This window comes from Paramormyrops kingsleyae, chromosome 2 (genome assembly GCF_048594095.1).
Source record: "Paramormyrops kingsleyae isolate MSU_618 chromosome 2, PKINGS_0.4, whole genome shotgun sequence".
In the NCBI taxonomy this organism is placed as follows: Eukaryota; Metazoa; Chordata; class Actinopteri; order Osteoglossiformes; family Mormyridae; genus Paramormyrops; species Paramormyrops kingsleyae.
In genome coordinates this window covers 26,235,774-26,352,732 of record NC_132798.1, presented here as the reverse complement: position 1 = coordinate 26,352,732, position 116,959 = coordinate 26,235,774, and the positions used below count along the sequence as shown (strand labels likewise).

Here is a 116,959-nt window from a genome sequence, read left to right as displayed (position 1 = left end):
TGGCAACTCCAGTTAACTATAGCATTTTTGGACTGTGGGGGGAAACCATATGATGACACAGGGAAAACATGAAAACTCCACACACGTGGAACCCTGGCAGAGATTTGAACCCAGGTCCCCTAGATGTAAGGCAATGGTGCCAAGCACTGCACCACCCCAACACACACTGTCCTAACATGCAATACAGTGAGTGTTGACTTCTTGATAAATTCATTTTTGATGAACGAAATGATGTTTTATTTGCCTTTTGTGCAAGTACAGGTGCACTAGAATTCTTTTGCTTCTGCATATCACATCTTTGCAGGCAGATCTGACTCTCAGTGCCCCTTCCAGGAGTACCAGATCTGCAATGAGGTTTTTCGGACCTGTACATCCAACAAAAACTGTTTTTCTGCTTCCTTAGAAAATCCATTTATCTTGGGGTAGTCTACCAATCATTTGTTCCCTGATTTGGACATAGGGCTCCAGCAAGGTGTACACCCTGGAGAGGAAGCCAGACTGTTTTGGGCACACACACAAACACTCACACTCCCTTATAGGAAACTGTTACGTGCCGTAAGTTCTAGGAGGAGCCCTGCCGACTTTCCGGACCTCCCTCCCTCGTCGCCATTCGCCGGCTGCATCTTGGCTCCGCCTTGCTGACCAGACCCCGCCCACGGCTCCTCCAATGCGCCGCGCGTCACTTCCTGGTTCCGGGAGCTGAAAAGCCGACAGGAAGACACCTCAGGAGCTCTGCTCATTTTCTTGATTATTGGTTTGCTTATTTGGTTTTTTGGGATTACTCGTGTATGACTGTTTTGGTTTTCGGATTTTGATTTCTTGCTCGCCCCCTTGGTACTTTTGCTTTGGTTTGACTTCTTTGCTGGTTTTCTGATCTCCCGCCTGTCTTCTGACTATTCTTTCGCTCGCCCCTTTGGATACCGTGTTTCGGACTGTGTGTTGTTTGTACTTGTCTTTTTGGTGCGTAAGGAGTGACTGCCATTTTGTTTTGCGACCGTGGTGTTTACTGTGTGTTTTGGATAGGGAGCCAGGTTTAGTGTTTGTCGTTTTGTTTGCTTATTTTCACTTAGGGATTAGCTCAGTTTGGGACGTGCTCGTTAGTTGTTGTGGTTGTTATTTTTGGCGTGGGTCACTCCCGAAGTTCGTTGCACCTCCTGTTTGTGAACGTGTTGTGAAAAATAAAAAAAACCATAAAAAAGATCCCTCCTGTGTCCCTTGTTCCCGTTCCCTTATTACCTGGTTGTCTTGTCTTCCCATCTCCCTCTCCTCTACCTTTCTGGCGGTCCCTGACCCTAGACAGGGGATCGTAACAGAAACATACACACCACATACAATGCATAGGAGAGATTCACTGCCATGTTCTGTAGCTGAGGCAAACCAGATCACTGGCACACCACACTAATTAAAAAAAAATAATAGTCACCATCTAAGCTAACATGTTTCAAAACTCACTATGACTGCCAAATGACTTTGCCTGTTGAGATATATCTCCCACATTAATCATTTGTAAATATTCCTCCAAGGCAGCCAACACCCCATCCAAATATGCAGAAAACATAATGGACCTTTGGGGCACAGATGTATTAGAACCATATTGGCCAGATGGAGTGTGGCATCAGTATTTCAGTCTGAAATTTTGGGAAATTGTTGTAAGGCTCTACATTGTCTGATAACCACGTGCATCACTGGACTGAAGTGGATATTTCATGTAAAGCTGAGTATAGCTTTGAGGTTGTAGGGTTAGTATGACAGCTTAGTAACTGGATATTGCCTTTAACTTGACACCACTTCATCCTCGGATCAAGCAAGGTAAGAGGTCAGAGATGTATTGAAAATCAAATATTTACCTAAAATTGATCAGAATAGCATTCCAGTCAGAAGATGTTCTGCCAGTAAAACATGTCATTCCCTAGCAGTGTTGCTCACCTACAATGTGGCATTCCTAGAGCTGAGTAACGTGATTCTTACTTTCATGATTATAAACACATTAGTACGCAGCTTAACCCAAATTGCATTGTATACCGTTTAATAGTTTTAGTATTGTAGCACCGGCTGGGCGCATGTCCCAGCATGCCCCGCGTGCAATTGTAAATACCCATTGTTGTGCTGTTGTTGTTAATGTTAATGGTTGCATTTCCCTATTGTCGCGCGTGTGTTTACCCGTGTCTTGTGTGTACCCGGTCCGATTCTTGTGTGTATTTAGCGTGTGTAAATCTCCCACCGTGTGTGCATCTTGCAGTTCGGTGTCTGACAACCTTGTGTTTCCCATCTGTACTTTTTCTTCGGTGTTTGATGGGTCCTTGTGGTAGTTCCTTTAAGGACTGTGAGTAAAGAGCCTGTTTTCCCCGGCAAGTAAGTCTCCATGTCTCTCTCTGCTCCTGTGATGCCTTGGTCCGCCCGTCACCACAGTATCATTGAATGCTTTTTCATTAGTAACACCAATGCAGTAAAATAAAACCCCAAGCATTTATGTTCAATAGCAAAATGGCAAGAACAGAACTGAATGAGGTAGTCAAAAAATGATGACACTTAAAAAGAAAATGTCTGTGTGGAAGATATGTGCTAAAATATTAAGGATATATTAAACATTGCTTGTCAATGAATATATTGAAAACAGAATTAAGCAATCATCCCAAGACTTTCTGTGAACACACTATATATGGATTATCATCAATTTTATTATACAGTGGAACCTCGGATTACGAGTAACGCGGTTTACGAGTGTTCCGCAAGACGAGCAAAGATTTTTAATACATTTTGACTTGGAAACCGAGCAAGTCCTGCTTTACGAGCGCCAAGTATCATCAAAAATCATATGGCACACATGTGCTCCTTGTTTTTCTTGTTTTTACGTGCGCTTGGCTTCAAAACAGGAAGCGCATGAGTGCGCTTCTTGTTTTGACGCAGAGCGCACGTCATCACAACTGAACCAATGGTTATTCACTTTCTCACGCTGCGGAATTGTGGGTAATCGTCTCCCATGCTCGGTCTCAGTCGGCATGTCTCACTCGTATAGTCAAAATTTAGTAGAAAAGCACCACCTGAATAAGGGCGTAGCAGTGCGAGCGATGAATCTGTTTAACGACAATGCAATGTCCACATTTTTGCGAAATCGAGAAGGAGGCAAAAGAGGCTGTCTTTGGACGGGTTCCTTGTTAAAATCGCACAAACAGAAAAAGATACCAGTGAGCCAACAGTAGCAGTGATTCCGTTAATTATAGTGAAAGTCGTCCTACAAAATAACCCTCCTCTTCTCCTCTCTCGTCTCCCTCACACCATACACGATTCTTTTCAAAGGTAAAGCGCAGGTTAATTTGTTTTATGTATTTTTACTTTATATTTTGTATTAATAATTTTTATATGAATATTTTTGAGTTGTGGAACGGATCATATGAGTTTCCATTATTTCTAATGGGAAAATTCGCTTTGATATACTAGTGCTTTGGATTACAAGCATGTTTTCTGAACAAATTATGCTCGTAAACCAAGGTACCACTGTAATTTCATTATTATTAGTAGTAGTAGTAATATTAGTTTCTGTAGTATGAACAAGGTGGCCTAGGGGCCATAGCAGTGTAAATGCAGTATTGCCAAACCTTCTTGCCAAGCTCAATATGGTGTATGCATTAGTTAAAGGACTCATAAAGCTACCTATATTTGCACTGTGTGGTTATTGCATAATTAAACGTGAAATATTTTAACATTAATTAACATTAATTAAAGGGTCATGTGATTGCAATTTAACAGTTTCCCAGAGATATTTTTTCAAATGGTTGGCAAACCCAAAACTGTATAGGGGGGTCAAGAAGCATGAGCCCCAATAAGACAATTATTACAATCACAATATCTAAATATGATGAATAAGTGGGATACTTTCTGATCATTTGCATTTTGCGTTGTTTTAAATTATGTCAGAGCTATGGAAACTGAGAATAAACTTAGAGTTGATGTAGTCACTACAATAACTGTGCTTGTGCACTGCTGCAGTAGTCGTGCACAGGACTCAAATTGCACAGTGTGTCGTATCTAGTTCATTGTTCAAGTCAAATGTTTTCATATATATCGCAGCAGATGCATTCAGAATCATCAAAACATGAAATTAGGTTTTCATTACAGGTTATTCATGTCTGCCAAATGAAATAAAAGCCATATGGTCTGTGCAAAAGTAGTAATGCCAGGCAATACCTGTTTGAGAATTAATATCACCACGGCAACACTGGAAATACTGCCGATGGCAGCATGGGTCACAGACTATTGAACTTCATGGTACTGTGGATCGGTCTTTGAGCTTTGATCACAAATGTGGATTGATGTTTTCTCATGTGTATGTGTGCTATTTTGCCGGTGTCTGCATACATGTACTTGAGAGACTCACTGTCCAGAAAGTTGTGTGACTGAAATTTTTGATGAATTGTTCCCAAATTTCTTCAAAGGTTGAAATATGGTTTCTAATTAGGGCAGTTAATTTTCCATTGATATGTATTCCCAAAGAAGGCTTTAACATTGTGTAATGCTTGTTTTATTGCATGTTTTCCATTTTAAAGAGTTCGTTTTTTGGCAACCGTTAGTACAACTAGTAAAGCTATTGTGCTTTGGGATGGAAAATTCATTGCTGTAAGGTCACCGAGTATGCAGGGTGATGGAGGTTTAGCAACATTTAAATCATTCCTCTCTTGAGTCCCTGTTCCTCTCAATAATGCTTTTCTTAAGATGAGTTAATAACATGGTTCAAGAGGAAATGTCCCCTACATTTCAGCCCAATCACATTTTAATTAGAATAATAATTTTTGTGGAGAAAAGCCAATAAACTGGTCTATGCATCCTACAGAATGCAAAGCCTCATGGGAAAATTACATGGGCATCCTGTCAGTGTCCATCCTTCCCTAGTATTTTGGGCAGAGTGATATTGCTTTGCCTCATGGATGGATTGCTGTGGAGCTGAAGAATCTGTGCCTGTCGTTGCCGAGTTGGATCTTCTTGCATTCTAAGCATGGCATGGTGACTCCGATGAGGACAATCTATTCGCACAGGCACCACAAAGCAGACAGTAGATATGTTATGTTTTGCATTCCACTTGGATGGGGCTATCTGGGGTAGAATATACGATTCTAGTCAAACTGCATGTGACAGGCTAAGAATGTGATGGAGTTGCTTTCTGTAGATGGCACAGCTAGAGGGATGTCAGAAAGAACGGACCGCAGGCATGAGGTAATGTCAGAGAGGCTTCATAGTGCCACAGATATTTAGTAGGGATTATGAACCAAGTGTCAATTTCATGTTCACAATACAGAGGAGTCTTGCTCCATTCCCAATAATCTTTGGCATGCTCTGTGACCTTCCAGCATTCTTTAACCCTTTGTTCAGGGGAAAGCTGAGAAAGCAGAGAATGGGGTGTACGTACACACACACACACACACACACAAGTTTCAAGCAAACTTTGCTTCCATTTGGGAGACAGGCATCTTCCCAACTGACTGGAAAATGGGACTTGTTGTCACTATCTAGAAATTGAATGGTGATCGCCTGGATTGCGGCAGCGACGGGGGGATAATACTGCTCTCTATGCCAGGTAAGGCCCTAGCTTGGGTCACGCTCAACAGGATCCGTGATCACTTGGTTGCCTACCAGCAACCGGACCAGTCTGATTTTATGCCAGTCTTCTCATCGGCAAGCATAAATATCGGGTTGGTTTCTCTGCAGCCTTTGACAATGTTCATAAAGCATTCGACTCAGTTGATTGAGCTGCCTGGTGGGACATCCTGAGGTTTTGTGGGAACTCCCCATGTTGCTGGACATAGGGCCAGCCTGTACACAAATAATGTGGTTGCTGCTCAAAGTGGAGGCTGAACCTCTGCATTCTTCCTTGCGGATTCTGGGGTTCACCAGAGGTGTGTTTGTGCTCCTATTCTATTTAACCTTTGTCCTATGTTAGCCTTCTGTTCCTATCTCTTATGTTAAACAGGTCGGTGCAGACCCTAACACCACAGCAAGGTTAATGCTTGCATGGGCTGGGTGTTGGGCAGGGTCATGGGGTCCAGCGGCTGTGGTGCATCTAATGGTGAGGAAAAATGTACCGATCATGACTTTGTTGACGATGCTGTGATCTTTGTGGAGTCAACGGAGGCTCTGATCAGGGCTTTAGAGAGACTGAGCGAGGAGTCTGAATGTCTGGATTTATGAGTGTCCTGGATCAAAAGTAAGATCCAGGCCTTTAATGACCTCTTGGACACAGCTGCCTGCAGTCTGCCTGTCTGTGGAGAAAGTATCAACCTTTTCGAGAGGTTCATTTGCCTTGGCAGTGACATTCACGTCTCTGGTGACTTTCTATGAAGTCAGTAGACAGATTGCAAGTGCATGGGGGCAATGAGATCACTGGAAAGGGGTGTATCTTTTTAAGAGGATGAAGGTCCAAGTCTTTGGAGTCCTGGTGCTCCCTGTATTGCTATATAGCTGTGAGACATGGATGCTATCCAGTGACCTGAAACGAAGACTGGACTCCTTTGGTACTTTGTCTGGTTTGACTTTGTGTCGAATGAGTGATTGCTCAAGGAGTCCCAAATGGGGCACATTACCTGCATTGTGAGGGAGCATCAGTTATGGCACTATGGCCATATGGCACGTTTCCATGAGGGTGACCTGAATTGCAAGATCCTCGTTGCTGGAGACCCGAACGGTTCCGTGTACCAGCGCATGCTCCCCAACCTGACCTGATGTTACAGATGGGCATGATGAAGAATGGACGATCCATTTCGTGGCTCATAATACGGGACTTTATTAAAGTCAAAAAGAACACAGGAAACAAATGACCATGAGGGGTCAAAAACAAAGTAGGCAAATGGTAAAACTAATGCAGGGAGCAACACAGGAACAACAGTGGCAAACAACGGGACAAACAACAGCTACAGACCCACAATGACCAACTGAGGAATAAGTGCAAGGGTAGGCACACATATACAAGGATAACGAGGGTAAGACGAGAGACAGGAGTGGGCCAGTTACAATCACAAAAGGATTCAAGCATTAGGAAAGGGGTGACCTGCTGGACAGGCAGGGACTGATCTTGACACTTCACCTGATTAAAACATCTTCTACAGTAGATGCATGGAACGCATTTAACCATGAACATTTATAAGATAACTGCACAATGGTCTTTTTAATGTAGAAGTACAGAGCTCTTCTGACCTAAAGGCAAGGACAGCTAACAATCCCAAAGTCTGGCAATTAAGTGCATACCTGTATTGTAGGGCACAACAAGCCACCAGAGAATTATGGGAAACCAATTAAAACCAAATGCTGAAATCAGCTGGAAGAGAAGAATGACAAGATTGCAGCAAGTCTTGTGGTAAGTGTTTAAATATTGTTTTAGTTGGTTAAGTAAGCTTGGAATTTTAAGTACTTGAAAATTGTGTTCCAAGTAATATAAATAATGCCCAGTGATTTATGGAATCCACATTTTCCCACATTCCAGCAAGTGTAATGCAAATCAGAAGCAAGCACTTTAGTGAAACCCTTATTAGAATTACACTTGTATTGGGTATGAAAAGCACCACACCGTGCAGTGCGAACAGGGGCTTCTTACTGGCAAGATCAACTTAAGCATTTTATACACCATCAGATTCGCAGACAGATGTATTTGATAGCTTCTGCAAGCTTTTCATTTGAATGAGTTAAGAGAGTTTAGTCTAGTAAACCAGTGTGACTCATCATTGTCAAAGGACTTCTGTCTGAGACTGGACATCCACTTATGCCATGGCTTTTGCATATCATGTAACATTATATGTAATAGACCGCTAGTATTCTCAAAAACATTTTACCAAAAACACTGTCTTTATTTTAAATCTGTGAGCCTAAGCAGATAAATTGGAATGTATTGGGGATGTATTTTGAGCTTTGGCTAAGTATTAGAGCCAAAGTCAATGAGGTTTTCCAGCCAGGATGGAAAAGAGACAAGAAGGAGAAATTATGAGACCAAAAAGTCCACAAAGTAGGCAGCAGTAACAGGAACTGCTCTAGAGGCTTCCATGAAGAACAGGGAAACACAATGGCCTTTTTCTCCAGAGAGACAGAGATTGTAACATAGCAGAACAAGATGGCAAACAACAGAATACATGAGTAAGGCAGAAGTCTGTGCTGCATTCAATATAAAAATAAACACACCATGAAAGAACCTTCTATGGCAGACTGTAGGAAAGACCAGCGTTTTCTGAAGAAATTCTTTTTGAAACAGACACTGTTTTTCCAGTTCATTTATGCCGTAAAACAAGAAGCACTTTCGATGCTGTGTTCTGTCAAGCTGGATCAGAGACTCAGTTCAATAATGTAAACTGTTGAATCCACCGTCTTTGGAAATAAAAAAGGTCAATTCATTAATACAAGCAGATCATAACACAGATTAAAACAGATTATTAGGGTCAACACATTACTTTCAATTCTCTTTTATCTAATTCCAATTGTATTTTTGTTATTAAAATGGCAAATTGCCTTATATATTACATTTTAACTTAAGTTTTTATGAAAACCAATTTTATGAATTCTGTCAATTAAATCCATTAAACTGGCTCTCTCATTTATTTGAAACCCATTTAGATGGAGTAATTATCTGCCTATTCCTTATTCCTTGTTGCAACAAGGAGTCTAGAAAAGGTTCTTCAGAGTTTGGGTATGTCTGCAGTCCTTTGCTGATGGTATATTTTATCCCGTACCTATCAAAGTGGGAAATGACACAAACACATAAACGTTGCTGCTTCTTTGGTTTCAGATCAATAATACTGCAGCAAATTAAGGGCAAACAAAGTCTTGACAATGCTGCACTGTTTACTTGGCCGTTACTGGTTATAGGATCCATACATGATCCATTTTACAGCTCATTCAATTTTCTTTGACTGGGCCTGCATTGCATTAAAGTGATTTTAATTTATTATTGCTTACATACCAATACACTTTGTGTATAATTCTTTTTTTGGCCAGCCCCTCTGTTTCTCACTATCCTGTGTTTTTGCTCTTTATGTACTGTGATACCTTATTTTGGGTGGCTGCATTCCTGTAAGCAGATGGTATGACAGTGAAGTCCATTTGGCTTGACTTGAAATGCAGCATTTGTAAGTCAGCACAGTTACAAAAAGCCAATCATCATTTTTAAAGATGACAACCCCATGGGATCGGAGTGGAGGCTCTGAGGCTAGGGATCTGTACCAGCAACTGGAAGGTTGTTGGTTCTAAACTTGTGAATGCCCAAAGTGATTCTACTCCATTGGGCCCTTGAGCAAGGCCCTTAACCTGCAGTTGCTTCGTCCTGGGTATGATGTTAATCTACATCCAGCCCTATAAGGAGGTCCTCCTACTTACAGGGAGTAACTTGGGGGTTGGTGGCAGGATTTGCACTCTAGCCTTTGGGGAAAAACCTCAGACTGGTCCATTCAGACTAGTGTGGTGCTGAGGTATCATCCAGCCACATGGCTGCACTCAGGTTCTCATCCCTGAGGTGGTTTGTTGTGTGGTGGGTGTGGCAATGCACTGTAATCACTGCATGCTCCTTACCTCCTCTCTACAGTCACACATTCAGGGTTTATAAATCTTGAAGGTTGTGAAAGGTGCTAGGTAAGATAAATTATTGTTAGAAATGTCAGGATTCTAAGATAGATTACTAATCAGCCTGATGTTGGTCTTGTCTTTGGGGTGTTCCACAAAACAGGATTTCTTGCTTAGCTGGATAACTTAAGGTAGTCTGGGCTAAATGGTCTTCAACGTCGCTCATTTACATTTAGCCCAGACTACCTTAATTCTGACAAGTTGTCCGGCTAAGCAAGAAATCCTGCTTCTTGGAACACCCCCTGGTTTGAATCTGAAAAGTGTTTATCATTGACCTGCTAAGGAATGGTGACTCTGAATTGGCTATGGATTACTTATTTTTGGTCAAATTAATTGATAGCTGGATGAAAAAAACTCATGTTTGCTGATATGTCTGGTGCTTGTGAGCTGCTTACTGTAACTCGTGAAAGCAACAGCTTGTGAATACTTAGCGAAGTTGTTACACACTTGTGAAATGCAAGAGCATATGTCAAATTCCTCATAGGCTGGCATGTTATTGCAAGCAGCTGAATGAAATATAAATCAGGACTTGACTGCATACATTTGGAGAAAACCAGGGATAAAACTGTCTTTTTCTGATTTTTTTTCAATTATTATTTTTCTCCTGTACAGTATTGGGCAAAGTCTTAGGCTGTCAAAGAAAATTATGTCTAAATGATCTCGGTAAAAAATTATGATATTATACCTGTCAAAGTATGTTGTCTTAGCCATTCAAACCTCGCCCAAAATCACCTCAGTATTTGCAATAACCATTCATCGTGTATTTCTTGACTTGACTATTACCATGGCTAATCAGTTCCTCATTAAATTCTTTATCTAATTAACTTAATTGATTAAGTGAGTCGATAGTTACATTCAGTGAATTCTTGGAATGGCTGGTGTGTCCCTCAGGAACATTCTTTTAGTCGTGATAGCAGAACCTTTTCGTGGAATAAAAGAAATTCTTGTTTTCTTTGGTTTTATTTTCAATTTAAATATTCTAATGTTGAATTGTTGTGTTTTCTGAGGGAATATACACTAACTATTCAGTAGCATTAAATATTATGGCCTAAGACTTTCCACACAGTATTGTGTATTTCCTTCCATAAATGTACACAACACAATGTAAAATAAGTCACATCTGAGTTTGTTGTGAACAGCCTCAGTTTTGGTTTGCCCCCTTTTGCTTTGGTCCATGAACGGGGAAACACGAGCCCCCCTTTCTTACCACTCCCCTGTGGAATATCTATTCATGCTCAGAAATAACAGAGGATTTCGTCGCTGCTGTTTCCCACATCTGGATCCAGCTTCTTAGCAGAGCATTTAATCACTGGTCTGGGAGGAAGGCTCGGTCTGCCTTTGGCGTCTCTGTCTGCCTAGACGTGTGTGAGATTTTAAGCAGCACCCAGTCAGACACAGGAGACTAATGTATTGCAGCTTTTTAGAGAAAAAAAAATCCTCCTTTCTGCTTTTCAAGTTTATGGAATCATGTTAAGTATTCAGCCTGCTCATACAGTGAGGTAGATGAGTGAATTCTCCTTCTTTAGGTCCCAATGCCACCCATCTAAACAACATCTAAACACCCATCACTTCCAAAGTCACTTAAACCAGATTACATTTTTAAAACTTTTTTGTTGTCTTTATATTACTGGCCATTGTTCACAATATCAATCTACTGATCTTCACCACTTATCCAGTGCAGGATCACTGTGTTGTTTGTAAAATAAAGCATAATGTGTGTTTGCTCATGTGAGAATTGCCACCTGGTTCGTTTCACTGGCAGACAAGAATTGATATGCAAATGATACTAAAGCAGGTGAGGAGCATGCAGTGATTACAGTGTGTTGCCACACTCACCACACAATAAACCACCTCAGGGATGAGTGCAGCCATGTGGCAGGTGATACTTCAGCATCACACTAGTCTGAATGGAACAGTGTGAGTTTTTTCCAGTGGCTGGAGTGTCAATCCTGCCACCAACCCCCAAGCTATTCTCTGTAAATTGGAGGTCCTTCTTATAGGGCTGGGTGTAGATTAATGTCATACCCAGGATGAAGCAACTGCAGGTTAAGGGCCTTGCTCAAGGGCCCACAGGAGTAGAATCACTCTGGGCATTCATGGGATTTGAACCAGCAACCTTCCAGTTTGTTGGCACAGATCCCTACCCTCAGAACCTCCACTCCACTCATAGGGCATTCACAATAATTACAAATTGTTTACCAATCTAGAGTGCCAATCCTGACATGCTTGATTACAAATCCCAATGAACTGTACTGTGTAATAAATCTTGTCATTGCTTTTTAGTTAAAAGATTTGTGCTGGGAATTTCACTGGAATGCAAAAACAGAAATAAAGATGCACTTCACTCCCATTTTTTTCAACTTTTCAGAGTGCTGAACTGTATTCCTGAATCATTAAAATAAACAAGACATGGTCACACTTTACAAAATCAGGTTTAATTTATTGCCTTCAAGAATGTCTCTGCGCAGTCACGTTTCGGCATAGTGCCGTCTTCATCACTGGAGCAATTCAGCAATTCAATGCTGTGTTGGTAATCACTACAATACATATTACTATATAGAAGTGACAGTCTCAAACATGCATTAAATGTCAGCTTAAATCTTGCTTCAAAGTCAGATAAGCACTGAAAGTCAATATAAGGGTTAGATGCCAGACATACGTCCAGTACAGTACTGAACATCTCTCGTGACTCCACATTACATGGCCCTCATGTTTTGGTACATGCTTGTATTATCATTTTACTAACATACAGTACAGTATTGTCTGCAGCTCGCACAAGATACAGATGTGCAACGTACAGTGCCACATGGTGACAAAAATCCAAAAAACAAACAAACTCTAAATCTCATGCAGCTACTTCTTACACTTGGGTGGGGAATGGGGTGTGTGTTCCATCCCTCTAAAAGCCCCATGCACTGCATGTTGTGGGGTCTAAGCAAAGGTGGGGTCACATTTAAAAAGAGCAGTTGCAGGCAGTGGAGGACGACAGGCAAGCCTCACTGAGTTCTCTTCTGGGTTGTGGCAGAAACAAACCATGGGTGGCCCAACTTAGTCCCAAGACAGAGTGTTTCTGTCCCACAGCATTGCTGGGAGCAGTGGAGCGGCCACTAGTTATACATCAGAATCATAGGATTGTGCTGATCACTTTAGCCATGTGTCCTGATTCTAATAGAGGGTTCCAGGAAAACCACAAATTCACTGTGATTCCATATTGTAAAGAGATTTGGGGTGTTTCAGCTTTAACAAGAAATTTCCTGCATAAGGTGTGAACAGCCATTACAAATGGGCTACAAGGAAATAGACCTGTGTCAGATTTCTGTGGTAAAAGACCTTTTAAGGGGAATTTTTAGATTTGGGTCTGATACAAAAAGCTTGCATGGCAGTTGGTCGGCCAAGGAAAGCAGTGCAGTGCATGCCTCTAAATTGTTAAAAATGGGAAAAAAAAAGTAGCTACATTGGGAGTTGGGGTAATAATAGACTTTATACACTGGTGACACTGTTCCTAGAAGTAAACCTGTAGCCACATGTCCACATGTTTTTCTATGTATATCAGCAGAGGAAATGTCTTATTATCATGTAGCATATAATTTCCTACCCTACATAGTGGTAGATAGCATTGCTGCATGTAAAAAAATCAGATAAAAGGCTGTGTATAATCCACCGCTGACAGTGTTTGTACCTTTCAGAATGCGCTGGAAGGGGCCCACCCATTGCCTCTTTTATGGTAATCTCTCTCCCAATTCTGGATGCCATAAACCACAAAGTTAATTCAGTTGCGAAAAGCTTCCTATGGATTTAATCCGTTTTCCATTCATGGTTGATCCTCTCGTAGTCCTTCAGTTGGAATGCCTGCAAAACACCATGGAAGCAAACTCAAAAGAGCCTTAACAATGCAAGGGCTTGGTGGCGTTTGGAATTTGGCTTAAATTAATTCTGTTCAGCACAACATGACCGTGTACAATTAAAGCCTGAAAACGTCATGTAGTGGATTTAGCTTTTGAAATACTTAACCGCATGATGGTTACTCACAGAGCAGTGAATACTGCTTATGCTTGTTGGTATCAGTTTGAAGTGCCGCCAACCTCACAGATCTTATTTATCTGTACTCTGTAAATGTTGAAGTAATTGAATTTGTGTAGTAGACACCAGTTGGACCACCACCCTGTAGGAGAGAGTGCAGTGTGGGTGCTGACAGGCCAGGCTGGGTAATTAAAACTTGTGAAAGCCAGAAACGGGCAGAACTGAAGGGAATGGGACCCCGCAGAAATACTTCCAGGATTGTAGCGTCCGACATTCTGCAGCTGGGGGAAATGTTGGAGGAGGCTGTGTCTGACTGGGGGGAGTTCTGACACTGACCTTAGTGTCCCGCTGAGTGTGTATTGGCCTAAACCTGAAAATGGCTCTAAATAACCAGGAAAACTAAATCATCAGATGGAATGTAAACAAAAGGACAATCTGTCTTGCAAAAAAAGGAAGTGGTATCCTTGGAAGACATCCAAGGACAGCTGAAGAATTTAGGCCTTTAGATACTATTTAATTGAAATACTGTGTGTCCATTCAGATAATTCCATAACAGGGGATTCAGTGTTTTTCCTCATTAAACATTTTTCAATGAACTGTAATTTCAGTGTTTGCAGATAACACATAAATTAAAAGTCTGAATGCATAAATGATGTGTCAAGATTATTATTTCTGCATTTTACATTACTATGAAATATCTCTTTGAATGTAGATTATAGATTTATAACCTATAAAACAGAATTGGCATGTTTTGGGAATACCAGTGATTTGTGAGTTTTGGATGTAAATTGCAGAGAAAATGTCTTAAAAATCAACCACATCAGGACTATTGGTTATCTGTGTTTCTTTTGAATGATGATTTGCTGCTATATTTGCTAACCTTGGACGACAGCCTCCCTATAAAACTTCTAAAGACAGCAAACACTGTTCTTGAATCCTGTTTATTAATGAGTAATACTTGCTCACAACATTTTCAGAAAACAGCATTTTACGAGGGGGCTGCTGGTAGGCTACCTGGGAAACACACAGACCACTGATACTGTTTCAGACATTCTTTAAGATCCCATGAGTTTATTTGTGTTTTTTCTTAACTTTTCCTTGTATCTTTCCAGTCCTGGTCAGATCATATTCCCAGCCTATTTTTTGTTCCCCTTCCCCAATGGATAGTGTTGTAGCCTCACCCCTCTAGCAGTATGGCTTCATTTCCAGCCCTTACTTTATGGTCATGTGGGTTTCCACCCAAATTTATGGCTGTAATGTGAGCTGATGCCTCTCGGTTGCCCTCAGGCTCGTAGCTCCCTGGGATTGACGCCAGGCTCACTATAACACAACTAACAAAGCTGAATTAAAAACTGTTAAAAAAATGCCCAGATAATGCAAAAAACTAATCAGTGCTGCTGAATAAAAGTCTTTATGACCTCCTGTAGTCTCATTGACACGATAATAGCTTCATTTTTTTTTTTTAACTCCACGACGACACAGGGAGAACGTGCAAACTCCACATGGAGCTGTGGCAGAGACTCGAACCCCAGTCCAAGAGTCCACCGTGCCACCCCCATTACAATAACAATGGTTTACATTTATGTAGTTAACTGATGTTTTCATCCAAAGGGATGTACAAGTGAGAGAGCTGGGTCTGCAAGTCCCTGGAGCGACTGGGGCTAAGGGCCCGACGCTGGCATCCCTCTGATCATCGCTTTTTGAGCTTCTAGTAGGGCCAAACTTTTCCATCAGAGTAACACTTTTGTTCCATGATGCCAGTGTAGTTATACTGGACAGGAAACGGGACTTCCAGAAATGAGGAGGCCGGCTGTTATTTACTCTCTTTGTGAACTGTTTATTATGGCCGTCGGACAGTCGCCCCCCACCTGGTGTGCTTACCTCACTCATTCCATCAGATAAGCTGATTCATGTGGGGCTGAACTTTTAGCTTCTCTTGTGCTTGTGTGTAAACAAGGGCGGTGCTGTGGAGATGAAGAACTACAGAGGATGACTTCATTGTGACCCCAGCCAAACAAATGGGAGGCCAGTGTGTGGAATCGCTGGCAGAGACGATGGCCAGCAATCTTATGACAGATGAAAGTAGGCTGGCGACTGAGCCAAATCCTAAAATTACACATTCAGTAATAATTAGGGTCTCGGGGAAGATGATGAAAAGAAAAATATAATCATGCAACTACAAATTGTCCAAGAAAAATCCAGTCATTAGGAATTCCTGGAGAGAACTGTCTGACTATGACTTGCCTCAAGGAAAGAAGCCCTATAAACGTCTAAAAGAAAGGAAAACAAAGGAAGATGCACTGGATCGTAACCTCTGTATGTCAAGGAGCTTATCATCATGGATGAACAGATCCAACATCTTATTTGTGAAATGGACAAAATGCATTCAACGCATGCGTGAGACTTTTAAGTCAATCAACCAATCTATCTATCTATCTATCTGTCTGTCTGTCTGTCTGTCTGTCTGTGTCTATCTACGTATTGTACTGTATTTACTACACCTCCTTTTAGAAAGCAAGTTCTCAGAAAGTTGTCAGCAATTTACAATAATAATAGACAATAATCCTGTAATGTCATTATTAGAAAAAAACCTCTAAATTATTGCCCCTTTCAAACAATGTGATTAAGGGGTAAACACTTCTGGAAAGTAACACACAAGAATAAATGCAAGTGAGTGCGGAAATCCACTATCACACTCGTTCAGGCAAGTTGCATAGATCTGTTGTCCAGGCTGCTGCAGCCTGGATGCTTGGGTCCCACTGCAGACCTGCTGGTTGCGAATGACCCAGACGGCTTTGAGCGGGAAACAGATGAAAAAGCAGAACAGGAAAAATTCCGTATCAAACAATCTTAATGGGGTAGGTCTGATGAACAGATGAGCTATGACAGAACAAAAGACATGTGGTGTATGTAACCACTGGGGTCTCAGACAGTCATCACCAAAGCATTGTTTAATAAGAAAAACAAGGGAAAGCTGGTGTGGTGAATGTGAGCAGCATTGCTCAAAGAACATAACTTCTGTGTATCTCTGAACAAAGCCCTCAGTCTTGAATTACTTCATTGTTTATGCTGCTAAATGCATTATTTTGCTGCAGAAAATAGTGCCAACTTAGTTAAAACTCAAATAGGTGATAAACAGGAATGTTTTGTCACACTGCAGACAGGATGCAAACACAAAGGCATGTTCCTCAACACAACCACTGTCATTAACCACAGTAAAACTCAGCTGGTTTTCCTGTTTCCTCATCCTCACTTATCTTTGGCCGGCAGCAGGGAATTTACAATAACGTGCTCCTAATATGCAAACTTGTTGTGTTAACTACATGGGTATTAATGGAGCAGTCAAAAACAAATACAGCTCATTCGGACTTGACACTTGCAGTCACAATGCTGGTAAGACTTTATCATGCTAACACCTTAACACTCTTTAACCCTAAAAGTGTCACTGATCTGTATTTATGGACACTACAGTATTTTGCATTCTTACCTTCCTCTGTGATTCTACATCCATATTAAGGCAATTGTGTCTGAAAAGACCAATATTATTATAATGCAATGGCATTAAGGGAATCCAGTGCTTGATACGTGTTTCTGGCATGTGCCTTAGACACAGGGACCAGTAGATAAGTTATTTTTTATCTTATTACTTTTTAACCACTAGTGCATATGAGGGTTCAAATGTCAGATGGTTGGACGTCATATAATTAAACATCAAAAAAACACAGGAAGATGAATCAGAAACCTTATTTTTCTCTGCAAACCCATGCAAAGCACTTAAGCTGTTTATACGAACATATAAACAAAGAGATCACTTCACCATGCCAGCACTTCAGTCTTTTTTTTTCTTGTCATGGCTAAATTCATTCAGCCAAACCAATTTCACAATCACGTGTGGCGCGTTTTAAAACTGAAATGTGCTCGTCATAATCTCACATCTTTCTTTGCATGTGTCCCCCCCCCCCCCCGCCTGAGCTGGCTTTCTCCATTTCCCCTGGGTTTGTTCTTCCTTTTTTTTAAGCAGACTTTTTTTTTAATCTTTTGCTGGTTCTTCTTTTGATCCTTGGAGGTTCAGTGGCTCTTTTAGAAAGCCGACTGTATTTTCTAGAAGCACTGATTTGCCTTTGAAGAACAAAGAGAGGGGAATAAAGGCACAGTTCAAAATTATACAAGTGTACGTATACACTGTGTTTGAGATTGTACATAATCAATAGTCTGTCAATCAAGCCGAATATTGTTAATATAGGAAAAGTAATACTGTTTACACAAGAAAACCAATTATACAGTCATCCATGTGTTTAAACAAACATTTCTTCATCATCAAATAAATTGTGGCACTTTTTTGCTAATATCTTTGTTTCTGTTGTTTTTATGTTCAAATCCTAAAATAATTCCTATAATTAAACCAAAACACATCTGACCTTAAAATAAGGCCAAATGAAAGAGCAGGAATCAGGGTTACCAAATATGTGATCTTATTAAGAGGCCATATAAAAGTTAATGACACAAGAGGACATCCCTCAGCCCTGGGGCTAGATTTGGAATTTGGACAGAACAGGGAAATGTCACACCCAGAGCAATGCAAACCACAGATATGCTGGTTATCATTATAGCATTACAACATCCCTTTAAAGGATACTGTCTTTCAAATAGCTGCATTCATACAATACCACTTACAGGGTTCTACATGGGAAAATTTAGTATCAGCCCTGGTCTGGTCTTGGCATGCCTTAGATACGACCCTCCAGCCCAATGCCCTCTCTGTTATGCCGATGCAGTTGCCATGGCGTTCATTAAAGGACACCCCCATTCCCAATTGCAGAGTAGACTTCTTGGGACGAGCTTTGGATTATAGTGTTTATTTTGTTTACAACCCTTTTGTGGTTTAAAACACAGTTAACAACAGAATTGATGCATTTAAGTATAATTAGCTTTGGACAATATTCTCTTGAGAATTTTTTTTCTTGCTCATTTTTGGTGCCAAAAGGCTTAAATACTCAGACCTGATTTTAAACGTATCTCTTTCCATCCATCCATCTTCCTACCACCTACTCAGTATGGGTGTTATGAGGAATATCTGATGTGTATAGATATTACACATGATACTATGTTTGCAATAACAATCAATCAACTAATTGATAATTGGATCAGTTATGCAAATATAAACTATTGAAATATGGAACTTTGATAAGCATCCAAAAATTCATTACAGTTTTTCCCGATCGCTTTGATATAATTCTCACATCAGAAATGTCATTCTCCTTACTCTTAATGCAGTTCTCAAAGCAGTAACACATTTCCCCACCTACATTAGCATTTGTCGTTGTGTTTGTACACACTGCCATTGTCTCTACACATACCTGACTACTAAAGACGTTTTGCCATTGTGTTGATGCATTTCTCATCTGACTCTGGCAACTCATCAAAACAGTCAGAGCTACAGATCACTCAGTCACCTTAATACTGTCCAGCATTGCATTGGAATTTTCAATCAAATCACTTTATACTTTTTTCAGATATGCATGAAAGAGCAAGACCAATTACACACTGTCAGTGTTAGTAGTAAATTGTCCTTCAATTGAAAGCAAATAGACACAGAAGAGGGTTAGTTATAAATAGAAACACATGCTTTCAATCTTGTATCACAAGTGCATTGCATGGCATTGCAGGGCATAGCTGTGCCACGGTGCAGTCATGGTGCAGTCACGGTGCATTGCAAGGCATTGCTATGCTATGGTGCAGTCATGGTGCAGTCACGGTGCATTGCGAGGCATTGCTGTGTCATGGTGCAGTCATGGTGCAGTCACGGTGCATTGCGAGGCATTGCTATGCTATGGTGCAGTCATGGTGCAGTCACGGTGCATTGCGAGGCATTGCTGTGTCATGGTGCAGTCACGGTGCATTGCGAGGCATTGCTGTGTCATGGTGCAGTCACGGTGCATTGCGAGGCATTGCTGTGTCATGGTGCAGTCACGGTGCATTGCAGGGCATTGCTGTAATTACACACAATCATATATGACGCTCATGTTTCACCCAGTGAATAGTGCTTACAATGGAGGAGGAAGAAGGTGTCCTGCTTGTTACAAGAAGCAGGCTTTGTGAGAGGATGTGGTGTCTGAATGTGTGCTATGGCAAGGGGGAGAGGAGCACACCGAGGACAAGAGGCCAGGGGCAGGGGTAGAGGGAGAGCAGTGAGTAGGTTCCATGGGGTGTCTAATGAAATAAGGGCAACAACTGAGGAACATGTTATCATCCATGGCCTGTTTGGCTGAAGCTGGTGGGTGCAGCCTCAGGTGACACGGGCTATGGTGGCATCTATAATACGCACTTTCAGGAATGAGAACAGGTATCTGATCCCATATTTACTGTATTTCTGTATGATATGCAACATGACATTTATGCAGTTTACTGAAAATAGTAGAATCTGTGACCTCTGTATGACAATTGATAATATAATTGATAAGCTTTGTACTGCCAGAATAGTAGCACTGCCTCATTCTGGTGGGAGAAGGCCACTGTTGACACATGAGCAGTAGATGGCAATTGTGGACATGGTGAGAGAAATCAATGCCATTAGGCTAATAGAGATCCAGCGAGCTGTTGTGGATGACAATGGCATTTTCCAAAACATTGCCTCTGTGAATCTCTCCACCCTGGACAGGGTCCTGAAAATACATGCTGTGTCTACTAAACAGTGATACAAGGTTCCATTTCAGAAGAACAGGGAGAGAGTAAAAGAGCTCAGTCACCTGTATGTCCAGGTAAGGATGCAGAGATGTTTTCCTTTTTTTAAGCTACACTCTTTCCGATGTTTCTAATGCGAACACTTTGGATTAAACAGAGAATACTTCAGTTGGAGGCCAATGAGATGCCACACAATTTCGTGCATGTGGATGAGGCAGGACTCGTCCGGAATAAAGTAAGGAGATGTGGCAGGAGCATCATAGGTCAGTGGGCCACAGTGGATGTGCCTGGCCAGCATGGGAGCAGCATCACAATATCTGCTGGTATTACTGAACATGGGGTGATTCACCATGCTGCAGCCATTGGGCCCTACAACACAGACCGGCTCCTGCATTTCTTGGATGGGCTCTACAATGACCTCATTCCCGAAAGCTAAAGGGTGATTGTGAGAGCCAACGTGCCACTTCATGTGCTAGTTTGGGACACTGTAAGGTTCCACCACTCCAACCGTGTGAGGGAATGATTTGAAACCCACCAACAAATGCTAATGGTGCTCCTGTGACCATATTCACCATTCCTCAACCCGATTGAGAAATTCCTCTCTGCTTGTAGATGGAAGGTGTATGAGCGACAGCCTCATAGTCAGATGTCCCTACTGGAAGCAACAGATGCTGGCTATGAGGTTGTCACACCTGAGGTTTGCGACATGCGAAAAGAAGGGACAGCATTGGGTGTGATGGAGACACAATGGTGTGGCCTTATTGAGATGAGACAGGATGCCCCTGAGGAGATGTCATACTTTGCATTTTATATATATATACGTATATGTAGTGTAATTTTACTGTACTGTACAGTAGGTGGTTCTATGTTCTGTTTGTATATTTTTTCCTTGTCTGTTTTCTGATGCATATGCATTCACGTATATCATTTTGCTTTACTCAGTTTCAGCTGTAATATTATGTAAAGTTTCAAATAAATCCTAGACAGATTTCATTTTTGTGTCTGAACATTTTTACTGTATATTAGGTCTACATTTTTGCAGTACTCTTCTCAGTCAGTAGTGTTTTATTAAATGTATAAAAACCTTCGGTGTCTAAGTCTTAAAACAGTGGTGAAAGGTTTTTATTCATTGGTCACAATGTAGGAGTGACTGACTGACTTTGGATGTTTTGACAAAAAGGTTGCGATTGTTTTAGTGTCTTTGCGCAGGTGAGTCTGTGTTTTGAGAACTGCATTAAGAGCAGTGAGAATGATGCTCCTGTTGTGACACTTGCATGAAAGCGACCCAGACAAACTGTAAAAGTTGCAGAGAAGGCTGAAAGGATGTCAAGCTTATGCAATGATTCAGTACCCCCTGCTGGAAAACACTGGTATTGTCATGGTCTATTTCTGTGTCTATTTCCCACAAAAATGAGGGTTTGATGGGTAAGGGCCAATGCCATCAGGAATCCAAAATCTCAATAGCCTTAGAATAAAAGCAGTAACTGATTAAGTTTCTTCAACATCTGTATGGCCATGTAGGTCTACCAAGCTTCTACAGTTTCACCATTTGTAATAAAAGGCACCGTGGCTCAGTGGGAAGCACTTAAGGGACATGCCTCCAAGGTTGTGGGTTTGCATCCCGCTCGTTGCTCCATGTGTGTGGGATTCCTCCCTCTCTTTGTCCGAAAACGTGCTGCTGGGTTTTACATGTGTCTAAATTACACAAAATGTGCAGTGCGCTATGACTGACTAGCTTCCTAGAATAGGCTCCAAGTTCATAGAGACCCTGTACTGGATAAGTGGTTATGGAAGCTGGATGACATTGTCTCTCTCCCAGGATTTCCAGTGGATGTATTGCAGGAAAAAAGGTGTCATATGGCTCAGTAGGTAGTGCTGTTGTCTCAACCCTCCAGAGCTGGGGGTTGGAAACTCTCCTCAGTCTGTGTTTGTAGACCATGTACATTCTCTCTGTATTGTCTGGGTTTCCTCACAGAGTCCAAAGACATGCAGTTAAGAGAACTGGTTCTCAAAATAGCCCATTGTGCATGAACATAAGTGTGCTCTGTTATGGACTGGTATCTAGCCTTAGGTGTTCCACTGTCTTGTGTCTTATGCTGCTTGTAATAGGCTCTCGTGCCCCCATATCCCTGTTCTGGAGAAATGGCTTAAAGGTGCGTGGATGATTTCAATGAACTGACTTATGCCACTGGTTTCATAGCCTGCAGAACTGTCAATCTCACATTCCCTCTTTCCATCATTCATGCACAAGAGCCTCAACCAAGAGCTTGAAACAAGCAATCCTGTCATCCTGTTTTTCAGAGAGAACTATCTCCTCAGATCGAAAGCCATGATTCTCATCCCTGCAACCTCATGGTCAGCATCACATTGTTCAAATGTGTGCTAGAGATCCTGGTTGGATAAACCTTTCTTCTCATTTTTTATACTAGACTCCATTCCAGCCACGGCTGTGCCTTGATATCTTGTCTGTGAAAATCAGGAAAAAGAGTGGCGAAAATACAGACCTTTGTTGGAAGCCAACACCCACTGAACTACTGCAGTACTGTGATAAGGACATACTGCATTCATACAGGGAGCCAATAATAGATTATAGAGTTCCCAGTATCCCATATCCCTGCGACAGCACCCATGGTATATGCCAGGGCATGCAGCCATATGCCTTCTCCAAGTAAGCAAAGCACTTGTGGACTGTATCAGCACACCCTCCTCGAATCCTCCCTCATCTGTCTAACAGACAATAGTTGGTCCAGTCTAATACAGACCAGACTGGAATATGCTGAGGGAAACTGAGAAGCGTGATCCCACCATAGCTGGACCACGTGCGCTAAGCTCCTCCTTCTTTAAAATAGAAACCACCAGCCCAGTTTACCAGGCACTTTGCCCACCTTTCATGCAACACCGAAGAGGAACATCAACCGTGTTACTCCAGCAACATCCATTGCTTTCAGCATTTCTAGGCAGATGTTATCTACCCCTGCAGCCTTTCCACCACGGAGGTCTCTGACTAGCATAGTAACCGCAGCTACAGTCATAACCTCCATCATACATTTCTAGCGCTGCCTCCTGAAGTTTGAGTTCCTCAAACTGTTCCTTTCACCGCTTGACAAAATTTCCAGAATTGTTCAGCACTGGCTGAACATAACCTGGCTGAACATAACCTGAGCAAAGTCTCCCCTACCCCTCTTGAGGCATCAAATGGTTTGCCAAAACATCTTTGGGACCACCTGATAATCTCCCTCCATTGCCTTTCCAAACTCCCCTCATGCATGAGCTTTCATGCAGCCTCTCTGGCTTGTCTCAAGAGACCCCCTGAAGGCCTTCCTCTCCAGCTTGACAGCTTCCCTCACCACAGGTGTCCGGCAGCAGGTCCTAGGCACTGACTGCCATCTGGATAAGGATTTTTGCAGCCACTGCAATGATTGAGATGTGATCATGGTTCATTCAGACTCAATGTCCCAGATCTCAGCACGAGAGAGACGTTTTTCCAAGGGTGAGCGCTAAATTCTTGCAAGTTCCAGCCAGATGTTCCAGCAAACCCTGACTGCCCGGCTCGGTCAACCTGGGCCATCTGGCCTTCTCCCCAAATGCCAAATCCCACTCACTACTGAGTACGGCGTCGGCTAATGTCTCTGCTTCTCGCTTCACCTGAATGTCCAAAACATACTTCAAGTCAGATGACATGACTATAAAATCAACCTCTGATCTTTAGCCTGAGGTGCTCTGGTAACATGTACACTAATGAACATCCTTGTGTTTGAATCTATGGCTTGCTGAGATGTTCCAGAACAATTCACCACTAAGGTTTAGACCCAGAAAGCCATTCTTCCCCATCACAACCTCTCCATTGAGCAATTACGTCCCCCAGTAGGACCACAGAGCCCCTAGGTGGTACTCTTTAAGCTCCTCATGCACTTCCTCTAAGAAAGCTGGGTATTCTAAACTACTATTTGGGGCAAAGAGGCAACCCTCGAGTCCACCAAGGGAAACTCCACCTAGTGGTGGGCAATATGATGATAATTTTTCATGACTGGTTGCAGCTATATCCATAAATGTTTTGGAGGTATCGCATGAATCGCAATACAACACTACAATACAACTTAATTTAGCAAGCACTATTGTTCAAAGCGACATAACAGTGATTGGCAAATAGAACATTGCAAACATACGTGCGTCCAGTCCTCGTGTGTGCCACGCCCCCTCATTACCCACATGTACTATCCCGATTGTGATCACCTGTTTCCTGTTTTTTCGGCTTGTCTTATGTATTTCAGTCCGCGTTCTTGTGTGTTTCCCCAGGTCTGTCATTAACGTTGCATGTTTTGCGTCTGTTTGCCCTGAATAAAACCCCGTTTGCTTATATTCACGGCTCGCTTCACCTGCTTCCCCGTCCCGACGTGACAATACGTACTGTCGACTAGGCATAAGTGCAGCTAGGCTGAGTTTGCAATGAATGCCCAGTTACTACTTATCGCTATTATTATAACAAGACAACAAACCGGCAAGTGCACCTGCATGTTTGGAGGCTGCAACGGTACTCCAACAAAAACAGACCGATGATCTTAATTCTTTGTCAGTTATCTGTCTCGGTTGATCTCAACTTAGTGATTAGATCTTGGGGAAAAAAACTAATTGATCTTTTCTAAAGAGTAACTAATTTGGTTAAACTTTATATATCATCTGATTGATAAAAAATATTGCACTTTTGGTAAACAACACATAGACCACAGATGGGTCAGCTAAACAGTGGGCTGATGATCGAACTGGATTGAAAAATAGGTTCTAAATCAGATGCGTGGAAATAATTTGGATTTGTAAAATCTATCGTAGACCAGTGTACTGTAAACTTTGCAAAGATAAGAGTGGCAACAAAACCAAATAACCAGGGGAGACAACCAATTTTATGTATTATTTGTTTGTAATTTTTGCAAGAAGAGCACAGTTACTAACTGAAGTGATAAAGTGTTCATTTGGACTCAAAACATTTGAAACTGTAGTATTAAAAAATAATTAAAAAATTACTATAATGAGTCAGTTTCTTTTATATGTACAGTATATTAAATACTTTAATAAAATGTATTATTATAATGCTATAAGCTGTGTTTCTTGAAAGGTTTTTAACCATACTGCCCACCCCTAACTCCAGGTGCACAGTCCTCAGCCTGAGACCTTCCCAATTAGGAGGGACTTCACCTGCACTTTAGAGGTCTTGTTCCAGAGCCTACACTGTGCACATCGGTAAAGAAGCTAACTACATCTATCCAATACCTTTCTACCTTCTTCACCAGAGACGGAAGGTACCATGTTCCCAAAGGCAGTGCCCATTGTCAAAGTCTAATCCATCTGCATCCTTCCCACTCATGCCAGCCACCCAAAGGGCACTGTAGCAGATCCCTAGCTTTAATCTTGTGGATGGTGAATGCAGAAGATCCACATAAGTATTCCAGGCTGAGGCCAGCTCTGTTACGTGGGTGGCCTGCCCTCCATGTGCTCACTGAACAGGGCAGGCTCCAGGTGAGCGTCTCAGTAACTATTCTGGGAATCCACACTTGCTGTATTTGGTACCTTTCATTGAGGTTCTTTGTTGTATGGTAGTTTGTCTGGCCCCTCCCCAAAGACTAGTGCATAACGGGAGACCCTACCAGGCTCAGTAAGCATGCAAACCCCCTCGGCCAAGCCAAGGTCATGATCCTTGGTGTGGCACTACTTAGCGATTTAGCTTTGCTGTTTTTTGTTTACTACAAGAAGCACTAAATTAATATTAAACATAACTGGAATGAAATCGCAGTTTGTTTCCTGGACTGTTCATAGATTTCCAAGTTTGCAATAAACAAATGATCATGACATAAGGCACAGCATTATAAGCACAAAAGCGATCATTACATTTTCTCCAACTTTTTCCATCCCATAAAAATTAGTATTAGGGATTTAAAGACTGTTTCACTTACTTAAGGAACATCCTTTACAAATGTAATTTAGTAGCCTAAATTATACTATATGTACTACTGATTTTGACAGATGAACAGAAAGGTGTAGGTCTTTGGGGCCAAAGGCTTCACATTAAAGTTCCGTGCAGTTTGCAGTTGTCCTCGATCTGCCCCATTAGTGCTACACTAACTACCGTAACCACTTACACGCCTCATTTGAGGTTCAGTCATTTTGGTCATTTCTCTCAGTCTCTCCCTCCTACTCAAGAATAATATACAGCGTTTAGTCTTGGATTATTTGTATTTCGCTCTGAATCTTTCATTTAGCGTATCTTAACACCAACACACGAAAAATGCAAAAGTGCATGTCACTGGCAAAAATACAAAGAATACACTAGGCGTTTGCTTGCCCCGTGGTATTTTTTATATTCATTTACTTCCTTTGGTAGCGTAATAATTAATAATTAAAGCACAAAGTGTGACGGTGTTTAAAAGCCATAATACGAAAAATAGGACAGGATTCTGCCGCGGCCAACGAAACAGGCTCTGGAGTTTTGCTGAACCAGACGCAAGCGCAGGTTCCCATCCAACTAACAAGCACCTGCCACGCTTTCCCGTTTGAAATTCCCCAGCACTCTTATAACCCTGTAACGGGGGGGGGGGATGCACGGCGTAGAATTTACAGCGGCTACGTCATGGGGTGGTGCGGGGGGGGCTGAGCGCCTTTTGCGCAGGGTCGTTTCCGAATCCGGCGGCTACTGCGCGCGTCTAGCCGCAGCCGCAGACCTCGGCCGGCTTCGGTGCGGCAGAGCCGAGTGCGTCACTCGGTTAGTCTCGTACCACGCAACCCCCCTGCAACCCCCCCTCCCACCGGACGCCCAGAGCGTCATTGTAGCCAGTCAGCTGGAATCCTCTGCTATGGAGAGGGATGCGGAGCGCTGCGCGGCGCGGAGGAAACGGATGCTGGCCTCCATCGGGATGACGAGCCGTCACGGTTACGGGCTCATCTTAAGCTGACTGCGAGGCCTTTCTGTATTTCCGGGGAGCTGGAAGTTGCTCATCGAGTCATGCGATGGAGATGCAGTTTTGGGGGGGGGGAATAGGGAACAGCGGCGGGGAGTGAAAAATATGGAATATGACAACGGAATTTTGTCTAGGTCCCATTGCAAACAAAGAGAGCCGTGCGAATCGTCTGCATTGTCCGTGAAGCGGCGTCGACAGGCGACCTTATGTTATGCTGCGTCGCATCTAGAGTAAAAGGGACGCATGCAGTGTGTTAATGTCGATACTGATCCCTCCTATACACTGTAGTGCATCCGATGCGGACCAAGGACCAAAACACCCTCAGCATATTCGTCTTCCCCCCGAGCCTTTAATGATGTACTGAATATATTCAGCAGGTGAATTTGACAGCGGACCGCCATCGGAAACTATTTGATGGGGGGAAATTAAGAGATTAGAACCGGATCGCTGTAGAATGTCGTTCACGATGGAAGACACTTTGGAGTCGGGCTGGGTGGCCGTCCGGCCTAATGTTTTTGAAGAAAAGGAAAAACACAAATTTGTTTTTATTGTGGCTTGGAATAAGGTGGAGGGGAAGCTCGCCATCACCTGTCACAACAGGACCGTTCAAAGGAGGAGCATCGTGAGGGACTCCGAGGCTGGCGTGGTCGGCTCCATTCTGGAAAACATACACGCGTGTTGTACGAGTCCGGTTAGGGAAAAGGCGGAATATACGGCGACCGACAACGAGAGCAGCGCGAAGACCCCAACGGCAGGTGCATCGGCGGCCATGTCAAGTCCCATTAAAAGTAGCTGCAAAGTTACTGGACCGTCGCGGAGGGACGTGAGTTTGAACCCGCCGTCCATCCAAGACGATCCCGGTAACATGGAGGACGACTATGAAAGCGGCGCCAGAGGAGACTACAGCTGGGCCGGACTGTTTTCTTTCCAGGACTTGAGGGCAGTACACCTCCAGCTGTGCTCCATCAACTCGGAGCTGGAGCCGTGCCTGCCCGCTTTCCCGGAGGAGCCGTCGGGGATGTGGACCGTGCTGTTCGGGCTCCCAGAAGTCAGCCAGGCTGAGATGGACGCCCTGTGCTGCCGGCTGCAGCTGTATCTCGGACACGTATTGGACACATGCGGCTGGAAGATCCTGTCGCCGGTGCTGTTCGCCGAGGGCGAGGATCCGGAGGCGTATTACGAGAGTCTGAGCGAGCTGCGGCAGGAAGGCTACGAGGAGGCGGTGCGGAGGGCCAAGGCTGCCCTGCAGGGGGTAGGAGCGCGGCGGGGCGGATCGGGCAGCGGCTGGCGGCTGGCGTCCGGCGGGCGTGCAAAACGGCACTGCACTTCTGCATAAATAAGTCAAAAGATAAACCATCAAATACCTATGCAAAGAGCCACCATTCATATATAGTCTGAAGCATTATTATAATTATAATGATATGATAACTTATTATTACTAACATTATTAAATACTAGAACAGGATATTATGCAGTGCGTAATGTTTCAGGAAATATTGTTTGGTTTGTAAGATAAAACACAATTTTGCAGTTACATGTTAAGGTGACAGTTCAAAACTGCATTAATATTAGTGTCAGCAGAGTTTAAAACTCTGTAAGGTACAGTGACTCCTGGGGAGGCTGTTATGCTTCATCGGTGTGCTTATGAGCAGAGCCTCGCGTGTCAAAACAGTGGCGGTAAATCAATGCAGCCATAAATGGCTGTAAAAGGGTCTCTGCAGGTGACTAGTGTATCATTTTCTTTTGGTTACCAAAAATGGCAACAACATAAAAAACAAACGACCCCTGTTTTATCATGCGGAGAGGGCACTTATCACTTATTCCGTGAATAATATATTTGTGCTGGGTCCCTTAGCAGCGGCCGCTGTGCTGAGATGCTTTGCTAAATGCTTCTTCAGGCAGAGCTACATGGCCAAGCCCCCATTTTCCAAATGCTGTCCTCTGCATGACCCAGTTTTACACTATGAAAATATGGCAGGTTTGTCCAGGCTATGACTGCAGTGACTCCAGTCCTGCCCAACAAGACGCGTGTCGCTCGTTTGTACTGTCAGAAATTATACTGGAACATGCTGTCATCTCCTAGACGTTTATTCTATAATCACCTGTTATTATGGGTTGTCTGTAGGGGAGATGCTCGCTGAAATCAATACTGCAGTATGTGAAAGCTCTGTAACAGGAATGTGGGAGTTTGAGCGCTCTGTGCCTCTGAATTGAGGTGGACACTGTGCAGGGCTGACATCAATATTTGATGATGGTTGGATGATTATTTATAGAGTTTATCCATGAAATCTTAAAGTAACTTCTGAGAGCATAAGCAGAGTTGAATATTGTCTTTATCGATCGTCTCGCTGTTTTTGTTGTGTTCTCTGCATCCTTTCCACTGTGACCTTTACTTTAAATGTCAATGACTTTTATCAACAAATATGGTAGCTGAGCTCCGAAGAGTAATTTACTTTTGTCTGGATGGAAGTGCTGACGCAGCTTTAAAAAAACCATCGGTCTGTAACTTTTTACTGCCAGGCTTCCAAACGTGTCTCCTTTTTCACAAAAGCTGCTTGTCTGCTGCAATATATCTCTATGTTGTTGTCTCTGGAGTCCTCATATAGATTTACATGCTTCTGTTGAATAATTACTCTATTCTTTAAAAATAAACAATTTATTTAAACTATTCATAATCATTGAAAAGCTCTTGTACAATCAAATTTTTTACCACGTAAATTTTTACCTATTTTGAGTATTTATTACATCACCAAAACTTATATTCAATGTGTCTTAATTAGTTCATGTTATTTTAAATTGATCTATACATATATTATTGATATGTAACTTCTATCTACACCCTGATCCCTGGATGAATGGTTTTGGAGATGGATGGATGGATTGATGGATGGGTGGGTGGAAATAAAGTAATTTGAAATACCACCCTTCTCAGCATAGTTGCCACACAGAGCTTAGCAAACAAGGAGAGGATCATGGATGGAGTTAACAGCCGTTGATGTTAAATGTAATGGAAAAAATGGGGGCCAGACACCCTGGGCTGCCCACCCCCATAGGCTCCTCCATACTGACTTTATACTAGATTGTGTTTGTTCTGCCCTCTGGTAGGACAGCAGGTCAGCCTGGGGTGTATCGGCTGTCTGTGGTGACTTGCATCTCACACGTTGTTGATGTTCCTTGTGGGACCAGAAGCGTGGGTGAGGCAAGAGACAAGCAGGGGGTGCGTAAAGACACACTATGAAGAGCAGGCATAGAGCAGACTGGCACAAGCTGTGGCCGTTAAGGCACTGACATAAGGGGAACCTCATATTGAGTGGAGCTCTTTAACTGAAGCCTTCGTCACCAACAGCTTTTTTATTTATTATAGGAATTACAAGGAGATGATGTGAAATATGGTGGCACAGTAGTAAGGAAAGAGCTTAAACTGGGAGCTGTTTTTCAGTGTGAATTTGGAACAGAGCTGCTTTTGGTTCCGGTGTCAGACCTTGGGGTCGTGTATGTTACATTCTGTATTCACCCAGTATACATTTCACTCAATGTATATTGTAGATGTTGTTTTCATAAGCCCTGGGGGTCCATGGAGAACTGGTTATGCACCAGAAACCCTGTCCGAGAGATAATCTTTCCCAGTCCCCTTTTGTATCGAAGCGTGTAAGAAGAGCATTTGGTTTCCAGTTTCCTTTACTGGTTGGGTTAAGGTCCACGACGCATAAATCACATCGTTCTGGTGCTGACAGGAATGAAGCTTCCTGATTATTTTCAATATTAGGTTACTGTCTTTGTCACATATGCCGAGGAGCTTAAAATCCCTTTGGTAGGATTTCAGGTGGTTTTTTTCCTGTATCCCCTGGCAGAACAGAAGCACTGCATTATCTTCGCGTTTCCGTTTTCCAAGTGGATCCTCTCCCATGTGAACCGACTGACAATATCTGAACTCCTTTTTGGTGCTGGATGGTAAATATGATCACAGTCGTGGGCGGGCATGAAGGAAGCTGCCATGTTTGGTTGGTCCTCAGCTGGAATCTGGGACATGTCATTTACCAGGTTTCCAGGGTTTTTATTTGGCAGCGTGTTGTGGTATGAGGATGGCCCAGTCATCAACGACAGAGCAAAAGCAATAAGTTCAGTTCAACAGCTTCTGGCTACCTGCTGATGGAGTGTACTGGTTTGAAACAGGGCATTAAAATTGATGTTTTATCTTGCAGAAAGTGCACCTCAGAAAACTGAAGGAAGCTCTCCGCTTCGTAAATATGGAAAAAAAAAATATTAAAATAAAAACGTATAAGACCTGTAATGATTCTCATTAGGTTCATCTTGTGTTGTTTTTCTGTATACATTCGCAAGCGATTCACCTCTTCATCAGGGTCTTGGTTGCACAGAGATTTGAGTGTGGTGCTGTCAGGACGTGGCACAGGGCCTGACATCCCAAGACCCTGTGTAATTACTACACCTGAATGTGTCTCAGTTACTACTACGTGTCACGGGCGTATGCCAAACTGTGTCCTGCAGCAGGAGGGGAGGCGAGTCGCCGTTCCTTTGTGAGATCCCCCTGCTAGCGCTGCCCGCTGGCATAGGGCTGTCCCGGAATGCCAGCCGCTCTAAGCTATCATTGTACCATCTGCCCTCTCGCTTTCCAGACCTGCAGACTTTGAAGCGGATGCCGTACTTGGTTCCGCTGCGGGTTTTGCTTGTGCCACTGGATGTACTCCGGTCCGAATCACTCAGTATGGGCTTGACATCGGCGCCGATTTTTCCGTCCACAGTCAGCTGTATCAAAATGAAAATAGCTGCCTAGACGTGGGTGTTGGCTGCTATACAGTCCCTGATACAGCCTGTTTTGTATTAAGAGGCTCTCTTGAAATCCTTTTCTTTTTTGGAAAGGATCCACATGCCCTCTGAGCTTTTGAGTGTGGGTCAGTGGCAGTTCTCGACTATTTCAACTTGGGGGGCGCAGACTGGGGAAAAAAGCAAAAGACAAAAAAAGATTTTAAAAACCGATAATTTATTTATGCAATGCTTTGCAGTCTCATTTAACAGTTTTACAAATATGTAACTCACTCTGATTTCTTGTTTAGACTGTCTTGCATCCATAAGCTTGATTATTTTTTTCTGTCAGTAACTTTGCTTTTCACCAAGTCCACCAGCCGGTGCACCACGTTAACAGTCCGTCAGTGTGTCTACGTTTGCGTTTCGCCTGTTCCTAGTGCACAAAATTGTAGCCCACATATATAAATGTAAATAATAATAGTAATAATAACAATACATGTATTTCAAACCCAAGTAGCATATTTAACCCCACCCGCAAGAACCACCCCTGCAGGTCCATTACAGAAAATTAGTTTTGTATTTTTTGGTATGTGGGCTCATTCTGCCCCAGACCGACTGTCACTGGATGCTATGTGATCCGTGCGGAAACTCGAGTGCTTCACATACTGATGACTCTGGGTTTGCAGTGCTGAGTGGTTATTGCTGCAGCAGGAACCGTCGCTGTGTCTCTGCTTGAGTGTTGGGGGGGCGGGGGCGTCACGTGGGCATCTAATCCAGCCTGCCTGAAAACTTAACTACGCGCACTTCCTAATGGGGGAGGGAAAGATTCTCGTTGCCTTATCAGCTTTTTTTTTTCAAATGTGACTCGGGTCGGTCGATTTTGCTGGTTTTGAATTTCAACAACAGTCCTGGCTAGTGTTTAAAGAAACATGTACGTTTTTATTTTAACTGGAAAATTCTAAATATATCCACTAATTAAAGATAAAATTAGGGTCAAAAGGAGGGACAGGAAGGTGTTTCTTTTGGGATATTTTTAATCTTGCTTGATAAATGATTGTTTCATTCTTTTTGTATCTTTAAATGACCGTTACTCTCGCTTTAATTTCTTTATTATTATGTTACTGTAGCAGGCAATAACTTTTTAAGGTTAGAGCCCTTTTTCTCATCCCTGCCGTCACCTTGATGGTATTTTAGCATGTTTCTCTCTACCTTAATCCTTTATCTCCACCCCTCCCCCTCACCCCAGCTCCTGGACAGACACAGGAGCACAGAGAGCATGGTGGAGCTGCTGGAGATCTACCAGGCTGAGGATGAGGCCTACTTTGCTCTAGTAGAAGCCACCACACTGCTCTACCAGTTCCTCCTACAGCCCTTCAGAGACATGCGCGAGCTAGCCATGCTACGGAGACAGCAGATCAAGGTGAGGGGAATAGCGATGAATGCACAATATAAAGTGAGTTTGCATGGAGACGCAGAAATACAGAGATACAGACATATAGAGTGAGTTTGAATGGGGATACAGAAATACAGAGATACAGACATATAGAGTGAGTTTGAATGGGGATACAGAAATGCAGAGAAACACATATAGAGTGAGTTTGCATGAGGATACAGAAATACAGAGAAACACATATAGAGTGAGTTTGCATGGGGATACTGCCATATAGAGTGAGTTTGAATAGGGATACAGAAATACAGAGATACAGACATATAGAGTGAGTTTGCATGGGGATACAGAAATGCAGAGAAACAGACATGTAGGTAGAAAAGCACGCAGAAACAGACGTATAGAGCAGGTTTGGATGGAGATACATAAATACAGAGAAACATATAGAGCTTGTTTGCATGCTGACAGATATAAACACAGACAGACGCAGAGTGAATCTGCATGGAGATCCACAGAAATGAACACTGACATATAGAATGGATTTGTATGGAGAGAGAATTACTGACATCTGAAACAGACGTATTGAGCAGATTTATGAGGAGACAGAAGTACACAAAAGTGCACATAAAGAGTGGGTTTACATGGCGATAGAGAAATATGCTCGAACATAGAGCAAGTTTATGGAGAGACAGAAATAAACACAGATGCACATACAGAGGTGAACAAATGTATAGCTTAGGATTTTGCTAAGACACACAGTGCCTCTTTTTCTGTCGTGTTCCTGCTGCTGTGGATCAGTCCTGGTATGGATCCGGGCTGAAAAGGTTCACATGCTTTGTCATACTTCAGATGGCAATGAAATCCTCGAATTAGGTCCTGCTATGAATCAATAGCGGAATAAGGACCTTTTGACGGATTTCCAGTACCAACCTATTTTGTATAAGGGGACAGCGGAGGATATGCAATCGGCCTTGTCTGTTAGTCTATCCCAGGACGGGGAACCAAGTATCTTTCAGTAAAGTTTGCAATATTCCCCAGACCTTTTCTTTCCTTATCCCACATATAAGAGAACATGCCCAGACCTTGCTGCCTAACCAATCCAAATTGCTTTTGTTGCATTTTTGTACACTCCATCCATCCATCCATCCATCCATCCATCCATTGATCTTCTAATTACGTATCCTGATCAGGATTGTGGGACCCTTCCCCAATCCCATCAAAAAAAAAAATCCCTCTTTCTTTTCCCATCATTGTGTCACATGACATTCCGCCTGGAGGACGCTTTACATCATGATGATACCTTGAGTGTGGCTCCCCTTTTCTGCCCTGGTTGTTTTTTTTTGGATGTAGTACCATTTTTGAGCTTCAGTCACTCTCCATAAGAAACGCAGAAGTGTGGCTTGGATACTGGATTTCTGGATCAGGTGTAATGGGAGAACTAGGGGAAGATTCAAATGTTGGTTACATGCCCATGTCTGCATAGCCCTAAGTCTGACCCTCCAAGCTTTAGTGAGTACATTCCTATGCAATTTGATCTAACACCAAGTCCCGAACTCCCTCCAGATTGTAATGCACTTATATTCAAAAGGCTTGGTCTTCCACAGCTGCTTTACACCTGTGAGCATTTGGGTAACACTGATGCACCACTAACCAGCTCACCAACAGCTCACCTGCAGATTCCTGTAACACACTTTGTAGCACCATTGGAAAATATATTTGAAAGCAGTAGATAATTTCTCCTGGCTTCAATTTCAGTCATTTACAAAATGAATTGTGTTTAATAGTCCCTAGTAGATTGGTACAGCTGTTAGTAGTTTAGTGCTTATAATCCAAGGAAGAGTATATCAGTCTGGTTAGTATTTCTGTCCAATTCAGTAATTCAATTGATTATGGAACATTATACAGAGAGGAATGTTTGTCTGGTTCAGTAGTTAACCCTACCCTGTGTCTACTGTCCGTCCCTCAGATCTCCATAGAGAATGACTATCTGGGCCCCCGCAGGATTGAGAGCCTGAAGAAGGAGGACCTGGACTGGCAGAGCAAGGCCCACCAGGCTGTCCTGTCCATTCAGGACTTCACCGTCAAGTACTTTGAGATCACTGCCAAGGCACAGAAAGGTAACTGCGCTCTGCCTCACCTATAGCTGCCTGACCTCTACTCAGTACTGTATCTACACGTGCTCTGGGTTCGCTGTCTCTGTGGGAGGGATTTGCAACCCTCAAAGCTGCTCCCATCAAAATTATGGTCACCATTAGTGGGTGGCTTTGGCAGGAGCTTTGCAGCATTTTAAAAGCAGCCTTCCAGTTTCAATCATTTCATTTCTGCTTTACCTTTGGCTGGTGGCGGTATCATGCATAAATACTGAGGTACTGCAGTTTAACTTGTGGTTGAAATCAGTTAAGCCCGCAGGTCACAGTGAATGGAAGGGGGGGCTCACCACAAAGGGTGCTTAATGGGAAATCTCCCCAAGGACGTCGGGGAGTAATGCTTCTCCCCTGAAAAATGGGCACAATCGGGCCATTAAGTTTGAAATAGCGTTGGGGCTGTGTTGCCGGTGCTCTGCTCCCTGCAGGGTACGTGCAGGTGTCATTTTGGGCTGCTCAGTATGGCTGTGCAGGGGCCTTGCAGTAAACTGCCTTGGCTGCTACTACAATGAAGCATGAGAGATCGGAGCAGCCATCTGTGTGTTTGCATTTAGTCATTTTTATGGGGCTACATCCTCAGTGGCTTCGTTTTTACCCCCTTTATAAATCCTCATATTTGGAGCAATTCTTAGCAATCCTGGTTTTAAATAGCGTGTCCAGAGGCAGAGGTGGGACTTCAGCCACCAAGCCATTAGCTGCCAATATGCCTGATATTTAGCTGATTATTATTATTTATAGTCATTAACACCATGTGGTGATTAGACACAGCAGCATGTAAATTTATATACTGCCTTGTAAAGTTACTGAAACTGAAATTATTCTGTCGTAGGTCCAGCAGGGGGCTCTAGCATCCAATGTTAAATGGCATTTTTCATCATTCTTGCCTAGATTTTCAAGTGCTGGCTGAATCTTGGCATGTGCCTCTTTTAAAATGCTTGTTTATCTTGTCAGCGTCGTGTCACAGTAGTCCTGGTCACAGTAGTCCTGGTCACAGTAGTCCTGGTCACAGGTCTTTGCTGCGCGTTGTGTCCAGACAAAGATCACCATGTTTACGTGGCAGAAAGGGACTCATCTGAGTGCCCCCCCCCCCCCCACATCCCATCCCACCCCCCCACTCTGCAGCGGTATTCGAGCGCATGCGTGCCGATCAGAGGAAGTTCGGCAAGGCGGCGTGGGCGGCAGCCGTGGAGCGCATGGAGAGGCTGCAGTGTGCCGTCTCCAAGGAGACGCTGCAGCTGATGAGGGCCAGGGAGATATGCTTGGAGCAGAAGAAGCAGACTCTGAGAGAGCAGGTATCTCCAAAGCACCTGCTCATCTGAAGGGTCGACATCTTTGTTCTGCTGGGATGCTGATTTCTTCTCAAACATTTGCAAATCTCTCTAGCTGTAGCTCTTTGAAAGTAGTGCGTAAAGTAGAGAAAAATATCTGAAGATAAAATCTTCTGAACTGTATGTGCTTTTGGGAACACTGTCCTTTTACTGCCCTCTAGTGGTCATATTTCTGCCTTGCACTTATTTTCGCCTGTATCCCTACCTTATTTGTGGTTAATGATTTAGATGCAGGCTCTGCAGGGTGGCGAGGATGCCGTGCATCGCCTGGACCAGCTGGAGGCCCAGTATTACGAGCTCCAGCTGCACCTTTACGAGATCCAGTTTGAGGTGCTCAAGTGTGAGGAGCTGCTCTTGACCACACAGCGTGAGAGCCTCCAGAGGCAGATAACTGGTGGGTTCCAGCTCCTCTCTGGTGAGAGGGATCCCACACCCTCCTGTCCTGACTTCTCTGGTTCTGCAGCTCAGCCTCCTTCTGCAAACCCCATGCGGCACCTCAGACCGGCCTGGTCCCCGAAGGTTGAGACCATAGGACAGGCAGGTGTGGTTATTTGGGTGTAAGAGTACAAAAACTCCGTCTTGAAAATATTAGCTTCCTTCAATCTTATTTACAGTAATTTAGTTAGAGTACCAGTCAGTTTTTATTGCATTTGTCTCCCTTTTAGCCGTGTAATTCACCTTGTAGTCAGTGGTCTTGAGACAGTGAAGTAATACATGTCAAGTATTGCGACAAGGAAGAGAAATGTTCAACATTTCAAAATGTTCTCAAGTTTTAGTCTCTTCCAAGTAGCACCCTTTTGCTTTGATGACAGCATTGCAGGATCTTGGTTTTCTTTAAACCAGCTTCCATTTGTAGCCACCTGCAATGCTTCTTGTTTGTAAATTTCTTATGTTCTTATGTTAACAGTCCTGACGGAGTCTCCACAAGTTCTGGGAACAAGTGGGCTACTTTTTTCTTACCCTTTTATGAAACTAAGCTCTGGGCAGTGTAGGTGGGGGGGGGGGGGGGTTGTGGGGGCCAGGTCATCTGTCACAGCATTCCATCTCATTCCTTGTTCACAAAATAATACAGTACTTACATAACCTCAAGATGTGCTTAACATTTTGATTTGGCCCCGCCTGGCACCTGGCTTGTCACAGAACATGCTGGTAGGATGCCATCACTAATGGGGATGGTAATAAGCAGGGCTGTGTCTCCTCGGGGCAGATCTGCAGGAGGAGGTAGTCTACTATGACACCTTCGAGAGCACGGAGGCCATGCAGGGCACTGACGACTCACTGCTCCAGCGAGAGGAGCTGCTCAAGCTGCAGCAGCGTGTAAGGCAGTTGGAGGCCAGAAGGGGGCGCATTACTGCCAAGAAGGCCTACCTGAAGAACAAGAGGGTGAGACTGATTTTTTTGACAAATGAGACTCCTTCTGTTAAGTGTTCTTTATATACATTACCTGTCAGTTATGCCCAATGTTATTTTGTCTGTTTTATTGCATAAATTTCTTCTAGTCTTTCTATGTATTTTGCAAACCAAATGAAATGTTTTAGTTACTTTGGATTTTCTGAGACCTGCTATATGTTGAATGCTGATGTCGGACTAATTAGGGACAATGCTAAGTTGATATGGGGGATTTAGGTGGCTAATGTGGTGCCTGTTTATTATTCCGTCCTGATTTCCCGTCTGATCACTAGGAGATCTGCGTCGCTAATCACAAGCAGAAGATGCAGCAGCGGCAGGGCAGCCAAGAGGACCACATGTCCAGTCAGACCTTGCAGCAGGTACGGTCGCCTCCAATGCATTTTCACCTCTAGGGAAGGAAAAAAAACCTATAAAGCAACCGCAGCCCCATGTCTCTGATCATGCTAGATAGATGGATGATTGGATGATGCAACCTTCTTCACATCCATGTTTCTGCCCCTTGACATGATGAAGACGCTGTTCATATCTACAGCAGTGTCTCAAAACTCTTCAACCAGCACAAAGACTTTGAGGCGGTTTGCTGTCGGCGAGGGGGGGGAGGGGGCCCAGACGGGAATCCTCAGTGCCGCCCGGGATTGCGAGCGGCTGTCCCACCCCGATAAGCACGTGGCGTGAAAAGCCCGATTATCCCGTAGCCTTGCCACTCTTTGATCTTTCCGCGCGGGCCTGCGACGGTCTGTCACCACCGTTCGCGTCGTGCGATTTGCTTTGCATCGGGACAGCTGTCAGCTCTGGAGAGCAGGGGCTCAGAAGTTTGGGATAAAGTGCACCTGAGGCGCTCTGATGCCTGTTTAGGGTTAATGGTGCAGCGAGTAAAACTGCCACATTATTAAATTATATGAACAGCATTATGAACAAATCTATAATACATGAATGGTAAATCTTACAAAAATTGCAATCTGTTGCACTATTTTCACCTTGCATTTCCCTCTATTCAGTGACGACTTATGAATGAAATTTTCGTTATTTGTTACGTGTACTTACACTAGTGACCAAAATTGTGGAAATACCTAGCATTTTTGGCATTGTGCGTTAAAAATTACTACACGATATTGGTGGTAATGTTTGTAAACAAGGAATGTTCGCAGATATTAAATACAATTAAATACGTAACGGAGTAACTGTAATAAAGTTCTGCGGTCTCTAAAAATTGGAGGTGTTTCCACAGTTTTGGCCACTAGTGTAGTAACTGATTCTGAGGCAGTTCTTTTGGAAGTGGGTGCGTTGTGCACCATGACAGATGTAGGTCACCAGTAAACATTGTGTGTGAAGTTGTGATGCACTGAGGGCCAAGTCACAGTTTGCCAGGAGGCGTCACGGTCTGTGGAAAGACCCGACATGCCGGGCACGTCTTTGAGCTCCTCTGGGGTTCTCACAGCACGTGGAGCAGCAGCGGATGGATGAGGAGAGCCAGAGCACCAGGGTCAGCCAGGAGAGGCAGAAAACGCTGGAAGGGCTCCGCAGATTCAAGCAGGTACCAGAGCAGTGCTCATGCCGGTGACCATCTGCATCGCAGCGCTAAGATGGCCTCCCAGTTCTGGTGTGCTGCCGTCCAACTTCCAGCTTGCTGTAGTAATTGGGCCCAAAGCTGTATGCATCATAGTGCTCAAGCAAGCAGAGGTGTAATAAGCGTCTCAGCCACCAGGAGGGGCTGCGATAAAGTGCGATAAAGATGTTGAAGGTAAATAGCCAGCAGTATGTATGAAAAGCGCCTCAAAATGTTATATTTTTGTATTCATAGAGTACTTAAAACAAATGAGAGGAACAAAAAATGTATTTCAAATTATAGTTTATGTAAGTGTTTCTTACTGTTTTTCTGTTAGTCAGATGATTTATTCTCCTCTGTAGCGCTACCCAGGTCAGGTCACCCTGAAGTCGAGGCGACTGCGGCTGGCCTGCTCCCCGAAGAGGAGGCTCAGTGGCCTGAGTCGGCCCGGGAGCCTGGAGCAGCCCCAGCAGACCCTGGAAGTCAGCGTGCAGACGGAGACGGAAGGCATGTCCCTGAGCTCTGTGCTGCCGGCGCCGCCCCAATGCCCCACAGCACCTCCGCTATGCGGGGCCATGCTTCACTATCAAACCACGGCCCCTCCCTTGACCTCAAATGGTGGCCCGCCCGTGTCTCTCTCCCCGCTCCCTCCCTCAGCCCCCCCTCCTCCTCCGCCCCCTTTGGCGGGGGAAGAGCCCGGCGAGGGTAAGGGGGACCCCGCCAGCCTCGTCCAGCAGGACGGCGATCCTGGGAGCGAGCCGGGAGTCCCCAGGCCTCTGGACGCTTCCTCCTCCACCTCTTGCTGCTTCTTCGACAGCAGTCAGCTGATCGACGCCCGGAAGCGGCTGAGGAAGACACCGGTCCCGGACACGTCCCTGGGGAGGCGAGGTGAGTCCCGGCACGCTGCCGTCAGCGAGGCACCTTCAACACTTTCACATTTAGGGATTCCTTGAAGACATATTTCAGCCAGTGAGATGCATTTCAGATTTATTCAGATATTGATTATAAAACCTTGAAGTCTAGAACGTTTTGCTACCTTAACAGAGTGAAATGCTCTTTCTGAAGAAAAAGCTCTTTATGAGTTTATTTCTCATGTCATCGTTGCGTAGTAGTTTCATATTATGTTGATATGATGATCCTGGCCTCCAGTGCATGTGATCCTGCATTTTCCTTACACACGTGATGTAATACTTGTCACCATTCATAGATGATTGTATCTGAGGCACTATGCCGTGGATCTCCTGACAGCTAGCTCCCCGATGGACGAGGTCCTGGCCTCGCTGAAGCGCGGCAGCTTCCGCCTGCGCCGGGTGGAGCTCCGGCCCCCGCGGCCCGAACCCAGCGAGGACGACGACACCAGCAGCATTCTGGCTCAGATCCGCAAAGGCGTGAGGCTCAGGAGGGTCCCGCGGCCGGACGAGGCCGACCCGCTGCTCCGAAGCATCCAGGAGGCCATGTGTCGCATCAAGGAAGCTTCCCCCGAGTCCGAGTCCGAGGACGAGGGGCTCCCCTGTGCTGACTGGGACAGTTAGGTCTGCATCCTCCACCCTCAGGGGTTCGACTTTATCCATGACACCTAGTGCCTACTTTCAGGAGTGAAACAATCCCACAAAGCGTCTACTACCATGAGATAGACTTCACCTACGATCCCTAGCACATACATGGGTCCTAGACCTCATCAATGGCCTGTCTGTTAGCTAAATATTGTTTTAGATCTGATGGCATGCTTACATAGCGATATCCATTACAGGGTCATGGTCAGCTTAGGTCTGCCTCAGGCAGCATAGGGCACAAGGCGACTGATCACAGTAGAGGGGAGCCAGTCATAGGGCACACAAACAGCATTAGGACAGAACCTTGGAAGTGTGATACCACACTGCTACCCTCTGAACCACTGTGCACACCAGTCCTGTATATAAGTAGAAACATATTATGTAAAACTAGTTTAATTTTTCTCATGATTTGACTAACTGAGTATATCTGGCTATAAAGGTGAGAATCATAATTTTATATTCTACTGTAAATCTGGCAGGTGATCAGGGCATGGAGACAAACAGAAGACTGATAATAAGATATTTTAGTTTGTGTTAGAGCAATGTTAGGAATTTTACAGAAGTGTTTGTGCAGCCGGATACAGGTAACAAGTGCTTTTCTGCATTATTCATAGATGGAATTTTTCTGACCTTGGCATATCATTCAGAGAAAAGGAAACTTTCTATATATTTATAATGTGAGACTCAATTTAGAAGTTCTTGCTGATCATGAGAGCCAGCCTGAGTGACGCAGGCGCCGTCCGGACGTCTGGTGGAGCCTGAGAGTCATTAAGTCAAGGCCGTCCAACGTTATTTCTGTCTTATCAGAGCTCAGCAGTAGGCAGTGCTGCGCTGTCCAATCCCCACTGTCCTTTACATGGCTGTTACACGGCTCCTGTACGTTCACCCCGCTTTGGCGGATGCATGGAGTCAGATCTCACCGCCACAGCAGCATTAATTAACGCCATGCCTGCTAATAATATCCCACAGGCTGAGAAGGGGATGTGGGGAGTTACGGCTTCAGGATTCCAGTGAGACCAGTGTCCCAGTTAGTGTAGCTCAAGGTGTTTCACATGCAGACGCTCCCTGGGTTACGATGGTCTTTGTTATGATATTTCAACTTTACGATGGGTATTCCAACTCCATTCTGTTTTTCACTTCCGGTACAATATTCAATAAATTCAACACTTTATTATAAAATAGGCTTTGTGTTAATGATGTTGCCCAACTGTAGGGTACTGTATGTCCCGCTGCCTTACTACTGGTTGCCCGGCGATCGTAAGGAGCGTCGGCACCGGCTTGTCATCACCTCCCTGCTCCCCGGTTGTGTCTCAGATCTTATGACTTAGACAGTGTGACTTTATGGCACTTAGCCATCTCTCCGATTTAACTCTCCCTGCCGGCCCCTGGAGGATGGGCTCCCCCTTTGAGTCTGGTCCCTCCCAAGGTTTCTTCCTTCTGGGGAGTTTTTCCTTGCCACTGTCGCCTATGGCTTACTCACTGGGGGCTTTGGGTGGGGATGCTGTAAAGCTCTTTGAGACGATGTAATGTTGTGATAACGCGCTATACAAAAAAAAATGTTTGTTGCTGTTTGTAATGTAAGTGTTCTAAACATGTTTAAGGTAAGCTAAGCTAGGCTTTGACGTTAGGTGTACTGTATTAAAATGCATTTTCGCCTTACGATAGATTTATCGGAATGTAATCCCATCGTAACACAGGAAGTCTCGTAATGTTTTTTTACTGGATGGCATTCAGAGTATGGATTAAATTCTTAAACAGCTGGAGCCTTTTTTTCAGTCCCACTTTATTTTGTCTGTGAGTGGTGCTCTGTAAGTTTAATTTCTGTTCTTGCTAGCCTGTCTAAGGTTCAGGTGCTTCTTGTCCTCAACTTCGTCTGGCAGCCCTGCTGTGCCTGAGAGGCCTAACTGAATCGGTCCAAGGGAAGCTGTAGGTTAGAGCGGGGAAGGAACTGACAGGCATGCGCCAAACAAACCTTTAGAAACTAATAACGTTTTTCAGAGATGTATGCAAAGTCTTGCGGCCCACAGGGTTTTACCAGCTGATTTGGGATCAGTTGCTGTGACGAGTGAAAAGTCTTCATGATTCCCTCTCTTTGTATGTCTGCACCATAGATGATCCCGCCAGCGAGGAAGCAGGGCCCCCATCTGAGAGCCATCTCCAGGTCCTGCTCCACCCTCATTCGGCCACACAGAATAATCCTTCAACACATGCATTGCCTCCATCCTTGGATGGATTGACATAAAAATATTCCTAATCCAGGTTGTTTATTTTTTTCATTGTACCAATGTTATGTTGATTCGATTTTTTGCTTCAGGTCGAGATTTATATCCTGTTTATAATAACTGTTTTGCAGGTTATATATAAATATATTTTGACAACATAAGTTCTTTGTCACTCCCTCGTGCTTGTGACAATCCGCAAAGTCTACAGAAATGGTTACCCTGTGGACTTTATCTAGATAGTGGGTTTAAGCTCATGTACAGTACGATTCAAATATAAAAGTTTCTGCCTGTGGTCCTTTTTTTCTTTTGTGCAGCCAGAATCGAGTAGCAGACAACAACATTAGCTAATTAGCTACCTACGTGTGGCTGTGTGGCTCAGTGAACGACTCGCACAGTTGAATCCTAAATGCAGTTAGCAGAAGTCTGTTTTATGGTGTATATTATGTATATATTTTTGTGTTTCTGTTTCTCTTAAGCCCTTAGTAAATATCTCAAAGTTTAATTAAATTAATATAAGGGGAGATTTTATTATCACCAAAGCACCTGTAAGAGTTTTGTGCAATTTAGAAAAAAAATGTCATTGTTTGTTTATTTAACTAATGAATAATGTAACAATAATTTTAATTCTTAATAAAATTTGACATCTTTCCACATGTATGGTACGGTGGCGCAGTGGTTAGCGCTGTTTCTGTCCTGGTTCCGTTTGTGCAGTTTGCACATCTTCACTGTGTTGTTGTGGGGTTTCCCCCCACAGTCTAAGGTGAACTGGAGTTTCCAAATTGTGTGAATGTGTTGCTCTGTCCTGGGTTATTCCCTGTCTTTTCAGGATAAGCTCTGGACTCCAATGCCCATGAATAGGATGAGTGGTTACATAAAATGGATGGATCTTTTCACCGTTAGAAATTCAGTTGTCTTTTTCACCATATTGAAATTAAATGAATGATGTCTGGTGACTATATTGCCTTTGCTGAATTAATTGATGCCGTATTTACAAATATACCTCCTCCACGCTCAGCAAATTTTTTTTTTTTGCTTTCTTTATGAGAGCTTTCATTTCAGCAGATATCACCTTTACATAAACACGTTTTATGCACGTTTGTATATAATTTATGAATATAACACCATTGAAAATGAAATTTTATGGGGATAAAATCAGTGGTATAAAAATTACTGCAGTACCTTTGCATTCTACTTGGGCTCTGTATCACAAAGCCAGATTTGTTGCTTAGCCGGATAACTTAAAAGTACCCCGGCTTAAATGGCCTTTACCTTTGTTCACTTACATTTAGCTCAGACTACCTTAAATCCAAGAAGTTATCCAGCTAAGCATGAAATCCTACTTTGTGTTACAGGCCAATGGTGCAGAGAGCAGTGAGTCAATGTTCAGAGTCTTTTCCTCAGAATTGCAACATCCTTCTGTTAATAGTATTAAAAGGCATTTGAATATTCCCAGTGCTGACATAGCTTAAACCCACACTGCACCCTCGCTCTCAATCTATTATCAGTTGATCTATCACTATGTGTCATATATACACCTATTTACTGTGTTAGATTTTGGCTGGTGTTTTCTCTGATTTCCTCATGTTTGTAAATACTAAATATTTCTGTTATTCAGTTCTTCCATAAATCAAATTGTCTCTTGAGCATTGAATCCTTGTCATTTCTAGAAAATCCTCTTTATTTCCTCAAATATCTGTTCCATGAATGGACTTAACCAGTCACTAGGTCTGCAATATATTAAAACTGCAAAAATATATATATATACTGTATGTATTTAATGCATTTGGAAAAAACGTAGCAACAAAACTCTCATGCATTTGCACAAGTTAGTAAAAGGACAAGATTAAGTATTTATTGAAAATAAGCAGGGAAAAGGTGTTTCCAGCAATACACCTTCAATGTAAAATAATTGCTTTAACAATTATTATTATTATTATTATTATTTCATCCTGCATTCCTATGGTAGAAATGTGCTTCTGATTTTTGCTTTCTGTTTTTTCTGATTTTTGCCCTGTTGCTTTCTGCCAAATCTGATTTTACTCCCCAAAGCAAATAAAACTCATTAATATGTAACCTTGAAATTGCCTTGTCCTTATTTTTTCCCGTTGCAATATACATCCCTATGTATGATCCAGTAGTGCTATATTTCGATGCGCCCTGTGATGTGCATTATTTTCACAGCCTCAGTAATCTGTAATGAGTGGTTATGAACATCAAAGAGCAGCAAGATTCTGCATGTTTGGTCGTGAAAATGGCATCAAGACTTTGGTTCTGTAAAACAATGGTTTCCAAACCTCCACTTCAGCCACTTTAAATGTTATAGCTCATTATAGTTTTGTTACAGTTGAATGGTTAAATCAATAAAAATACATGGCGTGGATTAGGAACCACTGGTCTAGAAGAGGGGCAACCAGATAGAAGCCAAAGCGTGATTTATGATCCATGCAGGTAAAATCCGGCGATGTCACAGTATCAGCAACTCAAAATGTGTGTTATGATAACACATGATAGAACAAGTGGCTTTCTAATGGCAGGTAATTCAGAAGCAATTCAAATAAGTATGCTAAATTTGCAACATTACCTGGTGCCATAAACTAGTGTGAACCAATTCCAGACCTTGTTTTCATGACCATAAATGCCAATGCCACCTTGGTACTGAAGGCAATCACCATAAATCCAACACATGGAAAAAAACTGATAAATCATGTATGGTTTTTTCATTTCTTACTAACTCTTTGTATAAAATCACTATGGAAGTTTGATTTCTGCGGCTCGTTTAATGTCGTCTTGTATAAAACATTAAGTGTCCAGGGCCCATATATACACAACTATAATACCCAACATCCATGTGTTAGAAAATATGAAAAACAAAAATAGAGAACACCCTTCAATAGTAATAATTATGGAAGTAATCATAAACACAGGTTCTGACATAATTTGCAGTTCGTACGGCATAAATAATGCCTTAGCACTTTAAAGAAATTTAACAAACCAGGGAATTATGGCAGTAATAATAAACACAATTCAACAGAAAATTAAGGATATTTCAAAAGTTTTAAATTACGTACACATCACATGTATAATATTATGTGTATGTGTCTGTACAGCAAGATTAATGTATGCAGCAGATAACCAGGCTGGATCTATGACACACCACACTTCCCAGTTAGTGCACCCACACATGGAGCTCAGAAGCACACTGGGCACGGGTGTCTGTCCCACCCCCTCGCCTGTCCCGCACCACATCGCACCCTTTGTGGATCCGTGTGGAATCTCACCATCCTCCTCCCAACGGGACAATCTGCAAAGCCCTGAATCCCCCTCCTACATGAAAGATGGGGCACGTGGGGAGACCCTGGACAGGCACCACCCCAAGGAGACACTACCACTGCCCCACCCATGCATTCTGCGTGGAAACACAAACTATAAGGAAGTCTGAACAGAAGTTTGAGTATATAACAAGAAATGGCAAACAGCAACTCAATAAAGAAATACTGCAATCAATGCAATTTAAAGGCAATGCCATCTGTACAGCTGGGAGAAAAACTGGCTCCACAATCTATACTTTATTTATATAAAATATACAACTAAATTTCATTTAATAGGACAATGATCATTACTACTATTATTAGGGATAGTATACTGCATCCATAAACGCTCACATTTGACCAGGTCTGGCCACAGAGAATTAAAACCAAGAAGTGTGAACATAATTTTCCACTCTCTGGATGAGTAGATAACTCAGCCATGTTGGATTATTGGGTACGCTATAATAGAACAATGTCATATTGAACAGAACACCCATGTGATAATTCCAGTCCTCAGATGGGAAACCTGACCTCACCAACGTCCCTGCCCCCCCCCCAATCCCACGGAAAGTATCTCGTTGGTGCCACAGTCACTGCTCTGCTCTGGATGTGTGTTCCTGAGGCACGGATCAGGCTGTAGGTGTGAGAGTTCCTCTAGCTGCCCTCCACCAGCTTGGCCAGGTTGTCCCGTAGCTCTGTCAGCTCAAAGATCTTCCCATCCAGGAGCTCCAGCAGGGTCCTCAGGTTCCTCAGGAAGGCCTCTTGGCCCAGCTGGTTGCTCTCCAGTCTCTGCTCCAGGTCAGCCAGCTGCCCCGCCAGGTCTCTGCTCCGCGTCTCCGTCTCCTGGAAAGCGGACATTAAGTTCCCTCAATAGTAAAAACAATGTAGACACAGTATTTTTTCTGAGATCACGTACACAGTCCACATTGGGGTTGGTTATTTAGACCAGTGTTTCCCAATATGGTTCTCGGGGACCCACAGACAGTCCACGTTTTCGCGTTTCCTGGACCGGGAGCAAAAATGTGGACTGTCTGGCAGGGAGCTCGGAGGGAGCAAAAATGTGTACCGGCTGTGGGTCCTCGAATACCAGATTGAGAAACACTGATTTAGAGCATTGTTTGACGTGTAAATTCTTTTTGCAAAGTCATATAGGTGCAAGCGATTTTCAAAATCCCTGAGCCATTCTCTTTTTATTCAAAGTAAAGGACCTTCACTAGAAATCCCAACCATGTGAGCCCTTGTGGTTTGTGAGGTAAGCCCACTCACCTGCAGCTTCTGGGCAAGAGAGTCCCTCTGTGCCTGCAACTGCCTGGCATTCTCCACCTCTGCCTTCAGCCCCTCGATCTCCTGCAGGAACAGCAGCAGCAGTACAGAACATCACAGACCGATCACTGAGCAGGGCCTCGGATGAATGCAGTGACATTTCATCTAACTTTCACAGGCTAGATCACTCACAGGGACTGCTACACACTCTGGCTGAATACGAAGCTTCTGCATACTATTATTAATAATAATACATACTTCATTGATCTCCATGGGGAAATTCTCTGTACACCTGCCCCAACTTGCTCTCTGTAGGTGAGAGTAAGCAGGTCATGAAGGGCAGCCACCCATAGCAGCGCCCAGGGAGCTGGGGGTTAAGGGCCTTGCTCAAGAACTCACAGACGTGGCAAGGCTGGGCTCAAACTGGCAACCTTCTGATCACAGGCACAGAGGCTTAGCCCACTTTGCCACATGCTGAGCATTATCCCCCCCCCCCCCATCCTGCATCCTACTTATTCAGCAGAGGTACACATGTTCATCAGCCACTGTGCTGTACACCGGGGTGGCCCACAGTCACCAATTCAGATCATGTGACCGGCAGGCTGATGTCACTGATGGGCCCTTGAACGAGGCCCTTTACCTCAGTCACCCCAGGGGCACTGGGGTGTGACCCCCTACCTTACTCTCACAGACAGCAAGATGGGCCAGGCGAAATGACTGTTTCCCAATAGTGATGAATAATGTATCACTACTCTAATTTTCTGGATCACATCTTCAGCATTTCAAATTCAGGTAAGTTTGAAATTAATGCTACATCACAGGGCTCTTCAAATGGAGCCCTCGATTCCAAATCCAGGCCTTATTTTCAGTTCTCCCATGTACTTAGTTTAATAAATACTGATTCTTATTGGCCTGAGGCTTCACAGCTGGTTCCCAGGTAAAGGAAGGCTGGAAAATCAGCAATGTTCGGACCTTGGGGAGTGCGATTGAATAGCCCTGATATATCACATTATTCTCGCTCTTCAATTCAATTTATAAGTTACCTATAATCATTTTTATTCTTTAATAGCAGTGTATTTAAATTTCATCAATTTGATTTATTTCATTTGCTTTCTATTTATTTCATTTTCCTCTTATATGGTTTGTGCTTTCTAGATATAATTTGTTGCCTAGCTATTCACAAATCGTAACATTTCAAAGCATTTTAAGCATGTAGTGTCAGACTCCTGTCATGCTTCATAAGGATTGGCTGAACTGAGCAGTCATCAGAATCCTTGTGAATCTCCGTATTATGAATGTTCATTTTGTAGTAAAATTGGTGTGAAAGGGGGGGAGGGCAGCTATCTGCCTTCAGACTCGGTATGGGGGGAGTCAGGTGACAAGTGTTACCAATTACATCCGTCAGCAATATGTTCCACCTGTCCCTTGTTCCCTGAGTTCATTATAAATAAAGGTGTTTCTCTTTTGCTGGAGCATTGGGACCAGTGAGAGGTACAGCTGATCAAAGGCAGAATGTAAACTGCAGCGTTACATCCCCAAATTAAAAACTGGGCTTTTTGTTTATTATTATTATTATTATTATTATTATTGATCCCTTCCTGATTTCTGCCTGTTCCTCTTCCTGTCCAGGCGATGTCAAACCATCATGTGGTAAACCATCATGTGGGTCTATTCACTGACCCAACTTCCTCAATAACTTGCTAATTAGTTTCTAGAACAGCTTATCTGGGAAAGTCTACATGCATTGGACGTGAGTAGCACTGCTAAATATTATCGGCCTTTAGCCATTTTCAAGCTTCCGCTGTCTTAGTCTGAGGGGGATTTAAACCTTTCGCTATATCAGCACATTCTTAATCTGTGCATGAAGGACATTAAATAGAGATTGCAATAGTAATGTCTCCTGCCCAATTAGAGCTCCCAGTGGTGACATCAATGTTTTTCTTTTGGTTAAGATTGTTACTAATTGGAAGTCATGTGAGTCTTGCTTTCCACCAAAAATAATACACTGTGGTCATCATTTGTTATACAACTGTAGGGGAAACTAAATTGCCGCTTATTCCTTCCAAACAACAGGCTGTCACTTCTAGATAAAGAGATTTTTCATTTGCACTTCATAATCTAAAGCAGTGCTTCTCAAGTTCCTTGTCCGGAGACTCCCGAAAACCATTGGTCAAGTCTCACAATCCCCTTTGGATATGAATTTTACTGAGTGGGCCCCCCACGATAAATTTTGTTGGGCGATAGATAACATATGCTGCCGGATTGCTAACGATTAAGTTTAGCACCAAAAGTCATTTCATGAACCCTCTAAATTATTTAGTTTGAGAACCACTGAACTACTAGGGGAAATTACACCAGAAGTCAGACGTTACCTCTTCCTTTGTTTTCAGTGCGGATTCTAGCTCCTCAATTGTCTGGTTTAGCTCCGTTTTGTGAGTTTTGATCACATTTGTTTGGCTGCACGTATACTCCAGCTCCGTTACCTGGGTGATGAAAACAAATGGATGGTGTTTCTATTGTTACTTGTCAGTAAAATCAAATAAAAGCAGAACCCAGGAAGGGTGGGGCACAAGGCAGGGAACACCCAGTATAGGACATTTATGGGAGATTTACTTACAAGAAAATACTCTGAGGGCAGAAGGAAAAATGATTGGTTCAGAAAGATAACCAATCAGACTGTAGAACAGGTGGGTCCAAAAAATGAGGTGAGACAATCAAATGTCTTGGTCCTGCCTCCTCTAGTTGCTAGGACCCACCTCCTCTACAATCTGATTGGTTCAGAGAGATAGCCAATCATTTTCCCCTCTGCCCTCAGAACATTCTTGTGTAGGTAAAACTCCGATTAGTATGGGATGCCGGTCCATTATTAGTCATTATATTTCACATATGATAAATGTTTTACTTTCTTGAAAACTAAAAATCAAGGTTGAGATAAAATAGCAGCATGAAGCCTGATGGGGACAGATGGTTTACACAAGGCCCCACATCCACTTTCTCAGTTTAAGTATGGACCACTGAGTCCTGCTTCTGATTGGCTCTCCTCTGTGTGTGGTTGACCTTTGACCCTCTCACCCGCTTATGTAGCCTCTCGGCCTCCTCCCGGTAGGCTGCGAGCTGCTGCTTCCACTGCTTGACGTTGGCTGTGGACTCCAGAAGAGCGGCTGTCAGCTTAGCGTTGTTGCCCTTCAGTGCTGCCAGCTCAGCCTCCCAATGCTTGTTGATGGCTGAGCTGGGGGGGGGGGGGGGGGTGCAAGTCACAAGAAGAGAATTACCTCCGTCTATCTAAACCATTTAAATGCTGATAAATAATACAAACACTGTTATTTTTCTGTTACGTTGGTAAGGGTAGATCAAAAAACCATTACAGTTTGCACGAAATATATAATAAAATAACAAAGTCAGTTTTAAAAAACGAAAGAGAAAAAGCAAGAACGATAAGAGGCCTTCATTTGTTTTATTTATTTACTCTAGGCCACAGTCATTATTCGGCGATTTTTTTCAATGGAGCAAATACTTATTTCATTCAACAAACAGTCTTATCTAAAGTTAACACAACATATTAAGCTCTTTATTTATTTGACCTTCAGAATATTTCAAGTACCTGGAATACAGCATTTTTTCTAAATACTCATATGTAATTTGTTTGCTTGTTTAAGATTTTCCTGAGATGCCTCAGTTTATGGCTAATATCACTCTTTGTCTTGCTGATTTATTTGCAGCAATCTTGCAATACCTATTCTAAAAATCGTACACTTTATTTAAAATGAGAGAGGGCATAAAGACCCCACGAGTCACCCAGCAGGACCTATGTTCCCCTCAGAGATATATACATGTATCTGCGATATCCGTGAGAGCTACAGTATACAAATCACTGATCTGCAAAGCAACCATATAACAATGGTTGTTAAAACCCACCATATACATTTGAAATAATGTAGAGTGACCAAAATGGAGACAATTGCTAAAAATTAAGACAAAAATTAAAATAAATCGCTCACAGTATTGTACATTACTGTACATATATACTAAAACAAAACAAAAATGCAAAACATCATGAAATCAGGCAGTGTAAGAAGAAAATAATTTAATGATAGCTTCTTTTCATAAAACATCAAAATTTACAGTCACTTAAAGCAGTTAAACAAATCCCATGTAGTTTCCCCAAGTACGCTTTATAAAATCCCTCCATTGCAGAACGTTTAAATTGCTATCTGAAATTTTGACGGATCTACGGTTACTTTATATCTTGGTTTATACCAGCCAATTAAAATATTCCTCATGGCTTGATTGAGCCATAGAATCAACAGGGGATGGCATACCTCAAATGTTCAACACAGCTACTCCACCTGTTTCCTACTGCCTTTCTTTCCGGACCTGTGATTTCCCGCTTCCTAACCCACGGGGAGGAACAGTATGACCCACAAATGCGCCAGATTCTGAAATGCGAAATCTGGAGAGGATCAAGGCAGCGAGCGACAGGGTTTTGATTTAATCTGGAATTTAAAGTCTTACAACCACTGTATTACACCTCCAATTACAATTACAGTGGTTGCGAGTCTTAATCATAATGGATGTTTCAGATTCCTGGAAACCGGAAGCCTTCAATCAGCTCTAATCACTTTGATCTCTCAATGCAAATGTATTCAGTGAGTATTTGTGTTATTTTATTTAATTACAAGTTCTGGGAGCTGATGAAGTTTGAGGCTTAGCACTGCCAATGAGTGAAAGCTAATGCGGCCTAATCTCTCAGAACACATTTGGAAAGATTAAGGCAATCCCATCCAACTGCAGCCGGATGCGTTCAGATAACGTGATGGCAGGGCCACCCGGCGAAACGTAAAATCCATCACAGGGACTGCTGTTTAAATTAAGCAACAAATCACATGCCAGAGACATCCACATCATCGGAGCTAACATCCTTATAATCTCAACAGCAGAAACACTATGCTCTGTTATCACTGAAAACTCATACAAAGAGAATAGCTCAGCTAAATAATTTAACTTGCTTCCAAGGCAAGCTTTATTGTAATTATCAGCATCATGGGCGTCACCATCGACAAAGACAACAAAACCTACATCGGCATCAAACGCAGAGTAAAAATTCTGCTGAGGTCATTTTCACCAGGAAGGATGACTTTGGAGCTTCATGTCTCCTGCCAGCCTGCCTCCACCCTGCTGCTTTTTCTGTCTATTTTCAATAAACCATCTCCAGCAACTGTGAACATTCAGGCGCTGCATGTAACACAGCTGAGGGATATCAAAGGACCAGCAAGGCCTTAGCAAACCCACTGGAGGGACAAGTCAACCCAGAATGGAAATCTCTTTGTGTTACTTAGCACCCATCATGCACCAGTTACCCGTGTGGGAAGGGCAGTGCGTTGTGGCTGATGTCCGGCGTGGCCCTCTCCTCGTCGGTGCCGTTGACACTCTCTGGGGTGAAGGGACACTGCATGTCCCCAGTTGCCGACTCCTTAGCAAAGACAGATGGGGTCAGGTCAGTGGTGCGGCCTGGGACCGGGATGGGACGGGGCTACGGGGACGACCAGCTGAGGAGGGTCCCCTAGTGACACTGTAATCAGTGTCACCGACCTTTCAGGGATCCATGAGTGTTTTCCACAGCACTTTATCCATGATGTGGCAGGACTTCCCTGTTAATTGATGTGTTACCTAGCCCACTCGTTACCCATAATGTGATTTTTTGATCTACCATAGACTACAAACATCATGAATCACGTCATGAATGAACCCTGTCTTAAAAGCAAATTTGGAATCTCATAAACATACTTCAAATGACTTGTTATGGTATAATATTGATTATCATTTATACCTTTAGAAGACACACCCAAGCTTGACTGAAAGGCTCCTACTTTGAATCTCTGCTAAATCGTGTGTGTGTGTGTGTATGTGTGTGTGGAGTCTGCATGTTCTCCCTGTATCTGTGTGGTTTTCCTCCTCTAGTTCAAAGACATGCGGTCAGTTCAACTGCCATCTCTAAATTGCCCAGAGTATATGTGAACAGACCCACTTGACACAGGTAGGCTATGCAAACTGCACACACACAATCTCGAATGGTGTAAGGCTGGGCCACAGCACTGCCAATTATCATCACCTTTTATTTAATAAGATTAAACTTTGTGATATAAAAAAAATCATATAAATGCCTTAAACACAACATAAAATTATGTGATTTCACAATATATTGTTTGATTAACAGCTGCTGTTGCATAATGTGGATGAACCTTAAAGTTACCCTTAAAATATGGTTCCAGAAGAGCGGCTCATTAAGGACCCATGAACATTCCACATGTTCATCAGAAAGAATCTGGGAAATCACCCCTCCCCCAATAAGCAACTTTAAAAACATTTTTCATTTATAAATTCAAATTCTAAGATTCTAAGATTTTTCGCAGATAGGTCATTAGCTGGGTTTCGTATTAAAATCTTTACCACAAAAACCACAGCTGAGAGGTATCAAGAACAATGCAAAGTATTTTCTGAATACAGCTTCTCCTTCATAAGTAACCAATGGATCTCAAACCTGGGAAGGAGTACTGGCCAGCTCTGCCTTCTCGTGGGACTTCTCCTTCGCTATCCGTGCCGCCTCCTTAAACTCTGCAAACTTTTCTGCAAACTGGAGAATAGAAAAAACTTAAATGATGATGATTACAACAGGATCACAACAAAAAGAATACATGGAAAAGTGTTATATGTTTTAAGTATTTTACTACCGTTTCTAAATTCCCTGTAGTACAGGATTGTGTGTGCATGTATGTGCTGGTATTCTGTCCAAGTTGTACCCCTGCCCGGTGCCCTACGCTGCCCTATGCTGCCTGGTGCCCTATGCTGCCTGGTGCCCTATGCTGCCCGGTGCCCTACGCTGCCTGGCGCCCTGTGCTGCCCTATGCTGCCCTATGCTGCCTGGTGCCCTATGCTGCCTTATGCTGCCCAGCGCCCTGTGCTGCCCTATGCTGCCCTATGCTGCCTGGTGCCCTATGCTGCCTTATGCTGCCCAGCGCCCTGTGCTGCCCTATGCTGCCCTATGCTGCCCAGCGCCCTGTGCTGCCCTATGCAGCCCTATGCAGCCCTATGCTGCCCGCAGCCCTATGCTGTCCGCTGCCCTATGCTGCCTGGCGCCCTGTGCTGCCCTATGCTGCCCTACGCTGCCCTATGCTGCCTGGTGCCCTATGCTGCCTGGTGCCCTATGCTGCCTTATGCTGCCCAGCGCCCTGTGCTGCCCTATGCTGCCCTATGCTGCCCAGCGCCCTGTGCTGCCCTATGCAGCCCTATGCAGCCCTATGCTGCCCGCAGCCCTATGCTGTCCGCTGCCCTATGCTGCCTGGCGCCCTGTGCTGCCCTATGCTGCCCTACGCTGCCCTATGCTGCCTGGTGCCCTATGCTGCCTGGTGCCCTATGCTGCCCGGTGCCCTACGCTGCCTGGCGCCCTGTGCTGCCCTATGCTGCCCTATGCTGCCTGGCGCCCTGTGCTGCCCTATGCTGCCCTATGCTGCCCGGCGCCCTATGCTGCCCTATGCTGCCCGGCGCCCTGTGCTGCCCTATGCTGCCTGGCGCCCTGTGCTGCCCAGTGCCCTGTGCTGCCCGGCGCCCTATGCGGACTGGGAAAAGATCCAGACCATGATCAGCTGTTAAAAGGCAGGTGGATATTATACATCCTGATACACACATACAGATTATATATATGTATATATCGCGCGCGCGCGCACACACACACACACACACACAAACACACACACACACACACACACACACACACACACACACACACAGGTTTAATTATATCTTTGTGGAGACTCTCCATTATTTCTATGGAAAAAACTCATCTCAACATGACAACCTTAACCCCTACCCAGCCCTAACCTTAACCATAAGTAACCAAACAAAATATGAGACTTCTGACATTTTTAGTTTTTTGATTGCATTCACAGATCTTTGGGAGGACCTGAAAAATGGTCCCCACAATGTCAAAATGACAGGTTTTTATCACATTGTGGGGGACATTTGGTCCCCACAATGTAATATAAACATAATCCACACACACACACACACACATATACGCATGCACACACACACACACATATACGCATGCACACACACACACACACGCATGCAGACACACACACACACATATAAGCATGCACACACACACACATATACGCATGCACACACACACACACACATATACGCATGCACACACACACATATACGCATGCACACACACACACACACACACACATACAGTATACGCATGAACACACACGCGCAGCGGACAATTTATTAACCTTTTTGTTAATGCAAGAGTTTGCTTCTACAAAAACAAATCATGTGGCTGAAAGAGGTTCAGTTACTGTTTGGCTAAGCATTAGCACAGCTAAGATGCATGATCTAAGGGATCATGAATGCGGCGTGATTGATGGTGCCAGACGGGGTGGTTCTCAGAAACAGCCACCTTCCTTGCATTTTCATGCACTACAGCGTTTATATGGTATACAGAGAATGGGGCCACAAGCAAAAATCCACCTGTCAGTGGCAGTTCTGTGACTAAAAACACCTTGTTAATGATAGAAGTAAGAGGAGAATGGGCAGACTGGTTAAAGCTAATGGGAAGGCCAGAAGTGCGACAAACATCCATCACTGCAACTGCTTAATCCCAACTGGGGTCACCAGAGCCTATCCTGGGAACAAGGGGCACAGACAGGAACCAACCCTGGGCAGTCAGCAACACACCACAGGGGGTGTGCGCACACACACACACACACACACACACACACACAATTACAGGGCCAATTTAGACTTGTCAATCAATCTGCCCTGCACACTTTTGGACCATGGGAGGAAACCAGAGCCCCTGGCAGAAACCCATGCGAACAAGAGGAGAGCGTGCAAACTCCACACAGAAAGGACTTGGGAGCAAACCCAAGATCTTCTTGCCTTGAGGCAGCAGCACTAACCACTGCGCCACCATGCCGCCTATGTGTGACAAACATTGATCCGTAAATGGCGGAGTGTAAACAGGCTTCTCTGAACACACAACAAAAGGTCAGGGTTTCATATACCAGGAAGCACAGGAATTGTCACCCATACCTCTGCTGTAAGTTGCTTTGCACAGAGGTGTCAGATAAACGTCATTTATTCATTCAGGAATTTACATCGATCCTTGAAGAAGTTCTGCAAGTCAACTACTGAATGGCAGCTCACTGCCACTGTATGGGTAGCGCCATCGCTTCACATCTACAGGGCTGATCCTGTTTGCTCCCACAGTTAGGTAGTCAGGCTAATGGGCATCTCTCAATATGCCTATATATATATAGTTAACACACAATATATAAATGCAAAGGGACACATGAAAATACCAATTGAACTGACATGATACTAACAGAATATTTGACTGGTGTGCCACTGGCACTATTTTAATATTGTCATCCTGCTAGCAAATGGATCTTTGCTCCATGCAAATGCAGCACTGATATCAGGCAGCGTCTGACTCGGGCATTTTTAGACTGTCAAAAGCAACACGTGATAGCTATTAGTCAAGTTAAATGGCCGTTTATATCATTTAATCTCCACCCACCAGCCTCAAATACCAACGCTCTTATGCGCAGAGGAAAGGGAGGGCTGATCATTCGCACCCAAACTGCTGGCAAATAAAGTTTAAAAATATTTTTGGGTGTGACGGTAACGTAGATTGAGAATAGGCACAAAGTCTTCCTGAAAATCTTCCTGGGTGTTAGTAGGTCCCTGCAGAGCACTGGGCAAAACAAAATCACCTCAGCTACTGGTGCATGAGGCTGATATTGCTGAGTGAAAGGCTATATTAGGTTCCTGTACAGCAGAATGGGAGCAAAACGGATAAAAGGAGGCAAGATGTGGAGATTAACTTATACTGTATGAGCAGGAAAATGGAGACAGTATTGAGCATGTTTTTGGTAGTTATTAGACACACAAGGAGCCCTTGATTCCTGTGCATGAGAGGCATTTTTGGATATTCAGCCCCTCGACGTTAGTAGCCTGGAGACTTACAGGAACTATTCATTTTCCACAAAACACGAGCAGCTTTTGAAACACTTAGCATGACGATTATGTCAGTGAGCTACCATCTAATTAATGCTCCTTGTCATGCAGTGTGGGTGGCAGCTCTCATCTGTGTGTGTGTGTGGATTAGGGTTATATTACATTGTTGGGAACAAATTTCCCCTCCAATATGATAAAAACCTGTTATTTTGATATTGTGTAAACCATTTTTCAAGTCCCCCCAAAGAACTGTGAATGCAATAAAAAAACTAAAAATGCCAAAAATCTCATATTTTTTCAGGCTACTTATGATTAAGGTTAGGGCTGGGTAGTGGTTTGTGTGTGTGTGTGTGTGTGAGTGCGAGTGTGTGCTTAGCTAACAGAGATAGGGGAAAATCACTGAGAGGGTGAGAGAGGCATGCAGCCATGCAAGCTGTAAGCACTTGCTCACTGGATTCATGCCACATGCATGTCAACATATAACATAAGCCCATAGTTTGCATGTCACATCAACTGACACTTACACTACATGATGCCAGTAAACACACACAGGAACCCAGGGATAATATTAATGGACACGGGGTTTGCTCTCAAGTCCTTATAGCAATGAGGGGACACACCTCATCTTTAAAAACATACACGCTTTTACTGCGCTCGACACATAGAATGTGGTCCCCTTACGCCAGCAGGCGTGACGTCATCGTGTCACAAAACTCCCACTATCACAGAATGTATGACGTGTCACCCACCTTCCTCAAATGGTTCTCAGAGGAGAAGCCCAATCCGTAGACCGTGTTGGCGCGGCTGTCCGCCCACTGCCCGAATTTCTGTGACGTCTTTGTGAACGTCATGTTCGGGCTGATGGTGCTGTTTATTATTGCCTGTGGAAATAGGAACAGCAGCAAACTTTTTGTTTAAATGTCACTGTTGGTTTATATGTCACTTATTTATATGTCACTGAGATACTTTAATCATCACAACATTTCCCACGATTTATAATGACAATTTAAAAAGCTGGTCAGAAATACATATATTTTTTCTTTAGAAGAGACACATTGTGGTGCTTCTTTGTAATGCACAGAGCAGTTGCTTGGCAGATTGGGGCAGGAAGTCCAACGGAGTTATAATCAACGCAGTGCATCATATCAAGTGATACCGTGTTGAATTAGACAGTTTATTGCCTAGATGAAATGAAAGCCAAAGGACAGTGTGACCAGGGGTAGAGATCAGTAACGGTGAGATGTAAGATTTATCTTTAGAACTCTTTCACATACATGTTTTTAAAAGCAAAAACATTTAATCAAATTCGACTTACCAAAAACATCAAAGAGCTGCAATGACATTGTCAACGAAAGGTTCTCCATAAATTAGACTCAGTGTTAGGCAGCATATATTTTATGTCCACAGATGAGATGAAAGGACTGTCTAGGATCCCATTAGCTAAAATTGCAATCAAAATATCTGACATCTGAATATTAAAAGTTATTGTCAGAAAAATTCTTTATGAAATATATGCAAATGTATTAAATTTATTATATTTACAAATGCTCAATAAAAATAAAAAATACTGCATATTAGCTTTTTCCCTGACAAAATAATGTATGTAATGCAATATTATTATGAAACATAAAACCTTTCAACTTGAGCTTAAAAGATCTAAAAGTTTGGTAACACAATACTTAAAGCAGTCTTCATAATGTACTATAAATACCTTAATAACGCTTTATATTGGTTAATATAAGCCATTATAATGTATTATGAAGGGACTTATATTGCACTATAGATGAAAGCTTCATAGAGTATTCATAATGCATACTAAACATGGCTATAATGTGCTATGGCTTTTTATAAATAGTTATAGCCATCTCTATAATACTTTATGAATGCATTATAATGCATTATGAAGATATCTATAATGCATTATACATGAGTGCTTTAAGTCTTTTTTTTTTTTTACTTTTAATGCAGAATTTCAATGCAAGGTGTACCCTACAGTGACAATCTATATCCTCTGTCCTACATTAGCTATCTGTACCAATAAAGAAGGTAGAATCGCATTTGGCATGCCTTCCACGGGACGCATTCGGAGGCTGACTCCCTGTAACGCTCCCTCTTGGGACTCTGCATTGTCCCTGAGCTGCAGGTGGAGTTTGGCAAACAGCATTCTCCAACAAGCACGTTGCATCATTCATTAAAGATGTCAGCATGTGGAATGGCGAGAAGAGACCGCCAGATGACACAGACAGCAGAGGAAGCATGCAGTAGTGTAATGCCCATACAGATGGTCTGAGCATTGCTAGTTGGAGGCAAGACCTAAAAGATTTAGAGTTATTGTCCAATAGAAACTGGAAAATGATGGGGCGACGCTGTACACCTGCATTCTTGAACCTCTAGCTTTTAGCAGAGTGCCTCTTTGAACTGGCTTTTTGCTTCCTTAGCTTCTTCAAATCACTGCAAACTTGTCGTGACCTGCTTCAGAAACACAGAGGTGGAAAGTTCTGGCCTAGACAGGTTCTTCAACCAAACAGTTGAGCATAAATAGTCACGGTCACAGACACAACTGGTTGGTTGAAACAAAATCTTGGTCTGGATTTCTACTTTCTCTCCACCTCTTCAGAAACATCTCTCAACCCTTATTTCGCGATGAAATTCATAGAGCCATGGATCCTATATGACAATTTTAGAAATTACAGCAATGCAAAGTAATGAAAACATAGTATAGGAGGGCGAAATAACTGCCAGTGAAGAGTTTAAAGTGCACATTGTTACTCAAAATGTCTGTATAGGAGTCACCAACCCCACCGTAATAGCAGTGAAATCAATCATCAATCTGCTTTAACTATTCTGAGACCTAATGATTGCAAACGAATAGAGAACACAATTTATTCAATCTCCTGCAAAGGGAGATTCAAATTAATGCTAGCTGGCTAAGTTATGTTAGCTCACAGAATCAGAGTAGAGGCAGAGAGCCTAGGAAGGACACAATGAGGCTTTATGTACAGTCAGGTAAGCAATGAAAGCAGGGGAACTTCATCACTTAGGTGCGAATATCGAGGGTATGTTTTAGACTCCATACATTTCTTGTAGAGCCAAACTGCTTTGAATAAAGTCCTTCACTAAAGACTGGAACATACATGAACGTACATGATCCATACAGGAAAAAAAAGCTTGATGTAACCAAAATCTCGAGATTTTGACTAAAGGCCATTGTGAAATACTATATACGATGTAACGTGATAATTGAAGTTTCTTGCCAAAACACTGCATTGATTAAATGTTCTGTTTGAAACGATGCATCTCTCAGTAAGGCAGCAACAAAAAAAAAACAAAACATCCTTTCGGAAGACTTCCAGGGCTCACTGAGAGCAATGACACTGGCATTAAAGTCCCACCTGGTTCCCAAAAGTATGAAGATACCAAGGACAAATCAGTTTGCAGTAGTGAGTTTAAGACTGTTGCAAGGACAGAAGCTCGTGTGTGTTTGTCCATTAAATCATATTAAGTTGGGCTATTTGGAATTGTTTTACTGTGGGGGGGGCTATTTAAATTTCCCTCTGGCCTCTCTAACCCATGAGGCACACGAAGATTAAGTGCCAGCTCACCGGAGGTTAGAAGTGTATTTGACCCCTTCAGAAAATAGCCACTTCCTCCTTTTATAGCAAAGTAAGCTGTGTGCAGGAGGGCCACTCCTAGAGACCTTTTTATAGAAGATAAGCTCTCATTGGGCCTACATGGGACGGGACAACAAGTGTAAAGCCCTAATTATCATCTAGTAAAAATAAACTATATTGTTCAGGGTGTTGACGTATGTTTTTCTGGTCCCATCGAATCTAAAGCTGTTCAGAACAGTCCTTCAGGGCTTTCCTGGGGTTGCTGACATTGAACTTCACCTTCTGTGGCCTTAGCTTATTATTTGGATGCACGTCATTCACATGTAATGCCTCAAATTAGGGGAAGGTGCACCTGAAGAACTACCTTTGTAAATCATCAGTGAAAATTACCATGTGTTATACGCAAATAACATGATACTTGGCTATGGGCAGTCAACTCTGATCTCCAAATAACAACAAAAAAGGTAATGCAGCTCAATATATACAAGAGCACGGGAGTCAGTGGGCTCTTAGTTCTAGGAAGCATTTATTGGTGTCAAACCGTAGACTTGATGCTTTTCATCTTACGCTTGCCAGACCAGTGAAGGACGCCTTTTCCCATCCATGCACTTGGCCACATGCCTAACTCTTCTGCCACAGCCAGCTTTCTGTCTGCTATAATGTATGACTGTCTCAACAGCATAAAAGACACAGACTGAAGACTAATTAATTGTAAGAAGCACAATAACAAACAAGAGGCATTGCAACATCAGGTTGAAAGTTTGATGCGGATTGAGATCGATTTTATTTTTTAAAAACAATGCTGTTTAATTGCACAGATTTGCTGTTTTCTACCTTCTGCAGAAGGTCAGAATCACACTTGGAAAAGAGAGAACTATTCTGCAGTGAAAGTGTGTGACATGCTTTTGCTAGATATGTCCTAATTGGGATTCAAACCTGCATCCTCAACACCACAGTCAGCTGCACAAACAGCATGACTTCCAGATCACAACACCAGTGGATGACATTGTCGTAATGAACTCACACTGGTTCTGTGCACTTGATAATTCACTCAGACAGATGAATATTAACTCAGATTTTTTTTCAGATTGTGAAGCTGGATTTTAAAAATGCAAAGTCCTTGTTCTGATAAATGTTCTTTATAAATGGTCTGTATAATTAGATAGCTTATTGGAAGTTAAACTGACAATGTTTTTAAAGCTGTCACAGATGGAAGGATAAACTAAATAATAAAGATTAGATAGCCAGCAGCATTCCATACCTTAGAACCATCCAGGCTGATGATCCGGTAAACGTTCCTCACACTGTCATAGAAGTAGGAGACGGTGACGGCGTGCTTGCTGGTAGGAACCCAGTTCTTCTTGGTATTGGGGTCTATCTGGAAAACGTGGGCACGCGTGCTGAAGATGGGCTGCTCCCTGAAGGGCAGGAAGAAGAAGTGGTGAACCTCCTTGTAGCGCAGCACCGTGGTCTCCCCTATCTCTTCGAAAGCTCCGGGGCCACGGGACCGGCCCGGCAGTCGTATCACCATGCTCCCATCCTCCATCTCCTCCTGATGCCTGACCCAGATTTCCCCTGGGCTTCAGGACTCACGGGTTAGACCAGATTGGATGACCCTAACCCTCCCCTCCCAAGACCCATTCACTGATAAGCGTGCACTGCACTTGCTGCAGAGCCCCTGCTTTGTGAGATCTCCGTGGCTCAGCTTGCAGAAAGGCAGCTGTCTGGACTGAGTTGGGTTGCGGTCTAATAATAGAACCACAAACACAGTAATCTGTTCAAAGCCCCTCCCCCTCAGCCGCTCGTCGCCATGGGCTGCCCTGGCCTCTCTGAGTACTTACTGAAAGAGCACTATGAGGAAACACAGCACCGCACTTAGGGCTGAGCGAGGGTCCGCCCAGCTCAACCTCAGACACAAGCAGAATGTGCAGTAGGTATTTTCATCCCCTATTTCCTGTCCGTTATTCTTTATGGACAATTTTTCCGCGAAATGCCTAAAGTTTCGAGCAGCCACACATATACACCAGCTGTACCTAGGGTTAAACCACACAAATAAGCATTTTGATTGTTCATAAATTTGCATGGATCAAATATCTACTATGCCAGGGGTGGCCAATCTTATCCGCAAAGGGCTGGTGTGTATGCAGGTTTTTGGGATAACCTGTAGGTCAGCTGTTCAAAGCACAAGAAGAACTGAAAAATTTAGCCAAGCACAGGAGCCTTTCAGTTTTAAAGTAAGTAGTTTGTAAAACCTGAAGTAGCTCATGGATTAGGCATGGATTAGGCGCCCTCCCTAACACTGCACATAATTAAGAGAAGTTTCTCTAGCAATGTGCAAATCAGGGCAGGCTTAGGGTATTCATGTAAGCTTACAGAAACCATGTATGTTCTCTATACATCTACTCTATATGCTCAGTCATTAGGCTGTTCTGTCATAAGGCTCTGAAACTACAAATTCATACTGTTATCATTTGCACTTTGTAGTTGGCTCTTATAATTAAAAAATGCTTTTCTCAAAGTGTTGTCCTGTTATTATTGTGCTTCTAGCCTCTTTCGACACATGCTTTGTTTATTAATTAATACAGTTGCATCTGTCCAGCTATTCTGATCTGAAAAAGATGAACTCTGGAGAGCACTGTCTCTCTCTCAAGCCCCATCGTGCAACACATAGAAACTTACTGACGTAAGACAAGAGCATACAGTGGTTAAATAGCAAAACTGGCTTTATAGTACGTGCATATCCTTGTGTTCATAAGAAATTAAGGTAATTATATAAGCATCCGGATAAAAAGTTTTCTGCTTCCACAGAGCACAAGTCAGGAAAAAAAACATGGAAAAAACAGCTTCATTGTGTGAAGATGTTATTATCATGGGGAACAAAAATACATTATTAGCTCATAGGGAAAAAAAATGAAGAAATCTCAAATGCAAATTAGTACTACGTTCAAAATAACACAATTCACTGTTTCCATGTACTGATCAAATGAAATTCCTCCCCCTTCTCCTCCTGCTTCTGTTTGCTTTATGGCAATATCCCCTGCTGCAGCAGACTCCCCGTCCAAGGTGCCGCCCGCCTTGTGTTCCATGCGTGCTGGGATAAACTCCAAGCTCACTGTGGGCCTGTACTGGATCAGCAGTTATGGAAAATGGATGGATGGAGTAGTAGAACTGTTCACAAGGACACAAAGGTTGTTCGATAAAACCTGAATGGAGGCTTCCAGCCCATGCATCTGCACCTGTTCTTTTCGCCTGGTAACACACAGAATCTACCCTTAAAAACAGCAACAAAAATAGGTATTATGTAGCCTTAGCAAAACAAACAAACAAAAAAAATGCTGGACACAAGCACAGTGTGCAAGATGATCTTAAGAGGAGTGAGAGTGTGCGTCACTTTGCTTCCAGCACAATCTGTGGCAGAGGCTTCCCCTACGCAGAGCCATGGGAGACGAGCGTAGGAGGATAGGCAACCTAAGAGCTCGCGCTGTAAGTTCTCGCTCATGGTTCTGAGCAGATATTAGCCTGTTGCCACGGCGAGGAGGAGGTTTGACACATACAGAGCCGCTCCTCAGCGCTACCATCCCCTGAACCCAATTTAAATCCTCCCACTTGGATCCCGCTGCAGCATCTACATCATGCAGCCCTGCAGTCTCTCAGGGATGCATTATGATTTCTGCAGTTGGCATTTCACGTCCAGATCTTAACTATCCTTTAATGAAGATGCAGATTAATGAAGACCAACAACACATCTATTTTGTGTCAGAGGATATTAAAATATTAAAGTGACACTTTAACATTAAATGACATTCAGCGATCACTTATTAAAGCAGTTCTGCAATAGTCTAAGATTAGTAATCTGAGGGACTGAGAATGAAAACTATGATAAGGAGGGATTCCAGAATGAACTCGTTAAGCCTCTTCTTTGATTTCTATGGGCATAAAGCCAGCAGTGATTGACAACACATGCTGATGTCACTCATCATGGGCTTTGAAGCCCAAGCAGCTTTGAGCCCCTTAGCAGTGAAGGGGCCCCCCATGTTAATGAAAACAAACACAACTGTTCTTACAAATGGATGGATTATAAAGATTACATGAAATATTAAACAAATAAATGAATATTACATTACGTGAAAACAGAACATTCAGTTGTTACTACGTAAACTGTAGTAACAACTATGGACCAATAGAAAGGCTAGTATAGATTCAGCCATTCAGAAACACCTGATCAGTATGAATGTCCTTCTCAATTTCCAATGGGGCTGTAAGGCTACATGCCTCAGAAGCATTTAGGACTTGCAAGCAGCATCTATAAGTATATTATATTACAGTGATTCAATTTATAATGGGACATCTCACATCTCACAGCGCTTGAATGATGTCTTGTATGCTTAGGCTTCACACAGATCATTGAGAAGGATATTTTACTCTTTAATATTTGCAACGGCCTTAAAGAAGATGATTCTCCTTTTCTTGGGCAGATTCCATAGAATCCTACAGTTCTCATTATTTTCTTTGTCATTATGAGAAGACATTAAGTTCAAACAGCTGTTCATTTAAAGACTGAAGGCATTTCACTGATACTGAAGTAATCCGATCTAATCTCAAGGGACAAATGTTCAATCATGTTTTTAATAGTTAAATCTCGTTTCAGATTTTCAGAATAATAATCGACATGGAGGCCACAGAAAACACAAACATCCCACAACAGGACTATTTTTGAATGGTTTCAGATAGAAGGTACTTCAGTACCTAGGCCTGTTACACAACAACAAAAATGTATTATCTCTCATGATTTGAGCGAATATTCATGAATTAACTTTTTTAACTCCTGCAGTAAGGGGGCATGTGCGTACAGGTTACAATGCATCCTGCAATCAATATCAGAATTATATACATGCACACATACACACACACACATACACACACACGTCGAGTATACCTATGCTTATGGGGACCGCTCATTCACTTCTATGGGAAAAATGCTAAGGCTAACTATGACAACCTTAACCCCCACCTTGCCCTAACCATAACCATAAGTAACCAAACAAAATACAAGAGTTTTTGCATTTTTAGTTTTTTCATAGCAGTCACCGATTTCTATAAAATACAGTTTTCAAATCTTGAATAAAACGGTTATTTATCACGTTATGGGGACATTGTGTCCCCAAAAGGATAGGTATACCCCCTCACACACACACACACACACACACACATACAGAAATGGACAAATTTGTTGGTAACCTACAACCCATTGAAACAATCCTTCATTTCTCCTGAAAATTAATTCAATTAAAAGCAATAGTCTAATGTATACCTGTATCCCTTTAGTATGTGATAAACCAGTAAAGTTGTAAAAAAGAAATGATTTGTTGTTTATTTCACCAAAAATAGTATGGACAGATTTGTTGGTACCCATAAAGAGACTATTTGTCTTTGCATTATAGTCATGTTTCAAACTAAGTGTTTAACCTTAATTAGTATCACAGGTGCCTTCAAGCTTTTCCTCAGCCATTCAGCCCATATAAAGGGAAAGAACATGCTACAGTGCTGCTTGGTGTCATTGTGTGCACCACACTGCACATGGACCAGAGACAGCAAAGGAGAGAGCTGTCTGAGGAGCTCAGAAAGAAGATCGTGGGTAACCATGTTAAAGGTAAAGGCTATAAGACCATCTGCAAGCAGATTCATGTTCCTGTGACCATAGTTGCCAATATTATTAAAAAGTATAAGGTTCACGGGACTGTGGCCAACCTCCCAGGACGCAAGCGGAAATGCAACCCCAGGTTGATCGGAAGGATAGTGCGGATGGTAGAAAAAGAGTCAAGGAAACCATCCAAAACCATTCAAGCTGAGCTCCAAGGTCAAGGTACGTCATTTTCTGATTGCAGCATCCGTCGCATTTTGAACAATAATGGGCTCCATGGAAGAAGACCCAGGAGGGCTCCACTACAGACAGAAAAACATAAAAAAGCCAGAGTGGAATTTGGCAAAATGCATGTCGACAAGCCCCAAAGATTCTGGGAGAACGTCCTTTGGACTGATGAGACAAAACTGGAGCTTTTTGGTCAGTATCATCAGCTCTATGTTTACAGAAGGAAAAATGAAGCTTTAAAAAAGAACATTATGTCTACTGTATAACATGGAGGGGGCTCGGTTTTTTTGGGTGGGGGGGGTGGCTGCTTTGCTGCATTTGACACGGGGAACCTTGAATCTGTGCAGGACACAATGAAGTATCAAGACTATCAAGGCATCCTGGAGCGAAACATACTGCCCAGTGTCAGATCAGAAAGCTCAGCCTCAGTCGCAGGTCATGGGTCCTCAAACAGGATAATGACCAAAACATACAGCTAAAAGCACTCAAGAATGGGTGAGAAAAAAACATTGGACTATTTTAAACGGCCCTCCATGCACCCAGATCTTAATCCTACTGAACATCTAAGGAAAGATCTGAAAATTGTAGTGTGGAGACGCCACCCATCAAACCTGAGACAGCTTGAGCAGTTTGTTCAGGAAGAGTGGGCCAGACTACCTGTTGGCAGATGCAGACGTCTCATCGTGAAGAACAGAGATCGCTTGTTGGCAGTGATTGCTGCAAAAGGTGGTGCCACAAAATATTAAATTAAGGGTACCATCTTTTTTTGTCCGTGCCATTTTCATTTGATTAATTATATACATTATTCTACAGAGTCAATAATCAAAAGCAAAGTCTGATTTGTGGTAATTATGGAATAAACAATAAGGGATGCCATTAAATATTCGTCGGTTTCAAGTTATTTCAGAGATAGTTGTGTTTTCTTTGTAGAAGGGTACCAACAAATTTGTCTGCGTCTGTGTCTGTGTGTGTGTGTGTGTGTACAGTATATATATATATATATATATATATACACACAGTATATACTGTATATATAGTATTGTATTAAATCATAGCTGTTTGTAACTCTTTCTTGCTACTTTTTTTTACATAATGGAAGTCTCTGTTTGGACTGTTTGGTCATTTTATTTTGGAAAACTGTGTACTTTTCTAGGACTGGCACCCGATCCAGGGTGTACCCCAGCCATGTGCCCTATGCTCTGTGGGATAGGTTCCAGGCCCTTCTGCAACCATGACCAGGATTAGATGGCTGGATTGATGTCCTTTTCAGGGAAGAGAGATTTGCCTCGTGGTGGGATGGACTGCACACACTAAGCAAATGAAAAGCTACCTGCCCTTTTTGGAGATAACAAAAAGAAAATCGAGCGCAATGGAAAAAAATGAAGTTCCTGCTTGCCTAGGCAGGGGTGGACTGGTAGGCAGGGTACTTGCCTGAAGGCCTGAGCCCCCCCCAGCAATGTCAAGGGCCCCCCTCCACCTGCATACCTCACATGTATACCAAACATTTCTGAGGATTACGGTGCTGATATCATGCATATTATTAAGACTCATGACATGCTACTTTTCTATCTCTCATTTTTATGTATACAGGTTCATTATGGTGGGAATCATTATGCAAATAATATCTGGTGTTCTTAAAACAATTTCGAAATGTAATAGTTTATAATGTTTTGTGGTCAAACTCTGTTGTCGGGGTGTGTATTTAACAAAAAAAAATATGTTTGAGGAATTTTCTAACTACTGTAATGTATGAGGGGTATGATATTTTGGGACTACTTAAATTCCATCATCTGCAACTGCTGCAACTGGTGTAGGCAAATCGTAGGTGTGGAATGGGAGGCCGGGGGGGTTATAGTCCATTTCTGCCCAGTGTATCGTTGTCCCACCAATGTGCCAGGGTTTGCTGCATGGGCTGGTTGGGTTAAGTGGTTTTGCTTTTTACATATGACAGTGAATAAGCCATGTGGGAGCAGTACAAATCACCAAGACACCAAACCTGGCAACGTTACTTTTGGTCCTAAATATACCGTAGCCCTTCTCACACGGAGACTACAAAAAGCAAGTGCTAAGATCAACATTATTAATCCCATGAAGAGATATTTCGACTTTACAGCAGCAGTTAGAAACAGGGCCAAGCAATACATACAACATAAGAACACAGTATGAAGGGGCACATACACACACACACATATCTGGGGATCAAATGTCCCCCCTAATGTGGTAAAAACCTGTTATTTTAACACTGTAGGGACCATTTTTCAGGTCCTCGCAAAGATCTATGAATGCAGTCAAAAAAGTAAAAATGCCAAAAATCTCATATTTTGTTTGGTAAACTGTGTACTTGTACTGTATACTGTATACAAGTAATCAAATATACCAAAACATAAGACCTGAGATTGTACTATACAAAGTGACAAGTGCCAGAATATGTAAACATAGGCCATATAGTTAGGTGGTTAAGTGTGAGGAGACATGGCACATAGCAGTAATAATAATGATAAACAACAACAACAATAATAATAATAATAATAATAATAATAATGAGACCAACAACAAAATCATAATAATAATGTTTTACGTCCATGTCTCAAACACTACACTAGCCCCACTGATTTGTTCATTCAGTATCAAGAACTTCCCCCAAAATGCTGTGTCTAAAAGAATGATTAGGAAGACCAAAAAAGTAGCTTATATGAAGAAAAATGGTTAAACCGAAAAAACAGACATTAAGTTGAGACATTGTGAAATTCAGACTTCTGACTCAAATTCAGACTTGCAACTTCACATAGCCAAACCATTCACCCCAAAGATTAAAAAAAAACAATAACCTAAAAGCAGTCCTTTGAAAAATAACTTTAAAGATCTCCTCATTGTTGAAAATAAAAAATAGTCAACTGGCCTTAAAGAAAGTGATCTGTGTTTATACAGCGTAGGGGTCTATGGATTCAGAGTGAAGATTAATGAGCTTAGCGCTTCAACTGAAAGTCCTGCTTCTCTGATTGATGAGCTTTGGTTATACTAAACAGTCCCACAAAATAAAAGGACGTTTGACTACAGAAATGCATGGGTGGGTGCATGGGGGGAGGGGGGCAAGGAAGCAGAATGCAGCAACAGCCATGCGACCATTTAATGGTACTGCAGAAAAGCCCTCCTTCCTCCTCAGCTTGCAACGGACATCTTGCAAGGATATTAGCCCAGCATTGAAATAGCAGGAACCACGCCCTCTCCGGATTCTGCCCTGAAATGGATTCCCTGATGACGGTTTACACAGTAACGGGGAGAGGAGATGAGGATTTAGGCTTACAGGAAATGAGGCGTGACTGCAAGCAGGTGACAGGAGGTGACTATTAACAAGGCGGAGGCATATGATTACTCCTAACGCCTCTATGAGTGTAGGCACGGTTTGACTTGCATCTATCTGCTTTGCCCACAGCTATGGGTAGAGTCAGGGTAGAACATGCTGTTTCTGGTCCTGACCAATCCTATGGGATTTCTGTGCCTCTGTGTTTCCCAATTCAGGCCTCAGGGACCCACAGAAAGTCCACATTTTTGCTCCAGGAGTTTGGAGGGAGCAAAAATGTGGATTGTCTTGCAGGGAACTAGGAGGGAGCAAAAACATGGACCGACTGTGGGTCCCCAAGGACCGGATTGGGAAACACGGTTCAAAAGTAAAGGCATGACAAGCAGCTGGAGCACACAGTCCCAGACATGGCTTCAGATCTACAGCTGATCTAAAGGTATGAATGAGAGAAGAACAAAAGCTACAGTATCTCAGGACGCTGGTATACTGCAGTCTAAATGTTTCATACATAATTAGGATAAGCAGCAATGTGGAATATGTTCCACAATTAGCTGTAAATGGTAGAATCTATTATGCAAGAAATTATATAATTAAAATATTTATCCTGCAGATAAATGTCCCTTTAGGGTCGGAATAAGACTCAGTAAGACTTTTCTTCTAATTCTACCTCAGGTATTAGTCATCTCTGAATCCGTGACAGACACAGCTGTCCGCAATGACAACGAGCCTGCAGGAACCTTAACTGGCGTGTAGCCTTCCAACCAGCATCACAAACAGCTTCACTTCCCGCTGAAAAATCATATGGCGCATGGAGGACTCCTAAGCAAGCTTCAGTGCCGGAAACCAGCAGTTTGCAGACTTCTGGCAGATCATTGGAGGCCCTTTGCTGCTAAGTGGCAGAATACCTGCCTAATTATTCACTCCCATAGTGGAACAGTTGGCAATTTGAGTCCCTCATGGTCACAGTCCCTGAATGGCACAGCTGAGATCTGAACTCTGAGCTGAGCTGCAGGCCACAGCCAAACACTGCTTGAATGATGCCTTGTACTCACCAGATTAACCTTTACCAGATTAATGGACCTTAGCCTGTGAAATTACATCAGGTCTCGCCCAGGGATTTGAATTACAAACGTTCACCATATAAATATATGTCCTGTATTATAATGGCGCTGCTTTTGTTACTCAGCCATGGTAAAAATAAATTAAATCTGGAGTTGGGTGACAAAAATGTCTTTATACAACAGTTAGTTCCGACCAAGAAATCTGATTGGACAAGAGGCTTTCTATGAGCGGTTATCAGAGTATAACCGCACTCTGACATTTCACATCAGCTGTATCACTCCGCTTTACAGGTGTATCTAAAAAAGTTACATACAGTATGCCTCATTTCCACCAACACAGAGTTGGTGCTGGGCTGGTTCACTCTTGGTGCCCTTTGAGAACCTGCCCGCGTTTCCACTGGTTTAAAAAATTAACATAGGTGCAAGTGAGAGTAAAGTAAAGGTTCATATGTATTCCGTTTTGTTGGATTTATTTTGATCTGTTTTGGATTTTAAGTTTTTATAAGGTGTCGAACCGAAAAAAAGTTTCAGGGTATGATTTGTTGTGCTCTGTCTCTACTGCCTGTATCCACTTTTCTCTCCTTAAAGGCTCCCCGTCTGTGTGTGTAAGTGACTTTATTCTCTATTCCCACTTGTTGTTTTACTGCAGTCCTTTTAAGAATCGTGCAATATAGAGTTTGCTAATAACTGAACTTAGCTGTCCGCCTCATGATCTCTTCACCACTCAACCAATATTTTATTTATTAGACCTGCGGCATGGTTTTAATTTACAATGCAAAGTTATTCCGCTAATAAGCTGGCTAGTTGTTTCATTGCTGGCACTGGTGATATTATACTAAACTATAACGGTTATGGATTGAATTTTCTGGGTATGCGGGACTTGATAGCCCGTACCACTTTCGCTGACGTTTTTTTTTTTAATTTTCCTATAAATCTTATTACTGTTACCTTATAAATGCTACTCGATGAACTCGATGTATAAAAGCAATAACATACTGAAAGTCATGCAGTTGTACTCCAATATATCATGCCTGTAATTGTCTACGACCGAATCATAACCGTGATATATTGGAGTACAACTGCACTCCTTCTCAAATGCTGTTGCTTGAATATAAAATCGGGCCAACAAGGGTCACTGTCATTGTTTTGTCAGCTGAACCTATATTCCCTTGGACTCCGGCCATCCAGCCTAATTTCTGACTGAACGTGCTTCCATCATGAACAGTCCACTCCTTGGGACTTGGCTGGTCTTCTTAGCTTGGCTGCATCCATAAGACACAAGCAACTTAATAGCTTTTTGAGAAGTGTTGTTCTCTCTCTAAAGTTATTTGTTATGCAGATCGCACTTATGCTGAGAAGTTCTCAAGAGTAGGACTTCAAAGTAGAATTTTCATGACCCAACCCGAGCCCAATGGACCCCAACAGAGTATCGGATTTTGAGCCGGGTATGGGTTAGTTTTTATTGTTCATCGCTTCCTCTCTCATCTAGCAGATAAGTAACAAGCATCCGACTAGCAACGGAAGAAATACAGCAAGTTATCGCTAATGTTCCCGTATGCGCATATGACTAATATTTCCACACTTTCAGGTTCGGGTTGGGTTCGGGTTTTAGATTTACTAGTACTATTCGGGGTGGGTAGAGTTCGCTCTTAAGGCCTCTGGTATGGGCCGGACTTGGGCATTAATTTACAGGACTCTACTTCAAAGCTGCAGGGCCAAACTCTGCATGTTAGACAATGAGTCTCCTTTAACTTTGCTCCTAGAACAATGTCAGAATCTGTAATGTAGGTTTTCTAGTCTCCCATCCTTGTTTCTGCAGGTTTGAAGTACAATGAGGTTATGCACCTGAATCACCACCAAAAAAAATTAAAAAAAACAGAAAGACTTTATCCATATTCCCTAGCTTCTTCAGATAATTAGTAGCACTTGTTTCTGGCTTTGTCAATACAAATGCAGAAAACATTTACAACAGGAAAAACAAAATTCAACTTTGCCATATAAAACCTGCCACTACCTCTGTCATGCCCAAAAAGGCAGGTTTGTGCGTGCGGTTGCATTTTTTATTAACCAACTTAACATGCAGAGCTGCCGGAAAGAGGCCAATCATGGATGTATTCACCTGGCTGTTACTGCCGGAGAAGAGGCTGTTTGATCTAACTTCAAACAAGGAAGCTGAAGGATCTTTATTGAGGGCTGAAACTATAAAAAGCTTCATAAAAGTGGCATAACGAGCAGAAAGCAACGTGAGGAGATCGTGGAGTTGCCTTAAATCTGAAAATGGATTGGTGCGCAATGTGAAACACTAGAATGTACTAATTACTATTTTTATCTCTCTAGTTGACATTTCCATACTTCCAGAAAAGGCTCAGTCTATGCCTGAATGTGTGCATGTGTTTACATCACAAATATTTTGAGGATCACTTTGTCTATGAACCAGTTTATTTGGGATACCTTCAGTTACTTGCTGAGGACTACTGCGCTGATGATCTTTTTATAAGACCTTCTATGGACAGATATACAGAAGACTTGAGCTGGTACTTCAAGCAGAGCACTTTTTCAAATCACACCACGCAAACCACATTAAGTCCAGTGCTTTAAGGGGGTAGGGGGGTGATGGGTGAGGTCATGTGATGGAGGATTTCCAACTATATGGTGCCAAGTGCAAACGAAACAAAATCATAAGCACCATTTCAGGTACCAACATCACTACTTTCTCCTCATTTCCACGAAGAGAGAATTAGAGTCATAACTGCAGTTGGACAGAGATTCACAAACGAGCTCAGGCTAAAGTGGAGCTGCTCGAGTATAGTAGATGGCTGTATAACTTGACTGACTGCCTGCCACAAATCCCTGCCTGTGCCATGTTTATCTAGGTTTACTCTGCAAAGTACCAGAGCACAGGGTACCAGAAGAGAGAAACATGCCAGAACGCATCAGTACGGGAGAGCTGCAGCGCCTGCTGTTGTGCCACGCCGACCTCCTGAGCTTTCATCTGATCCACTATCTACCTGCCCACAGAGAGTAGCGCACTTCACCATCGGCATACAAACATCTCCTCTGATCCTTGCAGAGCGTCTGTCAGCAGGACATGGCCATACACACTGATGAGATTCATGATCTTCACATGCTTCATATTAACAACAAAAATTTATCAAACAGAAAAAGGAAGAGAAATACTAAAAGGAAGAATTTGCTGCTCTAGACATGTAAATAGCAAAAAATGTTCCTGGTAATTTTAATTGACTCAATTACTCATCTGCGGTGTAGTTATCGTGCTGCATACAGTATGTTGTGTTTTCATGGCCAACTGACGTGTTACTGTGTTATTCACGAATGTGATAAGCGATTCAGATTAGTAAATGGATCTAGCGATGAATATTCATTATGGCTGAACCTGTCCAGAGTCACAGACTGAGGAGATAACAGATAATGATGCAAACAGGACGCAAGGGTTCCAGCCACACGTTCAACTCACAAAAGATATTTAAAAAGTGCTCATTTTCAAAAATAATTTTTAAGCTGTAATTTTGATTGTATTTTTCTGTTTTACGTACATGTCTCAGTATGTCCTGTTTAAATTGTCAGACTGTCAGTGTGTGTAATATTTATTTATTTATATATTGTGTTTATAATTCATTTATCACTGTTTTCTTGCACTATGACCAAGATCGTAATTTCATCCTACTGTATGACCCATGCTTCATACAGCTGAAGATGACAATAAAAATATCTTTGACTTGACTTTAAACTAAAATGGTATAAGAATCTGCTTTTCAAGGTTCTTGGAAGCTGATATACAAATATGACAAAAATTCTATTTCAAAACACTTTGTCTTGCCTTTCTAAAAGTTCTGCAGCATCCAAACTCTTAACTGGAATATTTTAATTCTACTGGGAGGTACCAGTAAGGAAATGTGCTTTAATAATAATTCACCACTGTTTTCAGAAAGACACTGCAATGGATGTGTACGTATGGATAGATAGATGGATGGATGGATGGAATTAAATTTATACTGGAATTAAATGTTGTCACAAATGAAGTTGTTGGTAAAGATTGATCCAACAGACCATAATAAGATTTTTCAATGAAATAACTAGTTACACACTTTTTCATCCATCCTTCCATCTATTCATTCAACCATCCAATCATAAATATATCCAGTACCAGGTCGGGCTGCACAATTTCAAATATCATCATGAGAATTTTTTTCTGATATTTATAAAGTGAAAAACGGAGTTCATCATTTAGCCCAAATAAACTATAACCAGATTGAACTTACTATCTACCAATAGTATGTCAAATAAATTGCTGGTGTTGCCACAAGTTGTGCCGACATATATCATGCCGACCAATCACTTGCTTTTGCTCAATACAGTCTCTGTGGAATCCAAAATATTTTCATACAACTGAAGGTGTATGTCACTCATTTTGTTAAATTTCTCACAAACGCACCTCACTGTCTATGAGTAAGTATGATAGCAAGGACGAAAACGATTTTGATTGGTTCGGAGAGTGCATGCAAAGCTCATGCGAAAGCAGTGGCAGTAAACTATACACTGATTTTAGTTTTAGTGAAAATTATCGTGTGGGACCTCCCAACCGCCAATTAGTGAAGTTTTTCGCGAAGATTTCAAAATTCCGGAAACACTATACCAGAAAGACAAAAAGACTAGAAATGTGTGGATCTAAACTGAAATATTAATTCTTTTGGGCCAGTTCCTGACATATGATGAGTTTGGATGACCCCCCCCCACTTGAAATTTTCTTCTGCATAGCCTACCGAGGGGACCCCCCTCCTCAGCTCTGGGAGTTGTACCAAAGAGGACCCCCAATCTGAGGGGGATTCCCCCCACCACCCAATCAATAAAATCTGGCCCCCACTCCCCAAAATTAATTTCTGTGTACTGGTTGGAACATTCCATGAACATATGTTAACCCTCCACCTTCCATAACCATTTAAGCAGGTTATGAACTGGACAATGCATTTTAACAATCAGACCTGGTTCAGCTGATAAATGCTATTTGATCAGTTTCTACATCGATGTGCATTGTATAAAAATGTACTCTAAAAAGCCTGCAATGCGCAAGCTTCTTAGTCATGATTACAGCAAATTTTTAAATATAGTCCTCTCAGCTTTTTATGCAACATTAGCTGCTGCTAGCACAAAAAGGAAAAAGAAAAAAAGTGTTAAATAATACACTGATATTAAATTGTTCCATTGAAGCTAAAAAATTATGCCACGGTAAACCAACAACTTTAAAAACTGGACAGCATTCAGCTTTCTTTGGCAAGGAGGATACACTGATCAGAAGACAATTTCATCACACAGAAAGACGTGAGAACGAAATAGGGGCTGCGATTGAGATTAATTAACCATAATAGAAAGCCAAGGAAATTTTTTAAAAAATAACAAAAATCACTGCTCTCATTAGAGCATCCAAATTTGTGCGGAGGCTGGAGAAGACTTCTGTTGCCAGTCCCAATATACTGCACCGTCTGTCCCACGCAAAAGAAATAGCTGGTGTAGGGCTTTCTGCTTCAGTAAAGCGGCGTAGCCCCAAACCAAGCAGCGCTTCTTGCTTTTGCTCAGACTCCTCATTAGCACGCACACCTCGTCCCCTTTCCAGTCGGCTCAGCGATAAACACCTTCATTTCAAGCCAAGGTCCTCTTCACTGCACGGTTGCCTCAGAACTGCACATATGGGAATAGCTTCAAAAAGACTTATTCGAGGGATATCAACGGGAACGTCTCAGCGGCCTGCCTAAGCGAGATAACAGGTTACGCGCTGGTGATCTTTAAAGTTAGCACTTAGTTTAATACCAAGCTAGGCAGCTGCTAATTTCTAAGCACTTTATTTGTTTTGAAATCATTTCTTGAAGGCAATCATTTGTAGCATTTGATCACAATTACCATTAACGCTACAATCATGGGGATCACAGTGTGTTGCACCTAGTGGCTGAGCGATATCACGATAATTTATCATGACATTTTTCAACTCGATCCACAATAATCAATTCAGAGTTATTGCAAGAATTGCAATACAGCATTACTAAACGCTTTTTTAAAATGACAGGACAAATCAAGGAGCAGCTATCACCCATAACGGTACTACGTTAAAACAGAATGTGAAATAAAGCGTTTTCAGTTTTCACAACATCTCAGTGCTAAAAGAAACAAACTTCATATACCATCGGAAAGCTAAAAATATTGCACTCATACCACAGTCTGTATACGGGTTGGCTACGCTGTCGAATAAGCAGAATTTGGCTAATGAGGAAGAACTGACCCAAGTTATAACTATTCATTTGTATGCGAAACTTTTAATTGAAACTTATATACAGACACTCCTCACTTAAAGAAGTAGTTCCATTTCTAAGTCGTTAAACAAATTGGTCGATAAGCGAAGAGCCGCCCCTTATCGATATTTCAAACATATTGTACTGATAGTGGTTCTGTGTTCGCCAACTATAGAAATCATTTTCAAAGTCACCTTTGCACCATGTATAATATTTTAGTATATCTATAAATGTTTATGTGGTAGTGTACTAGATACAACAGAAATGCCGCGCTGCCATTACCACGACCAAACCTCTCCTACAGTCTAAAACAGCTGGTTGTAAGTCCGCACCAACGTTAAGCAGGTACTGTAGGTCGTTAAGTGACGATCGAGTGTCTGTATTACTAAAAAACATAAGCACTTTTTGTATAATGAGTAAGTTTCTTTTATATGTACACTATTTTACATAGCCTGATAGCATCATGTTATTGTTTCAATGCTGAATTATAGTTAATGCGTTGAATTATGGTCAGTGTTAAATTATCAGCGCTGAAACTGAATTGATTATTGGTCAGATTTTCAATATTGAAAAACTGATGGTGGCAAAACCTTGATTCAATGTTGATATAAAGTGAAAGATTGAAGATCAACGTTGTTTCAATCTTTTTATCTGATATGGAATCAATGTCATTTCAACATATGTGTGCTATTGGGGTTTATTATTAGAATGCTACAGGTAGTGATACTTGTAAGGACAGTTACTGGTTAAATAGTTAAATGGTTAATTAACATTACTAGATGTATTCCGGTTCGGTTGGTTTGTAAACAACAAAAAATATAGTGATCTGTACCGTGGAGGAGTGTATTCCTACCATAAATATTATGACATGACAATCAGGCCATATCGCCCACCCCTTGTCTTGAACTGCCAGGACTGGAGGGTTTAAAACCTGTCCCTGGTGTTTAGGTGCCTTAAGTTTGCTTGTTCTCCTCATGGGTTTCCATTCTGTACACTGGCTTCCTCCTTCAATCCAAAGACCTGCAGTCAGAGGAACTGTAATCTCTAAATTGTGCATACAAATCCTGTGATAGACTGGCATCCCGCCTAAGATAGGCTCTGGGCCACCTTGGAACCTTGACCAGGATAAGCGATTCGAAGATGGACCGTAACCACACAGACTATAAACTCTTCATGATAAGAAAGGGATGAGGTGCTATACAATAGCTTTCCATTTAGGGGTGTCTGGGTAGACTACTTTCATAAAATGCAATAGTGATCCATGTAGACATGCTGATTAATTTTGCAATAGAAGATTCTAACAAGGACTCCGGTGACCATTTGCAGCTTACAGATTAATTGATAAGCGAAAGATGCAATGATGCTGAGCACAATACCATGTTATGATGAAGTCTGAGTAAAATGTAAGCAAAAACAAAAAAAGCAAATGATATGAATATAATTATGGCAAACTTGGATTCTGAACTTGCTAAAAATGAAAGCCAAGAAGAATTGGGAGGATAGATACTTCTTGCAAATGTATTCACCCACATGACACCGTTTAATATAATGTGAAGTGAGGAATTTCACTAAATAAATTAGATGAGGACTTAACAAGCCATAAACAAGGACACATTGAGAACACGCTGCTTTTGATGCGCTGTGCTTGGAAGTAAGAATGTGTCACTGGTCAGCTTGCAGGAAATAGTTATTAATTAAATGAATTGAATAAAATCACCATCTCCCCATATGCTTATTAGGCATTATTTTTAACCTCAACTGGGTGACAGCTCCTACGACAGTGCAGCAGTCTACACTAAACCACAAGCGATTTTAGTAAGTGAAAACACCAGCTCTCATTTTTGATTAAAGTACCCCTCAGTGGCACTACTGCTCCCGTCAAACTTGACATCTGTCACAAGTTGATGTGCATACGACCAAAACGAAAATGTATACAATGTATTCCCTGATGTTTCACAACCGCTACTAGAAAAACATATTACACTCCAAACTTTGACCAGAGTTTCTGTTTTTCAACGGTCTTGTCATGAACTGCGGTGCTGCTACAGGAGAAAATTCTACTTCAAGCTGGTTCTGACAACAGGCAGCAGAACAAGTACTGACACAGCTTCCATTACACACGGGATGTGAAGCGAATCCATTGTTTGTGTGGTGCAATGTCCTGAACTCCTGACAGCCGCATCAACCTCTATCAGACGCTTTGCTGGAAGGGTACGACAGGGAATTCCGCATACGATGACTGCTATACCAGCTACTAGGAGTGTCTTGCAAGTTCCAAAAGACTCCCTGCCTGGTCATTGACGCTATTTGTGTTTTCCAATTTTTCGCTTCCAGCTAAATCCGGATCTGATTGTTTTAGCTGAGCCCAGAGAGCAATTCACAGAACCTGATTCTGCTTGCAGGAGTATGCACTAAAACACAACATTTGCATAATGGAGCTATGATTATGCTGTCAAAACATAGCTACTTTGGGAGAATATTACACTGGTTACGATGAACCATCTGAAAAACAATTTAATCAACTATATTGCTCAGCATATAGAAGAAAACAAACATGCTCCCTTTGACATCTTCACTTAAAAACTGACCAAGATGCTACTTCATAATTGAAAGGCATGGCAGAAATACACAATTTGACCCTGTAATAGATAAACAACTGGAAGATGGGTGGATTGATGCATTTATATATATGTGAGGCAACACAGTGGCTCAGTGGTTAGCACTAGCAGGGTTTGAATCCTGACCTGAGCCCTGTATGTGTGCAGTTTGCATGTTGTACTAGTTCCAGTCTCCTCTAGGTGTTCCAGTTTCCTGCCACCATTCAGAAACATCGGGGTCAGTGTGTGGCTCTGCAGGCTACACCTCTGTGCCTGTAATCAGAAGGTCACTGGGTCAAGCCCAGCTTTGGCAAAACAGTCAAACAGAAAAATATTGTTATTTTCTTACTTAAGTGAGCAAGTAAAATTTATTTATAAAGAGCCTTTCACAGACAAGAGGACACAAAGTGCTGTACAGGACTAAAACGCTTAAAAGTACCATCAAAATAAAACAAATAAAGGAAAAGTAAATTAACAAAAACACTACTAGTAGTAGTAATAATAAGAAACAGAATACAAGCAAAAGACTACTCAACTCTATTCAAACGCCTGCTTAAATGAGGCTTTAGTTGCTTTTTGATAGAGTCAACTAACTCAGCTGAACGCAACTCTAGCCAGAGTTGAGCTTTTAAACTTAAAAATGTATGAAAAGAAAAAAAATGATTGCTTATTCTTTCATACTTGCCAATAAAAAATAATTCAAATTCTGCAAAAATTTCCAAAATCCTGAGGGCAGGAAGGACAGCTACTGTATGCAACATTTTTCTTAACATTACAGCACAAAAATTAGAATCACCATTTGCTATTTTCACTGAACTCACAAACTATAAGTAGTCATTTGACAGCTGTGAGAATCTCAGGAAACGTATAAGAACATGCATCTCACACAGCAGGTGTGGTCTTTGGTGAAACAGGGTAAGCAAGTCTGAGGGACTGAAAGCTCAATTCCCCACTTAAGGTGTGTTGTACGAAGGATATTAAACCAGTACAAAGGATATTTAACGACTAAACTCCCCGAAACGGCCTAGGGCTGCATTCTGTGACTATAGCATTGGGATGTTTGTGTTCCTGAAATGTTGGGTTTCCAAGACATGTATTGCTTGGAAGGCCCAGACTTTACAGGCCTTGAGAGTGACTCTAGATGCAATTGGCTGAAAGAAGTAACGGGAAAGTTTGTGTCAGGAGGTTGAAAACGTAGGACAGATGAAAAGAATTATTAAAGTCTAGGAATTGAGCGAAGTGGGTCATGAGATGCTCTCAAACAAAGATTCATTCTGCTCAATGCTAAATAGGGAGCAATTGATGGTTCTATTAAGACTACAGGCCAAGGGCATAGATTTGCTCTGGACATTGGTGGGGACCTATGACTCCACTCCCCCCCCCCCCCCCATCCCCTGCCCCACCCACCAACCCCGCCACCCCAACTCCGTCCACGGAATGCATGTTTTTTTAATATGCTGCAAAATGCAAAATCACTTTACATTAATACTAGCAATGCTTCGATTGATATTAATCCACTCGAAATGCAATTCATTAAGTTAAATTAAGGAATAGTGTAATGTCAAAACCCCACTAGCATTAGCGTTAACTGTTGTCGTTACTTTGATGGACTTTGATGGATTCACTAGCGAACTTGAAGTGACTTACACTTTTCTTTGAAAAAAAGCTCCTTATGTCCAGCTTCGTTTTTTTTGCTGCCGCCATCCTCACATGTGTCACCCAACACACCTTCTTGCACGGGGAAAAAAATCCACTGCATTTGCCGCTGCTTGTATGTGAACGCAGCCACAGCCTCTCACATGATAGCAGGGAAATGCACAGCCAATCAAAATGTTCATATGTGTTTTGGGGGCGGGAGGACTCAAGGAGAGAACGTGATTTATCCCTTTCTGCGTGTCTAGGTTAATGTTGACAGCACGATTGTTTTTTTTTTTTTTTTTTTTTAAGTGGATTAAATTATTGGTGGGGACATTTCAATGGTCGGAGGACATTGGTGGGGACACATCCCCTCCGATAGTGATTCACTATCTCTCAGAAGCCGACTCTCATTTGCTGTCGACCCCTATGTGAGCCTGGATCTTTAGTAACTTTCAGGAACGACTGGCTCTTGGTGAGTTGTCAAACAAAAAGGAACAAAAAGAGGTAAGAGACTCTCGAGGTGAGTACCTCGAGGGATCAGGAAAGAAGGAAAGGAGAATAGAGGAAAAGGAACCATACACACATTCCTAGTATAAATGATGAGGGGCTGAGGAGATCTTGGCAAAAAATAAGGATAATGGAATGCAAATGGAGGAGGACATTAAATCAGACGAGTGGAGAAGTTTCTCATGCATGTACCGCATCGTCTTTGCACTAACGTCTAACTGAATACATATGCAAGTATAATTATGTTTATCAACATAATGATAATTAATACGCAAACTGCATAGATTTTTAGGAAAACATATTTGTGTGACAACAACATAGTGCCAATCCTATATATTGGTTACTAAGACAAAAATTCGCCTTAATTAACATTAAGCCAGAAATCAACCAACACTTGACACCAACCTTGCACCAGAGTCCCCGTGAAGTGTATGGCTTAAAATTACTTGGACAGGTTTAAAGTTAATCTTACAAAATTGGCTTTGGTTACTAAAATAACCAAAATCATCAAAATAACCAATTGTCTAACATGATGGTTGGAGTTCCATTTGTGGCTGCTTTCCTTGCTGTGGACCTGGATGTTTCACTACCATTGAGGGACATTGGGAAACAGCCATGAGAGTTGTATCAACATATAATGAAGAAAAATATTTGGGTTTCTGACTAAGAGATTAAAATGTATACTTCAGCATAAACATGGTCTTCGACATCCCAGCAGCACCACAAAAGAATGGATTGAGTGAGGATTTCACAGTTCCCGTGGAATGTCATCACAATACTGGAAACAAGCTGTTTATAGAAGCCAACTACCTGCAGTAATTCAAGCTATTCTGTAAGCAAACATGAGCTAATGGTTTTAAGAGTAATAACTGCAAGAGATGCATGGTTGTTCCATAAAAAAAGTTTACATGTAGCAGACAATGATTTTTCCAGTTTCTTTTGCATAATCAGTTTAATAAATATTGGGGGGGGGGGGGGGGGGGGGATCACATTTTGTGTGCTATCATCAAATTGCCCTCTATAATTTTCTTCATGACGACAGTTTTCTGCAAGCATTACTTGTGTTTTAAGACAGCAGGTGAAGTGAAAATCTAAGCGGCAAAGACAGTGACAGGTCTCATGATGTAAATATCCCTGATGATGCTTCCTATATGCTAAAATTATCATCATCATCATTATTAGGAGTAGTAGTAGTAGTTACAACATTATTATTACAAGACATCCAGTAGGATTCCTCACCACTACAAGGTAAACTTGCTTTAATCATTAATGTAAATTTGTTGTGATTAAGCAAAATTTTCTCTGTTTTCTGACAACCTTAAAGTAATTTCCCCCAAGAGCACCACATAAACTAATGAACATTAAAATGGAATCCAAGCGAACTTTGATTTATTGTGGTGTCTATAACCGCACGCTCTGCCTCACTGGGATTCCCAGCAAGAACTTCTTCATGCTACCTTTTCATTGCACTCATGGGAAGATCACGAGCAGAAATCATAGTATCAGGAGTGAGAGTCTGTTAAAAATGTGCAGCAGCACCAACCAATCCATCAAGATAATGAATTATAAACAACATTAAAAATGCAAGGCAGTTCCCTACAAATGATATGTCTTCTTAATCTGGGTCCTAGTAACATATCTCATGTCTTATGTTCCTGCTTTTACAGTCTTGACTGAGGCAGTATGGTCCTTCAACACTATTACTTACTGTCTCCAGTGCTGATGGTTAAATTCCTGTACCTGCATCATGTCCTACCTATGTCTTACAGGGTTCCTTACTCTGATTCTTGTACAAAAACAAGCTGTTATAGGTGAATAGATGTCTCTAAATTTCCCACCGTATTATGTGTGATCATTGATGTGTGTGACCTCTTATGGACTGGTACCCCTACCAGGGATTAGCCCTGACTTGCGCCCTGTGTTTGCTGGGATAGACTCCAAGCCCTCTGTGACACTGTACTGGATAAGCAGTTTTAGGGTGAATGAATGGATAGACAGTCTTGATTAAAGCACTGAATGAATGGAATGTTTTCAACTACAAATAGCTGAAGAATTGCAAATGTTTCAGTTATATGAAATTGAATTTATGCTAAGCAGGGAAAGATAACTATAGAATTAGAGAAAAAGAGGAAATCTACAAATTACCATTTTTTAGCCATTTAAAATATTTTAAGTAATATTGATTATTTTGTGTTTCTTGTGTGATTGCATGTTGGTTTTTTTCTGAAAGCGAATACTTCTATGCAGAACATGATTTTGGTTTTGGCTCCCTAAAGGGATTGTGCCAATCATCAGCAGGCTAATGGCGACCCTACTATCAAAGGTCATCAAAACAGTCAAAAAAGGATCAATAAAAAGTGCATGTAGTGCAAGGATAGATTTGGGATGGCCAATAATAAATGCCCTTTCAAAAGTACACTGTAAATGTCACTTGTTCTAAATGCTATATAATAAAACCCTACCACAACAACATATCGGCCTTTCTTCATCCTCTTAGTCAACTGGCCAGTTAAGAGCTGGAGAAAACCAAAAGGTTAAAATTGGGGCTAGAGCGGACGTGCTTTCCTCCTTACCTCCAGGAGCAAAGAGAGAAGGAGAAGGTCCTGAAGGCATTTTCAAGGCCATGACTGCCTATGCAATCTGCTGTATGTTGCATCATCACGCAGCTCATTCACACAAAAACAAAAACAATTCCCATTTTCTCAGGACCAAGGAAGTGCTACACGACCCCACACAATTGCACATCTGTGAATAACGATTTCCTGTAGCAAATGACGTCTGCGTGCCACTGCAGCAGATGATACAGAATCGAGTCGACACTTGGATGAGTGCTCGACATCATTAAAGAATCGTTACATAGCAGTGGGGCATTTTCAGTTTTTGAGTGTAAGTGGGCGAATGCATGAATCTGAGGGGACATGTTAGCTGGGGGCTGATGTTACCACACCAGATGCAGTGGTGGAGACAGCCAAGGCCAAAAGGAGTTTGCTTGGAGGGTAGGAACGGCAAGGCAGACAGATTTCGCCAAGCAGAGGTCTCATGCAGGGATTGCGAGTGGTGCTCACAGGCATTGTCTGCGTTTCTACCCCATATGCTAGCCAGTGTTTTTAATCTAATTTGTAGCAAGCAGAGGGAGAGACAAGAGTTCAGGTCTAAGAAGCAGAACTAAGGAAGCATTTTGAGTTGGGTACTGAAGGGGAACGAACAGGAAGGTCAGCTTGCGTATTCAGCAGTTTGGCACAAAATATAATTTAATTAATTTGTTGCTTAGAAAACCCTTACTAACATATAAAAGTAATATTACAATGTATCCATTCATACAACTAGACATTTGCTGAAGCCCTATAGCACCTTACCCAAGGACAGAACACATTTCTGCAAAGGATGCTCCTTAATAGAAACACTGACAATATGCCCTGATAAGTCTACTCATAAGTCACCTATTTCAAAAAATCCTTCGGCACTTCTAGGCCTTACATTCACACGGTATTTTGAAAAACGTGTGGGCAGCCTAGGAGCCACTTGCGCATATTTTCTAAACATAACAAAATATCTTACACTTTTTCAACTGACTTCCGTAAAGTGCAGTCATCCACCCTAAGAACGTATTCAAACATCGAGTTATGATTATAAGTGCCATTGTCTTCAATATCCTCTGGGTTTTAATTTTAAAAAATCTGCACTCGATTTTGTGCCTCGTAGTTACCCGTGAGGTAAAAATGCTTTTAATCACACGGACCCAGCAGACTATTCCTCACCCCACAAAGCGAGTGTGAAAGTTTAGTTTAACAGATAGGAGACTTATTGGAAAACCTTGCGATTTTGCTTGCATTAAAGGTAAACTCAAATATATGACAGGACAATTAGGCTACATACTGTTCATAAGACCAGTAGTGGAATAAAGGGAATTGCCGTTTACATAAATATAACCTAAGTATACTTGAGTGCAATGTATTCACTCATATGTCAAACATTAATAACGTATTTACTTTAATGCTGTATGGCCAGTATTTGTTGCCAAATAACTTTGGACGGTTACATAACGACCACGGCATATTCTGACAAGAGGCAAGGCAACTTTACTGTACTCTGTTTGGGAACTACAGTGTACAGCCACAAAATATATCCCACTTCGGTGGAGGATGTTCATAGAATATTTTTAATGAGCGAATGAGCGCATCTTTAACAAATTCTAATCTGAAACACACAATTTGCATTCAGGAAACGCCAGTACGACTAGGTCTCGCCATGCGTCAGTGTATTCACTTAATTTTACATCTATTTAGTACAGTACTTACCCCATTGTTTCTAATAATCCGGTGGCAAACAATTACACAGATAGCACTGCAAGATCCCTTTCGATATTCCAGCCTACGGTTGATTATATTGTAGATTTGTGAATTTCGCCGTTCTTGTTATGTCAAGCCATTTTCACTCTAGCACATAAACGTAGTCTGTTTATAAGCAAATCCATACAGATCGAAAAGCGGTCAAAACCGAGCATTAGCTGAAAGCGGAGAAATACAAGATGTTCTGCTAACTGCTTTCCCCGCGATGAAGTGTCATGTCCAGCTCCCCTTCACAATTGCACATTTCCAATGAAATCGTTACAACCAGCCAGCTAATTCGAGACATGATGCATGGCTATCGGGATCTTCGTTTTAATTCCAATTCTGCACACCAGATGGGTGCTTTGCAACCCAAAATGATACAGGAGCGCATACGCTGAGAGGGTGTGTGAGGAGATGTTAGCGTGGCTGCCTTCGGTATCCAGATGTCCCTCTAATGTCCATCAGGACTGAACCATAGGTTACAAGTCTTCTTCTTTCATAACGCTGGTACTTACTTCACACTCTCCTAGAGTGTAACCAGCGACACTGCAGCTGTCAAAGGAGAATGATACCAGACGATCTATCAAGCAATTTTCTATCGTTAAACCTCAAATCCAAGCTTTCGTTTCAATTCATGAAATAGTCCATATCTAGTCAGTAATAATACAATTCAGCAAAACAAAAAGCGGGGTCGTCTAGCCAAGCATCAGTTAAATATAAAGGCATCCAGAATTAATTTACGTCCTTTCAAGTCAACGTTATTCCCAACCTTGAGAGAAAAAAAAAAACAATTCGCTGATTTTTCATCAGCCTCTGTTTAATGAACCATATCAGCTTGCATCGCCACGATTGACTTAATATGATTATAACCGAACGCAAAACAAAACCTGAGAGCAAAGAGACGATAATCATAGAAAGACTGTTGTATTTTTATAGCAAAAGAGAGAGCTTTATTTGTGGTCATTCTGAAGGCCATTTTGCTTTTTTACATATTTATTTTTTTACTATGGTCTCTGCTGTATTCCTTTACTCGTCACTGCTGCCTCCATGCCACTGACAGAATTAAATTGCCTTACGTCCCAACGTCACCCTCCGCACTGACGTCACAACAGGCTTTCGGAACTGATGTCATTATCATCCAATAAGTGATGTAACATAGATATTATTCATAACTTATATAATTGTGACTATATAATTATACTTCTATCCATCCATTTTAATAAACAATAATTATAAGTATTATGGTACTTAATTGTGCCCGCGATCCTGCATAAGACAAGCGACTATAGGAAGTAGATGGATGGATGATAACAATGATACCATGTTTACTACTGATGGTATTACCTCAGATATATGAAAGTTTATTTTAAAATCTAATCTTGGTAATGCAAACATAATCTGAAACATAAAAGCCAATATAATAATAATAATAATGATAATAATAATAATAATGTTAATAATAATAATATTAATAATAATATTAATAATGATAATAATGATAATAATAATAATACACGTGAATGGTAGAACCGTATCCCTACGTCTCCAGGGCTGAGAGTTCCATTCCTACATATGGCTCTGTGTGTGCGTTGTTCTCACCATGCATTATTTATCAGGTGGTTTTACTGAAAGCCTATAAGGTATCACTTATTCAAACTATTGGATATTGAGTGAAGCCAAAATTGAATTAGTAATATTTATATATGTATCGATGTTCTTATTCAAGCAATATATGTGAAGTACTCTTCTCAAGAATCCAATGGCAAGATCGTTTATTTATTCTGGACCTGTAGTTCCCTGGTTAGAAGTCCATTTAACTCCCACACCAGACGTTTGGCTGTATTGTCGGGGTTTATTTAAAAACAATCAAGAGTGATATTGGGCTACAGGGTTTCATTGTCTTAACATTTCTATCATGTTACAGTAAAATGTTAATGTATCAATTTAAACATTCACAGTCACAGTGTTATTTCATTGTGTTTCAGTAGAAAGACAAAAAAAAACAGAAAATAAGGTTATTAACATTCATCCAGGCTTGAACTTTGGTATTATTCGTTTACATCCTGTAGAGGGCAGTCGTGTCAAACTAACACGTGTCTCGGGTCAGACGCTTCAAGTTCTTTGAGTGCAATTGTAATCAGTTTTAATCCTATAGTTTGAACAAATCTCACAAACTGCACTTTGGGAACCTAGTCAAGGGTACTGTTGATCAACAGACAGAAGGTTTTAATGTCAAGACTTGTTGTCCCGATGAGAAAATAACATCGTTCTAAAAATAGTTGTGAACTATTATGAACCGTGTTTTAAAATTATACACCCCCGATTCTCCATGGATTCCCCACTTCGGGTTCTAGAAAATAAAAGTCGTTTGTTAGTACTGAATTTCAATCGTAATCAATATTATTATAATAATGATGAAAATAAGGCTGATGTTTTGTAGTTTAAACTTAAACGTATGCGTGGGGCTGTAAGCTAAATATCACGAAATCGAAGTTTATATTCAATTCTGTATGCGTTTGCTCTGTTACTCCAAGGCGAGATTGATATACACCTGGGAATGGGGGCTCGTCATGGATCAGTTCCCACCCCAACCCTGCTTTTCCTGTGTCACATTACTGCGGTGATGGAGAGCAGCAGGTGAAGCTCTGATATTCGACCTTTGACGCATGGCTTGTTTACTGCAGAATGGCCTAATTGTAAACGAATACGATTTTATCTGTTTTTTGTTTTGTTTTGTTTTGCGTCGTCTGGGTGAGCTGTCAGTTCCCAGCAGGGTTAATGCGAGCTCGTGTTAGTAAATTTATTTTAGTCGGCTAACCATTACAATCATATTCCATCATCTCACGACAATATTTCATCATCGAGCCTGGGAATTCCTCTGTGATTTAAACGCATCTTCGATAAACCAATGTATTAATTCTGGAAGACAGAAGAGTGTGGGTTTGTGTTATAAGTTTCTGTTGTATATACAAATAATGAAGCATGTCACTGAAAACAAACAGCCTATTGTTTTCCTTATCGTGTACTTCATTTCGAGATTGATGCCATTACTGAGGCTAAAAGAGTACTTGTTGTGGCGAGTAATGGATTAAATTAAACCTCCAGAGGCTCTCATACTAGTCATGCAATGGACCAGGAATCCGCAAGTGTATTGTATTATTTTCCACAAAAACGTATTACTTTCATTAAGTCCTGGCAATTTCATAACTATGGCCACGGCTTTGACTGATAGGTCTTAACAGAATAGGTGACTTTAGTTTAATAGCACTGCTGACAAGGTTGCTGTCAGCCAGTCTGAGAGAAACACTAACGTTAGTGTTCTTTTGGGCAGGTTTCTGAATAATTACGTCTAACTAACACATTGATGTCCACCTTTGTTCAATAACTGATGGAGGTATTGTACAGCAAGCAGTTCCGTGACTGTTATGGTCGCTTGATGGTTTAATAATTGTAGCAGATCATTGACTAAAGTGACTGCATTTAAGTTTTTGTTTGGGTAATTAACATAGATGGGCATGGAGACCCAGCGATAGTTCTCATGTTCTAAATGTCCCATTGGGGTTGGGGAATACCGGGGTCTATTTCGGGAGTGGGCTGACTCAGGCGGCCAGCCCCCAGCTTGGAATGACCCTAAACTGGAGCAGCACTCCGGAAGACTAAAAAAGAGAAATAAAAAATAATAAAGAAAACCTCCGAAAAATGGATACCAGCAATCGGGAGCAAAGTGAGTATTCCTTTGGGGTCTTAGAGGATGAACCCACGGGGGGAGGCACTGCCGATGATGACGATGAAGACATCGAAGAGCTCCGAAACAGGTACGTGCTTGCATGACCGCACATAGTGATAGTGTGCCGCATGGAGACTATGCCTTGAAAGACACTGGGTCTGTCAGGTCTGCGTGCAAACCAAAATTAAGATTAAAAAAACTTTTAATCAACGACTACTGTTTCAAAAGCAACAGTCGTAAAAAAAAAGAAAGATACAAACTTTGATGGTGTGGTTATTTTATAAGAAACACGTGATGCCAGTTGCCTTCAAATTTAAATAAGATAATTATTTTTAATTATTTAAATGATTCCGTTATTCAACCTATTAAGAATCGAATGACTGTGTATGCACTAATCCATAGTGACCTGGAGGGTGCCCCCTGTCGATCTCCAATTAGTATTCGTGTTATGCAACTCTAATAATAACATATAGAGGGCTGTTACTGAAAGGGTTAACTTTTCATTCTCAGTGTTAATGTTTTATTCCTTTCGCTGACTATTCATGTTAGCAGAATAAAAATGCACTGTGGTCACTGCAATGGTACGCAGCTGGACTTGGTTCTGAGTAACTTATTTCAACAATTCATCAAGCCACAATTTTGTAAGGACTACTTTATTGCGAAATAAGTGTGATACTTCTGACTCTAGTTCTACATCTGATGTTATGTTCCACTCATCACCCCCGATCATACTTACTGGAAGTTGCTCATGAAAGAGTATTGAGCTTTATTCTCTGTTTGTATTGAGCATAAAATATCTTATTTGAAGTATGTAATTGCACCAAATAGCTAATGACTACTAATATATGATGTGTAATAATATATATTGTATATATAATAACATATGGTATTATGTTAATGTTATTATGTAATAAGTTAAACAATTAAACTGCAGTTAATTTGGGTAGAAGCAGTGTTGCTTCACCAGTTCAGAGTTAGGGGCTGGAATCCCATCCCCGCTCTAGTTTGCATTTTCCATAGTTTCCCCTCAGGTGGTCCTTGTGCTTCAAAGACACGCATGCAGGCTAACTGGCATCTCTGCATTGCCCGTTGTTTGTGAGTGTATGTGTGTTTGTGCTCTGTGCCCATCCAGGGTGTACCCCTGCCTTGTGGCCTGTGCTGTCTAGGGATACAGCCTAAGATCCGCTGTGAAATTGTAATGCGTAAGCAAATGGATGGATGTAACGCAAATGTTGATTGCTTGACAGATGGAAAAATGTGCCACTATAATTTGTAACGTAATTGCAGTTGAGGCCGAATCACTGTAACTTTGTTCCCACTTTTTTCAGTTTAAAGAACATAGTGCAGGACCAAACAGTGAAACCCAAGCTTCAGTGTCTGATGGTGGACCCCTCCTTCTCGATGGTGACGGTGCAGAGTGAGGACAGCGGAATCGTGTGGGAGACTGTGTCCAGCCGCTGTTCGACTCCGTGGGCCTCGGAGGGCAGCACCACCTCAGACACATACAGTCTGGAGGGCTCTGCTGCCCCGGGCAAAATAGTGATTATCATGGATGAGGATAAAATTGTGAGGAAGAGGAAGAAAAGAAGCGGAGGGAAGCTGGGAGAGAGACTGAAAAGACCATCATCTAGAAATTTCCCAGGGGGGAATGAAAGACCATTCATGACTGAGGTCTCTGTCCCTAACATAAGACCTGAAGGTGCAGGTGAAAATGGAGAACCCAAAGAAGATAAAGAACAGCAGTTATTTAACTTAGTTTCTGAGGGTTTTGAGATACTAAACATTATTGTTCCCTCAAAACTTGCTACAGTGGATGAAGAAGAAAGCTCTGAGATGTCAGATAACTTGTCTTATTTGGAGAACACAGCAATAATAAAATCAAAACTGATACGTGATGAAACAGAGTTAACAGAAACCACGAAAGCGATTGTTGAAGTCGAAGAAGAGGAGGAGAAGATAAAGCAGGCTGAAACAGAAAGTGTTCCAACTGTTGAACCTGAGGGATCTCAGGATTCGGTCGATAAAGAAGCCAAGAAGGATGGGACAAGTGATATGGATTATTTTGAGAAGTTTACATTGTTGGATGTGCAATTCTCAGATGAGCTTTCTACTGGGACTGAGGAACACGTGTTAGTAAAGAATACTCTAGGAACTGACCAACTGGAAGATCATGAAAAAATTACAGGTGATGGTTCAACATCTGAAGATGCATTCATTATTATTGGTGATGGTGAAATAGCGAGCGAGCATCTTGATGAGATTTTCAATAAAAGTGAAGGCTATGATCAGACAAGTGATTCAGCTTTCTATGAGGAAAGAGATGAAGAGGAGCAATTGGAGAGTCAGGGAGGACCATTGAACACAACTATGAAAGAAAGTGGTTCAGCCTTATTTGGTAGCCAAGAGACTATTCTCACACCTATATTTCTGTCTGAGGGACCGCCAAAAATTATTGATCCTATACTTCTGGAGGAGCCTGCGGCCATGTCATTCCTCTACACTGACCTTTATGAGGAAGCAGTAGGAAACAGGAGGAAAGATGAAGAGTCCTCTGATGTGGAAAGCGTTGTCTCTGAGAAGGCATTTCAGAGGAGGCTTTCTGACTCTGATGACGCAAGTGGGTATTTGGAAAAGTTCATTTTGAAAGATGAGACACCTGTCGTGGAAAGTGAAGCTACAGAGCAAGATCAGAATGAAGATGGATTACGAATGTGGTCTCAGAGCTCATTTGAGCTCATGGGGTGTCTGACACGGGTGGAAGAAGAAGACACAAAGAAGGAAGATATCAGTAGAGAAGCAACACAGAGTATGCCAAATGAAAAAAGAGAAGAAATAGTCACAATATCAGTAAGTAAAAATGATGACTTTGCATTCCAGGATACAGCCCCTGAAAATGAGGCATCTTCAGAGGCCAGAATGTATTCAGATTTGTCGAAATCTCATTTAGAAGCATTTGGAAATAAGGTGGGGAGCACACTTGTTGCAGGTAAGGAAAAAGTTGATAGACCAGAGGAATTAGCTGGGGAAGTAGTCACTGATGGACGAAGTATGAAAGATAAGGTGGAAGAACCAATCACTGCTTCAAAGCCTAAAACTCTGGACCAGGGAACAGTCAGTGTCACTGAAGATATCACAGGAAAAACCAAAGAAAGCACTGCTGATCATAAAAATAAAAACATTATCACAAAGAGTAAAGTTTTGCAAAGTAAAACGGAAAGCATTAGTCCAGAACCAAAATGCTCATCTTCAAAATGGGTGAAAAGCCATGAAGAATCTCATGATAAAACTGAAAAAACAATTATAGTCCAGACACCTGAAGTTGAAACAAAGGAAAATTTGAATTTGAATGAAAATTGTAAAAGTAAGCTTGAAGACACAGTTGTCCATCAGAAGCCTAAAAGCAAAGGTCAGGAATTAGTCCCTGATAGTGAAGTATCTCAAAAAATATCCTCTGCACATAAACTTTCAGAGACTAAAAATGGATCAGCTGTTGGTCTTAAGAAACCTGAATGCAAAAATAAGGTAATTGAAAGCGAGATACTGGAAGACGACTATGAAAAAAGCACAGAGAGTGTGAAGAGCCAGACTGAGCAAGTGAGCCATGATTTTTCAGATGGCATAAAGAGACTGCCCACTCAAAAATCAACAGAAAGAAAACTGCCCTTGGAGGAAGTCTCAGAGAAAAGAACAGACTCTACTTATGGAATGAAATTGCAGGTTTCACCAGTCCCTGAGTTAATTGAAGCACCCAAGATGATGAATTTGCAGGAAGATGACAGTGGGAGAGAGATAGAAGATACTGTGGAGAAAGAAACAATACCTAAGATCCAAGATGACAATATAAAAGTGAACACGACTCTTAAAGAGTGGGACAGTAGTGCTGTTCAGTTGATTAGGGAATTCCAAACGGTCCCAAAGAGAGAGAACGAGTTACTCAGACTGTCACCATTGCTACTTGCAGAAATAGAAGAAGAAAATAAAAAAGAACAGGAGGAACCAGATGTGTCAGTAAGAGGAGAAGGTTTATATTCTCCACTCAGGAGTTTTCCACCAGAGGTAAACCTCTCACAGTATGGGAAAGAGGCAGATCAAGGTGCGGAAATTGCTGAGGAGTTGGGCTATGAGATGATTACTCAGCAAGAGGCAAGAGATTCAGGGCTCATTGAATCTTGGGAGGAGAAGAAAAACCATAAGAGTGGTCTTGGCTTCACAGGACCACATCTCCCCACTGATGACCTGCTGGAGGATGAGTATGAGATGATCGAATCTTTGGATGAATTAGAGCAAGCAGAACATGATTCCAAAGGACAAGCTATGGATGCCTTCTGCTTAATCTGCCAGTGCCCAGTTTTAGCTGTGGATAAGCCCTTTGGTGAACATCAGGATCATGAGATATCAACACTGGATGAGGCCTATGATGACATTAGGGTAAGGGTTATCAGTTTTCTTTTCTAAATACTGAACTTCAGGAAGAGTAGTATTGTGATGGTTTTGTGGTTGTTATTTTTAAATTTAGCTTCTTGTTTTAATTCATACCAATATATGTAATATTTTCATTTGGATTATTTTCCTTAAGTAAGAGTTTAACAGCAAGTAAGTAAGTAAGTAAAGTTTATTTTTATAGCATTTTTCACAGACACACTAAGTGCTTTACACGTTAAAACCAAAACATATTTAAAATGAAAATTAAAACCTGTAAAATAATAAAACACAGAGACAAAAGTATGCATAAAAACAAACAAAACATTCTAGTCAATGGTCTGTCTCAACAAATGAGTTTTTAGCATTTAAAATTGTCGGCCGAGTCCACAGATTGCAGGCCCAGTGGAGGAGCGTCCCAGAGTCTGGGTGCTTTACCCTCAAAGGGTCTTTAAGCGAGTGCATGGGATGGAAAAGATGAATGGGCCAAAGGGCCGGAAGGACCGACTCACAGTGAATGGGTGAAGAAGGTCCACAATATATTCAGGAGTCTGGACATACAGGGCTCCATATGTATAAAAAAACCAACACATGATGTGCTTATTTATTATTGCCAGGAATAACAATGCTAAATGTAAATTTAAAAACGTCCTTCGGGGAGGAGCCACAATGCTACCCCAGTCCCAGTTCTGCTCACTTTGCCTGGATGCAGTAAAAAAAAATCCTGATACACTTCCTGAATTTAGGGTCTTGCCAGGTCCGACAGACCATTACCCTCTGATCCAGGGATAGATGCTCTATTCTCTACTGCAATATTGCTAGCATGCAGTGGCGCAGATAGGATTTTTGAATGGGGGGGGACCAAGGATATTTTTTCCTTATGCAAAGACGGCAGATGCTGTTTTAATGTCCTGTAAGTGGGGGGGACGGATCGAGGTCACTCTGAATCTGAAGGGGACCCATCCCATCCGTCCCTGGTGCTAACTGCGCGCCTGGTAGCATGATAAAGCATGGTGTCAAACCCATCAATGACACAGTGTACATCAAACCCATCAATGACACAGTGTACACGGCAGAGTAAAATGTCAGTCAAGCCGTTTTCACCTAAAACAGCCTGAGCACGACATGATGGTGTTTCTGGGAAACACAATTCCACGTGGGAGGGTTTGGCATCTGTGTGTCACATACCTCAACTCCCACTCAACACTTGGATCTATAATGAGATGCTGTAAGAACCGTCTGTCAGCACTGGATCATTTCTTCAGGAGCATTACAATCTTATGCCAAACCAAACCAAAGTGCAGGCTTGCTTTTGGTGCATCTTTTTTCATTTGCAATGTTCATTGCTTGTCTCATTAGGTAATACGGAAACAGGAAGGTGCATGCATACGTAGCATGCATTTATATAAACGAGCAATTAATGAAAGAAACTGTAGTTTAGTACAAATTTACAAATATATTATGATGATATCATACAGGACTTAACCACATTATGTATAGCATGGAACATAAAAAAAAATATTTAAAATATATGTTTTTAGAATGTGGTGTTCTATGAGCTTCTAACAGGCTGGTTAGAAGGTGTCTGTTAATGTTAGACTTTTAAATCCTGCACCATTTACATAAGCCTTACTTTTTTAATGTGGCAGATGGCAGAGGGCTGTTGAATGGTACGTCAGCTATGTCTGTCCACAAAGTTATCCCTCTGTTTCACTCATTGGTATGGCCCAGCTTGAAATTAGGGTAGCTGAGTGACCAAGACAGCATGTGCTCTCTGATCTCAAGAGTTTAAAAATATCCAGGACGGCCTCACTCCAAGTGAGCTGAAAATGGTACCATGCACTGGGTTGACTGTTTAGATTCTGAGGTTGACCCCTAATCTTTGATGGTTGGACCTCTGATGGTTTGGACCTCTGATGGTTTGGACACTGGCTCAGTGCCAACACTCTGGAACTGAAGACATTTCATGCGGCACTCTCCGGGTACATTTGAAGGATTCAGGGGTGTCACATTGGCATGCAGTAGTAATTTGACACATCTTCCTGCACTTACTTACTCTTATGAGCAGAGTACAACTATTTTAGTGGATTCTGTTTGACAATTCAGACCTTATTAAGCTCAGATGACAAAGGCTGATTTTTGCTTCCAGAGCAAACTTGGTGAGTGGATTTCTGTGTTACAAGAACGATCGGAAAAGATTGAGGATATGGTCTCCGAGCTAGAGCTGGCATACAATACAGTAGAAGTAAGTGTTTTAATTATTTGGTAATTATTTGGTAATGCTTTATAGTAATTGCATCATTATGCATTCATAAAACATTCAGTGCACCTTCATAATGCATTCATAGAACATTCACAAGCAGCATGTAAGTATACCTGAACAGCTTTAATATACATTAATAACAGACATTATATGATAATAAACATTCTAATTATGTAATCGTGTAATGTTATTAATGTATAATAAAGCTGTTCAGGTATATTGACATGCTGCTTATGAATGTTCTATGAATGCATTATGAAGGTGCACTGACGGTTCTACAAAAATGCATTATAAAGGCATTAGGAAGGTGCAATTAATGTAAAATGTTACCAGATAGTCTTGTTTCCTATCCAGGATCTCTTATAAGAAACTAGATACATTTTTCTCATGTGATTGTAGCTAAATAATTGTACTTTTCCCCCTGTGGTTTGCAGGAACACTTTAAAACATGTGAGCAGTCCCTGGATGAACAAAATAAAGGAATGATGAAGCTGGTGATGGACCAGTACAATGAAATGTCCCAGAGTATAGAGGAGGAAAAGAAGGTCAAGCTGGAGCAGCTTTATGACCAGATTGTCGGGTTCCAGGAGAAGATCGATTCAGCAAAGGAAACCCTGAAAAAGAACGCTAATGAAGTCGAAGTGCCTGATGAACTTGCCTTTGTCTCTGTAAGTAAGAAACGATATCTTAGGAGGCTGAAACACACTTTAAAATAGTTTTTAGTCAAATCGGGAAGTTTCTAAGCATAGGCGGGTTAGCTTAATCTAAAAAATGCAGTATTAAGGCCTTTTTACACCGAGTCCGATTTTTTTACATACAAAAACCGAAAAACATTATTCTATGAAAGTTTTCATACCAAGTTCGACACATTCATGTTGTCGTCATCCATCGTTTTTTGTTCGGAGAGAGCTGAATTTTTGGATGCCCTATAAAAAATTAACGACAAATAGGATGTCCGATTTTTTTCTTTTGCTTATGATTACAACACAAGCTTGTAATGAAAGGCGGTACCATATTCTTTTCGATCCGACTTTGATTCGACCCAAGGTTGGTGTTGCAGATACCGATATTCAGTGCAGGTTAAACTTTTACAATAGATAATAATTAACGAACCGGGGGCAGGGGTTATGCTAGTAGATGGATCATACTGTGTCTGGGCAAGTTCCCCTTTCGCCCCAACTATGGGTAGTCCTGCCTAGCAGTAGTTCATATCCTGTACCTCATAATAAAAAAAAAATATTTAACTTACACGATTCAAAATGTTAACATTTTAATTTTAACGGTAGAAATAGGATACCAACGATATACAGTGTGTGTTTGTGTGTGTGTGTGGATGGTGTATAGGTAGACTCTTTCAAAAGATGCCCAGGGATCTTTTATGACCTGAGAGAATCAGGACTTCAGTTGTATGTCTCATCTGATGGACGGCATCATTTTTACAGCACAGTGTCCACATAGACCACAGGATGGACTAACCTGTTGGCCACACCAAGACCTCGTCCAGCAGCAACCTAGCTTTCTTAGCTGGTCTCTCATCTAAGTACTGGTCAGACCCAAACCTGCTTCGCTTCAGATGGATTACCTAGTCTGAACTGTAGTTGTCAGTGAAAAAGAAGTAGGGTTTATTGTACTGGTCATTGATCAGCAGGATAGGCAGGTGGTACTGTAATGTAGAGCCCTGCGCGGGACTATTTTTTTAATCCCGCTCCCGCCCACTCCCGCTGAATTTCTGACCATTACCGCCCACTCCCGCTGAATTTCTGACAATTCCCGCCCAATCCCGCCCGCTGTCTCTGTCACTCCCGCCCGCTCCCGCCCATGACAATCTAAAACCCGCCCAATCCCGCCCGCTGTCTCTGTCACTCCCGCCCGCTCCCGCCCACGACAATCTAAAACCCGCCCAATCCCGTGAGATTTGCGTTGGGTCCCGCGGGACCCGCGGGATCCCGCTCCCAATGCAGGGCTCTACCTGGGAGTACAGCAACGGGGCAGGTGTGTCGCCTCAATCCTGAAGTGCCAGATTTGTGCCCGTTGTACACTATCGCTTTGCCGCACTTCACACAACACACAAAGTTCAGCCCTTTACCCTCTTTGTTTGTTACAATTTTAAAGTTTTTCCATATCTCCGATTTCCCCAATTTTAGTTTTGTTTTATATTCTCCCTTTGCAATTTTATTAACAACATCAGCTGCATCCTCCATCCTGCTAAGCTAACAATTTTGGGACCCGCTGTCTATTTTTATCCCGCCCACTATCTCTGTCACTCCCGCCCGCTCCCGCCCACGACAATCTAAAACCCGCCCAATCCCGTGAGATTTGCGTTGGGTCCCGCGGGATCCCGCTCCCAATGCAGGGCTCTACTGTAATGTGATGTTGGTCATTGTGTTTTGGGAGCTTTCATTGGCCCTTTGAAGTGAAGGGTTGTTTGATTGACACAGGATATCTGAACATTGTTGCTGACTGGGAAACTTCTTCATGTGTCTGAAAAATTTCCAGAAGAATAATATTCCATTCAGCAAGGCAAGAATTGTTCTGGAAGATTAATGGTTAACATTAATTAATACTGTTTACAGCAGTGACCTTACTAGTCTATGGATACAATATAATTAAACATCTGTGGAACTGGAGTGGAGATAAACTTTCAGGAAATTTGCACCCACTACAGGACTCACCGTAGTGCTCTTTCAGCTCCTTGTGGAATCCATGATCTAATGAATGCAGGCTTTTATGAGGGCCAAATATAGCTATTATATATGATTACCTAATAAAGTGGTCACTCAACATGCATACACTACAGACAATCTGCAGGCAATGAACGAGATCTGTTGCCTAAATCTGTCTTGTTTCTGTCCTGTACAGCTTCATTAATTAATGCCAACAAAGCCAAAATCATCAGTTTATTTGATTTTTTTTTCTTTTCTGTTCTCCCTACAGTCATCTGCAGACGTCAATGAGAGGTAACTAAATGATATTTGCTTTGATTTCCTGTTCAGCATTTTAGATGTTGATGGATCCAGATCCACTTAACTCTGGCACAGATATTATAAATATGCGTATCTTACTTACCCTGGTTGCTGCTGCTGCTACAGTATTGTTTTTGGGAAGTTAATTTGGCTCTGAGTTTATTTTCCACCTGAAATTTTAACTGTGCACGCCATTTGTATTTATTCAACTAATCAAAAATAAACCCAGAGTAAAATTAATGACCTGTACTTTGTGATAAAAAAAAATCTTGAAAATTCATAGACATTTTGTACTTGCTTGAAAATGCTGATTTATCTTTTTCCGATGAAAAAAATAATTGCAAAAATGTAGATTAAAATTCTTGATAATTTTGCAAATTTATGTATTTCTTTGATGGCATGAATATGTCCTTTTAAAGCTGTATCTGTCAATGAGAGGCTGGCGTAATGCAGTCCTCTAAGAATTCAAAAGTTACTGAAACACTGTGCGAAAGGATGACGTTGTCTGTGTTGGCAGGCTGACCTCAGCCTTGGAGTCCTGCTTGTCTCATGAACTTACCCCCAGTGCTTTCCCTATGTTTGAGGACTATTCTAAGAACGCTTCCGGGTGTAGGCGCAAGGAGCTTGAAGGCATCGCAAGTAAGTTAGCAGTCACACTTCACAATATGCATCTCCACAAAGTGCATTTAAGCATTTGCATTCTTCTGTGATTTATCACGTGCAGATTTATCCTTAACACTAGCGTAATAGCTAGGCATTTGGAAAAAGTTGTTGACCAAACTCAGAGGGATTTGGATCATTAATGCTTTAACCCTTGCTCTTGTGTCACATATTATTTTACCTGTAAATATCTGAGAATTCTCCTCCTCAGTCGTTGAAACAAAATAGCTTGTACAAATAACTAAAACTATCTGAACGCTATTTCATTTTTGTTAGAATAGGACTAACATTTATCATTTATTTCTTCGTCCATGATGGAGTATTCGGCATATTTTACCGTGTTCTGTTTTTATAAAAATCAGGGGGGAAATGGGTTATATAAATGTCAGTAGGGCTGCTGAAAACTTAGGGTAGGCTGTGAGGTTTGATAAGTCTATTTGCCCACCTCCCCCCCCAGTCCCTCAGAAGCCCCACCTGCAACCACAAGAAGCAAACTCTGCCACGAGTACCTCTGTCACAGTCTACTGGAAAGTCAATGAAGGGGATGTCATCGACTGCTTCCAGGTCTACTGCATGGAGGAGCCTCATGCAGGTACTTACATTCACATTTCACACGACTTATTCTCTGGTCAGTTCCCTGTCGGGAAATAAATGTTCAGCAGTCACTTCTAGTAAAGTTCCTTTTGCCTACATTGTCCCCAGGGATGCACAATAAATCTGCATTGTGACAAATGTAATAAAAACACGAGTGAAACATTGGTACTGTTCTGCTGTCTATGACTGCAGTATAATTCATACATTTATGTGGTAAATCTCTTAATTACCCAAATGTCCTTATAGCCCCGTAGCATAAACAAAGGCAATCACATAAATTTAAAGTTGAATTACAAGATTTTAGTGCGATAGCTATGATACGTTTTTTATACGTGTAATATGTGTTTAATATGTTTTAAAGCTGTTTTTGTTGAGTAAGTGAGGGAGGTGCAGTGGTGCAGTGGTTAGCACTGTTGCCTCAAACCTCTGGAATCTGCCTTCATGTCTCTGCCATGGCTCTCTGTGCGTGTGCAGCTTGCCTGTCCTGCCTGTGTCATTGTGGGGGTTCCTCTGGGTAACTCTGGTTTCGCTCCACAATCTAAAAACATGCCGAGGTTAATTGGAGTTGCCAAATTTCATATAGATGTGTGAGTGTGCCCCCTACGATGGGTCGGCACCCCATCCTTTGAGCCCATAGGCTCCAGACCCCCTGTGACCCCGAATAGGACAAGTGGGTACAGAAATGGATGGGTGATTTCTGAGTTATACTTAGGATGCAGAATCAGAAAATTCAGTTTGAAATAGGATAGAACAAAGTATTAATAATTCATATTGCTTAGGCAGTTTTGGAGTCTTTTGTCACTATGAGGATAATAGAAGGAAAGTAGACCTGAGCAGGAATCACATGTCATTACTAGATGAAGATCTTGATCGCTTCTTGTTGGTGTGTGACTTTGATCTCAGCTCTAACAGAAGAGTACCGAGTGACGGTGAAAGAGAGCTACTGCTCCCTGGAGGATCTGGACCCTGATAAGAGTTACAAGGTCTGGGTTATGGTTGTCAATTACACAGGCTGCAGCCTACCCAGCGAGAAGCTCACCTTCAGAACTGGTCAGTGCACACTCTGCCTTTATAACTTATTCATTTCCTAAATCAGATTCTGATTTATTAACTTGCTTAGCTTGCTTAAACTATTTTGAACATAGATCACGCTTTATTTGCTTGGATTATACATTGTAATCTACTCCCCACCTAATGTAATTACACTGCCCTGTTTGCTCATTGAAACTCTTCAGCTAAACTTCGTGAAACAAAAGAATAATTATTGCGGAACTATTTTTGTACTTATAAATGTTAAATCAAGTAAAGCCTGACCCAAGCAACTCAGAAATCAGATTAGTGCTTCTCAGTGTAGCGTGATACTGTGATAATAAGCTCATTTTTCATCTTGTTGAAAGTGTTCACAAATAATCTAACAATGTGGCACAAATTCATGCTGAAGAAATAATCAAAAATGCATCATAATAGATGATAAAAATGATGATAGTTGGACATATAGAAGTTCAGAGGTCAAGGATGATTGTGTGCCATTCTATAGATGATTTGTTATTTGTTGAATCAGGAAAAAAAACTATTTTTATCAATTAAGTAGGGAATGTATGAATATGGAAGGTTATCAATCAGTTCTGGTGACTGAGATGCTTTGGGTAGTTGATTAATTTATTTTGGTAGCTACCTGAACCTTGCTTTATAATGAATGTAGCTACTGTAGTTCATAGCAATACAGCATGGTGTTTGTTTATAAGTGTTTCTGTGCACTGAGCGAGTGGCCGTCCCATGCCGCAGCGCCCTCCGTGCCGGTCATCGAGACAGAGCGCTGCACGGTGTGCTGGGACTCAGCCGTCATCCGCTGGAGCCCCGGCCACCCAGAGACTGCAGAGAGCTTCACGCTGGAATACTGCCGCCAGTATGCCTGCGAAGGCGAGGGCCTCAGGTGGGCGGAGCTCTCTACATGTACACGCCCACCTGGCATGGCCACACAGTGAGCGAGATGTGCAACAAACAAACACGAGCAAAGCAAATGTGTACAAAAGTTACTCTGAGAACAGCACCTTGCAGATTCATGACTACAGCCCCCATTTGTTATGCTAAATGCAACTGTATGGCTTTCACCCATATTATACAAATGTTATTTTTTGGAATTAGAACATTTACTTTTCTTTTTCTCTCCAAGTACCAGTCTCTTAGGCAAAAATACCAACATACTGTATGAAAAACACACAGAAAAAGTATTACATCCTTACTAAGAATGTAGATTTCTTTTTCCCCATTATTGGTCAGTTTCTATTACATCTCTTCAGTTCATCATTTCCAATATATCTTATAGCCAAATATCGCTAAACTGAGCATTTTATTAATAATATTTATATTATATTGCTCCATTCTAATTATTTTCTTTAGATTCCTTTTGCCATTATTCTAAGTTACCTTCCTATAATAATTTAGTTCCTGTGTGTTTTATTTTAAAAATCTTTCTTCCCTTCATGATATTTAGTTAAATGCCATGTTTATAATATTTCTCTCTAGCTTGACAGTAAAGGATTGGATTACAGCAAACCCTGTGGCTTGCCTGAGTGTTTAATGAACACCATGTTCTCCTGTGAAGGTCCATCTCTGGCATAAGAAGCTGTGAGCAGAAGGTGCTCCTGCAGCCAAATGAGAGCTACCTGTTCTACATAAAAGCAGTGAACACTGCTGGAGCCAGTGACCAGAGTGAAGCCACTCTCATCTCCACTAGAGGTACACCTCTACAGCCAGACCCACTGGCTCACTAAACCAACCAGTGAGTCTTAGCTCTGACATTTAGTGTTCACACTTTTATTGACCAGGTATTCATTTATTTCTGCGTTCCTCACATCAATGCCCATTCTGTTTTATAATACTCAGTAACATTTTTCATGGTGTCATTCCATCATAGCTACTGCACGCTGCACCCTAGAGCCAAAGTCAATGCCTTGATTTAGAGACCTACTTCGTGTTTCATGCTTTTTTCAACATTCATAACAAGGATCTACCAGTAACGTAACAAATGCACGCATGTTAAGATTAGCTAGAGCATTACCATTGTAGCAGTTAGCACCATGTGAATCATCAGAAACAAGTATATTAAAAGTGAATACATAGAAGACACAGAAGGAATTGAAGCAAATCAAAACAGTTAAGTTGAATCATTTTGAAGAAACACTTGTGGGGTCCGCTGGCTGACCAACTTACGTAAAATATTTCACCTCATCACATTTTGTGGTCAAAATCTGTGCTGCAGAATTTCAAACACTGGAAAGGTACAAATAGACCAGTTTTTAAGGGAATGTAAATAGTTGCATATGTTGAATTCTTTGAAATTGCTTTAGTTCTGCAATATTGAAGTTTAAACTGGGAATGTATATTTTGTCATCAATATTTGTCATCAATATTGTTTCCTTAAAGGATTGACTTATACATGTATATAATGTTACAGACTGGTTGCTTTCACCACTGTACTTTTCACTCTGCTGACTTTGTTTGGAATCGTTATCTTTGGGAAAGTGTCTTTAGATTTTATCTTTTCACAGTCAGATCAGAGGCTGTTGTTTGCCACTGACCCTGTCACTGGATCCCCCACCACCAGGCACCAGGTTCCACCTGCTGAAGAACACTGGCCACCCGGCACTGGAGCTGTCCGAAGACATGAACACTGTGCATTGGCGTGACGAGGCCTTTGCCCAGACGGGTGCAGACAGGTAAGAGTTCCCTACACCCACACCTCACAGCTTGCTGTATTGGGCACTGCACCTCTTCTCAGTGATAATGCTCTCAGGGACATGCTCAGGTATCCGGGAATCTTGGGAGAGGTCCTGCCCCCACGAGGGTACCATTACTGGGAAACGTCAGTGTCGGACTGCAAAGCCTACAAGATTGGTGTGACCTATGACTCCACGCTCCACTACAGCCCACTGGGGGAGAACAGTACTTCCTGGTGCCTTCACTGCATTCCCACATCAGACAGGTATTTTCTTTGTTGTTATTGTTCACTGTATTTATGCAGTTATATTTGTAAAATTCCTTCAAATATCCCCATATTAGCCATGCTGTCAAAAGAACATTTGGCTTTGTAGTGTAATATGCAATGAAACCCAGTCAGTTTTAGTTACGTGATCTTTGTAATTAACTTCTTAATTAACCATTTAAAATTAATCATGAATCACTCATTTTTTTAAACACATTTATACATGGACGTTTATCATGGAGTATATAGGAATCAGCATAGTATTGCACCTGTTTTGGACCATGCTGCTTTAACAATCACCCAGTATTATTCTTTAGTTTAGCCATGGCCATCTTCATGATGTCACATGAGATGGCATGAATGTTGCTTCTACCAGAGTTGGTGAGCAGATACATGCAAGATGTGGATGGGTGGATGGAACAGAGGACTCTATTGGGGTTTTGGGGACAAGGTGACCCTTTCATCATTGGAACGGGGAAGAATATAGGGTAATAAAAACAGATGTAGCTTTTGGGGAAGAATGAAGAGATTTAACAGTCAGAGCAAAAGAGAAAAACAGAATTTTGATATCGTTAGTCAGACTGCAGGTGATGGTCACCTGACATCACGGGGCTGCCACGCCCCCTTCCCCAGCCTACGTATAGTTACCAGGTTTGCATTCCTCTCACTTTCCCCCTGTGTCCCCAGCTGCCACTTTGAGCTCCTCCACGACAGCCTGCAGACCAGCATCATTGCTGCGGTGGCCCCCGCCAGGATCGGCACCATGCTGGACTTCACTCGCGGGAGGCTGTCCTTCTTCAACAGCGAGAGCGGGCAGCTCCTGGGCTCCTCCCTGCACCCGTACTCTCGGGCCTGTCACCCGGCGCTGGTGCTGGAGCAGCCCGGCAGCCTGGCCCTGCACGCGGTCTTGGAGGTGCCTGAGTTCGCCAAGCACTGCTAGCCCTTGTGGGCGTCCACCCCACTAGCTTGGATGGACTGTTTGGGTGTCTCTTACCCAAGAAAATAAAGAAGGGGGAAAAAAATAGTTTTCCCAGTTCTAAATTTCTGTTTCCATTCGTTTGTGTCATTATTCACAGTCTGTAATATGTTAGAGCACTTTTGGTATAAAGCTTAGTAAATAACTAGTATTAAGGAAGGTTTTATTTTTTAAACTGAACACAGTGTAGTTTTTGTTACCCATAATGCACAAATGCACTACATTTCTTCAGAAGACATAAGGCTGTGTGATATTAGTTAGATATTTAGAAAAGCTTTGTATATAAGGGGTTACAGACAGTGAATCTGGTGAATTTTTATTCTATTTTCAAAAAGCATATTTGAATATCCTGAAAGAAAATAATGTATTTTCTCAGTTTTTTATGCTAGTTGTGGGGAAAAAAATGGAAAAAATGCACATTGTGCAATACAAGGCAAGAAGCAGCATTTAGGGATTTTTTTCAGGACATTTTAAAGGAAGATATTTTCTTGAAGAATCGCAGCGAGGTTGGTGCTGGCCTGGTGCTGCGGGGGTCAGGGCACCATGTGGAACATCCAGCGGGTCTGTATGGCAAAGTGTGATGGCCGCCGGGTGTGACAGTGACATAAAGGGCTTCCATCTGCATTTGTATCGTTTCCCTTAAGAGTCTGTCAGGTTTCTTTCTTATTTAGACAATCTGTCATCCAATTCTAAATGATCTGAGCTATAATGAGTTGTGTGCTTGAATTTGCAAACATCTTTATTTATGAAATGAATGTATTGGAAACCATTTGGATTGTTAAATATATTTATTCCCGGACTGTATGCGCATTTTCCTTTTACATTTTTAAGCCAGCTGATTGTTAATAGGGGTAATTCATTTTACCATTCAGCTTTGAACTGTGTTTTCATTATTTAAACACTTTGAACTTGGATGACTTGTCACACCTATGCTGAATTTTTAATCAGATAATAGAGCCTGTTCTGTGTGGTACTGCCTGGTCTTGCTGATCTAGTGGTACTGGCTCGGAATCTTATTTAAGAAAAGCATTGTTATTGCTATTGTTTAAACATTAGCATTGTCATTGCCTTTTGAGTGTCGGGTGTAGAGCTTCGCTTGGTTCAGAGTCTAGTTATATGGGGCTGTGTTTAGGTTGTTTCGGTTGTGCGTTACACTTGGATTTTCAGTTGCCGGCATTTTCACTGGCTTTGCAATTCTGATTCCTGATGGTTCCTGATGGACAGTGTCTTTTTCCTGGTTTCTGCTCCTGGTTAGCTGGCATCTTGTTCCTTTTTCCTGCTCCTGGTTAGCTGGCATCTTGTTCCTTTTTCCTGCTCCTGGTTAGCTGGCATCTTGTTCCTTTTTCCTGCTCCTGGTTAGCTGGCATCTTGTTCCTTTTTCCTGCTCCTGGTTAGCTGGCATCTTGTTCCTTTTTCCTGCTCCTGGTTAGCTGGCATCTTGTTCCTTTTTCCTGCTCCTGGTTAGCTGGCATCTTGTTCCTTTTTCCTGCTCCTGGTTAGCTGGCATCTTGTTCCTTTTTCCTGGTCCTGGTTAGCTGGCATCTTGTTCCTTTTTCCTGCTCCTGGTTAGCTGCAGTTCTGCAGCTGGTGTGCTGGGCAGTGGCGCTTTGTTTTCAGGTTTGTGGTGGATATTCTGTTTTTGTATTTCAGCACCACTTCCTGTTTCCCGGGTCCTGCTTCCTGTTTCTGGTTTTCCAGCCCTGTCTTCTCTTCTGCACCACTTCCTGTAGCTGCCCAACCACTCAGCAGCCCCAAGCCCTGCTGGTTACCTGATTCCTGGGTCTCAGAGGAATGGGGCCAGGAAACCTAGCATGGTGGACAGGGGAGCCGCTAGAGGTTTTGGGCCCCATGACAGCATATCATAACCCTAACCTAGACCAATCCAATTATGTTCCAAGTATTTTAGGTCTCTTAGGGCCCCCAGGAATCACCCTAACTTTCCCCTTTTATGGCACCCCTAGTGGCCCATTTTGGGGTGTTCAGTTTCGGGCGCTGAAAGCCAAAAAATGTATTATTTGCTTATTTATTTATTGATCTTTCTTACTTGGCATTCAGAGTCACTGCTGTGGCAGCCCTCTCTTACATGACGATGAGCTGCTATAACTTACCAGCTTCTGATAAGTGTTTAATAAGCTATTGCCAATTTTATATTTGATCAAGCCCTTTTTCCTTTTTCATTTGTACTGAAAAATTATAAATACAGGAAAATGCTTGGTTCAGGAATAGTTTTATTTTTATTGGAAAAAAAACCATTTCTTTTTTATTATCATATAGCATGATAATCAGCTTACAAATTTGGTCTTTGACTTACAGCTGGTTAGCAAAAACGTCAGTGTACTCCATGTCACATTCATGAGGACCCCCTTGATGGCTCTATGTGATTTATGAGCAAACTTCCTATATAAATGCAGATGGCCAACAGTTCAACAGTTTATCGATTTCAGTTATTCAGATGAATGCATTTAAAGCACATCTGCTGATACCAGGTATATCTTCAATAAATTATTCAAAATAAAGTGCTGCTTTGTTAGCTTGTTGAGAGAAATCTATCTCTTTCAAGTGATGTTGCCTTAAAAACACAACAGCAAGCCTGTTTTTCTTGTGCTAATTTTAGACTTTTTATTGAGTCATTTTAGTTGGTGAACGCTAGCACTTCCTACACTAATGCACAAACTGTGTTATTTATTTTTGTGGATGATGTGCATGATGAACTCTTGTACAACAGGCTATGCATACATATTCCCTTGCTCCTGTGATATTAATTTGATAGGATTGTTTCAGGCCTATCAGTAGAACGAGTAGTTCCAAACTTTGTTTGTACTTTTTTGAAATAACTCTCACAAACAGTTTTTTGTTTTTTGCTAAGATATTTAACATGATGTATAATTAACATAAATGTACAATATTTAAATGTATTAACATTCGATTATTTAGGTGGAATAAAATGATCTGAGTCCTACCTGCTCCTGAAATTCTCAGCTTTCTCAGCTAGTTACCTTCTTCTGTGCTCTTTTTATCTACATCATATTTATTTGCTTAAGTGACCAGACAGATGTGCGCGTTTGACACTTTTACATTTTTCTACAATAGCAGGGTAGCCTGCTATTGTAGAATTCTTAAAATACTTTGAATTCCAACAAAGTATGTCCCCCAAGCCTGGTTTACTCATTTACATTACATTATAGATACTTAGCAGAATATTACTGCAAGCACAATCACAATTGGTATAAATTTACATATTTTGGCTTCCAAGTATTTGCTGTTTAAGAGACGTTTTATACTTTTGCATAATGACTTTCACATTGAGTATACAGTACGGCATTCCTGCTTTGCTGCTGAGGCCGGTGAGTAAAGGTGATTTTCTTATGTAAGAAAATGTTTCCTGCACAAATTCAGGGATTTTCTTTTGCCACTAGGTGTCCTTATATGACCATCTGTGCAGCCTCTAAGTTCAGTGTAAAAAATACCTACTGTACTATAAAAAAAAAAAAGCTACACTTCATGTTACAGTTTTTTACAATCGCTATGACAGTTTTTTCAAAACATTAAACAAGTTTCCTAAACTCTTAACGCACCATCACACCTAAAACACACAATTGACAAAACGGTTAATTTCATGCTCAAAATCACACATTGTAAACTAAACCCCAAAACTAATTTTCAAAATACAATAATAAACTACCACAGTACACCATGTCTAGCAAAACACTGCAAACATGTTTTAAAATCAAATAATTATTCAAAACAGTAACACATGTTCTCTTCCAACAGGAACATTTAGTCAATCATAACACATTGACAAAAAAACACTATCATCAGCTGAAATTACAGAAACTGCATTATTTTATGTGTCAGGTCTGCCCTTATATTTGAAGCCTTTCTACATTTTTGTTTTGTTGGGTTTAGTAAATGCATGCATTTTGTTTCTTTTGCTGCAGAAATTCAATACAAAAAAGTGAATGACCATCTCAGAGTAGCTTTATAAAATGTACAGTTTATGTAAAAAAAAATACAGACAGAACTGCTGCAGTACAGACTTTATTTGCAAAAGGACATTACTGCAAGATATACAAACAGAAAAAGCACCGGAATTATAATATAAAAAAACAAAGTAATCTTCTATTCTGCCCGGTCTTCTGCATTTGGCCACATGTTCTCATCCACATCACACCTGATATCTTCTCTGGCAAGGCATCGTGGGAAGAATCTTTTGGCATGCCTTATCCACCCCTGGCAGTGTTCAGCTGTGATGTCTTGGCATGCAGCATCCATTGCATCCAGGAGGGACATTTGGTCATGTGGACGATGGTCAAAAACCTTCCATCTCCAGGCTGAGAAAAACTCCTCAATGGGGTTGAGGAAAGGGGAGTAAGGGGTAAGGAAATGGGACATCATCCTTGGATGGGCATCAAACCAGGCTGTGACTGCACGGGAATGGTGGAATGCCACATTGTCCCATGTGATAACATATATTGGCAAGTGGTCTCCCACCGGTCCCCTTTCTACCTCTGGCACCAGTCTTTCGTGCAGGTCTTCTAAAAACAGGAGAAGGCGGTCGGTGTTGTAGGGGCCAATCTGACATTTATGCAGGAGTGCACCGTTGTTGGAGATTGCGGCGCACATGTTGATATTGGCTCTTCTCTGGCCCGGCACGGTAACTGTGGCCCTTTGGCCTATTATGTTTCTCCCACGGCGACGCCTTTTCGCCAAGTTGAAGCCAGCCTCGTCAACATAGATAATTTCATGTGGGACTTGATTGGCCTCCAACTCCATGACTCTCTGAAAGTAATTACACACAGTGTATGTAAATGCTGTGCTGTACTGTATATCTACTGTATGTACTAATGCACTCCAGGTTTATAGAGTAGTTTACTGCAAAACACACTGTGTATAGTACAGTAATGACTGTATTGCATAACCTTACCTGGACGTATTGGTGACGGAGTTCTTTGATGCGCTCACTGTTCCTTTCAAAAGGAACTTTGTATAGTTCTCATTGGCAATGGAATAAAATACAGGGAATATATTTGTGTTTCAATTCACAATATAAACAGCTGTTCACTTTGACTTTAGCCTATATAAGTTATGTTTAGAACATGATGTTATCTGTTCTGACATACAGTGTTAAAGCATTTGTAAATTTGACTGTAAAATTACATTGTTTTGGTCTTGGTTGAGCTTGTGTGTAAAAGAAGTTCAAGCATTTTAAATTCGTGTTAACTGTATGCATTTTGTATCAAAGCAACAAGAAATGTGTTAATTGTATAGCCTACAAAGACGGATGTTGTGCTAACCGTGTTAAGAGTTTAGGAAACTTGTTAAATGTTTTGAAAAAACTGTCATAGCGATTGTAAAAAACTGTAAAAGAGGGGTGTTTTACATTCGAGTACAGAAACACTATTCCACAGGAAACCACTACACTCCAGTCAAAAGTCCAGGGTGTATACAATCGGGGTAGTAACCACGGTAACCATAATGGGTAGATTAAATCACTACCTGACAAAGAGACAGTACTGTGATTTACTGTATACGCAATGGTCTCACACAAGGGTGTGGATGGAGGATGCAGCATGGACATCCAGGATGTCGGGCAGCAATTCTGGACTAATGTTGGTGAGCAGCACCAAAGCTGAAGTTTCCATTTTTGGGGAAAAAGTGTTTCCTGTTTCACTCTTGAAATTAGCTCTATGGTCAGGGCCAAAACAAATTACAATGTTTGCTGAAAACCTTGAAATGAATCAAATAAAGTCTGGAATGGTCAGCTAAAGTCCTGCTTACAGTGCTTTTCATTGAAAGGAACTACTGGGTGACTTTTGGAGACGTAGTTTTCCATCCACAGAGACGCCCTCCTCTCTAATTGGCACAGCTTAGCTAACATCTCATTAAATGCAATGGCTACAAGAGAAAGCAATAATTCAGCCACGTCGAAATTCACTAGACACTTTACAATGTAATCACCTTCCCAGTTTACAGCACTGACAGTTCTTACAGTAGGTCCTATGTACACAAATGGCATTTTTAATTAATAAAGCACAAGGTCAGTTCAAACTTGTAACCTGGTATTAATTATGGTGACATTGTCGCACCAAAAAGTACTTTATCGGTACTTTTAGAGTGTTTCATATAACAAAACATGAGGATAAACTCAAGTATTATTTGATCTTGAATGCTTAGAATATTGTTTGTTTGATAGGAATTCCTGTGGTCAGCCCTACGATGCACAGGAATCCCATCCAGGGTGCTGCACTGCCTTGTGTGTTCAGAGGTGCATTATAGGCTCACTGTCACCCTTTACTGTCTTCTTTCCCCTTTCCTTCTGTATGTAGAATTAAATAATTACTACAAGGTTTATTGTGAGATAAATGATTTGCTTAAGGACAGGACATGATTTATTTATATCTTAAACATAGATGGCAATGTGAAGAACAACAGCATTGCGATACAAACAGACAGAAGAAAAGGTGTAAGAACATTTTCCAGGCCATATTTATGAACAGCATGTGCTATTCCCAGTGCAGTCGAGACAGGCTGCAGATTAGCTATCATAAAATGGAAACTAGAATACCACAGGTTATTTTCAGACAGCTGGGAGGTCAGACAAATCACCAAACCACACCCAGTCTCGTGATGATCTCAGTAATATACACACCAAAAGCCACCTTCCAAGACACCTGTAACTTCAAATGTTCCTTGTATTTCTATTCAGCATCAGACTCAAACTTTATTGGCCAAGTTTGTCACACATATGAAGAATGGTAGCTCCTGTTGCAAAACTCTTACTTACATACAGTAACACTCAGATTCCACACAGAAGCCTCAAATTTCACTTAAATACACTTCTGGGCATGCGCATAGCCTTGCACTACAATGCAAGGTGCAAAATATTCAATCCAAATTTATTTATATAGCAGATTTTCACAATATTATAATGTCTCGAAGCCCTTTATATTGTCCCTGCCCAAAGCATCCGGAGACCAAGCCAGAGGTGACAGTGGCAAGGAAAGACTCCGTAGAAGGAAGAAGCCTTGGGAGGAACCAGACTTAAAGGGGGAGCCCATCCTCCAGGGGCTGGCAGAGGAAGTCCAAAATAGCTAAGTCCCAGTTTATAAAGTAAAATTGTGTATAAGTCAGACCTTAATGCGGAAGGTCCGGTTGATGTCAGCAAGCAGGTGAGGAAGCTGCTTCTTTCAGCAGTGTGGACGGATGATGTGGTCCAGCAGCAAGTAGGTGAGGCTGGTTGGGCAGGCAGGGAACTGCCCACCATCAGGAGCTCCAAGACCAAGAACTGAACAGTGCATTAACAAAATAGTGACAAAAAATTGAAATGATATGAGGTACTTTGTAGTGCGTTATGGATATAAGGAGGCTCTGGCAAGTCTAACAATGGCAGCTTAACTAGATGGAAGAGGTGGGAGGGAATTCAGGTATGAGGAATCCCTGAGCAGAAGAACGCCAACAACACAGGGGATATGTGAAGCCAGAGTAACAGTAAACTGATCCCCAACCAGCTCTGTGCAACAGACTAGCTGGGGGTGAGAACTAGCGATCAGCTTTTTCCCCATATACTAAAAAAAGTGAGATTTTAGCCTTGACTTAAACATTGCGAGTGAGACAATCTCAGATGTTTGCTAGTATTCCATATCATTGGAGCCCAGTAACAGAATTCTATACCACCAAATGATGATCATTCCACTCTAGGCACTGGAAAGGCACTGAAAGTACCCCTTGAGAGTGAAGCTATCAAAGGGGTTTTATATGGAACCAGTAAACTGCTAATATACTCTGGTGCTAGACCTTTCAGTGCCTTATAGCTAAGCAGTAGTACCTTGAAGTCGATGTGAGACCTAACTGGGAGCCAATAGCGTGAGGCCAGTACCGGACTGATATGCACATGTTTCTTAGTCCTTGTTAGGACTCTTGCTGCAGCATTCTGCACCAACTGGAGTTTATTAAATGACGCAGAGGCACACCTAACCAACAGGCCATTGCACTAGTCCAGTTTAGAAGTTACAAAGGTGCATACTGGCTTTTTTGCATCCTGAAGTGAGAGCATTGTCCTAAGTTTTACAATATTCCTCAGATGGAAAAGAGCTGTTTTAACCATATTATTAACCACATTATTTATCAGAGCATTCAGAGACAAGGCTGAATCAATAGTGACACCACAGCTTTTAAGCACTGAGCTTATATTAACTAGACAGCTATCAAGATTTATGATATCAGCAACACCCTGGGCTGACCTGGGGCCCAGCAGTAATGTCTCTGTTTTGTCAGGATTTAACAGAAGGAAGTTACTGGCCATCCAGCACCTAACTTCAGCCAAGAATTCCTCAATCTTTGACAACTGAGGAAGCTTGTCTGCCTCAGCTGAGTGTCATCTATATTACAATGAAAATTTCACACTATGTTTTATAATAATATCACCAATAGGCAACATATATAAGTTGAAAAGTAGTGGACCCAGGACAGGACCTTGCAGGACACCATACCTCTACTCTGGTTTTTACATGAACAGACTGGTGACGGTCAGTTGGGTTTGAGCGGAACCAGGCCAGTGCCTGCCCTTTAACACCAGACAAGGACTCTAACCTTGCCAATGAAGTGTTATGGTCAACAGTATCAAATGCTGCACTTATATCCAGCAGAACCAACAGGGATATGCACCCATCATCATCAGCCATAAGCAAGTTATTAATGATTTTCACTAATGCAGTTCCAGTGCTGTGATTTGGCCTAAACCCTGACTGGAACATTTCATTAATGGTTATTTTTGTAAGAACAGAGATAACTAACTAGCAACTACTTTTTCTAAGATTTAGGAAGTAAATGGAAGATTAGAAATAGGTCTGTAATTAGCCAGATCAGTGGAATCCAGGTCTGGTTTCTTAAGGACATGCACGACAACAGCAACCTTGAGTGAATTTGGGAGATGCCTCAATCTTAAAGACGAGCTTATTAGTGGTGCAATCCTTTTAAACAGCATTGCAGGTAGATACATTTATATTTATTCATATAGCAGACGCTTCTGTATTGAAATAAATGCTACATGTACAGTAGTGCAAAAACAAACTTCCACAGTTCAGAAACATACAAAATATACAAAAAAATGCATGAAAGCAGATCATTGTGTCAAATGTTCTGGATGGTTTGTTTGTGAGCGTAATGGTATGTAGGAAACCATTGTCTTGAAATCCGGATGCTCTTATCTTCAGTGGCCTGACGCACCTACCAGAGGGACAAAGTGACAGTCAAGGTATGAGTGGTCGTCAGTGACAAGCAGATCATGGATGCTGGGCAGACTGAGGCCCATAATCCCTTCTGCAGATGTGATGATGCGCTAGAGCTGGCATGTATCCTGCTTAGTGGCACCAGACGGTTATGCAAGTGCTTAGTACAGACCGAACCATTGCATCCTGGGCTAAGTTAAACTGGTATTTAGCATAACCAGTTTTAATTGTATTTGGATGGCAGGTATTCACTGGGAAAGAGATTATTTTGTTACTTACTGCAGAAAGAAGGTGCCCTTATTGGAAGTCTCCATCTATGGAAAAATACTCAAACCACATCACACACTGTGGTGGCATGTGGATCTGCCCCACACCATTCACAAATAGTCCAAGGAGATGTTTTTGGTTTTTCCAGAGGAAATTGTTCATTCAGACGATTTGTGATCCAGGTTTTTTTTTTTAAACTGAGCTTCATTTCTGGAAAGGAGAAAAAGGTCTCTTCTTTCGCCCTTCTCTGTTTCCATTAGGCATCTATGCAAACATCTCCCAATGTGCATGTGATTACCAAGAAGTTAATAGCTAGCATGTGATCATGTAGCTGGACACCTTATGTAACTGCTTTGGGTCAGACAGACACTACAACAGGCAGGAACGCCAACGTAAACGCCTTGTGTATATTTTTTAAGGGGTAAAAAGTCAAGACAGAAAACCAAGCAGACTGCATTAATATGATATAATTTTTTC

General features: G+C 41.9%; 3 protein-coding genes and 1 long non-coding RNA gene across 7 annotated transcripts; 3 read left to right on the top strand and 1 right to left on the bottom strand.

Annotated features, from left to right (window-relative positions):
- Positions 1–16,931: 16,931 nt before the first annotated feature.
- On the top strand, positions 16,932–21,236 carry LOC140587699 (uncharacterized). Its single transcript, XR_011989376.1, has 3 exons — positions 16,932–17,001; positions 20,267–20,366; positions 20,447–21,236. It is a non-coding gene; the product is annotated as an uncharacterized lncRNA (long non-coding RNA).
- Positions 21,237–26,947: 5,711 nt separating this feature from the next.
- On the top strand, positions 26,948–45,671 carry LOC111839184 (junction-mediating and -regulatory protein-like). 2 transcript variants are annotated; one of them, XM_023802853.2, is made up of 12 exons: positions 26,948–28,488; positions 33,247–33,420; positions 35,354–35,504; positions 36,654–36,823; positions 37,088–37,253; positions 37,323–37,400; positions 38,067–38,242; positions 38,542–38,628; positions 39,708–39,803; positions 40,178–40,703; positions 41,064–41,347; positions 43,480–45,671. In XM_023802853.2, the coding sequence occupies exons 1-11, from the start codon at positions 27,691–27,693 to the stop codon at positions 41,345–41,347; spliced, it is 2,706 nt and encodes a 901-aa protein (XP_023658621.1). In that variant the 5' UTR covers positions 26,948–27,690; the 3' UTR covers positions 43,480–45,671. The 2 variants fall into 2 exon arrangements, with proteins under 2 accessions (XP_023658621.1, XP_023658622.1); XM_023802854.1 differs by lacking the exon at positions 37,323–37,400 and having other exon boundaries at positions 26,951–28,488.
- Positions 45,421–88,419, bottom strand: homer1b (homer scaffold protein 1b). Of its 3 annotated transcripts, none has more exons than XM_023802857.2 (9): positions 87,369–88,419; positions 63,060–63,216; positions 58,937–59,068; positions 54,700–54,792; positions 53,519–53,631; positions 51,234–51,390; positions 50,534–50,644; positions 48,165–48,245; positions 45,421–47,741 (listed from the first exon to the last, which is right to left on the bottom strand). In XM_023802857.2, exons 1-9 carry the CDS (start codon positions 87,371–87,373, stop codon positions 47,553–47,555), a joined length of 1,038 nt encoding a protein of 345 aa, XP_023658625.1. In that variant the 5' UTR covers positions 87,374–88,419; the 3' UTR covers positions 45,421–47,552. The 3 variants fall into 3 exon arrangements, with proteins under 3 accessions (XP_023658625.1, XP_072564814.1, XP_023658624.1); XM_072708713.1 differs by lacking the exon at positions 87,369–88,419 and adding an exon at positions 78,252–78,352; XM_023802856.2 differs by lacking the exon at positions 87,369–88,419 and having other exon boundaries at positions 63,060–63,656.
- Positions 88,420–90,958: 2,539 nt separating this feature from the next.
- cmya5 (cardiomyopathy associated 5) lies at positions 90,959–109,947 on the top strand. Its single transcript, XM_023803006.2, has 13 exons — positions 90,959–91,216; positions 92,457–95,556; positions 97,697–97,792; positions 98,245–98,478; positions 100,745–100,767; positions 101,291–101,412; positions 101,891–102,025; positions 102,931–103,077; positions 103,813–103,960; positions 104,633–104,766; positions 105,635–105,746; positions 105,836–106,012; positions 106,700–109,947. Exons 1-13 carry the CDS (start codon positions 91,101–91,103, stop codon positions 106,950–106,952), a joined length of 4,797 nt encoding a protein of 1,598 aa, XP_023658774.1. The 5' UTR covers positions 90,959–91,100; the 3' UTR covers positions 106,953–109,947.
- The last annotated feature ends 7,012 nt before the right edge of the window (positions 109,948–116,959 follow it).

What these genes read in the sequence shown, in the direction of transcription:
- LOC111839184 (XM_023802853.2), top strand. Translation starts at nt 27,691, where the DNA reads ATGTCGTTCACGATGGAAGACACTTTGGAGTCGGGCTGGGTGGCCGTC. An exon ending in TACGGAGACAGCAGATCAAG is followed by an intron (nt 33,421 to 35,353) that starts GTGAGGGGAATA and finishes TCCGTCCCTCAG; the next exon opens with ATCTCCATAGAGAATGACTA. An exon ending in TGAGACCATAGGACAGGCAG is followed by an intron (nt 37,401 to 38,066) that starts GTGTGGTTATTT and finishes TCCTCGGGGCAG; the next exon opens with ATCTGCAGGAGGAGGTAGTC.
- homer1b (XM_023802856.2), bottom strand. Translation starts at nt 63,344, where the DNA reads ATGGAGGATGGGAGCATGGTGATACGACTGCCGGGCCGGTCCCGTGGC. An exon ending in TGGCCAGTACTCCTTCCCAG is followed by an intron (nt 53,632 to 54,699) that starts GTTTGAGATCCA and finishes GTCTTTGCTAAG; the next exon opens with GAGTCGGCAACTGGGGACAT. An exon ending in CCGAGAGGCTACATAAGCGG is followed by an intron (nt 50,645 to 51,233) that starts GTGAGAGGGTCA and finishes TTCATCACCCAG; the next exon opens with GTAACGGAGCTGGAGTATAC.
- cmya5 (XM_023803006.2), top strand. Translation starts at nt 91,101, where the DNA reads ATGGATACCAGCAATCGGGAGCAAAGTGAGTATTCCTTTGGGGTCTTA. An exon ending in TCTGCAGACGTCAATGAGAG is followed by an intron (nt 100,768 to 101,290) that starts GTAACTAAATGA and finishes CTGTGTTGGCAG; the next exon opens with GCTGACCTCAGCCTTGGAGT. An exon ending in GGAGCTTGAAGGCATCGCAA is followed by an intron (nt 101,413 to 101,890) that starts GTAAGTTAGCAG and finishes CTCCCCCCCCAG; the next exon opens with TCCCTCAGAAGCCCCACCTG.